We start from the raw sequence: 118,381 nt of genomic DNA on the forward strand, positions 1-118,381 counted from the left end.
TCAAGGATGCATGCTATCGCTATTAATGTGGTAGTGTTAAAGGCCCCCTTATGCAGAAAATCCAGTGTCAGCGTTGTGAGCGAGAAATCACGGGCGTATGGCTCTGGCAGGTGGTCCCCTGAGAGCAACCTACCTAGCGTCATCACAGCCTGCCTAGCGGATAGTGAGCTAACTGCCCACCATTTGAGGTGGGCAGTAGATTGCTCGGGATTGGTTGCTAGGGAAGCACTACCCGGCAGCACAAGGCCTACCTCTGGGAGCACCTGCCATCGCAAGGCAGTGGTGCATCGCTTAATTGCTGCATCACTGTGTCAGGAGGAGTATGAGGACTCCCGGGGATTTATGATGTAGAAAGTGACCTTCTGCATATATGGGAATTAACCCACTACACTATTGCGTCATACCCTTTAGGTGGAGCTTAAGTGTCTCCTCCAATTTATTTTCATGGTGTCACAGTTCTTGTAATGAGCTCTCAGGGCATGAACTATTGCAGTATCCCATACATTTTTCTCCTGTTCTGCCAGGGGGTATTATCTTGTGAGTGAATGATGATGCAGTGAGCAGAAAAATTTAAATTGTTTGTTTCATTGGTGGCATCTTTTATACGCTGCCTTTCATATGCCTCAAATGCTGTCCATGCTTATGTGTATGCATAGCACCAATAATAGTTAATGCCTGAAGGGTTAATAAGAATGAAAGGAGATGGCAGGGCGCGCAGGTGATGTGGCCTGCAGGTGGCCGGAGGTGGTGGCATGTGAAAGGAGTATTGGCAGGAGAGGATGCAAATCTCGAACTTCTGTTTCGTTGCATCGAAGTTTGTCTGAAATCAAAGGCTGTAATGAGAAAGGGGCAGAAGGAAGGAAAGGAAACGAGGTAAACCAGAACGGGGCGGAAGGAGAGAAAGGATGAAGAGGGTATTAAGGAGGAAGAAGAACGCCGTCGGCAGGTATGACAAGTATGTGACACTTTTGCGACCTGTCATGCTATCACAATGCCTCTGGCAGGCATGGCAGCACATGGCAAGCTTTCAGGGCTGAGAGCTGCTATAGCCACTGTCCTTGTCAGTGGACAGGCATGAAGACACTCAACTGCATAGGTTATCTCTTTGTAATTTGTAGTAAACAGGGCGTATACAAGAGTATACGCTCATCTCATCACAGCTAAGACATCGAAGGGAGAGCTGTCAACCACAAAAGAGGTGGTGAAGGAAAAAAAAAATTGATGATGGCCTAGCCCTGCTAGTCCAGGATATGCGTAGCATAAGCGGGATGACATCTGGTTCGGAAGAGTTTATATATGAAAGGCGCGCATTCACTCATCATCATCAGCCTGACTACACCCACTGCAGGGCAAAGGCCTCTCCCATGTCTCTCCAATTAACCCTGTCCTTTGCCAGCTGCTCCCACCCTATGCCTGCGAACTTCTTAAATCTCATCCACCCACCTAACCTTCTGCCACCCCCTGCTACGCTTGCCTTCTCTTGGAATCCACTCCGTTACCCTTAAGGACCAGCGATTATCTTGCCTTCGCATCACATGCCCTGCCCAAGCCCATTTCTTCCTCTTGATTTCGACTAGAATGTCATTAACATGCGTTTGTTCCCTCACCCACTCTGCCCGCTTCCGGTCTCTTAACGTTACACCTAACATTTTCCTTTCCGTGGCTCGCTGTGCTGTCCTTAACTTAAGCTGAACCCTTTTCGTTAGCCTCCAAGTTTCTGCCCCATAGGCGAGTACCGGTAGGATACAGCTGTTGTACACTTTTCTCTTGAGGGATATTGGTAACCTGCTATTCATGATCTGAGAGAACCTGCCATATGTGCTCCACCCCATTTCGGCTACTTTAACTATCTTATCCATATTGCTGATGACATTGCCCTCCTTGTCTCTTAACGCATACATCTGGTTTTTCTCTATGCTTAGTTTCCTCTTCACCGATTTTAGGCTGCCTCCGTTCTTTAGAGCATGTTCGATTCTCTCCATATTAAACTTCCTTATGTCGGATACCTTGCGCTTATTTATTTTGTGCCTTTATTCACGGTTAAACACCGAGCTGTCATGGCGGAGTGGTAGTGTCTCCACCTCAAATGCCAAAGGCCCTGGTTCGATTCCCAGCTTCGACACAGGGCTTTTTTATTCACCTTTGTGACGTCACTGCTCCTCACGCATGCGCAGCACAGCTCTCCAGGATGCACGCGAAACTGGTCAACCTCGGCCAGTGTAGCTTATGCTACAAAAGGTGAATCCTGCAAGAAGTATAAACTTGAACAAATTGAAGGCATTATATACGGGTTCTCGAAGGCAAACAAAAGGCACTGCCCAGCTGATTGTGCAGGTTAATGAGAGTACTGGACAATACTGTATCAACAGGGGACATAAAGTTTCAAAAGAGATCAGCTGTTACCTATTTCATTTAATGCTTCCAAATGTGAAGGAGTTGCATTATATTTTAATCTGTAGCGAAGGAGGTTCTGCACCGACCAAAATGGGCTGCCTCCATCCCATCCCATATCAGAATCCCCGGCAGAGAAGCCCAACTGCAGCAAGTTATAGCCAACTTCAGCTGTACAAATTAAATATTCACAACTCGGCGACCGTCTTCTCCATTGATTTCATGGAGGCAGATGGCAATAAGTTCAAATGACTTTGTCTTTCACAAGCTGCTTTTTAACACTTGCTTTAGTGATGAGAGCAAATGCGTTACTCTGCCCAACTTACAGCAGTATTGGGAGTGCCAATGGCATTGCCATGGTGGGTTTGCTGAAACACACTTGTGCAAAGCCTCATCGTTTTGTATGTAGAATACACTAGCCAAATTTAAGCATTTTCTCCCAGGTATTGCTACTTTCCAAGTGAACTGGGCTTGAACTAATCCTGAAGTCGTTCTAAAGGCTGTCGCCATCTCTGCAGGCTGGCAGCTGGAAAGCATGGGTTATCCCCTTCTGAAGCTGTTTATGTTCATAGGTAGTTAGAGGCTATTCTGAACCTATTGAAATGAAATGGAAAGGGAATACGAGCCCTTCCTTTGAGCTTGTGCTTTGGACAATGACTTGGATTAGCTGGAAGGACACCTTGTGAGGTGGTGTAGTCAATGGCAGCCGCTCCACCCATACTAGCAGGGGCAATCTGAGTGCCACCAGTTAGGGCTCTTGCCTTTCCTCTTTGAGTAGGCACGGCCACTTGCTTCTGATGACAGCTGCGAACGCAGCACAGGTAAGAGGGGGGAAGTGATGCTTTTGTTGCATTCAAAGCTGTATGTTGCCTTTGCCCAATCCATCTTTCTGCTTGAGATATGGAAGAAACGACCACTGACGTTGCGGCACCAACACACTTTTAGAGGTGAAGTGACAATTTGCGTGCCCTCTCACTTGATTGGTTTTTTGACAAAATATACGCCCAGCTATATCAAAGAGCAGCTGTTTGTTACTGCAACAATGTTGTGTTCTTTTTTCGTTTCCGGACATTGATTGGGGGGGGGGGACACTAGCATTTGCATCAGTTTAAAATGTTGCATTATGATGCGCATGTTGAGTTCCTTATATGCAATGCTCGAGCGTAATTAAAAATGAAATTATCCTGAATGCATCAAAATTTGTAAGGTACACATTATACTAGTGTGCTAACTGTGCCAGAGTCAAGATAACCCAGTCAAAAAAATTCACTTCAGTTAGCAACTGGTTCTAAATGAATTTAAAGGGAATCATGTTGGTTCCATCTGGAATAGTGGTTTAAACTTTATAGTCCAGATAGACTTTCTAGTTGAGAAATTGGTTTCCAACTGGTCCTGAAAGTACTTAAATGTTATTGAATTGGTCTTAGTTGTATTTTTCAACACTTCCAATTGGTTCTTGTTGATCATAGGTATTGCCTCACACATTATAGCATGTTACACAGATCATGCAGAAGAAGTGCTGCTCTTGCAATAAAATTATATCATTAGCTCCACCTGCTGAATTGAATTCATTGTTTTAACCTCTGCCTTGTTCGAAATTAAACGAAGTAACTGCTCAACAAGCAAGCGCCACTGGCTCAAGCATGAGTCCCATTGCTGGGTTTATAAAGCTGAAGCAAAACCACATTCTGTGTACATGTATGTTGCTGTGGTTTATCTGCTATGTGTGCTTGAGGTTTTTGCTAGATTCCCATAAAAGTGAATTATTTCAAGTCACTTGTAAAATGACAGCCTTCAAGTCCTTGTTGTTCCTTTTGCTTCTCCTGAAGGCTGTACAATATTATTTCCCTCACAATGTATTTTGCATAACGTACCGCTAGGTATAAACTACATATCTAGGAATATATCCGGGATGTATACTCCGTGCTTTCTGCCTGCTGTTATATGTTATCGCCTGTATCGTTTCCACTTAGCTCCAAAAGTCAGAATTCCATTTAGTCCACTTAATTCAGTTTGTGGCAAAAGTTGGAAAATTCAAATGTGTAACAATTAAATGGAAGTTTTCCAATTTGACTGGGCCGGATCTTGAATCGCTGTATGTAATGAGTGCGTGTAAACTGACATGTAACTGTGTCAGACTAACGAAGCCTTTCAATTATACGAGTCGCGTTCGCAACCTGTCGAACTTTGTCCTGCGCAAGTTACGGGACCTCAACCAAAACGGGTCAGCTATTACTGCTGCGAGTTATAATAAGCTCTGCCAGCTCAGTTCAATGGCATGTGACGTGACGGCTCAGCTTTGACCGGTCGGTCAGTCACTTGTGAACGGAACATTTGCATAGTTTCACGACTTCCTGGTTGCGATGGATGCGAGGCATTACTCTTGTCCGCCACCGAACAGTGAGCGCCGAAGCGGTCATACTACCACCATCTTCGTAGACAGTCAGATATGTGCAGTGGTTAGTTTGCTGCCAAAGGCGCAAAATCAGCAGGATTCGTGTAGGCCGACGACCAATCGTAAAACGCTGGCTAAACCTGCAAGCAGACGACCGCCTGCGCCGACTGTGCCTCCACCTGCCGGCAGCGTTAAGTAGTGTCCGGCCGCGTTCGTATCGAGGCGTGCCGTTTGACGAGTCACACTGGTCACACTCGAGGCAGCAACAAACAAGTTGGACGCGTCAGTCCGGCTATGCTCGTTGTTTTCCGAGTTCAACCGTCGTGTGGAAGATGAGGTCGGTGACGCTGACCATCATGGTGCTGGCCCTGTGCCGTGTCGGTAAGTGGGCTCTCTCCGCACGCGCTGCACCGATGTCCCGCATTCCTTTGGAAATGGGCGCGGAGAGCTCGTCGCACCCTGATCACTGCTGGAACCTGTGTGTATGTTCTGCGCGCGTTCCGAGGCGTCGTGTTGACGTTCTACAAGTTTGAATCTTCTTCGAGCGTCCACGGTATCCCCGTGCGTGCAAGCATCCGCGCGGATGCGCCAACTATCCGTCCGTGCCACGCAAAACGTCAGACACGTAATGCATTCAGAGCTCAGTTTTCAACTGCTGTAACGACTTCCGGATTACGTTCTCTGGATGTAGCGTTGATGGGGCGAGTTGGGCGGAAATTTAAACCGACTGTGAATGCCTGTGTGTGCTTTGATCGTGTTAACTTTTTTCAAAACAGGAGCTGGCGGACTCCGCGCTTTTGGCAACATTAATAACGATCGAGCGCCTGATCATTAAGAAATCGATTGGATGCAGAATAATATACGTACTAAGAAGGTGGTGAGTTGCACAGTCAACGACAGCTTTGATACTGTGAGTGGTCATGGATCGGAAGATGTGACCCATAGGCTTTCTTCGCCACATATGGCTATCCTTACTGATTCATTTGCAGTATTATGAATAGAAAGGGGCATAACATCGGTGCCAACTTCAGTTGAGCTTACACCTGCGGGCCTCATTTCAGTCGAAGTATTGATTGCTAGTTTTTGACTGCAGTATGGTGCAAAAAAGAAACCATGTATTCACAAAAGAATCATTCTAACAAGCTGTTGTCAAAAGTGGTATGTCATGCAGGACTTCAGGCACAAGAAGCATCGGGAATTTATTTCATAGGAGAGCAGTCACCAAAGCAGCATGGGTGTTTGTTACAGTTTCGTTCAAAATATCTCGTAGCAAGAGCTCTTTTCAAAGGTTCATCCTTAAAAACATTTTCTGACGTCGTCTTAGCAAGCCTGTATGTAATATCTGACAGGATTGAAATGATTCAAGCTAGCCCCATGCTTTTAATGATAGTTGTAAAGGATTTTCAGCTACCAAAGCTGAAACAGCAGCTATGGGGAACAGTGTAGTGAAAGGGGTATGGATGAATTTCAGTGACTGGCTTCTTTAATATACATAAAATCTTGGTACACAAGCATTTTCACATATGACCTCCACTGAAGTGCAGCTCTCATATATGGGACCAAAACCCATGACTGTGTGTTTGTTCAATGGCAGAACAGCACAGCTACTGTATCACCATGGCAGGTAGTCATTTGTTTTTCCTGCCATTTAACCTTCTTGGCGGTGCAATAGGCTCATTTTGCAGTTGACCTAAGTGCAAACTTGTTTATGACCATATTTTACATGCAGCTGGGTTGGTCTTTTCTATGCCTGTTGTAGTGTTATGTTAATGTAAAGAAATGTACTGTTAGTCCTCATAGATAGAATTGTAACACGGACCAGACATTTAGTTAGGTGCAGAGCTTTCCGTCTTCATCTGAGGTTGGCAACACATTAAAAAAAATCGCACTGTTTAAAGTTTTGAGATTCCAAGATTTAGTGCTGTAGCATCAATATGTTGGTGTGTGATATGTTTCATTAAATGTTATTACAAAGCAACCTTTTGGTGTTACAAACTCCTAGATAGCTCATATTAAATAAACACTGAGGTCAAATAGAAATTGGTCTGATCGATAGAGTACAACATTCTAATTATAAAGAGACCACTGTCATCAAAAAGTACGTTTTTATGGGCTAAGAACTGAAAAACAAAATGCTGATGTCACCTCCATCACTGGCCGATTTCGCAGGTAAGCTGTGTGTATCGACACCATTTTAACCACAAACCTCAGAGGTTTGCCATTCACTTCACAACGTTGATAACCAGCTTCTTTGCTTTTGAATACATAAACCAGTATATAGGCAATATGTAAGTGGTTGCTCCCGGTTGCTGCGGTGGGTTGATGGCTATAACAAAGCAGTTGCAGTCCCTTAGTAGTTTTATTGTTCTCAGGCTGTGCCCCCTGTGTACATCTGAAGGATCTGTTACAGTCGTGCCTCGTTAATATGGACACTTCGGTTCCCGAGCAAAAGCGCCCATAAAGTGAGTCGTCCGTAATAACGATTTTTGAAGAAATACAAAAAAAATATGACAAAAACAAACGCCTGATGGTTACGGACTGCTTTTTTTGCATAGTTGTGAGCAGTGAAGTGGAAATCAAGCAATGTTGGAAGCTCCAGGTGCATATTCGTGTCGCCATTATCTTTAAAATGATGCAGTGCAAATTTTTGCACGTTTGGAGCGTCTAGTGGTTCACGAGATGCGTGATGGCCTCTTGGTGTGATGAAGTATTTCCTGCTTCGACTCTTCAGATTCCAAGAACTCTATACTCACTCAGCTAGCAGCTGCTGAATGTGGTTTTCAACATAGCACATGCGCAAGGAATTTTTTTTCCGTAGCCATTGATGCAATGTGACAAATGGTAAGGCATGTCAACCGGGCACGTTGCTAATGTACGTAACGAAACCGTGCACATGCAAAAAGGCCATTACTGTGGCATTTGCACTTCTGCACTGCCTTTCGCTGGTGTTCCACACTCAAAATACCGGGGGCAGAACATCTGGCAGAGGCACTCGGGATTTTGTTATCATCGCTGTCCATATTAACGGGACAAAAATACATGGGCTCCATACATTTTCACCCTGTCCATTGTCCAGACAGCGAGTTTCTATATTAACGAGGTGTAAAACATTGGAAAAGGTTGGTTCCTCCCAAAAATTGTGTATAATTCAAGTCGCCCTTATTAATAGGGGTCGTATTAATGGGGCGCGAAAGTATCTTCTCTCCTTGGAGGCTGCAGCCTCCAGAAGAAGGCCTTGCTAAGTTGCTACGGTTGCGTGGTGTTTCATGGGCAGGTGGCTAACATCTCTTCTGTCCTTCTGCAGGCGCTGGGGAGATGTGGTGCTACTCGTGCATCGGCAACCAGCCAGGCTGCAACGAGGAGGTGAACTGGTTCATCCATGGTGCCATCACGTGCCCCCGAGATGACGACAAGTGTGTCAAAATCATCGAGCGCAAAGGCTGTAAGTTGTGCCATTGCATGTGTGCGCGCTGCTTCAGAGAAAAAACCTGAAGCAGTGCCTCGTTACTGCAAACCCTGTAGGAAAGGAAGCAATGTTGAAAGTGACAGCGACCAATATAGTTGCTCTCAGATGTTGTAGATTACCTTTTGCAAAGGTTCCCCAAGCTATGGCACCCAAGGCCAAACAGGGTGCAGGGTTGCACTGAGGTGCGTAGTGATCTGCTGCTGCTTGCTGGTTACGTGCTGGTTTTGGTGAAAAATGAGGGGAGGTGGAATTCAGCATCACTGTCAAGTTTGCACAAAACAAAGCAAAAGAAAATGACCATTACTGCATTACTGAGAAGTTCATACACTCCCACTATGTCCATGGTTATGCTCATTTGGGAGTTTTCCTGATAGATGGTGCTTCAAAGCTATTGACATAAGCATGCCCAGTGACCTTTTTTAAATTTTAAACCATTGCCAGTTCCATTACGAAAAACGCCTGCGGTGCGTGTTAGTATGTTAGTGTGTGTACTTTCAGATGGTACAGAAAATCCTAACGTTAACAAGAAGAATAGGGTGACGTCATCAAGCGGCCATAGGACGCACACAGCAAGCTGGGCACTGCCATTTCAGAAAATCATGTACATGTTTTTCATCTGTATATATCCTGCACTGGCCGACCTCAATGTGACGCCAGTGTTCCCGACTACATTTGTGCCAAAATTGTGAGCAACCGTTTAAAGTCCAGCATTTCGGTTTGTGTCATACAATTTCTCGTTGCATATAGCTTAGATGTGCTAGTCAAGTTGGAGCTTGCGACAAGGATTCAAACCTGTCATATGCACCTTCAATCGTATGTTCCCAGACTCTACTTTTTCTCTTATGGCATGGTTGAGGTGTCCACCGAGATGTGAGACAGTTACTATGCCATTTCCTTTTTTCAAAAAACTAACTTGGGTATTAAAATTGTGATGCAACCATTCATCATACATCCTTGCAGTTAGTGTCATGTGATTTCTCCATTTCTCCTTGCATATAGCGTACATCTCTTAGTCACGTTGGAGGCTAGCTTGCGACAGGTATTCGAACCGAGTGTCCGAGTGCTTCACTCGGGCTCCTGTGGATTCTGCGTTTGTGGAATCAGTGTTCGGAGGCGAGTCTTTGTTTCATTTCTCAGTGTGCAACCTGCATTGAGGTAGAATGCTCGTGATGACACTCTAATGCTTTCGCCTTCACAGCACATGAGGAGTCTTAAATGCCCTCTGAATATTTTTTTTATTAAAGTGGCATCTGTAAGAATTTCTTTTCCCACACTAATGACCGTGATAAGAACTTCACCATTCTCACGTGTACGTACAAACATATCATAGGTTGGTGCTGTGTATGCAGTCCCATGTCATCTTCACGCAACTAAGTTTCAGTTAACAGTTTCTGTTTCATTTTTCATTACTGGAAGCCTTCACTGGCTCAACACAACCCTGCTTAATTATGTAGAGTGCCTGTGGGAGTGCCATGATAGGTCAATTCTTGTTTCAAAGAAGCCAGCATGAAGGTAAAAAAATATATATCTGTAGTACCTGTATGCTTTAATTCAGTGTCTGTAACTCAGCTTTGGGCTATTTTTTCACCTGAGGTTGACTCAGGCCGGTCTCTTTCAACAAAGAGGCATCACACAATCTATTATTCTCATAACAGCGGTGGGAATGTTACGCTAATTGTGCCAACCTACGCCATTGCAATCAACCTGCTATATGCTGCTAGAGATTGGTGGTTTTTGATGAAACTGCTCCAAGGCTGCACCAGAATACTATTCCAGGAACCAAGAGCGACGGCGAATGGGGAGAGGCTTAGGCTACCACGTGATGTGCAGCTGCATGACTCTGTTTCCGTCTCCCTACCTGTTGAAAAGGATAACTGACGAAATTCAACCCCATCCAGCTTTTCTTTCTAGCCCTTTACCGTCTACTATTAGTACACGGTGTGCTCACATTTTGCACATCTGCTTTCGCGGCACTGCCAAAGCCACCCCCAGCGAATATGGAAAATGCACATGCAAAGAAAAAAATTGCTCAAGTAGTGCAAAATTTGGATCCTTCCAAATTTATAGGGCTTTTGCACAGCACTGTCACATGTCCCAAGACCGTGAGAAAGGTTTCGTACTCGCTCCTGGGGATAGCTCAATTCCACAGACTTTATTCGCGCTCACTGTTTAACAGTGCCATAAATGTCCAAGCTTCTGATTTGTCGTCAGTAGAACGACATTAACTCAAACTTTCAGTGTAGAAAGTTTGTTCGTGTAAATAGGAGTTCTGACTATATTGGGCCTATTCCAATAATTGAGTGGCATTCTCTGTGGGCTACTGCATTGTGCATGCATGATCTCTAGTTTGTGTAGTTGCGGATGTCGTCCACCACGCGGGGTTGAATCGTAGATCGTAGTTGCGATGCGAGGAAGTCAGAGTCTCTTATTTGCAAGCAATTAAGAAGAAGAAGCGAAGTGTGTGCAACGCAGACGGCAATGCCAAACTTGTTGGGGGAAGAAATTAGTGGCGCTCGTTGCAAGGAGCACCACACATGAGCGATAAATACTGTCGCAAGAGGCAGTAAGTAACATTACAAAGTTTAGCTAATTTTTCTTAGTTAAACTGTTAATTTAGGTGCATTTAGCCAAGACAGACAACTGCCTACAACCCTGCACCATTCAAATCTTCAATGAGTGCGTTGTCATTTTTTTAAACCGTGGCGCAAGTTGGTCGAAACACCGTCTGTTTTCACATTTTTACCTTTTTTTTACTATCGGGGTCGTGCTACAAAGCCTGCTTCAAAATGGTCTTGGCCCTTGGCCATTCCCACCACTGTCATCAGGATCATCACTGGAGTCGCATCAAGAGCATTGGTTGTATGTTTTCTCTTGTATAATTCTCATCAGGTGGGCTAACTTTCACTGCATTGAGTAGCAAGTGCCATGCCACAATGGAAGATATGTATGAGCTGCCTAGTAAGGGTCACTGTTCTGCATTGGTGCTCTCAGTGTGTTGTGGTGTTCTGTGCACTGTTCTCATCTGCAACCTTGCACTGCTACCAGCATCCTTACCCTGTGAATGTCCTCGCAGCTGAAGTGCTGTACACTCGAGACTGCCTGTCCAACTTGGAGGCGTACCGGCACGACATTCCGGCAGACACCTACGAGGGCTGCCGGCCGGCAGCAGAGAGCCCTAAGCTGGCTGTCTACGTTGACAACAACATTAAGGAGCTCGAACTCAAGAGGTATACTATGGTTGATTTTTTCTTCTTTTACGTCCTCATATTCTCAAGGCAGTGCCTTGGGTACCATGCAGCGCACTTTCCGGTGGTACATCTATGGACACTTCTCAACAGCAGTCTGCATTGCCATGATTGGGCAAGCTGATCCATCGGCAGGATTGTTTTCTCTCATGCCACAGTGTAGCTTTTAGCTGAAAAGTTTTTTCTTTGTACAGTGTAATGTTGTGTTGGAGCTTGCAAGGCCTATCTGTGCATTCTGTACTTGCGAAAGGTGTGAGTGAATAATGCAGCAGTAGGAATTTTAGCGGCGTGATCGTCTTTGAGACAAATGAGCTGACACTTTTTTTCTATCGCCAGTGCTCTGAAAGTGATACAACAACACTGTAATAACCACCTATGCTGGTCACACAAGGTTCTACCAATGCGCTTGCATGAGCATTACGAGCCATGGAAGCCCGAGACATTAAACGTAATAATTAAACCTTTGCGTCAGATACCGTATTTACACGATTGTAAGTCGGCCCTTTTTTTGAAACTTAAAATTCCGAAGTGGGGGGGTCGACTTACAATCGAAACGAAACCTTGAACTGCCAATAAAAGCGAGAAAAACAATCTATCAGGGACGCTACTGCGATGTTAGAAGTCTTTGTTTGCTCTACGGCTCCAAGCGTAGCATTCAGGTATTCCGTGGGCATTTTGGCCAGGATATTTCATTTTTTATTTTTACTGCACACACCGTTACCCACCGCGATGGTTCAGTGCTGCTGAACAGGATACCCGGGTTAGAACCCGACCGCGGCGGCAGCGTTTCGATGGAAGCGAAACGCAAAGGTGCCCGTGTGCTGTGCGATGTCAGTACAGCAGGTTAAAGATCCCCAGGTGGTCGAAATTATTCGGGAGCCCTTCACTACAGCACCTCGTTCTTCCTTTCTTCTTTCACTCCCTCCTTTATCTCTTCCCTTACAACTGGGTTTCCGCCGATATTTGAGACAAATACTGTGCCACTTCCTTTCCCCCAAAACCAATTTCATTTCATTTCACTCGCGGGAAGGGCCGCTGTCCCGCTGTTCCAATCGCGGAGTCTGCGCCAGCGCCCGGGAGTGTCGCTAGCTGATGGAAGAGCCGCTATTTCAGTTGGTTGCGCAATACGTAACAGCGGCGCTTCTGGGGAATGCCGATGTTTGCTGGAAGAGCCGACGCCCCGACACCGATCACTCTTTGTTTGGTGGTGCTTGGAGTTGGTGCTTTTGACTCGACTGCCGGCCGCGTGCTTCGCCATGAGCTCTCTAGGTTCGAAAAGCATTCGGCGCTCATTGACTGCAGCGTTCAAGAGGGAGGCCATCATTTACACTGAAGAAACCAACAACTGCGCGGCGGGCCGCAAGTTCGACGTTTCTGAACGGTTGGTGCGGGAGTGGCGGAAGCAGCGATACAAAATTTTCGATTGCGACTCCAAGCGAAGAGGTTTCCGCGGGCCGAAGTCGGGACGCTTTCTGGAGCTGGAGGTCAAGCTTGCAGCGTATGTCACCGAAATACGTGATCGGTCCCTTCCAGTGACATGCGAAATGATCACGCAACAAGCCCGGGTCTTTGCTGCGGAAGTTGGAATACTCCGAACAGACTCTAAAGCCAGCAGGGCTTGGGCTTCAAAATTTATGAAGAGGGCTGGCTTCTCTCTTCGTCAGCGTACTAGTGTATGCCAGAAGCTGCCTGCTGCTTAGGAGGAGAAAGTTCTCGCCTTCCATAGGCACTACCTCAAGCTCCGCGACTCGCGGCGATACCTGCTCGGCCAAATCGGCAATGCGGACCAGACTCTCGTCTACTTCGACATGACGAGCAACACAACAGTGAGCGTGAGGGGAGCTCGCGAGGTTAAGCTTCTCACGACAGGAAACGAGAAACTTCGGTTCACTGTTATGCTATCATGCTTGGCAGATGGCACAAAGCTCCGACCGTACATCGTCTCCAAAAGAAAAACTATGCCAAAGGAAATGTTCCCGAAAGGTGTGGTTGTGCGAGTGAACGAAAAAGGGTTTATGACGGACGACTTAGTTATTGATTGGTACCGTCGGGTGTGGCTTTTGAGGCCAGGGTCATCCCTCAAAAATCGCAATCCGAACCTCCTCGTGCTGGACTCATTTCGCGGCCACCTTACCGCGAAAGTGAAGGCAGAGCTCTGAAAAGAAGATACAGATATGCTGGTGATTCCCGGCCGTCTGACGGGGCAGCTGCAGCCACTAGACGTTGGCATTAACAAGCCATTCATGGACTTGCTCCGGCGTGAGTACAACGAGTGGCTGGCGGCAGAAGGGCGGGAACTTACGCCAACGGGGCACGTGAAGAGAGCCTCCCTGGCGGCTGTGTGCGGGTGGGTGATTTCCGCTTGGGCGGTCGTTCCACGCGATGTCGTGGTGCGGTCATTTAGGAAGTGCGGGCTTTCCATGGAGGACGATGTGCTGTGGGATTGCAGCGGCGACGATGACGACAGCAGTACCACTGAAGATGACTCAAGTGAGGATGAATAGCCCATCTATGCAATAAATTTTCGTTTTTGAAGCGCTCCACCGGTGTTTTTTTTTTCGAACATGCGATTGGGGGGGTCGACTTACATTTGCGTCAACTTTTTTTTTTTTTTCGGACATGCGATTTGGGGGGGTCGACTTACATTGGAGTCGACTTACAATCGTGTAAATACGGTACATTCATAAGCTCATTTTTCTCGTGAAGAAATTGCAACATGAGTAAACAAATTACACATATTTTAAATGACTCACTTAACTCAGACTGACACTGTGGTTCTAGCGAAGCCACATGTATCTGAGTGGGCGAAAACCTGTGCTGGTTTCGAACAGGAGGTTGCCGTTCGTAAACGTTTTTATTGCTGAAAAGCCGCTTTGATCAGTTACTAGTCACTGCACAATGATGTAGTCTGTGCCGGTGAACCTTGGCTTCAGCCACCAGAAACTGCTCTGTGCCAACAGTGCAGGTCGAGTGCCTGTCATTCATCCATTTTGGGAAGGCAAATATGCGATACCTTTTGTATGTAGGGCCTAAAACGGGAAGACAAAGAGAATAATAGAGGTGAAAAGAATGAGAGGTTTCGAGGACATGTCATCATCATCAGCCTGACTACACCCACTGCAGGGCAAAGGCCTCTGCCATGTCTCTCCAATTAACCCGGTCTTTTTGCCAGCTGCGCCCTCCCTATACCTGCGAACTTCTTAATCTCATCCGCCCACCTAACCTTCTGCCGCCCTCTGCTACGCTTGCCTTCTCTTGGAATCCACTCCGTTACCCTTAAGAGCCAGCGGTTATTTTGCCTTCACATCACATACCCTGCCCAAGCCCATTTCTTTCGCTTGATTTTGACTACGATGTCATTAACCCACGTTTGTTCCCGCACCCACCCTGCCTGCTTCCGGTGTCTTAACGTTACACCTATAATTTTTCTTTCTATGGCTGTCTACCTAGCTTCAGTGACGCAAAGAAAATAGAAAGCAGCAGAAGGCAGCTGGAAAGGGAATAGGTTGAGGCTTCGACAGTGCACTGCGTAAATGTTTTTTTGATGGTAGTTCTTTATAAGGAACTTTCATTTCTTAGCCAAAATTTTTTATCTCACCTGACTGTCTCCTTTGCTTGACGTGGGATGTGTGATCATTCTTTGTGCGTTTGAGCACATTTGTAGAAGATTCTTTCTTTCTTCAGCTCTGTGTGGCATGTATATTATTAATGCGGGAGTTGTAATAAAACTCAGGTGAAAGTTCGTTGCTTGTCTCCTTGTGTGTGTTCCACCTGTGCATTTTTCATCTAATTATGATGTGTTAGTTTTTAAAATGCGAGAAACTTAGAGGCTCTGAAACAGCTTCCGAGGAGAGCACATCAATGCGCTCAATCACTGCACTGTGTGGCCATGAACACATGAGCCATATAATTCTATTCCACACGCAGCCGAGAACCTACGATCACGCACGAAAGTTGGCGAGTCCTTTCCGGCGACTTTACTATGCTCGCACCCTTCACCATTGCTTGCACCTGCATATACCAGTTCAGATATGGCGATTGGTTAGATTCTTTCAGACGTCAGGTGGCTACCATGGCGCAACCAATAAGCCACCAGCGGGTTGGGAAGCTCCGCCCCTAGCGGTGGGGCTGGCGGGACAGCAACCTTCCAGAATGCAAAAAGTGACGGGAGGAGAGGGAAAGGTGCGAAGATGCTAATTCAAATTTTGATTGCAGATAACCAAGTTTCTGCAAGGTGCATGAAAAAAATTCTTGCTGGACAATGTTCATGAAGCAACGTCATGTAACATTCCAGGCACGTCGCAACTTTGTTAGAGCCCTTTTCAGAGCCCCATTACTAGGCCAGTGTCATCCATCCTGCACTTGTTAGGTCTGTTCGATTTCGCGGCACTTGCTGCACCAGTTCCTTAAAGATTCATGGCTATGCCACCAGTGTGCAGCGCCGGTTCAGGCAGTTCAAGTGCACCTTGGCATTGGCTGCTTCCAAAACGAATGGTCGAGTGCAGGCCCGGTTGTCTGCTAGCCTTGGTCTCGCCACCAAATTGCAACCAGCTGAGTGCCACTGACACTAACGGCTGCCAACATCACAAGCTGCATGAAAAATTGTCTTACAGCAAATTGTGATTAAGTGTTGCTGTAAAGCAGCCCCGGTAAGTAGTCATTTTCCCGGAAAAAAAGTCTGCGTCTATTACGCAGGATTTACAAATATGCGCTGAAATGCAGCCAATTGACCACTCAGGTTTGCAATCCTGACGCCACCTCCTCATTTTTAGAAAACTCATAATTTCTTTAGGGCTGCAGTTACAGCTCTGACCTACACATGGGTGCCGCTGTATTGCTGCACTACAGCTGCACTTCCGCTTTGGAGAAGAAAAAAATAAAGTACGTGCCTAGTGCAGCACTAGTTGTGCACTGGCCAGGCACTTTTGCGAAATGAAGGTGAAAGTGCTGCAGCTCTTGAACTGGTGCTGCAAGGGCAACCACACTGAACTGACCACTTGTGTTGTGGGTGTCTGCTTACTCATACCTTGCGTGCCCTCCCTTCCCCATAGGGACTACTACACCTCGGTGGACTACTGCTTTTGCGAGTTCTACTACTGGTGCAACAGTGCCCACAGCACAGTGCCAACGATGGCCATCCTGCTGCCTCTGGCCATCACCCTGTTGCTAGCCTGGTATCCATAAAGAGTCCTCATGCCTAGGGGGAAAAGTTTCACGGCCTGTAGCAGCAATCTGTCTCGCTGTAACTTGACTAACTGGACATGCTGTGTAGCCTTCGCTTTGTAGCCTCAAGAGACCTGTTCATGCCTTCAACAAGTTCACACAGATTTATTTTGTTATGTGCTAGGCTGTGCGCACGAAATCATTTTTTTCCTTTCATTATTTTTAATCAAGAGCACATTTTCTCCCGCGTTATTGGGACTTGGGGAGAGTACTTTACCTGTCTTTAGAATTCATAGGCAGGATACTTGGGAGCTCCGAATGCAGCAGTTACATGTTTTGATCCAGGTTTGTGCATTTTTTATCGTGGCATGTCATCTGTGCTGTGCTGAATTAACTCAGTGCTGCTTCCCTACATTTAACTGCCTTGGGCTTACAGCCAGGAGTCTGTAGAAAAGAGCTGCTTATTTGGGCCTGCATGGCAGGGATGTGATACTGTGGGACTTCTGATGCAGCTGGCTGCCATGATCTCATGGACTCTCCCTGCCCACTGCCTTCACAGTTTGTCAAGTTACAATGAGATAGAGTACATGTAAAGACATTCCATGTGTGTGCATAGCACGATGAATGTAGTGCATGGCACATATCCGTGGGGCCCACTTACATTGCCAGTGTTAAAGTCTTACACGAAACTAAGTAGCAGGCCACCATTTGGAAGGTTGTCCTGCAGCTCCAGATTTACGGCGCAGGGAGTTTTAAATGCGCTGTGTTTCTCTTTAATGCAATGATATAATTTCAGCCTTTTAGCCTGTCTATTGGAATGTGCTGTTCGTACTGTTTGTTAAATGCAGCAGTATTCACTTTACTCGCTCGGCTGCACAAATTAGGGCTGGCAGAGAATTGTCGAGGTTACATAACTATACAGGGGCAGTGCGGCTGGTGTTGTTTCTACAGGCATTGGCCTCCCATCTTTTCTGTCCGTGTGACCTAGCATTGCATCCTGTTTCTCTAGTAGGCAGTTATTGGAACGTATTCTTACACTCATTATGGTATTGGCCAGTAATGGCAGTTATGCAGTGGCGCCCCTCAGCAAAAGATATTGTGATGCACGCACTCAATATGGCTTCGTGGGATTAGAGACAATGTTGAGGAGCAATAGCGAAGGAGATAGTATGACGAGATGAAATGTTTGTGCAAATGCCTTGCTCAGCCAGCAAAGTTTTTGAAAGGCATTGCTCGGGGAAACAGAACTGGGATCTGCAACGCAAGAAGGGTGCCAGGCAGGCAGATGTGAGGCACGTAATGGAATAGCGGTGGTTTTGTCTTGGGGCATGGCAACACGAGGGAAATATGAAGGTAATGCAGTACGTCACTTATGTTGCTTTCACCTTGCCTTGCGACACCTTATTTGGGCAAGCAAGAGTGCACTCGGCCTTTGCAGCCAAGTTTTGACGAACTGCCAGCACCCACATTGTCGTATTTTAACGGGTCGAGTCGGTAGTTTGGGCAGCAGGCACAAGCTGCAAAGGAGCAAGGGATTTCGGGTTGGGTGGCATCTGCAGCAGTGACTGCTGAACTAGGGGCAACTGGCTGTGAAAAAAGAGCTTATGAGGCTCGTTTTTCACATTATTTTCACATTCTCACAGCTTACCATTTCTCATGTTGTTGTCCATGAGCTTGTTCAAGCCATTACATTGTTTGCGTAGGAACATAACCTGATCTGAACTCTTAACTTGTGCCTTTCTGTACTAACTTGTAACTTGTGTTCCGAGCTGGCATAAATGTCCATCTGACCGCAGTCTCATTTCCTTTTAAAAGAGTGGCCTTCAGTGGCCAGAGGCAGTGGAGAGCCTGTGCCTTACTGCAGCTCGTCGGATTTTGTACAGTTGATATCATTGTCCTTCGAGGACGGATTTTGAATAACGTGCATTCTTTGACTTTGGCCGGTTTAATGTGATGTATTGCCCGGCAGGGCCATTTGTCAAAGTGTTGTGGTGATGCAAGCTATACCTGGAGGTTTCTTTTACCGAGGAGGTCTGTTTGGGCTGTACTACGAATAAGTTCCAGAGATTGATCCACAGCTTTTTGAAACTCTCCACCTTAAGGCCCTCTGTGCACTCCTCAAAGTGGAGACCTGTTGCCGTGAGCATGATGTTTGCACATATTCATGTATCTGGTTCATCTGGTCCCGGTTATTGTGTTGTCTCATTAGACCAGTGAAGTGAATTATGTATACGGAGTTGTGTGCATGGTGCACACAGAACAGCAAAGTGTATGCATGCTTCACTGCCATGTTGCTGACCTAATGCCTGCATGCGAGAAATATCCGGTGCAATCTTTCCCAGTGCACGACACAAGTGTGATCAGGACCTTTCTTTCTTTCTGCTGTTTGCATTTCCAGTTTGTCCGGCAGTTCAGGTTGTAAAGCATTGTTTTGTAAAAGCAAGCTTGTGTCCTGGTGTTGTAGGATGATTGTTGAGAATCTTTTTTTTTTCTGTGCACCTTGTGTGATGGCTGCCAAGAGCTTTGTATATATAATTTCTGGAGATGCACTAGACCTGTGTTAGTTATTTAGAATGTCCAAAGAACACAAAAAAATTACAAATAGCACCATATTTACATGATTGTGAGCTACCCCCCCATATCCCATGTTAGGAAGAAAAAAAAAGGCCGTGCCTGTGGGCGGATTCCACAAAGGAAATGTATTAGTCACAGGACTACTCGCCCACACTTGTGCCATCATCCTCGCTAATGCTGCCGTCGTCGTCGGTGCTGCGGTCCCACAGCACGCCGTTGTCTAGTGAAATCCCTCACTTTGCAAACGACCGCACCACAACATTGCGTGGAACAGCTGAAAATTTTGCCTTGCTGCAGCTACCATGCTTGCTTGCATCACCTGCTCCTCCGAAACGTTTAACTTGCGACCCGGCATGCAGTTATTTGTTTCTTCAGCGTAAAGAATCACAGCCCTCTTGAATGTGGCCGTGAACAAGCACTGAACGCGTACTGGACCTTGAGCAATCGTGGCAGCTGATAAAGCACGATAGTAAAAACTGGCAAAACGTGGCCGGCAGTCAAGTCAAATGCTTCAAACAGAGCCAAAGAGAAACTATGCACGAGCGGTGCCGGCTCTTCCATTAGCTGCAGGCGCTCCCTGGAAAAGCTGGATGCTGCTGCTCTGAACTTGTCCTACTACTTTATGGTACAGCATTAATTCGGGACATCCTGGATTCGATCCCCACGCCACCGGGTACCCATCAGTTTTCTAATCAGTACAAGATTTCCCCTGGCCTGGTGTTTGGCTTTCCTGAGGTGATATGCGTGGCAAAAGGGTCTTGGACTAACCTCGGATTTTCAAGTGTAAAAAAAACAAAAAACAGGTAGACTTACAATTGTGTGAATACGTTGTGCTTCAAATATGTGCAAAAAAATCACGTGTGGTCCTGAATGGTCAAAAAGACTGGACTTTTATGTCTATCTCCAGATAAGAGAGACTTCATAAAAGTTTAAGCCAGCATTAAAAAAAAAATGGGACACAGCGCTAGCCCTGTCATTTCTGTGTTTCTTTGGTGCCTTATTTTTTTCTCTGCCTTCAGTTTTCATGATGAGTTACTGACTAATGTGTCAAGGGCCTTACTGGTTACTAGCACAGATGTTTTCTTATGGTGCGCCGTTTATGAGTGCAGCTGACCATCACAGTGTCTGCTACAATTGCATGTGCGATTATTCTCTATAATGCCACTTTTTTTTTTTTGCTTGAGCCATTGATGGAACCTTGAATTGCATCACTGCCTCTGATTTCTGTGATTCTGGCGCACTTTTACAAAACTTTTGTGGCGCCGCTTGTTGGCTGTGTGCATTTTATATCCATCCAAGCTCCTGGGAGTTCTCCTCAGGAGCTCTTGTACTGTTTACTCCAGGTGAAACTCCCAAGATTTTGGAGTTCACATAGAATCTCATGGCAAGTGGGACTGTTATTGTTGTCATTTTTTTTACTCCGCTGCACATATGTATACATAAAACATGGCACTTTTGTACAAAATGAGTGGCACATGAATAAAAAGCTGATGTCAATGAAGTCCTGTACACTCCTGCTACTGCCCTGAGCAAATATGTTGATCCTTCTGGCCACATGCACTGTACAATATTCACACATCCACACCAGATGATGGAGAGATGCATGCAGAGATGGCAAACAGCCACCACTGCATGCATTAAATGCAACTGACGGAAAGGCACTGCAATCTGCGAGTCATCACCAAATGTGGCTGCCTCTGGCCACTGAGCCCAGTGTTCCAGATGAGAGGCACAGATTGCACGAGTGTGTCCACACACAGTTTGAGGGGACGGGTCCACAGTTTGGCACTTGTCAGTAGTCCGACTCGGGCACGGGGGATGGCGGCGGCGGATGGCAGAAGGCACGCTCGTTGAGCGGCGATGGCGGGCAGCTGGCGTCCGACACGCACCCGCGGCTGCGTGGCGTCGGTGGCGGAGGGTTGGGGTCTGAGTCGTACAGCGAGTCATCGCACCGGAAGCGGCATGGGCACGGTTCGCTGTCATCGCACACGTCCGTCGAGCAGGGCGTGGGCCCGCCGTATGAGCGTACTGTGGCCGGACTGGGCGGCGGGTTGGCTGTCTCGCGCGGGTACCCGTTGCTCGATGCCGTGCTCGAGGGTGCCGGCAGGGGCGCGTTGGACGCGGGCTTGGGGTACGGCAGCATGCGGTAGGCGGCGCTGTGTGGCGCCACAGCCGGCACGGCTCCTGCTGACGCCCGGGTCCGCTGCTGGTAGCAGCAAAGCAGCACGGCCAGCAGCACAGTCAGTGATCCAAACACGATGAGGAGCACCACGGTGGTGGTGGCCGTGCGGGCGGCGCTGCTCACGGCCTCACAGACCAGCTCGTCGGAGCGGTCGTCACAGTCAGCTCGCCGGTCGCACACCTGCGCCCGATCGATGCACTGGTCGCGCGAGTGGCAGGCGAACCGGTCGGCGCCACAGCACAGTTCGTCTGACTCATCGGCGCAGTCTGCCTTGCCATCGCACAGCCGCGGCTTGGGCACGCAGCCGCCATCGCGGCAGCGGAACTCGGCGCCCGGCGCGCACCCTGGTGGGCATCCGGCCTCATCCGACCGGTCGGCACAGTCAGCGGCACCGTCGCAGCGGGCCTCGAGGGGCACGCACCCTCCGCCTGTGGCGCAGGCGAACTCTCGCTCAGCGTGGCAGGCGGCCGCCTCGCACTGGCTGCCCCCGTGGCGCAACACCAACCCCGGCGGGCAGGCGCACTGCGCGCGGCTCCCCACCGCGCGGCACAGGTGCGAGCAGCGGTGGCCTACGCAAGGGTGCTGCTGCGATTGCTGGCCCCCCTGGGAGGGCCCGGTACGCCGCACGGCCAGCAGAGCACTCAGGTGCGATCGGCGCGCCTGCACCGGGTGCACATCGGCGCCGGTAAGCTTGTGGGCACGCAGGATGGATTGGTCGTTGCGGTCCAGGATGAATAGGTGCATGCCCGACACGGCCAGCGCGTTGGCCTGCACATTGGACAGGAGCACCTTCCTGCCAGGGAAAAAAGGAAGCGTCACACTTGGCGTCAACGTCAGCATCATCACAGTGCCACCATGGGGATGCCCCCAGCAACCAATGAAGCAAGGAACTGGTTTATGAGGGTTTAATGTCCCAAAGCAACTCTGGCTATGAGGGACATTGAGTAAAGGGCTCCAGAAATTTTGGCCGCCCGAGTTTCCTTTTGACCGCATGCACTGACATCGTACAGTACACGGGCCTCTAGAATTTCGCCTCAATCGAAGCCGTGGCCGGGATCGAACCCGCATCTTTCGGGTCAGCAGCGAAGTGCCATAACTACTGAGCCACCGCGGCGGCTGAAACAAGGAACTGTTAAAGCATTTAGTTGGGCTACCTGGTAAAATTCATGATTTGTAGGGGATCAAAAAAATGCAGATGTGACACAAAGAAACAGGACAAAAGATAACAAGAAACTGCATCCAAATAGTCTTCCTGCAAGTTGGTTCATTGCTGTAGCTGCCAACATGCCCACTCTGCAAAAGATGTACACTTTGGGCCTCTGCTCCGCTTCCTGCACCATTGCAGACAACAGGTATCCTCGATTTGGCTGCAGCTGCACTAGTTCAGGAGGTGCAGCTCTCTCGCACTCGATTTGACAGTGCAGCTAGTGCCACCTGGACTTTGGCACTCGATCTGGATTCGTGCTGCACGAGTTCTTCTGCGCTAGCCTCACGGCGAGTTCTCTTCTCGTGCAAGTATAGTCAAGCCCACTTACAACTAACTACACGGTCATGCGGATTGCGTTCGTTGTATCCGAAGTTCATGGTAAGTGGACTTGCCCTGTTACAGCCAAAAAATACAAGGTCAGATAAAAGTGCAGTTTATTTCTTTAAAAAGTCCATTGTGGATGTCTGTTTCTCTAAAACCCTATCAAGGTGCTTTCTAAGCTCTCCAACGCGGTCATGTGCTCCTGGCCAAGACACTTGCTGCAGATGAGCCGCTAATAACACGAGCGATTGAGGCGTCCACGGCAACAGTTGGTGTAGGCCGGCATCCTCATCTTCAATCCTCGACAAGGACATACATCCGCAAAGCTAATGCAGCGCATGACTCGAGCTCTAAATAAGGCAACACCTCGCCTCCGTTGGTAGGTTCTTGAAGCAGCCTTTGCATGAAAGCAGAGCCACATAAACCTACAGACCAGGTGGGAACTAGCACTTGAACCGAAAACCATCGGCTACAGTTTTTACTGATTGAGGCACACTACTCGATTGCCCTAAACAAGGCTGACGCACACTGCTGCCTGTGCACTGCCTGCACGTGGCCGCCGCGCAGAAGCCGGAGATCCAAACAGGCAGAGGATGCACGCCGCATGACCATGTAGGCCAGCAATTGACTCCGCGCAACTGGTATTCATGCATACCTCTCAAATCGCTGTCATTGACCAGCCATGTTCAGTAGTTCAGCTTTCAACGCTGCCCTTGTCACACTAGCAGTGTCATGAGAATGCCAGTGGTGGAAGGGGGTCCTTTGATGGGGAAAAGCCACTGCGTTCTTGAGTTGTATCCGACTATAGAATGTTACGTCGCAACTGTGGCAGCATTCCTGCATGCTACATCACGAATTTAACTTCACAATAGTGCTTTACCCTATGGCAGCATCTTGGCAGCCTACAATTAGCACGCACGGAATGGCAACGACAGACTGGCTAAAGTAGACTCTATAGGTGCTTGGCTGTCGCGGTGTTCGGCGGCTTCCTGTGTGTTGCACCCATGCCGACGCTGAGCATACTTAAGGGTGGCGTGAATCTTGTTCCTGTTGTTGCAGTTCCACTGCCACTACGCCACGAGTGCAAATGGCTGAAGGCCCAAAAACAAAGCTATGTTGCAGCATACAAGATGCAGTTGCAAAGGTTGGCTCCGGGCATGTCTTTGCCACCTGCTTGTCTGCCGCAATTCCTAGGTTCCAACAGGTGATCACTGCATAGGAAGGATTGTGTAGCGGCTTCTGCGAAAACGGCGCATAAATGCCCCGCGTGCCCGAACTTTGCTTGATTCACATACCCTCCCTCTTAACTGCTGCCTCTCTTCCACAAACAGCTGCTCAGGCAGAGGAAGAGCTGTCACAGGGCATTTAGGTCATTCTGTGCATGCGACCAATAGCAAGAGCCACAAAACCTTGCAAATTCCAGAGAATTATGCAGTTTTTACAAAAAGTAAAGGGGGGGGGGGGGGGCAACGATGCACTTTTTTTCATGCGTGCTTCCCGGCTACTAAGTTTTCTGGCTGGTACGCTTTTTTCTTTTTTTCCTGGTCCTGCTAGAAAATGTCGCAGCAAAGTGAAGCTCTATTGTACATGAGTCTTTTTTTTTTTTTTTTCAAGCACTCATCGCTAACCCCAGCTGGTTAGTGAACCACCACCAATTATGAGAGCAGCTAAACATGTATTGATGAACTCTGCATTGCCTCTTAACGACTGTCAAAGGAGGGGGGTGAAAGGCTCTAACCTGTGTTCTCCACTGAGCCGTATGTGCTCCACCCGTCGAAGCTCCAGGTCGGACCAGTAGAGGCGATCTTCTGGAGCATCCATCGCTAGGGCACCTGGATGCCGCAGCTCACCAGACACCAGTGTCTGCCGCCCCGAACCATCCACAAAGGAGCGCTCGATCAACGCAGGGTTCACCAGGTTGGTCCACACAAGCACTCTGCACAGAGAGAGACGACAACACTTTTGCTTTTCCGACCATGCTGCCACACCAGCTCTGGATCGTGCTTTAACTGGTGGCACGAAGTGAGAAGCACAGGCTTTCCAAGTAATGCGATTTCGTGCAATTAATTACAAGACCAAGGAAGGATCGGATCGAGAAATTCTGCTTTTGTTTAGCTTATGACAGCACTGAGCAAGGCACCTGCCAACTTTCTTTTCAAAAGCCCTGAATAAACACTACCACCACCAATAGCTGGAGCTAGGCTTTTAGCCATGCAAAGAGCATGGCACCAGCGGCGCAGCAGTTGTACCCCTTATGGCAAGAACAAGGCAGCTCTTGTTCTTGGTCAGCAGTGGAAATGCTGCGGAGCGACGCTGCGGGGGCGAAATTGCCCCCCATGTCGCTATTAATCCACACCATTGGCACAAACACTCACCCCTGGTGGGGGTGCAGGGCGAGATGTCGTGGACGATCGTCGCCCGAAGCCAGGAGGATGCCCAATGAACGCCCCCCGTCCAGTGAGCTGATGTTAACCAGGTTTCCCTGGCCGCAACTCCAGAAGAGCTGCCGTGCGAATGGGTCCAACGCCAGAGCAATCGGGTTAGCACCGGCACCAATGGCCACAGTTGCCACCTGCACCACAAGCACCACATATTAAAGCGCTAGGGTAGTAAAGCCACGGGGCCTTGACAAGAAAAAAGCACTACCTTTAAGACGAACTTCAGGCCAGCATGAAAATGTGTTCATCTTATTGGAAGTTCATCTTAGCAGAAGTGCCTCGTAAAAAGATATGTGGGCATGCTAGGTGTACCCAAATAATACGGTATATGAAAGCACTTTCAGCGACAGGATAATTGCAAACTGAGCATTTATTGTACTATGCGTGAAGTCAGCTGCAGAGCAAGGGCATAAAACAAGCTCGTATTATACTGCAGCTAAACCTAGATATAACGAAATTGTAAAAAGTCATACATATTTTGTTACATCCAGGGTCTCTTTACATGCAGTTTTTCGCGAGCAGACCAAAAGGACAATGCAGAACGGAAACAAATAAGGAATAAATTAAATGAAATCACTTCGAAAATATTTATAGAAAACCCCCCTGTTACTCGAAATCATAAACGTGGAGCAACGTTTCGCGATCGCACTGATAGTCGCCATCACGCACCGCGGCTTGTGCAACGCTGCTACATGTGGGATGGAGAGAGTGGGGGAGGCGGGGGAGTCGCGGCCAAGCTAGAGGAGAGCGCACTGTTCGCGCAGCCACCGATGTACCAGCCGCAGAGGCACATGTTTCTTCCTGCATGTTCCTCCTTTCGGTCTGCCTGCCGCTGTTGCCCCAGGAAACGAACCCTTCGCCCTGCATCACCGGCATTCTCCAGCGCCGGAATCATGCGAGCATACACGCGGCAGCGATGGCTGTGCACTATTAGTGCGGTGTCCTTTTTGCTATGTCATATTATTTTCGCCGCTTTTGAGCACGAACTGTTACAGTGCCACGTGGTATGATGTTCCATAAGCAAATGCAGTGGAGATGCACCAATGGCGCTGGAGCACGGCGCATTGTGTCGACTGCGGTCGCTCGTTGCGAATGCAGACGTTCCTCCCATGTCAGTTCATGCTTTATCGTCATGAAACTTTTCTGCCAAATTTTGTAACTCGGCACAACTTAACAGAAAGTCAGTGTAGCGAGTTCGTTATATCAAGGTCAACTGCTGCAACACTTTCGTTACATGGAGGCCTCAAATACACGCTCTTAAATGGGGGTGGCGCTGGAGAACGGAAAAACTTCGTAATATTGAGGAATTCATTATATAAAGGTTCGTTACATTCATGTTTAACTGTACTTAAAAACAGCATGAGTCTTGCTGTTTTTTTCAGCGCTCTTTTCCTTTCTCACTTCAGCAGCGACTGCTATTTTTTTTCTTAACTTTGATTTCCCTCTGCCACCAAGTGCACTGAAGGTGCCCAGTTTGGCAGCTGTGTGCCTCTCTAGTGCCATTCATAGTGCACCTATTAACTGCACAAGCAGGTGCGCCACATGGCTGTCTGTCCTCCGCAGGCAATGCGCATGCGGCGCCCATACCTGCCCATTTCTACGCTGCGATAACAAGTATTACGCCTACGCACCTTTTAGTCCGCCCGAGGCAAGGCGCGGCACATGATGCGCATGTAATGCCAAGGAGTGGCCATGCCAGATCTCTGCGCCAAGTGTAGGCAGAAGCGAAGGTGTGCCCTGCCTTTTCCTCACCAGCAATAAAGCTCCCCCCTCCCCCAGGCAGGTGCACGAAAACTACCTTGCATTTTATAGTTCTTTCCTCAGCAGAGCGGCGCGGATGCCCCCAGAGTGCTGTTGCACGGGTTCGCTGTGGTTCTTGGTCGCTGCGAAAGTTCACCTTAACCGAAGCACATGTGAAACAGTCCGAAGCAATTATTTTTTTACACTTAATCCTATAGGGTACCAACCAAATGGTCTCACATTGTTCATCTTATCTGAGAATTTCTCTTAACCCAGCTCATCTTGACGGGAGTCTACAGTACCGGGACTGAGCTCCACCGCTGCAGCTTTCACTGGTGCTGTTGCCTTCATGTAACCATGGTCTGTAAAATTTGGCAGGTGGCCAGAGGTACATCCTCCCGACCTGAAGGTGCAGCACCCTCTGGTGGGTGCACCTTCGGGCACCCTCCAAGAGTTGCCCCGATTCACTGTGATTGCCTAGGAGTGCTGTGTGTGCTGCTTACCCACCCACCGCCATCTTCCAGATGCACCACCACCTCCACTAACTTGGCTGCTTGGATCGATGCCAAATTACGCACGCACGCACGCGCACACACACACACGCACACACACACACACACACACACACACAGAGAGAGAGAGAGAGAGAGACCCTGGCTGATTCACCGAAGGGGAGAAGACCTTGAACTGTCACCTTGAACTGTCACAGTTAAACCTTCAGGGAACATGTATTTTTGTGTGCCGATTCTATATAAGTCATTTAATTTCATGTAAAACAATTCCTTGAGCACTTATGTAATTTTTATGCATGTATTTTTTGAAGAGCTTTGAAGAAAATTTGCTCTGGGAAACTTGATGAAATGTGTGCCATTGGGTTCTCTTGATACCAAGGAATGCAATAAGGGTAAAATTATCATCCTGGCTCTCATAGAACTTGAGTAATAGGGTACTGAAGCTGCCATTTCAGAAACGGGGAATATACACACTTTTCTTCGCATTTCTGGATTGACAACTTCAAAACCCTAAGACTTAAGTTCTATGAGAGCCAGGATGATAATTTTACCCTTATTGCATTCCTTGGTATCAAGAGAACCCAATGGCACACATTTCATCAAGTTTCCCAGAGCAAATTTTCTTCAAAGCTCTTCAAAAAATACATGCATAAAAATTACATAAGTGCTCAAGGAATTGTTTTACATGAAATTAAATGACTTATATAGAATCGGCACACAAAAATACATGTTCCCTGAAGGTTTAACTGTGAAATTTTTTCAAGACCAGGCTCCCCCCTTAACTGGGCCGTAGTCTAGTTTCACCGATATTTCTTTCTTTTCTTTTTTCTGCTCACAAACACTATCTTCTGTCATGGGCCAACAATTATTCGTAGCACTGTCATCGGCAAGCAGCGTTCAGGGCCAGTGGAGTGACTGCTTCCCATGGAGGAAATCAGTGTGAAGCGACCAGCTGCACTCACTTCTCTTCTCCAATTGCAATGCACATTTATAATGCAGCAAATTTCCATTAAGCAAAGAAAAAGAGAAAATAAGGCCCCTAGGGTTATCCGACATCTTAATGTTTTTGTCCGGACAAACCTTATTCCTGGCATTTTACATTTGCTGCTGCCACTCTTGAGCTGCCCAGTCATAAAATAAAGGCTCATGATAGTATTTGCCATTACCATTTTGAGCTTTGCTCTACTCTCCAGAGCTCAGAGTAAAGGCACTGAATTTTAGTTTGCGTCCTTTATTCTTTGTAATGATGCACAGAAACCTGCGCACAATAGAACCTACGTATACTAAGAGGCACAATTTGAGGATAGCAAAATCCGGGGAAAAAAGTTTTTCATCCAAGTTTAATGGAAGTGATGAAAGCTCAATGAAAGCATTTATTTTCACTGCATTCCACGTTTTAGCGATCTTCGCTGTCGGGTGTACTGTCTTCCGAGAGTCCCTTGTGAAAGATACGTTTCCATAGAAACTCGTCTCCGCTACTGTTAAGCGCATCCGATATCGCACATTTCTTGAAAACGTGACTGATGAGCTCCTCGGGAATGCTGGCCCAAGCGCCTGTGAGCCAACTGCAAAGCATGGCTGGAGAGGCCCGTTTCCACCATTCAGTGGCAGTCAGTAGCTGCAGGCTCTCCATACCTCATCCAGTCCATACAGCAGTGCTGATGCAGTTCCACTGCTCTCGACAGCTATGATTACCGTAAAAACTCGCGTACAATACGGACCCGAATGTAATACAAGGCGAGATTTGTGTATGGCAAAATTTAAAAAAATATACATTTTCATCTGCGTACAATGTGAGCGAGAAAAGCGTGCTAAAAGTATCCAGCATTTGCACCGCATTTTGCGCTCGACTTGGTGGACACTCGCGAGGCGTACATGCCGTGCGCTTACACATCCAGCATCACCCCGCACCAAGCGTCGAAAAGGAGCACGCATCTCCACAAGCTAGTGCTGGCTAGCTCCCTATCTCGCACTGACTAGCTAAAATTTTGGGGGGGGGGGGGGGGGGGGGGGGGGGGGGGAATCACATGCAGCTTCTTATAGTATACCATATAAACGCTTGTAAGGGCCGCACTTTTTCTTCCAGTTCTGACGACCAATTTTCAGAGTGCGGCTCATACGTGCGATTTGTGAAAAAAAAAATTAAAGTAAAAACACACCGATCAGGGAATGAGCGGCATTTATTCTATGTTCAGTCGGCACTGGCGGAGTCTTCTGACTGGTGCTGTGCTCTGGTGCATGCTCATCCCACAAGAAGTCGCGCAGCATGTCCGCTGTCAACGCGTAGCCGTTGTTCCGCGCTTCCATCACTCAGCAGAGCAGCTGTTCTTCCAGTTCGGGAAACTTGCACGGCTTGGCTCGGAAAGCGTGCTTTTTGCAGCTTGTGTTCCTCAATACATCCTTTTGGTTGCACCATTGTCGGATGCACTTCTTGGCCACGTAAAATTTCCTGCCTGCCACACGCTTGCCGTGTTTGACAGCAAACTCCCAGCCGTGTAGCTATTAAGGTGCTTGCCCACCGTGCTAAAACTACAACGCTCGAGGCAGCAAGCGAAAGCCACAACTACGATGAACTAACACTCTACAACAACTCCTGTGCTTTTGACAGCCACAAAAAGCTGGAGCTGGTGATACTGATACCAATATGGATTGCGGGCGCTCACGGCGGAGGAAAAAGTTGATGATCAGCCGTGGCCTCGGGCGCCATTAGTGGGCGGCACCTGGAAGCTCCTGTGCGCATGCGTCGCCTGCGCGATCAAGCGCACTGCTGCTCGCAGCCAGAGCTGATCGCAGAGGCCACGGCGTGTGCATTTCAAAGGCTATTCTCACGTGGGTTGTGGAAAGTTTGGGTGCGGCCCATACAGGGGTGCAGTCCTTACACGCATTTATACCGCAACTGAATTTCTTATGTCATGCTGTATCAGTTTCAACAAGCAATGGTGACTGTGAGGTCAAAGTTCAGTAGAGGTTGCATGAAGCATAAATTAAAACTGCAATATAAAACTGCTGATCATTTGTTCGTTGCGATTCTAGCTATGCTGGTTGGCTTAAGCATTGTAGAGAATTAAAACGACAAAAACAGTGATCATATTGCAGTTTTTTTTACATCTCACCTGACCTGTACTGAACTCTGACATCACAGCCACCATTTGCCCATTGAAACTGAAACAACAAGAGAAAATGAATTCAATCATTAATTAATTATTTACCACACACTACCACTTGGTAATCCATGTGCACTAATGCCTTTAGCATCATTACAAAAAAGAAACCATGTACAAAAAAATTTGGTGTGTCTACTTCTGTGAGATTGATATAATACAATAGAACCCCTCTATAGCAAAGTCACTCGGACCAGCAAAAATCTTTACTATATCAGGGTATGTAATATATCAGTTGCTGGTGATGGCATGGCTCTGAGGATGCTCTCTGGCAACTTACTAAACACAAAATGTTGGCTTATAAAATAAACATTCAGAAATACCTTCCATCCTGCTGTTATTGACCCTTAAGGTATATGATATTTATTTTCAGTTATCACATTTTATGTTTTCGCATTTTCACTTTCCTTTACATCTTGTGGAAGTACTGCATTTGCACAAATAAAACATGGCTACGAATATGCGACGCTTCTGCAGCCTCAGCATCATTTAAGAGGCAATAGTTAAAATATGTGCACAACACAGCCAAGCGTGGCAAAACTGCTCATGCAGTGCCGCCCCTGCCGTGCTGCAAATGTTTGCCCTTTTCTTACCTTCTCTACTCATCACTGCACTTTTCCTAGCTTTCCTTTCTCAGTAAACTGCGCTGCCTTCTTCCTACGTTCACAGCCAGCTTTACAACTTTTTTTTTCTGTGCGTGCAGTGCGCTTTGCCTCACAGCCCAAAAAGCCTTCGAAAAGTTGGCCTCTCCTCACGCCCCTGAGCCTAGTGGTGAAGCCACCTAAAAAAAAAAAAGCGCCTTCTATTGTTTGCAGTATCAGTCAGTGACCCTCAACTTTGCACGTGCCACAATGTCATTATTCTGCGGAAAGTACGCCACCATGGCCAGCACTCTTTATATAGCAGTGTCTTGTTAAATTTTTTTTTACTATAAACGAGATAAAACGTACAGCCATTTATGGAAGGTGAAATGGGACAGCAGTTTCACTTTACTACGGTCGAGCCCACATATAACGGCCCCACTTAAGACAAACTTTTGCTTATAACGAACGAGACCTGCGCAACTGTCAAATTATGCATTGTTTCAATAGCAAAAAATCATACGTATAACGGACGGCGCAAACACGGCGCCGCGATGCGAAATAACGTGTCTCCGACCCCTTTGCGCGCCGGCGTGCGGTATGTTTTCGCGAGCCTCATCGCAGGCGAACTGCCCGTTCCGTTTCGTGCCGCTCTCAAGCGAGGCACCCTTTCCCCGCCGACGCGCCTTCCAAGATCGCCCTCCCACCCCTCCTCGCAAATCCACTCCCCTCTCCTCACTCTCTTGCAAATCCGCGCATGGCCTCCGCGATCAACCGCGCCGCTGGCGGTGCCGATCGCGGAGGCCACGTTCTGTGACGCAGGCCTTCCGTGGAAGCCAAGAGGTGACTGCACTGACGCTCAGGGGTGCCCCTCATTGGTCTCTCCGCTGGAGCTGTGCGTCTGTATCTTTAGCTTGATTGCCGCCTGTGCACGTTGCACGTCTAACCCATCGCGCGCTTTTGTCACTCTTGTTGCGGTGCGGACGTTTCGTTGGCTTCGTTCAAATCTCGGGCCCTGGTTGTAATTAGAGATCGCGGCCTGGGTGGAGGTGAGGGCCACTTGCGTGCGGAACTGCTTCCACAAGGCCAGCTCCGTCGACACAGTGTGTGATGCAGAGCCTGATGCTTCGGAAGATGACCAGCCCGGCGGCTATTTGTGGCAGCACATCGTCGACTCTGACATGGGGGGGGTCATGACAATGGTTGGAATGATTTTATTTCTGACGATGACGACGCCAACACCGCGGAACCGTGCACGGACGAGGGCATCGTTTCTGAAGTACGGGACGAGAGCGACGCGGAGGAATCAGATGAGGATGAAACCTCGGAGCCAGCACCCATAAGCACGCCTGTAGCAATGTGCTACATTGAGAGCCTCAGACAACTTGTCTATGCCAAGAAGTTCGGCGATAGCACGCTTCTGTTTTAAATAAACTGGAAACCTCCCTCATCGGATCTGCGCTGCATAAACAGACGTCCATCACGGACTTTTCCGCAAAGAGAAAATTTTGTTTTGATAAGCAACTGTCTTTAGCTGTGGTCCACTTACTACGAACTTCGGGATATAACGAACAGACGCCGCGTGATGCTCATGTTCGTTATAAGCATTCGTTATAAACTGTACATTCGAGTTTACTATAGTGGGGTTCTACTGTACCCCTGTCACATCGGCAGTTTCAATGATCATTGAGTCAATGACACCAAACTCAATGGGAATCGACCTGTGCCAGATGGCGATAATCAATGACGACTGAACTCGATTGACACATACTCAATGGGGTTCACGAGTGGCCATCGGAACCTCGAGGGCCATTGACAACAGCCTCGCATTCACCTTGTGATTTAATTACAAAATTGTAGATAATATTAACCAGCGAACTCATTTTTATTCCCAGCCAAAATGACAGCACTGCAGTCAGTCAAACCCTGTTCACATTGCACCACAAGCTGCTGCATTTTGCTCGTTTTCCGCTCCAGCGCGTTTAGCGGCAACCGAGACCAAGAAGTGCCTCACAAGTGTTGAAACCCTAGTACAGTTGAACATCGTCATAAAGAATTTGAAGGGACCCAGTGATTACATCGTTATAGCTGTAACTTCGTTATAGCCTGCGTTGACCGAGCTTCCAAGGAGAATTGCCAATCCTTCGTTATATCCATTATTTCATTACAAGCCATTTTGTTATAACAAAATTTGACTATCTATGAGCACGACAAAGACTCTCACCGATGAAGTGGAATGTAGGATTTAGCACTTGGCATACTCTAAAGGCATATTAAAAATGACCTTCTTATGATGTGCGAAATTGTGTTCATGCTGGGTTTCAATTAAGAGTTATCACTCCACTGCCGTACACTGAGCGACTCAACTTTACCTGCCACTGGTGTCAAACAGGAATGTTGCAAATGCAAGCAGATACTGTTTTGCAACCAGTACAAAGTGGCTGTTTCTTGCTATACTGTCTGGCCACAAATCACCAAGTCAGCTTAGTCGGGCCAATGGGCAACAGTGAATGGGAAAGAGAAAGCAATCTCCAGGCAAGGCAGGCAAGCACAAGAGCAGTTACCTGTGTGCCATTGTCGCGGCCCCGGCGAATGGCGTGGGATTTGCCGTCGATCCAGTAGACGAAGTCAGCAACTGGGTCAAACTCCAGGCCCCGAATGTTCTTGAGGCCCTGGATGGGGAGGACCACGTCGGGAGAGTCGTCCGTGTCCAAGCCAAGCCGGCTGATGGTCGACTTCTGGCTAAACAGAAGGAAGTTCGGTGGACCTGCACACAAAGAACACATTGGCTGGCGTGAAAAAGTGCTGTTTGTTGTAAAGTCTGAGCCGCCGAGTTTGAGGGTTACGGAGAACAAATTGAATGTCAAGTTGTGTCAAGTTGAACAATTCTTGCATGCTGACGAAGCAGTCATAACAAATGAAGATCTCACCGACGAGGCAATCGTGGCAGCTGTCACCGGCGCTGATAGCAAAGAACAGGAACCTTTGCAAGTTGTAATATAATAGTAAAAGCGCGTAATTCAACCTACATTAATTCGGAAATCCGTATAATTCGAACTGACAGCACGCCCATTCAAGTCTATGGGGGAGAGGGTGTACGGACTGTTACGTTTCGCCTACGACGTGCGGTATAGCTGGCGCGGATGCAACGGACGCCGGGGCTTCGTTCAAAGTGGCGGTCATTTTGACCCGTTCATCGCTGCCGCAACGCCTCCCGCCAAGCGCGTCCAGGCAGGTTTCAATGCCACGTGTCTTCGTGTGTGTGTGTGCATGTTGGTGCCCACGCTTGTCAAAGCGCGGCAGCCGGGGAGAGGAGCTCCCCAACTGGGAGGCGAGGAGGTCTGACCGGCGCCAGCCCGGCGGACGCGTCACGTCACGTCTCAACATGTCCGTGCGTCGCCGTCTCGTGCGCCTCATCCCGAGCCGTTCCTTCTTGCCCTCGACTCCGAGGGTATAAAGGCAGCTGCCCCGGATGCCAAAGAGAGGCTTCGATTTCTTCCGTCGAGTAACGTGGTCGCCCTGACCGGCTGCTCTTTTGCGATGCTAGAATGAACAAGTTGTTCTGTTGGCAGTCGACTCATCCTTTGCCAGGACCTTCGGATGTTTCCAGCTGTGCCCCAGGCCGCCAGGCCAACGCTACCCTTGGGGCTTGCGACCCATTTGCAACAGGACAGAGCTAATTTCAGTGGCCGCCATCTTGCCTATGACGTCACACCGAGAGGCGCCATTTCGTTCCCTGACGTCATAATCACGTGGTTCCTCTTCTATCTTCCATACAGGACCATGACGTCACCATTGGCAACAGAATTAGGCCGCCATCTTCGATTTGAGATTCCGAAATTATGCCGCCATCTTTGAATATGACATCATCATCACGTGGTTTCACTTCTGTCCGCCACACTGAATTTTGACGTCATCATTGGCACCCCAATTTGGTCGCCATCTTGGATCATGACGTCATAGTCACATGGTGGCCTGAGTCGACCGCCATCTTGGAGTAATTGACGTCATCAATTAATTACCATTACTGGCCGACATCTTGGATTTATAAGTGACGTCACCAATCAATCACCAAGTGGATATATCAGTGACGTCACCAATCAATCACCAATTTGATATACTAATCACGTCACCAATCAGTCACCAATTGGGTGCTATATCAATTACTATGGCGGCTGACATCTTGAATTGCTTTGACTTAGAAAATTTCACGGCGAAGGAAGGTGACAGCAGACCCCAAGAAATCGAGAAACATGATGAGTAAGAGCTAACGCTCTTAAGAAAGGAATAATTCCCCGGAATGAAACATCACTGACCACCATTCACTTCAAAACAGCGGCAACCAGTTCTTCTCAGCGTGGATGTCACGAGTTGGAATGGGGGGCGGGCGACAATTGCTTACATTCAATTTTCTAAGCCATAAATGTGTTTTCGCTGCCAGACATACGTTAACGTGCCCAGAAAGAGCTGGAGAGTTTTTAGCTAAGAGCAATAACTGGATGGAGAGGCCCTCAGTGCCCTTTGAACAGGACATCAATCGCAATTTCATAGGCTGTCTCTGGAGTGTCAAGAACTGCAGCCCAATCTCAAGACCATGTTTGTCCACTGTGTTTGTTAACACAGTACAACAACAACATAACACGACAACATAAGTGAGACTCCATCATCTGCAGTAGCTCATACCGTATAAACTCACTTTAAGGGCTGCACTTTTTTTTTTAAATTCGGGCGTGAGTTTTGAAGGTGCGGCCCATGCATGAATTGGAAAAAAAAGAAAACAAACAATGTGTAACCATATCTTTTTTTCTCAATTTAGTCCAAAACAGGGGCTGCGGCCCAAACACAGGTGCGGGCCATACAGGAGATTATGCCATATATACGACCACTGATGGAACCACCGGGTGATTTCATTTTTAAACACAAAATCTGCGGATCAAAGCTGACAGGCTTACTTATTTTGTTCAATAAAGCTCGTTAATAAAGGTTCAATAGAGGCAATGGCTGCCCACAAATGAAATTTATTTTACGTGGAAGCACCCAAGAAGGCATCAGCTCAAAGTGCATGCTTCTCTAGGCCAGCACTCATGCATGTCCTTCCAGTTGTGTCCTCTGTCCAGGTGCAAAGAGAAGCTATAAACTGCCACATACAGGAAAAAAAAAAACAATGACATCACAAACAAATGACAGTCTAATCACAATCTATAATATGATCCAATTTTAATTCTAAACAAACATACTTTTGGAAGCAAAAAAAAAAACAAACAAAAACAGAACAGCACACAGGACAAAGCACACAATCAATAGTTCATTGCCAAGTGAAAACAGCAAAAATACTACATTCTGAAATGCAGAGCCACATACGTAAAAAAAAGGAAGAAAAAAATACATAAAAAACGCTCTTGTCATGCATGTGGCTGAGCATTTCAGAATATAGTTTTCCTCGCTGTTAAGGGGAGATGCTACTCGGAAAAACTTTTTCTTAAATTTCTGTCACATCTCAATGAAACTTGCACCATTTAAAGAGTTTGAGCTGCTCTTTTCAAATATGCTCTTAGTTTCTTGATAGCTCATTTGGTTCATTTCTTGCAAACCATACAATGCTAGAAACAATGCATGTTTGTGCACACTTGGGTGATTGCAGGAAGCAAAGCAGAACACTAAAATTTAGCTCATATTGCCCCCAGTGAACAGTAGGATTCAATAAAGCATAAAAATAGTCTTCCCTTGCTGTTCTCTTTTAGAAAAAATTTCAAATGTGAAGTTTCAGTTTTACCATTCCCAACAAAGAAACTTTTGAAATTATCTTACTGAATATGTTTGGTAAAAGCTCTGAAAGTAGTTTCTTTGCATTCAGGACATGCTAGAGCATAACCATGCCAATTTTCATTGTGATTGGACTACAAGAAGTGCTCAAAGTTTGGTGCACAATCTCTAAAAATGGGACAAAATGAGGAACAGAGAAAAGCGCGTTTGAAAGTTAAAAAACATGTTTACTAGTTTACTACTCATTCAATATTGATTAAATTTGCACAGAGCGTTAGCAAAACTGTCTCAGAAGAGGGCACAAAGCTAGAAGGCACCAGTCCCATACGTTGGCCCCTCACAGTCTCTGCGGGCCGACTCCTCCAGACGGGCCTTCTTCGTTACGTTGTGGCGATGGGCCCTAGCCTCTGCAGTTGCCTTTGTGGACATGCTTGATGTGCGCCTCTTGTCCACCTCCTTGCTTAGAGAAAGCAGTGCTTTTGATGGTAGAATGCCAAGCTCCTGTAGCACCTCCTCGAAGCCTGTGTGACCTTTATTGAACCAAAGGACGGCAATTGCCGTCGCTGTCTCAACCACAGTTCGTGTTGCGAATTTCGTCTTGGGGCACAGCAGCCAGATTTTGCTATTGAGCGACTCTGCTGCATTTTGTGTTTGTCCTTTCACACAGCGCTGCAGCAGCTTCTCATCAGTCAATCTCTTATAGATTGGCAGCACAGCCTTGCCTTGGGAAACACTCAGGATGGGAGTGTGGACTGGTGCTGGCTGACCCAAAGCTAGTGCCCGCTTGTGCTTGCACCAAGACATCTGGGCAAAATTTGTGGCTGCTGGCACCATCCCTTGAACAGGAATGGAAGTAGGATGCCCAGACAGCACAGTACATATCTCTTACATTTCCTCTGTTGCTGGTGATAGCAACTTGGAAATAACCTTGCAGTTTGGCAATTGTTTTATCTTTGAGCTTCTCTCCTCTTGGGAACATTGCCTTCCGGAGTGCAGTGCCAAGTCTCTTTGCGACGTGGTTTGTGCAGTCTTCTTTTTGCAGAGGAACACTCCCGTAGATGTCCAGCTCTGCCACGGCAGCATAGGCTTTGCTGTCCCCGTCCGACAGGAACGTTGTATACTTGAGAGGTGTGGCATACAGGTCTGTCCTCTTCCAGATCCTTAGGGCAGCCTCGGTCTCCATCGCGTGTGCCAAGCAGGTTGCGTTTTTCTCACACACAGGTGTGTGAAAGGCCTGCCAGATTTGTTCTTCTTCATCCTCTAGTGCCTTGTGCCTGCTACAGCTAAGGCAGTAGTTGGAAAGAACTTCAAAGTCTAGGCACAGCCCTGTAAGAAGAGAGATGGCTGTGCGCACACCATTGTGGCTTTTGTGGCCTCTTTTCTGCCACGTTCCGTCGAACATGACTGTGACGTTCGTGGATCCTGCCTCGGCTGCAGTCAGCTGTCTGGCTTGTTCAAGGTTTTCGGCGGCAGCTTTCGTGGCGGCAGCATGCAATTTTTTGCCAATAGCAGCAAAAGCCCTGTGGTGCACCGGTTTCGCAAAGCCCCTAATCGCACAAAACCGCAACAGCTGTTCATGTCCGACGCCGATCGCGCGCGCAGCGACCACGGACTTCACGTTCACGGCGAAGGCATCCCGTGCACTGCCGCAGGCGGACGCCTCGTCACTGCCTTTGCACGATCGAGATATGCGGCTCGACGAATATGTTGATGAAAGAACGGCTGCCGGACACGCATCATTTTGGCAGTAGAGTTCCAAGAATGCTGCGAGTCCTTTCCGTTTTGCGGCCGATTCTCTGACAGAGAAATCGCATCGTCCGCAGGCGGAGCACGCCGCGCCGCTGACGAGGTCGTGCAACATGCCGATCTCACAGATAAATGTGCTTCCGCGCTCGTTTTCACCCTTGTTATGGTCGTCGAAGATCTTTAACTTTCGCTCAGATGCACTCACAAAGTCATTGATGCTCCGCAAGAAGAGTGAATGATCCAAATCAGGTGCATCGCCGTTGTCGCGGTTAGGCCTAACAGCAGACGAACCTCCCGCCACCGGAGCTCTACGCTTGCGCTTGGGGCGTCTTCCTTTATACTGATGCCTCGTCAGGAACTTGTGTGAACGAAAATCTCGTTTTTCGATCACATTTATGGCGTATGAAGGAAAAAACCCGGGCAGAAGCGTTGGTTCACATCTCGGTGGCGGCAGAAAGAAGAGCTTCTGCGTCCGACTGCCGTGCGTTGAAATCTTCGCAGCCAATGGTAGGGCTCCGATTATGCCACGAGATTTAAAGGGCCAGTCGCGACGCTCGACTCGAGCGAGAAACGATCTTTTTTTTCGTATTTTTATCAAGAATGCGCCGCTACCGAAGTGGCTTCTGGTAGAATAGGGTTGGGCCTACTTCCCCGCGAAAATTCAAGAGCGAAATGCCGCGTTCCCGAAATTCAGTCAAATTCGCACTTTCACGAGCCACCGCGAGCTTTAATTGCATTTTTTATTAACTTCCAATTGATTATCGGCGTTGATTTTTTTATACATAAAAGAAGAGGCTTGGAGGAATACAAAACATAAGAATATACAAAATCGACTTTTTCCAAAAAAATCGCGGTTTTTTTCAGTCGCATCTCCCCTTAACTATTTTTGAATGTAGCTATTTGTGCTCAGTGAGTAACTGTTGCATTAGAGCTCTGTCCTAAGCACAGGTATTTTGTTGCTAGTATTTTAATGCTTCCAAGAGTATCAAGTTACACCAACTCACTCATCTTTCTATTTCAACTTGTCCTCAAGAACCGTCCAACAGAAGGTGCAAAATGGTCTATGCCCACATTTTTTTTTGGTTCACGATGGACAAACATGGCTTTCAATGTTTTTTTTTTTTTTTTTCAGCACTGAACGCTGTCACAGCAGCAAAGGATACGCTTGCTGTGATGACCACAGCATGTTCTCGGAACATTTATATCTTTCATTTTAACGAATGCACATAATACCCGTCACACTTCCAATATCAGTGCCTAAAGAGTCAGTAGCCGTCAAACTCAATGAGGATTGGCCACTACGATGCGACAATTTTCAGTCCCCATCAAGCAATATTGAGATCAAATAAAAGGAGGCCTGTGAGTGACTCAAGGGCCACTGAGAGTAGCCTCACACTCACTACAGCTCCAAAAAAACAAAGGGGAAGGTGGAAAAACTTAATAAAAAGTAAAAATTTCCTTATAAACTGCAGACCACATAATTTGTTTGCCATTTGAGATTTCTGTTTAGACAGCAGATTCACAGATTATCTTAAGTAAACAAACTAATTCCATTTATGTTTATGCTAACCATTCTTCACGCCTTTTTGCATGCTTTGCAGCACTCAAGACGGCAAGGATAGAACTGAGATGGTCACCAATTTTATGGCCAGCTTTGGCAACAAAACACTCCACCAAGTCAGTCCTCCGCTACAGTGGTTCCATTGTGGCCACTGGAGTGTTTCGGCTACAAAAGACAAGTGGTGGGGGGGGCACTTACGCTGGCAGGTGCGATTATTGGGCATAAGCGGGTGGTGGGTAGGGCAGGCACACTGGAAGCCCCTCAGCCCTGGCACACCAAGGCACAGGTGTGAGCAGCCTCCGTTGTACACCGCACACTGGTTCCAGCCTGAAACCACATCATGCACTCTTCACACTGCAGCAGCACAGGACACGTGACTCAGGGCTCACTCTCAGAACTGCGCCCAAGAGAGTTACCACCTTTGGCTTTCCCAACAAGAAGTTCTTGCGCCATATGAAAGGAGACATAAATGTAGAGAGACAAATGCCAAAAAGCCTGAGGAATGTTACCAGACTTCTGGAAGCCACAAAAAAGGAATCTCCGCTGAAAAAGCAGTGCACTGCACCCCCACTACTCCCTTCTTCAGCACTCAACTCGGATGCACCTGTAGGTCCCACCGGTTGTCGTGCCCTAGTTCATAAAAATTCTTGTCTGCTGACGATACCAAGGACTGTAAATTGCTGAATCATCAATTCACCACTGCCCAGCAGCTTAGGAACTTCCCTGCCTGCTCACGTATTGGCAAAAGTGTTAGTTCTGGTCAAGACTGGCTGCGCTACATCCCCGCGCAGCTGCTTCATGTTCACTCACTCCACATACGATTGGTGCCTCATTACGGGCTCCAATGACACCCGGTTCAGCTGAGACCTGGCAATGGTCGCCGTTCTACCTTTTTGGCAATGACTGATTGTGACAGTAACTAGCCACAGAAAACTCCGACATGCTGCGACAAACAATTATTTTGACCAAAGACACACTTGATGTACATATTCTTACACAATAAAAGGCAGCTTGGCAGGTTCTGAATATAGAGGACACTTTACCTCACTCTCTAGCACCCTATCGAGAACTTGCTGCCGGCATATGTCCAGGGGCCCATTGGTATGAATCCTCCCCCCCCCCCCCACGCTTGGCAAGTTCAAGCTCAACTCTATACTTCATCAACAAAGGGCATCTGCCTCTGTTCCACTTCTTTCTGTCCCCACAAACATGAAACGGACAGAGTGAAGAAAGGTTAGAAGAAACTAACCGGCCTGGCGGGAGGTGTGGAAGACGAGCAGATCATCGATGTACTTGAGCTGCCCCAGCAGGCGGCTGCGGTTGGCGCCCGTGCTCTTGAGTGCCCGCTCGATGCTCTGCCCTTCCAGGTCGGTCCAGTACAGGTACTCCTGGTACTGGGTCAGCCCAAAGGGACGTTGTGCCACGGCTGCTGGTACCACCACTCGCCGACGTTCGCCTGCATGGACAAAGAAGGTGGTTGGGGGCCTCTTGAACTATGCAGTGCATCCACAGGACACGACGCTCTGTGGTACGTTCACAAGCAAGGAAAAAAAAAGAGGAAGACCTTGGCAATGAGCTACAGCTGCTTTGCTAAAACACAGAACCCCTGCACATGCACGGACAACAAAATGCAATTGCAAAAATGTTACTGACATCAAGAGGGCCATGCTTCAAGAGACCTCAAATCTCTATGTTGTACAGACCACAGTCGAACTCCACTACAACAAAAGTCATGGCAGCCGCAAAAAATTTTGCTAAACTGGAAACTTCGATGTTTTGAAATCGGCCCGGAATAGCAACAGGTCACACTAAATGGTCCAGGAACAACATTTATTTCCATAACGAAGTCCACTTTGGCAGTTTTCGCCGTTTCAGGACAATTTTTGCAGTTCTCTGTTGCATGGCAGCCTCATCTCGCAGGTATTGCTGACCGAATTCTTGGGCCCTACTGGTTGTTAAGGTGTCCAAAAACAGCATTGGTAAAAAAAAAAAAGCTCATTCGAGCTCCTCACTAATAAAACATTTTCTGGACATCCTTACACTTCCGTGCGATCACACGGCTCCGAATAACGGCCGACGCCATGCCGTCACTGCACAGCTACAGACTGCAGCAGAATGCAGCAAACCGCAGCACAGTTGCCGATGAGCACACATGACTGTGCAAAGCCCAGGCAGGAAAGCGAACACACCACAGTGGGAAGTGTGCAATGCTCATTGTATGGACGACCAAAAATGAGCAGTCCCAAGATTGATGACGAAGATAAGGAAGCAGAGCAGCCAACACACCAAGTGCAAGTGTTCCACTTGCATTTGCTTTCATAATTAGGTTATGAAACGTTGGGCCGAGCCTTGAAGCTGGAGGTCCGTTATTGCTTACATTTTGCGGCTCAGGCAAGATGAGAGGAAGCCAAATGCCACACGCCACATGCCTGCGCACCTGTGCATATGCCGGAGCTAGTATGCAGATGCACACGGCAGCACACACAAGCAGGAGCGAGCGCTGCACCCAAATTTGTACTTGTGATGTGACTGTGCCCGCGCTATCTGCGGTGTGTACGTGCCATAACCGGCTCCCTCGACTTCGGCGGGACAAGTTTGAGTGATTGCATCTGCCACTCTTCTCCGTGTGAAATTCACTATCATATTTACTCAAATCTAGGCCGATACTTTTTTTCAAAAAATCGTTTACAAAAGTCGAGGGTCGGCTTTTGATTCGAGGATGCGGTTTGCCCGCAACCGCTAGACACGTAACGCCATCTCGTGGCCACAGCTTGCAGCTGCTTGCAGCTCACAGGTTTGCAGGCTCCATTTTGCTTGTTGGCGCTGGCTTGCTCGAATGTTGTGAACAAAGGTTTCGCCGTTCCGTACTTGCTTGTGTTCGTCGCCACGCGACTTCGAGAAACGCCTGTGTTTGCGGCGCAATGGGGCCAACCAAGCGATGCCATTACACTGCGGCTTTTAAGCGGAAAATAGTTTTGGCGGCCGAAAGCAATTCAAACCGACAAGCCCTGCACGACTTCGGCGAGGACAAGAAGAACGTGCGCCGGTGGCGGAAGCAGCGAAACCTCTCTAACTGCGCTACATAGCGAATGGCCTTCACTGGACCCAAAAGCGGGCGACACCACGAGGTGGAAAAGGATGTCGCCAACTTTGTCAGGAAGCAAAGGAAAGGTGCAATGCCTGTGACGAAGGAGATAATACAGGCAAAGGCGAGGGAGGTCGCTAACGTTAGAGGTATCCCACGGACCCAATTTAAATTCAGCAGGGACTGGGTCATGGGTTTCATGAAGCGTTTCGAGTTCAGCCTGCGACGGCGGACTTCCGTATGCCAAAACCTACCACCTGATTTTGAGGAGAAGGTGGTGGCATTTCAGCGCTTTGTGATCAAGAAGCTGCTGGAGAAGCAGTACAGTCTGGGTCAAATCGGTAACGCCAATCAGATTCCAGTGTATTTCGACACGCCTGTGGCGTACACAGTCAATGAGAAGGGCGCAAAACAGGTGAAAGTAAGAACTGCTGGGTATGAGAAGCAACGTCTTACCGTGATGTTATGTTGCATGGCCGATGGGCGAAAACTGCCGCCCTACCTCATTTTTATGCGGTAAATGCTTCCACGCGGAGAGGTTTTCCCTAAAAACGTCGTCGTGCGCTCACAAGAGAATAGATGGATGAGTGGTGCCCTAGTCGAAGATTGGGTGAAGACCGTTTGGCAACGTCGTGCCAGGGCCCTGTTGTTCAGAGAGTCACTCCTAGTTCTCGACTCCTACCGCGGCCACTTGACAGATGCCGTGAAGTCAGTGGTTTCGAAAGGCGGTACGGACATTGCGGTGATACCTGCAGGAATGACGAGCCAGCTACAACCGCTCGACGTTGCAATCAACAAGCCCTTTAAGGATAGGCTGCGGAAGCACTACAACGACCGGCTGACACTTCAGGACCACCAGCTCACACCGACCATGTGAATCAAGCGTGCTTCGCTTAGCCAAGTGGCGAACTGGGTTGCCGCGGCATGGGAGGAAATTCCGGCCAAACTGATTGTGCGGGGCTTTCCGCAAGTGCAGCGTCTCGAACGAGCTAGACAGAAGCGAAGACAGCGCGCTGTGGGAGGAAGCCAGCGACAAAGTGGACAACGATGTCAGCGATGTTGACGAAGACAATGAGTGAGCATTTGACGTGCTACGACGAGCGTCGCAAGCTTAATAAAATGCATGTTCTAGTCCTAGTCAATGCCTTTTTTCATTCGGCTTACATTCGAGTAAACTTTTTTTTTTACTTTCTGACTTTATGAATTTCGGGGGTCAGCCTAGATTCGAGTAGTAATCAAGCATGATGGCTCGAGATTGACAGGGAGCTAGCCCGAGGCACATGGAGACGGGTGCCCCTTTCTGATGCCTGATGTGGGGCGGCTGGTCGCTCAGGTGCAAGATGTGTGCGCCCAGCAGGCAACCATGGAGTCAGTGCTTAAAAAGCAACAGCTGCAAAATGACGCAATCGAAATTAAGAAAAGCAGTTGGAGGTTTCACAAATAGATCCCACGCTTCACAAATACGTCATTGCCACAAGAAAGACTACACCAATTTCCGATGGTCATTTTTGTAGAAAGCTGGCACAGCTTCAACGAGTGTGACAAATCTTCATGTACTCTCTTTTCTTCATGCGATGGTCTTGTGTTTTAGGAAAATACAGATTTTGAAAATACTTATTGTGGCATTTAACCATTTTTCTGTGCCAGTAATATTTGAAATATCCTCTTAGAAATTATTTGCAAAAAGTTACTACCGCATAATCTTGTGTAAGGGCTGCACCCATGTATGAGCCTCATCCCGTTTTTGACTACATAATTGAGAAAAAAATAAAGTTTTGCATTTCTTTTTAATTCGTGCAAGAGCAGCATCATAAAAATTCACACCCAAATTTTAAAAAAGCGCAGCCCTTACAGTACTTGCTTCAAACCAATATTCACACAGGTCCATCCAAATGAGATATACCATATTTGCCTGAATCTAAACAGATAGTTTTTATTGAAATTCTGAATGCGAAACTCATGTAGCGCTTCTAGCGCCTTCTTCATGTATGCTACTGTCAGATCAGTGATCAGTGCCAACATTTGTTAGGCCTTTTGTTTGGGTGCCCAGCGTGCTTGATGTAGGGACCATGCTAGCAGTGTGCTTGGTTTCACGATGCCATGGCACCAACAAATAAGCTGTGTCACTACTGTCACTACACCGCTGCTTTCAGGCGGAAATTTGCATTAGCAGTGGAAGGATAGTCCAACCTTCAGGCACAGCGAAAGTATGGCGTAGACGAAGCAAACATTCACTACCGGAGAAAACAACGAGACCACCTGTTCAACTGCTCTTCGGCTCAAATAACATTCCTCGGACACCATACAGAGGCTGTCACCATGCTGCGGAAGAGGAAGTTGCCCAGTTCGTTAGGGCACAGAGGGCTGGAGCACTTCCTGTTACCACAAAGATTATTCAAGTGAAGGCCATGGAAGTTGAAAAAGCACGAGGTATCCCCTGCACTGAGTTCAAAGCAAGCAAGGTCTGGGTTCAAGACTTCTGAAGTGCTTCAGTTCAGCCTGTGGCAACACGTTAGCTTGCCAAAAGCTTCCTAGCAATTTTGAACAGAAATTGTTCGCTTCTCAAACGTATGCAACCAAAAAAAACGCAAGAAAAAAAGCTATGAACTGCGTCAAATTGGGAACGCCGACCAGACGCATTTTACTTTGAAGTGCCCATGGTGTACACAGTGACCGAAAAGGGAGCTAAAGAGGGGGGTACATTAGGAGTCAACTTTTTTTTTTTTGCTAGCAAGAGCTGTGAGCAGGGAGGAGTTGACTTAAATTTGGAAACGACTTATACGTGGCAGGAAATTATGGTGGTATGAACTAGACCAGCAGCACATTCTCACCGTGCACTTTGTTGGCGAGCAGGCACGGCAGCCCACGATGTGGTGCATGCAGTGCCACAAGGGCCATGTCACACAGTCCTACAGACAGCATGTTACTACTTGCAGTACATGCTGCATCACTGCCAAGCTTTTAGGTCTGCCTGCTCCCCTGGCACATCCCGCGCTTCCCCGAGACGCTACGTAGTTACCCAGGAGAAGGCAAAGCCTCCCTCACCAGCCATGTCGCAGGACTCGATGAGGTTGGCATCGATGTCCGTCCAGTAGAGGCGCTGGTCAGCGTGGTCAATGGTGAGGCTGTTGACGCGCCCCACCTGCACAGCAAAACATCCACCCCAGTGAATGTCACTCAGCTGCACAGGCTGTGACGAGCATCGCGACAGAAGGCTTCTTCAGATCGCCATTAAGCTACAGCACTGTGCTGTTTAATACCAGTGGACGTGCACTGTAAAATGCCCCTGTCATAGCTAATCACTGTAGCTACACAACCTCACAATACGGGCCTTCTTAAACCAACTTAACCATGACAAATGCCTAACATTGCTGCCACAGAACCTGCTGACCTCTTAGCTCACAGTGGATCACCTGGTGCTTAACGGATCACGTGCCGCCATTTTCATTCTTTGCTGGTACCATCACTAGTGATGAAATTGAGAAAGAATGTAACGGAATCCCGTCTGGCAATGGGGGGCACATTTTGACGAAACACGGGACGCCAACCAGTGCTCTGCTCAGTCACAAAAAAACTTTCCACCCCAGCAAGCAACAATATCGGAGCAGAAAACAGTAACCTTAATGCTGATTTTCACGATGCAAATACAGATTCAGCAAAAAGGCACACTGAAGCTGGCTACAAGACAGTCAGTTTTCAAGCTGTGTTGTTGCATTTTGTCAGCAGTGCCCTGCGACTTGCCCCTCTGATAATCAACCACTGAAGTCCCTCCTCCAGTAAGGAGGCATTGCCACCTTACAATGCTTCATGATAGCATGCAGTAATCTCCTTTGTTGTGTGAACATTAGTTAAACTGCGATATTGGACTTTTTCTTCCGAATGCAGTTGTTATCTAAAGGATTGTGAACAATGTATTGGTCTATAAAATAAAGTTTATTTAGCGTATAAAATAAAGTTTATTACTATTTTTACTGCATGATTTCCCGTTTTCCTTAATGCCTGGCTTACCTTGCAGGAAGAACCCTGATAATGCTTCCCCCGTTCATGTGCCGAACCACATTTTACAATTAATTGGCGCGGGTCCCGGCGAATCTCCCACAGGGTTAACGCACTGAAAGCCTCGATTATACAACGAAAAACAATGCACGCCCCGCTTTGTACGCAACCGACAGGAACCGTCCGGAATGAGAAATGCTGGCCTGTTTTTCCACGCGTTTCTTTGATGAAGGCATTAGGGAAATTAAATGTACGTTCACACCAGTGTGTTGCAGAGGAGATAACAAGATTAGACATTTCTATGATCACCGGCACTAAGCTGAAAAGCGCTGTCTGCTGCGGCCACTGCGGTTATAGTGCGGAGCACGTTAAGCCTAGGGACACCAAGCGAGCCAGGAGGGAGCAGCTCGCCGGCAAGTTTTTTTTTTCTTCTTTATGATGCGAATTCATACAGACACTGCTGCCACGGAGTGACAGCGGTTCTAGGGGAAGTCTGAACAGATATTTCAGGCGCGTCGTCCACCTACCGAATATCTGTTCAATACAACAAAAATTTCAGAAAATGATAAACAAGCATATGTTGTTGCTCCAATTTTTTTCAAAATAGTGTATGGTCTTCGCCACTAAAATAAACAAAACTAGACTGCCTCAGTACCGTATAAAAAAACATGTGCACAGAAATGTATACTACTTATGAGATAGCACAACAGTATCCAAAACCAAAGCCAGTTGTTGGGCCACTTGGTTATGATCACCAGATAACAGTATCCAAACTGTAATGAGGTCATGCAAAACAAAATCCACAAAATGACAAGACTGGCAACAAAAAATAGCACGATGACTAGTAAGACCTCATTCATTAGGAGTTCAAGGGACCGGAAGAAGTGCCCAATTTATCCGAAGGCCTAGGTTTATAAACTTCCCCGCGCCCCTCGAAAAAAAAAAAAGAAAACCTGCCGAAAATGCGAAGATGCAGTAAGGCCTTTGAGGCAGCTCCATCGCACTAACGCCTCTAAGCCCGAGACGAGCCGCCCGTTTTGGAGAACAACACTAGCAAGGGGGCGGGGAACACACACTGGCATCAGAGTGGCGAGACAGCTTCCAAAATGAAAAAATAAATCACCTGCCGGCATCCAAAGACCGCGCAAAGGTGGGATTGGACTACAAGCGAATGCGCGGGCCTACGGTTGCAGTTGCCGCGGGGCAGTGGCAAAGCTCAGGAACCGAAACTATGCGGCCAGGCTATTTTCTGACCTAGCAACAGGGGCCTTCCGATAGTTGTCACTCCTGCCGTTACGCCCACTAAAGAGGCGCGCGGGTTACAATACACAATGCAAAAGGCGGGATTTTTACAGGATCGCTTGCGCTATTGTGACAACTCGGATTTTTACAGGATCGCTTGCGCTATTGTGACAACTCGACGCACCCCTTCAGGAGGCTCCCGTGAAATTCCGCAAGTAGGCTTTCCCGCATAGCTTAGTTTACAAAGCAGGATGGCGGAGGTCACGCTCGGAGAGTTATGAAGGCGACAGGACGCATTCTTCGGATGTGGGCATTAAGGGGGGACACTGGTCTTAAAGCTGTTTTTGTTGTTTTTTGACCAATCTTAATAAAAATGCATAGACTTATTCAAATTTTTATGCTGATTTCAAATATGCATTTATTTTAAGTGTAGGCCAATTAGTTTTCAAGATAATTAACAATTAATGCCCATTGTTTGAGGCCCAAATAGCAAAATAATGATTTCATCTAAAATTAATTTTAAGGCATGGTTAGATAGCCAGAATAGTGAATTATGAAATGTTGAGAGCAGATTTTTGATATGTCAATTATTACTCATTTTACAACCTTCTGAATTTCAGTATAAAAAATGTGTGTACCAAGTAATGGTAAATTAACGAAAATATATATTTTTTTAAGGTAAAATGAAAAAATCTGCTCCCAACATTTCACACAGCATACATTAGGCTTTCCATTGCAACCGAAATTTCAGCTCTATGTGACTTGGTTGCTGAGATATCAAGGCCTCAAGACTGCTAGCAGTCAACCATATGCATTTTGAGAAAAGCCCCAAAAACAAGCAGGGGACAGTTTAATACAACATAGTCCAGCACAAGCCCGGTAAACAGTTCGATGACGGTTCCCACACCAATGTGGGATGTGTGGCCGCGTGTCATCCAAGTGCCGTCGTATGATACTGCAATATTGCCGGGGTTCCCAAGGTCCAATTCATTATAAAGTTCTCGAACCGACCGCGCACACTCTTGTGTAACTTCTTCGGCTGCACGAGCTGCTGCAGGTGTCAACTTTTTTTTCACATAGTCTTGCCACGTTTTATTGTGGAGACCGCGGTGCGAAACGTTCAGCGATGAAAAAATGTCATTTAGAGCTGTCTGCTGGTTGCCAGTGCTCTGCATTGCACGAGCAGCGAGCACATTCACCACAAAAGGGTTGATCTTCTGATCGCCACGTACCCGCGGCGAACTCCATGTAGACGATGCGTCTCCACAGCTCGCACATTGAAGAGAAAGTTTAACGGCAAGGCCGTATTCTCGCTCATCTTTTACGAAGCTCAAGTCATTGCCGCCACACGTTTTACACTTCACAAGTTTCAACAAACTGTTGAGCGATTCCAAACAAACGATCGTGAAGCTTGCCTCGTCGAGCAGACAGTCCGACGCGCTGCCGTCACGTAAACAACGAGACTTCCGCTCCGTTGCTGGAGTTGAGGCGAGTTCTCGCAGTTTTTGTTCAGTCTTCGTCTTATTTTGGAGCACATCTGAGGGCTCCAGCATCACTGTATCACGGCGGATACGGGCGCTGCCGCTTACAGCTTCCCGTGCTGCGGAGCGCGTTAGGCCTACCTGCGCGGCCTCGCCGACACGATCGTTCAGCGCAGGAGTTTCATCATTGTCGGGGCGCACAGCAGGGCGTCTCTTGAGGTTATCGACCAGCGACTTCTTCCTTTTCTTGCCGAATTTATGCCTTGAGTGCACCTTGCGCGCTGAACCAGGCATCGCTGCACTGCACGGTCCGGCACAGAGGGTCGCGTCTCCCCGTGGCTCGGGCGCGTCAAGCAGACGCTGCCAGCCAGCTCCACCAATCGGATGACGACCTGCTGTCACGTGATCCGCGGCAGCCAATAGGATTTTGAATACTACCTTTTCTTTTTTGCTATTTTCTTGGCAACCAATGGGCGAACGGAAGCCGCAGTGGCGGGAAATTGAAGGCGAAAGGCGGCTTTTTCAAATGAGACCAAGATGGCTGCGGTGCCGCGCATGAAACGGGAGCTACGCTTTGCGAAATACTGCTGTTTCGGCGCCGATTTCAGCTCAAATTCGGGCGACATGGATTATATAAATTGGTATTGTGAGTAAAATACTGACCTTAGAGGCGAGAAATTTAACAGAGAGGTAGATAAATGGCTGCTGATTTCGAAAATAACATTTTCTAAAAACTGATTTTTTCGCGATTTTTCGGCCCGAAAGACCCGTGTCCCCCCTTAAATGTGTAACGTATTACGGAAGGATTAAAAAAAGTGCGATTGTTCAACGCGGGCCGTCGGCCATCATGTTCGCAGCATGGGTGATATGTGAGAAAGCCCACTTGCGGAATTTCACACGAGGTCAAGCCTAGCGGCGCCGGAATGCGATCGGACCGCGTGATAAACGACGGAAAAGGAAGGGAATAAGACCTCTGTATCGTTTTCAAAGAATTTTTAATTGGATCATCGGCTAATTTGCCCAGATATTGTGGTTTTGATACGGTCGAATTTATGAAAGTCTGTGCAGTATACGATCGCTGGCAAGTATTTGGGAATTTTCAAATATTCGGAAATTCTCGAATATCAATTTCTCTAATACGAATATGAATCCAATATATATAAAAAAGATATTCGATTCGTATTCAAAATTTCAAATATTCGCAAACACCTACTTTTCAACCAAAAATTTGATATTCACATACCTATAATCAAAAATGATAAAGCAAGCAAACAAAACTTCTAAAAGACTGAAGAACTGAGTACAGCTGATAAAGCGAGTTGAGTGAGCAATCAGCTACATTTCAATAATGGTTGGTTGGTTTATGAGGCTTAACGTTCAAAACCAATTCAGGCTATGATAGATGCCATAGTGTAGGGCTCCAAATAATTTCGACCACCTGGTGTTCTTTAACGTGCAATGACATCGCAGGCCTCTAGCATTTCCCCTCCATCAAAATGCAACTGCCACGGACAGGATCGCCCGAACTCACGTCTTTTGAGCAGGCAGCCAAGCACTATAACCACCGAGCCACCATCTTTTTAGCAGAACCATAACAAGTAAGGGTTTAGGGTTGCAAATCCTGCTCATGTGATGGGTGGCATTCAGTGAGCCTCCTCACCTGGGTGATGAGACGGACGCGTTGGCTGCCATCAAGGGCGGCACGTTCGATGCGGCGTCCCTTAACGTTGCCCCAGTCGCTCCAGAACATCCACCGGTGGTTGGGCTCCAGGGCGAGTGCCCGAGGATCATCCAGCCCACGCCACAGCAGCACCCGTCGTGCAGCGCCATCCAGCCGGGACACCTCGATGCGCTTGAGCCCCAGGTCGGCCCAGTACAGGTTGCGGCCCACCCAGTCCACTGCCAGACTCTCGGGCAGCTCCAGCCCAAACTCCACCACTGTCTCAGCCTGGCTGCCATTCAGGAAGGCCCGGCTGATGCGCTGTTATTCGAAAGGCAACACTTAAGAAACACTCCCTACACAAGATGACACAGCAAAGCCTCCCACAAAGCAGCAGGGCACCGTCACTCTCATGCTTTGTGCTGCCCAATCCTGCACTCACAACCGCTTTCTATTTCACCTATACATGCCATATGCTTTGGTTCTCAGACTCGAAGGTATCGAGCAGGCTGCTCCTCGCAGCTCATGTGCATTGTGGCAGAGCTACCTCACAAATAAGAAAAAAAGAAAAAAAAAGCCTTTATATAATTATTTGTATCTTCCTTCTGAATGTGACGCACTGTGCATTCTCAAGCGTATGATTTGAAGCAAAACAAAACGCATTATTTTTGTGCACAGCAGATACAGTGTTGGTAGATTTCCTCACGAAATGGCCTTTCCAGAAGACTCCCTTTAATCCCCTAATGGACACTTCTTTTTTTTTTTGGAAAGAATTTGGAGTATATCGGAAAAGAGCATTCAATACTGGCGGAGGCATAAGCTGCACTGCAGCATATCCAGAATTGAAAGGAAAGGTTGCGCGGCGTGCGAGATCGCTGCCTGTGACTGCCGAATGTGAAAGCGGTAGAGATAACACCTGCCTCTAGGCTCACGAGGGCGCAATGCAAGGGCTCGCCATCCTGGGTGCGGTGATTCATGACGAGGAAGGGCTTTGCTCTACGGCGCCGTACTTGCGTGTGCCAGAAACAAACACGCGGGTCGATGGGTGCGCAATATTGTAAAAGAATTTGCCGGGTGTACATACGAGCAGCACCTAAATGAAAATAAATACTGCCACCATTGTGCAACCTGTCGAATCGCATTTGTTTCAAGGTAAGGGTGTCTTTCTGTACTTTTTCCAGTGAAAAAGATTTTTTTCATTTTTAGAATTGGTTAGTTAGGGGGTCGACCTATAGTCCAGTATTTACGGTATTTAACAGGGTCACAACACTACACATCCATCCACACAAATGCGACGGACACTGGCTTTTCTTCATGATGGGGCATCTATGCTAACGCACTGAAAGAGCTCTGAAACACCTCCCGAGGAGAGCACATCAACTCGCTCAATCACTGCATTATTTTGTCATGAACACCTGAGCCAAATAATACACTTCTACACGCAGCAGAGAACCCACAATCACGCATGAAAGTTGGCTAGCCCTTTCTGGCGACTTTTTCATGCTCGCACCCTCCTCTGTCACATGCTCCTGCGTACGTATACCAGTTCAGATATGGCTATTGGTTAGATCCCTTCAGACGTCAGGCAGCTACCACGGCCACAGCCAGTAAGCCGTGCAGCTCTGGCGGGTCACAAAGCTCTGCCCCGGTGGTGGGGCCGGCGGAGAAATGCTGACCATTTAGCGCGCAAAAAGTGACGAGAGGGCAAGGCGTGAAAACGCTGAAGTTCTTATTTTGATTAAAGATAACTCAGTTTCTACAAAACTCATTAAAAAATTCTTACTGGAGGATATTCATGAAGCAGTGTCCTTTAACATCCCAGGAATACTGCAACTCTAATAGAGCCTCCTTCAGAGTCCCTTTAAAAATCCCCTTGAAAATGCCATACAAAAGTGGGGCCCTACTTCTCGCGTTTATTGAACTCCCATCCAGCAGACCATTCAATGTATCAAAGGTGCACCACAACCCTGCAAATGGCGCTTCTCCTACCAACGTTCCTGTGATCACTTCCACGGGAGTGGACACCTGCTGCTAACCACATGAAGATGCTGCAAAACTGTGTGATGAGGGGAACAAGGAGTGTGGTTATGCTTTGCCATTGGCCTGTTGTACCTACAGTAGAATCTCGATAAACGGAACTCGGTTAAACGGAACCAACGCTTAAATGGAACAAACACCTCGCAGTTGGTTGGTTTTGTATTAAGGCAATGTAAAAAAATCTCGTTAATCGGAACAAAAATTTTCCGACCACCGCATAAACGGAACCAAAAATAGGCTCGAAGCCGCAACTTGACGCGAATGCGCAGCCCCATCGCAGTACGCATCACTGCCCCCCTCCCGCCGTCTTTCCGATTTCCGTCTTTGGACGTTTCCGGTTTTTTCGCACACTGCAACCGCATCGCTTACTTTCTGTAACGGTGTGCTTGCAGTTGTGTTCAGCTAGGCTTAAGCCTTACATCCGCTATTGAGAGTCGTCTTCGACATGTCGTAGCGAAGTCAGCATCCGATGGCAGCGCAGAAGAGACCTCACAATGACCTTACATTAGAAAGGAAGGTGGAGATAATCAACGCTTTCGAGAGTGGTCGCTTCACAAAAACAGTGCTTGCGACGAACTACGCTGTCCCCAAGAGCAGCCTCACGAGGATATTTCAGGACAAGGATAAGCTGCGGCAGGCTTTCGGGACGTCACGCTTTGGCCCTCAAAGAAAACGACTGCGGGTGGACAACCACGAAGATCTGGAGAAGTGCCTGGTGGTTTGGTTGAGGAGAGCCCTCAGTGAAAACATTCCGATCAACGGGCCACTCATTCAAGCGCGAGCAGAAGAATTTGTTCTGCAGCTCGGCATCGAAGGTTTCTCGTGCAGCGAAGGGTGGTCGACGAGATTTAAAGATCGGAATGGCATAGTGTGTCGTGCCGTTTCAGGGGAGGCTGGCGCTGCAGACACGACAGCATGCGGGGCTGGCGAGCAAGAAAGACGGCTCCCGAAAATTCTGCAGAAGTGAGTAGCCTGTCTAGTATGGGTGGTGCCATCCAAAGAAAACGGCTGCGAGAGCTAGAACAAGCAAACATAAAGTCCTTTTTCACAAGCCAATAAATTGCAGTTCCTACTGATTTCCACGGAATAAGTGGACTATTGACATTTTTTTTTAAATTTCAGTAGTGCTTTGAAAAAAAAAATTCACTGCTTACTGCTTTTGTGCAATAAAGTTCGTGACCATAGTGTACCATTCTCTCTATTATCTAGATTTTGCATTTGAGATCCGTTTCCGCGGAGACTGCCAACTGCGCACACACCTGCCTCGTTGGGACCAAGCAGCGCGGAACGGATTGCGAAATCCTGAACCTTCTCTTTCTAAACGAAACTCCTGATAAACGGAACATATTTTCCCGGTCCCTTGAGGTTCCGTTTAAAGAGACTCCACTGTACTTTCAAGGAGACACAGCTGTCAGGGTGAGAAGCCAACGTTTGGTGCACCACTTTTCATGCAGTGAAGCAACCCTAGATGACTATGGGTGTATTGGTGGCTCTTGCCTGGCACTGCTGAAGGCGTCATGGAAGCAAACTTTCCTCTAATTGAGAGACTGTTGTGTTAACACAACAGAATCTTGATGATACATAGCAGATGATACGAATATGTAAAATTTCCTGGCTGCAATACATGGTGCACAATTTGCAGAATTTCAGGTGTTCCAAATACTCTACCGCACCACAGCTTATGATATGAATGCATGAGCTGCAACCACACCCTCAAGCACTAAGCGCCGGCCACACATCCCTGACGCGCGATCGCTAGTCGCGTGGTACGCACCACGCGTGGTGGCACACTGCCTACACATCGCCAAAGTCACGACCGCCAATAGCATAGTACGCACAGCGAGTGGCCCATACATTTCCGACGCATGTACATATCGCAAGCAATGACCGACAGTGCACCACCATAAATAAATCCCATCAGTCGTAAAGAGATATCTCCATGAATCCATTTTCCACGCTTCTGTATATGATTTTTTGGATGACTCGAATTTTGGATGATAAGCATATTTTTCATGACCTCATGAGATTAGTATCACTCTAGAGCGCTAGCGCAGCCAGCAGGTGTCCAAGGCCGCACAGCGGATGTGGCTTTGTGCATAAAAAGAGTCTGAGGGAACGCCATTAGGAGAAGCGCCACTTGCAGGGGTGAGGCATGCAGTTTAATATATCAAATATTTTGCTAAACGAGACCTCAATAAATGTAAACAACGCTGCTGTTCTTTCGCTTCGGACTTTCAAGGGAATATACAGACAGTTCGATACAAGCAGAAATTGGATATATCCGGGATCGCCTGTAATGTGACGAGTGAAAGATCATGATGTGCCAACAGCGAATACTGAGCAACATACAGAAACAATGAAATATTTGACTGCATTAATTTTAGGTGGTAGGAAGAAGATCTGAAAACTGCTATTGGAAATTTTCGAAATATTATAGAAATCCAAATAATCTGAATAGCAAAGCAACTGTGAGAACTGAAGAGAAAACCCTAATACCAGCCAAATTAATTTATTTGTGCACAGCTATCCTCACAAGAATGCTATTCAGCCTCGGTGCCTATCGGCATTTAGCACTCCACAATCAGGCTTGCAGTTCACAAATGATGTGACAGCGCCTCAAAAGTTGCCCAACCTCTGTACCGTGTGTATGCAGCTGCTAGTACCACCTTGCCGTCAGATGACAAATGACGTCCCCTTCTAATCATGCAGCATGATCAAGAAGGCAATTTTGGTTCTGGAAACCTATACAAGATGATATTTTTGACACAAATGTCTTATTTTACCCAATGTTGCAGAATTTGGCAGGTTAAAGGCGCATTCACACCGGCAAGTTGCGGAGGTTGCACGACATAATTAATACCCCTGTCACACAGCTGGTTTCAATGCCCATTGAGCCAAGGGACATCGAATTCAATGGAATCATCCAGTGCCACATGGTGGTTTTCAATGACCACTGAACTTGATGAACATCGACTCAATGAAGGTTCGTGAATGGCCACTGGAATCTCAAGGGCCATTGAGAACAACCTCGCACTCACCCTACATTGAAAAAACAACACAAAATCTTGAAAGAAACAAAAATATCTTTCAGAATTAATTGCAAAATTTTAGGCTACATTAGCCGGCTCATTAAGAAATTTTTATTCAGCAGTCAATATGACAGCTCCGCAGCACATCCGGCTATCAGATGTAAACAAACTGACGCCATTCGCAGCACTCCGCCTCGTTTCTAATTTTTTCACTTCATTGTGCACATTGCGACAACCAAGACTAAGAAGTGCCTCATAAATGCTGTAACAATAGTAGCTATGAACACCATAAAGAGGGTCACTGATCTATGGCAGCTTCATTGGAGAAAAGTGAATGCTTCTGAAAGGAAGTGCGCATTGCGGCTCATCGTCGCACCGCCATCAGTCTCTAGATTGTGCCGACCTGTGAAGTATTTGAATAACTTTTTCTGAAAAAAAAAAAAAAACTGTCAATTAAAATAGCATTTACTCTAACATTTTCTTTGTTTTACTCAGCTTCACTTAGTATATATATTTATTTTTGCAATGTTGCTACCGCTAGTGCCATCTGTCCAAAGGTATGTGCACTACAGTTGAACCTCGTTATAACGAACACTGATATAGCGAATTATCGGTTATAGCGAACTAAATTCGAACTTTGGTTGGTCATGCTTCATTTTTACGACATTTATTCTTTTATAACGAAACCGAAAACGCGAGATGCACCGCAATATCGGCTGTAACAAAGAAATATTAGGTTTACGCGAGGCTCAAAACGTTAAAGGTAGCATAAAAAAGGAAAATAAATATTGGGAGCCAATTCACAGGCACACTTTTTCTTTTATCGTTTGAAAAGGTTGCAGAAAGTTTGGCGGCCTGGCACATAAATTGTGCGTTTGACTGGTCACGCCACCTATGAACAGAGCGCAAAAACTAACTCTGAAAGTTATGACGACAAAGGGCCGAAGGGCGGCGCCACTTGTCAAGCGGTGAAGGCAAGCGCAGCAACACTGGCAATTGCCAGGCGGTGGTGGCGAGCAGCGAGCCGGCATTGCGTAGAGAGCTTGCCTTGAGGTATCGTCGCAGTGCAGCGCCGGGTCGAAATGGCAACGAAGCGGAAGGCGGTCTCACTCGAGACAAAACTGCAAATATTGAGAGCTGTGGACAGTGGCCGCAAGAAAAAGGATGTTGCTGCAGAGTTCAGTGTTCCCCCAAGTACCTTATCTACCATTTTGGCCGCAAGAAAGAAGATTGAGGGCAACACCGAGGACGCTATAAAAGCTGACCGTAAACGAGTTAGGCCTTGCCATCACCCGGACGTGGAAGCGGCTTTGCTTTCCTGGTTTAAAGACGTGAGGGCACGAAACGTGCCAGTATCGGGAGCACTTCTTCAAACGAAGGCCGTCAGCCTGGCCTGCGCACTAGGGCATGACGATTTCCATGCAAGCAGCGGTTGGCTGCAACGTTTTAAAGACAGACACGAGATCGCGTGCCACACGTTGTCTGGCGAAGGGGCTGCTGTCGACGTGGAGACATGTGAAAAGTGGCTAGAGAACTTTCGGCCTCTGCTCCAGGAATACGACGAGCGCAACGTGTACAACGTTGACGAAACCGGCGTGTTTTTCAAGTTGTTGCCAGAGCGGTCACTGGCCGTAAAGAACGATACCTGCCATGGAGGAAAAAAGAACAAAGACCGGGTGACGGTTGTCGTTGCCGTGAACATGGATGGCTCAGACAAAAGACGACTCACTGTCATCGGCAAGTCTGCACGTCCGAGGTGCCTGAAAGGCGTCCGTAATTTGCAGGTTGCATACTTGTCTAACAAAAAAGCCTGGATGACGTCCAAGCTTTTCGAAGACTGGCTCAGAGATTTCGACGAGGACATGGAGAGGCAGCACAGGAAGGTCCTGTTGCTCTTGGACAACTGTTCGGCGCACAAAGTCTCGATCGTGCTGAAGGCAGTTCGTTTGACGTTTCTGCCACCAAACGCAACTTCTGCTTTGCAACCGTTGGACAAGGGCATTATCCGTTCGCTCAAGTGCAATTACCGGAAGCGTTTGGTGATGCAACTGGTCTTCGATATCGATCGACGCAGATCAACAACTATCAACATCAAGACGACGCTTGAAATGTTGTATGGATCATGGAATGAGGTGAGGCAGTCAACAATAAGGAACTGTTTCGCAGATGCCGGTTTTGTTTTGCCTGCCGCCGAAGACGAAGTTCAGCCTGATGAAAACCTGGTAGAGCTGGTAGGCATCGCATTTGACGATTTCGTTTCGGCCGATGATAACTTGGCCGTGGCGCCTGAGCTGACGGATCAAGAAATTGTGGATCGCATCGTGGTACCCGAGGATAACAGCAGCAGCGATAGCGAAGGTGGCAGCGAACAAGATGAAGCACCAATAAGCAGTGCGGACGCCGCGGACATGGCCAGGAGGTTGAAAGGCTATTTGGAAAAACTGCCGACGACCAAAACTGCTCAAGTAGAAAAGGCCCTCTTGTGCATGGACACAGTGGAAAACTTTATTCTGCTCAGTGCTGTGAAAAGCCACCAGACGAAGATCACATCTTTCTTCAAATAAACGAACGCAGACCTGTTTTGTCGAGCTTCGTTGTTTTGTAATTTGACTTTCCCATACTACGCTCCTTGTTTTATATTCCACAAACCACGAGGAGACAGGTAAGGATTACCTCGTTTATAGTGGGTTCGAAGCCCAGAATAATGCATTTTAGTATTTAGAATATTCGCGCGAGACAAACTGCGGATTTGTCAGAGCCGATATTTATGTATACTGTTACAACGAATATCGGATATAACGAACTAATTTACGGTCCCTATGCTACTTCGTTATAACGAGGTTCGACTGTACTCACTCAATGATCATAAAAATTCGCCGCGTGGCAGTGATGAGTCTGGATGGCCCTTGAAAGTTTCGATGAGCATTGACTCAATGGGCACTGAGATCGCCCAGGCGACAGGGGTATAAGCCAATTCACCACGGAGGGGGAGCCTCGAACAAGTTGCCAGCAACCATTTTGGGGCAGTCTCTGTCCGATTTCTTGCGATGTGACATCATGTCGCAGAACTCCCCAACCAATGTGCGGCGTCGTGAGGTATGACACCACATCACATGACATTAATACCAGAGTACTTACTGTGCCGACAAATTGAAGCCACAGCCTAGGCATCAGTGTTCAAATACACACACTTGAGCAGCCGCACTGCACCTTCTGCTGCATAGGCTGTTCTTTCTTTTTTCTATATTTCATGAGAAGTTCGTGTCACTGTCATGAAATTTTCCACAGAGGCAATCAATGACGTCGTAAAATATTTTTTCATTTTTATGATTAAGCAGCACCTCAATTTCATGTGTTGCTAAAAAAAAAAAAACAAATGTGGAAAGAAGTATCAGAGTTGAACGCTTATACAGACAACAGGTCATGTGTGCATATACATGCATGCTGACACTTTTGTGATATCGGGACGACTGCTAGGAGTATTTTCCCTGAATGACGATTACTGACATGCTTTTTCGCGATTAGTTTACTCACTACGCATCATTAGGCGACACACACGTGTCCTTGGCCATTTCTCCCCATGTGGTAGAGGTACAGTATGCTACATGGCGAGACAAACATGTCATGGCAGCCAAGACGAGAAAACTGACTTTTGGTAGCGCCATCCGCTGTGCGCATACCACTGGGTCTGGAGATGGCTCGAGTGTCTGGTCACTTGTCGCCACTGTAAGCACAAGCGCACTACAGCTCTCTGGGCTTTCAAAGCTGCATTACGCTTGAGCACAGTCACTACTTTCACTTACACCCATATGTGCGATCTGAAGGCAGAGAAGGCATGAGAGTGGTGCCTCTCCCCCGTCAATTCTTGTCCAGAAGGAGAGGTCTGAAGAAGCGAGTCGCAAACTTGACTCGCCTATGTGAACACTTCTTGTCGCTTGGCACCCGTCATGAGTCTACCAGAGAAGGTAACGTCACCTTCGCGACTCGCCAGTGACGCTAAACATTTCAGCACTGAGTGCTGCAAGTCTTGCCCAAATCAAACCTTGGGCAGCAAGTCAATGCCAGCTAGGTGGACATATGAAGAAGAGGGCCCCTCACTTTGAGAGCCGTGTCAGACCAGTAGAGATGACCGTCGTTGCCGTCGTAGCCGAGGGCTGCTGCCTCACGCACTCCAGCCAGCGGAATCTGGTCAGTGCGGCGTGACTGCAGCGAGATGCGGCGGATGTCATTGTTTTGGGCATACAGCAGGAATGCCTCAGCGGCTGTGCAGCCGCGCAAGTCGGCGCGTAGCTCCAGCCCTGTAGGGCAGGCGCACACGTGGCCGCTGCCCCTGGGCCGCTGCAAGCACAGGTGGGAGCAGCCCCCGTTGCCACGGCTACAGTTGTTCTCACCCCGCCGGGCTCGCACGTTCACCGCCTTCAAGCCCATTAGATCAGGCAGCTGGTCTAGAATCACTTGCCGCTGGCCGGCCGTCTTCTTGTGGAGCCGCTCTATAGAGCGGCCCTGCCAGTCCGTCCAGTAGATGTAGTCACCTAAGTGCACATGAGGTAGAGACAAGTCCATTAAAAGTAGCTCAGAAACAGATCTCAACTAATAAACATCTGAGAAAGGTCGGATACAACTTAAGTCTACAGTGAAGCTCTGCCTACATTCATGACCAGCACAAAAAACTCATCCATGACAAGAAAATAGCCTGCTGCTAAAGCTCTTCTTGTAACCCAAATGGAAATCTTATCACAAGGTGAAATACAAGCACCGAAATTTTGATGTCTCTCGGTTATTTAATACAGTGAAACAGGGTGTCTACCAAGTTGACGTTTCCAAATTCCCTGAGTTTTCCAGGTTTTCCCTGAGCGCATTTATAAAATTCCCTGAGTGACATAGCACTTTGTTTTATGCGAAAACAAGCTGACACAAAGCCGCCTGATGGTATCATTCTCCAGTAAGCATGTTAAAAAATAAAAACAATGATTTAATTCTTTTAATAGTAAGGAGTAGTGTTTATTTCATTTAAAAAAAATGGGGAGGCATTAGCAAAATGCATAACAAATCGAATATCTTCGAAAAAATGCTAAAACAAACTGCAAATAGAATTGAACATTTTCAAATATGAACTAAAAGGAAGATGCATGAGGAAACAAATATTTTCAAATGTGAGATATTTCTATCTACTGATAGTAACTGCAATGGTGTGGGATCTGAGCGTTAGCGTCACAAGTGCTATTCTCTCAGCAAGTCTATTCAGACGAACTGCAGATTATAGAAACCTTAGTTTGTAGAAGTGAAAAAGCTATGAAGGGAAAAACTTCATAGGGTAAATGTTGCTACCGGTTATGCGTGCGTATTCAGCGCGTCGGGCAGGTACACATTTGAATAAGTTGTACAAAACACGAAGAAATTCCATGAGTTGCCAACCTGTTGCCGCGTGTCCTGTTTTGAAAGCACCGTTCATAACATGAAGGTTACAGCTGCCATCTTCAAGAATACGACGGCAGTCGCGCGATTCACAAAGTTCTTGTTTGATCTCATGGAGAAATTTTATATTTACATTTGGCCCATCCATTGAGATCCAAAGAATTTTTGATCGGGAGAGTCCATCTGAGGAAGTTTTAAAAGTGGACGCCAATTCTTCCACCCGCGTGCACCCCAGAAAGCATGACGTCAAGTAGCGCGTTTTCACGCTCTGCTCTGCATCCGACCAAAAGCGAACCAACACGACCATTTCCTCTTTTTGTGCAGCTTTGTTTAACGATGAGGTAGGAGGCTTGGCTTACTTCTGACATGAGGTTCTCCTTGAAGAAATTAAGGTGCGAGGCCATAGACAATAGTACAAACTACCTTGTCTTTGCCAAGCTGCATTTTCTTGGCTGTAGCTGATGATGGGAACATCAAAGGGAACAGAGAAGCCGATGCCGCGGCAGCACGGAGTGATGCGTGCGTCATAACAGCGTTGAGGCACCACATCACTTCAGCATTTATGACCTCTAAGTCACGGTGAAAGATATCCTTTGCTGTACTATCAGCTTGGACATCCGTCGCAGTAGTTGAAGCACTTAAAGGATGCATAGAAACTGACGGCACTGGCCCGGCATTGGTCACAACGGTGGTCGGAGGTGTCAAAAATGAGGCTACAGAGGTTGTCCCGGCATTGGTCACAATGGTGGCCGGTGGTGTAAAAAATGAGGCTACAGATGGTGTCCTGGCTCCGGTAATGGCCAGTCAGTGCTTCTTACTTTCAGCGTGACTTGTCACCCCTCTTCTTCCCATGTTGCTGAGCGAAAACTGCTTTCTGCACAGAGCAGTTCGGGTTACTTTCGATGGGCCTAATCCAGGCTGCAAACTCGCAATGTTTCGCATTTGTCCAGTCCTGGACGAAAGTGCACTTGAAGGCCGTCATGCTTGACATGTTGCACACAGCTTGCCTGTGTGGGCACCACAGCAGTCATTAAAACTAAGTCGGTTCAAAACCGCGAAGCTAAGTACGAACAGAATTCGTTGCTTTGCTAGTGTCGGCAGATTGCGAAAAGGCGCGAAACTATTTCCCTTTCTCCCAAAGCTGCGTCGCCTGCATCGCATGCGTGCAGCCCCTGCGGCAGAAATGGACGCTTCCATCAAGGAGATGCGCAGGGAGGAACGGTTCATATGGGACCATCGCAAGTCCTCACTAGGTCTTTGTTCTCACAACGTTTTCTGCCGCCTTGTTGGAGCTGTCCACTCGGAAACACGGGAAAACAAGGGGAGGCTGCTGGCCGTCGGCCAGCGCACGTGCGAACCGTAGGAAGCGAGCGCTCTGCCGTCGGCCACAGAACCGGGGAAGCGCGGGAAAGTGTCCACTTTCGACGTAGCACACTTCGAAATTGGAAGCGCCACTTGTGCCGCAAAGCTTTTTGCCGCCTTGCTGGGATGCTCCACTTGACACCACAACGTTGGAGGCCAGTTGTCGCTGAGGAGAAGACGCGTAACGCTGCACTGGACAATCCGTGCATCGCCAGTCCGCATTGTTTACACGAGGCAGCATTATTGCGATTTTAGTTCCTTTTATGCAGAACCGCAGCTAATTTTCCCTGATATAAGCACAAATCCCCTGAGCTTTCCCCGAGCTTTTCCAGATTATCCACATTCCCTGAGAATTCCCAGTTTTCACGGCTGGTAGACACCCTGTGAAACAATAAAAAGCTTTAACTTAGTTTAACAGCACAAAAATTTTGTTTCTTCGTGTGTTGTGCTTTTGTTTCAAAAAAGCAGTTTACAAACTGCAGCACTATTTTTGCACTATTTTGGATCCAGACTGTGCAAATGCATGCCTGCATTTTTTGTCCCAAATGAGAACCACAACCACTTCTGCTGCTTCAATCAATCAGTGAGTTTTGAGTCCCTTGAAGGAGTGAAGTTAGAATATCAGCCCAGCTGTGCTCAGCTCAGGCGGACACCAAGATGTATGGCACGACGCTGCACCACATGCAAATATGACTTCTTTTCCTCCCTTCTAGCCTGCTACCTCGTTGCTTTTGTATCATCTTTGCAGCCCCCTCGAACAAGCAGTCGAGGGGGAAACCAGACCAGTCCCTTCAGCATTCTTGTGAGCTCAAGCATCACGCTAAGCCTAATGTGCCTACTGCAGCACCACAGTGCTCAGAATTTGCAGCTCACTTCTCACACTTGCAACGACCCCAGCTGTGAACTTATCTCGGCCACCCACCAAGTGCGCTAACATATTAGAAATCGAGCCCTTACCGAGAAGGGTGAACCCAAACACATGCGGCAGTTGCTCATCTAAGAGCACTCGTCGGTCAGAGCCATCCAGGCGGGAGCTCTCGATGCGGTCCGTGCGGGCATCCGCCCAGTAGAGCCGGCCCTCGTCCGCGTCCAGTGCCAGCCCATTAGGCCAGCCCAGCTCTGTAGAAACCAGCACCCGCCGCTCGCTCCCGTCCAGGGCAGCTCGCTCTATCTTGGCTGGCTGGCCCCAGTCGGTCCAGTACATCCACCTGCAGGGGGCAATGGGGACATGCAATGCACTCGGGCACCTGATAGGGAACTGCGTTCTGCCCATTAGCTACCATCTTCACTAATTCCTCCTAAGGACAAGCTGTGTTACATTCGTGCCAGATGTATTACTGGTGACACAAAATAAATGCAGCTAGCCTAGCCCCTTATAAATCGTATATATAAGAGGCACTGCCAACTCAGATGCCACATTAATCGTAAGTGCAAAAATCTTCTAATGTTACCACTCTGCAATATGAACTGAATTGGCTCAAACACCTGAAGAGACATTCAGCTGCATTGCATCCTCATTACATGCTGAAAATGTATTATGGAAAACTAGCATTTTAGCTGTTCTCACAATGAAAATAAACAGCACTAAAATAATAAATTTACAGGCTCCCTCAAAAAGGTTTCTACCTTAAATTACTTTCAAAGCAATTAAGTGATCAGGAAAGGAAGCAAGTATAGTACAGTGGAACCTTGGTTATGCAGCCCCTGTTAATGCGATGACCCACATTTTGCAACGAAATGAACTGGCATGGGCCTGGCAAATCCCCCATAGCAGTAATGTATTAAAAGCCTCGATGATATGACGAAAGAATATGCACACCCTGCTCCGTACGACGGCTGGTGGGAGCCGCCTGGAATGAGAGACACTGGTGGAGCACTTTACTGGCAGATGTGACGTCAACCAAGCTGGTTCCAAATTGGAATAAAGACGGAGATGTGCGCGCAACGATGCAATGGAGAGCACGGCAGCTTGTAATGATGGTTCTGCTGATGGCTGGAACTCAGTGACTCTACTGACGGGAATGCACTGCCTATATTGACAAGCTTCGAGATTACCATATACTGCCACATAAAAGTCTACCCCCAACTCGTAGCTCCTGCTAGCACCCCCCCCCCCCCCCCCCCCCCGCCTAAAAAAGTTGGCTCCAGATACAAATCGATGCACGCACGTACCCCCAACCCACCCCTTCTACTCTCCCTCCCTCTGCATCCTCCCGCCGCCACACTTAGTTTTGTAGCTTCCCGCAGGATGAAATCATGGTGCGCATGCAGCTGAAAGCAATAAATGACTGACGATTCGATCACGAGCACGGCAGTCTGAAGCCGATGGAGATCAAGAGCGGAAAAAACAGCACTCCATCCTGCCGTCCGTACTCGTGTACAGCCCAACTTACTGTAGTCACAAACCAAACTGCAAGCAGTGTATAGTTTCGGATTCTGGCACGACGCACACCTCGGAGATTATCGGAAGTTCGCTCTACCAATTGCTCGCCCGAGGAAGCGACCGACAGTGCGAACAAACCAGGTAAACAGCGTGCAATTTGAATTTTCCTTAGCGGAACCAATTTGCATACAAATCAACGACTTTTTTTTTATGCCTGGAGTCCCATGTGTCCTGCCGTAAACGGACGCCGGCACATGGCGCGTACTACCCGCTGCTCGTCCCAAGCAACCTCAGACTGACCCCAATATTGCATCGTTGTTTTTCTAAACGAAGGTCGACTTACACACAACTGTACTAAAGTAATCAGAGATCCCGATAACCTAACCCTGTAGCCCTCACACAACACACACACTCGCAAACAGAAAAAAAAGGTGGAGGCCGGCGCTGGGTGCAGTCAACCTGCCGCGAGCACAGAGCAAGAAAGGTTGCGTTTCGGGACAATGCTGGGAGTATTGGAGCTGGAGCGCTTTGAATATAAAGCATTGGCATCACTCTACAATGCAGCTTTGCAGCTCCGAGGGGCCATCGCTTCACCAGTTTGTGGCGAAATCGCAATCTGGAATTCCTGCAACACCCTTGATCTTCGAATTAACTGGGCTGGTGCAGGCCGCCACTTCGAATTATCCGGTCAAATTTGTATTAGAAATTACAAGACCGAAGAAATTCTTCTAATTAGTCAAGTTCGAATTATCCAAGTTTTACAGCATTTTATTTTCCTTTCCTTGGCAGCGACATGCGGACGCTCCGCGCGTAGCGCTCCATGGGGTCACAATCGTTTTTGATCGCTGCGATGTTCACCTTCCCCGAAGGAGACACGAAATGGTCTCTCTTAAGCGTTTATTTTTTTTCACTGAAGCTTATGGAAAACCAACGAAACGTTCTTGCGTTGTTCGTTTGGTCTGAGAACTCGTCTCAACTCAGTACGTCTTAATGGGAGTTCATTGATTAGAAGATAAGAAGCATGGCATATTCATGAGAATATTTTTATGTTTACATGGCACAACTTCAATACAATTTTGACATTGCCACTAACTTTCCACACCGCAGTCATCATCCCCAGCAGATGAACTGGGTTCACTGACGCTACTTTTTCCATCTTCACTCAAACACAACTTGTAAGAAACTTCTATAGCAAAAGCTCAAAATGTCCAGAAGCGCTTTTCTTTTCTGCAAGCTGGTTTATCGATGTGCACTGGCATTTTTAAGATTACACCATGAGCCAGCAGATCAACAGTCAGCTACTTTCTAAGCTCAGCAAGTTGAAAAAAATCTTGATAAGGTTCATCTTCAGGCACAAAGTACACAAAGCTACAGACAGCAGAAAGAACAGACAAGACTAGGAAGCTTACATTAAATAAGTGTTTTCTTTTTTTTTTTTGTGGCCATACTGTCCCTGTGTTTGCCTCATGAAAGCAATAAAGGAAACTCATCTTGACCATCCCGAGAAAAAAATAATAATTGAAGCTATAAACCAGGACTTAACGAGTTGCATTTCTCCCAACGCGTTTACAAAGTTGCCACACACATTGTTAAGAATGACAGTGCCCAGTAAGTTCTTAGCAAGAGCATCTACAGATTAGTGCACTTACCGCAAAAACTTACGATGCATGATCAGTCCTTCAGTGCAGACATGTAGAAAAAAATTAATTCGATTTCACTCGTTTGCAACATCACCCTACCAAGTATCTGTAAGCGTACCACGAAACTTTAACTGACAAAAGTAGGTCACGCAAGCAATAAGTAACTACCACCACTTGTGACAAGTACAGACCTCATGACAGTCAGTAATAGCACTCAAGAGCGCAGCCTTCAATTTTTAATTGGTAAAAATCGATCGTACAGCTCTTCTTGGCTATACTGATGTTTGTCAGAGTTGCCTTTTTTGCATTACAAAAAAATAGTGGTACAGACAAGGCCAACGTTCTTTCTTTGTCCTTGTCTGTTGTGCTATTCTTTTAATAATGTTGACATTTGCACGGCAGCAAAAGACACACCCACTGCAGAGAAATCGAGCTTTAAAAATTTAACATTTCTTTTCCCAGCACTCGACTCAAACACATTCACGGTCAGTTTACTCAAGCAAACCCTTTTTGATGCAAGGTCATTAGATCAATCTTTGATCACATACTGATCAGCATGTGTTCCATCTTCAAATAAACAGTACAACTCTGTAAACTCTTCGTTAACGAATTAGTTGACGGAAATGCGAAATGGCCATGTGATAAAGGGACTGACAAATGGCCAAACATGTTATGAGATTATGGTGGAAATTAAAAGTTTGGTTTGGTTTAGTTTACGGGTGTTTAACGCCCCAAAGTGACTCAAGCTATGAGGGACGCCGCAGTGAAGGGCTCCAAAAATTTCTACCACCTGGGGTTCTTTAGCGTGCTCTGACGTCGCACAGTACAAGGGCCTCTAGGTTTCACCTCCATCGAAATGCTACCGTCACAGCCAGGATCGAACCCACGTCTTTCAGGTCAGCAGCCGAGCACCATAACCACTGAGCCACCACAGCGGCTGCAAATTAAGCGACCGGAAATTAAAAGATCCTGCCTCTTAGTGTACCGACCTAGCGCAGTAATGTTCAAGAAACAAGGATTTATAATTTAAATTTGACATTAAAAATTGCATAAAATACGCCCTTGAGGTGAAACCTTGCCACTACCAGTGCATCCCACCCACATGACCACATCTTGGTAAAATACTACTTATATGCTATTAGGTGCTTCGTGTTTCTTTCTTTCAGAAGTGTTCCTCACATTTTATTACAGTTTACACTCTCTACAGTGCACCCTTCAATGAGAATGAACACTCCCCTTCAAACTGCCAATGAAGTGCTTTGAGGTTCTGTTAATAGATGGTGACGCAGTGTGTTGCAATTCTTGGTTGAAGTGGTGACCATGGTTCACTAAAACTGTCATAAATGAGATGCACATCGCTGTGCCGAACAGCTTTGGGTGTAGAAACTCACACGAATACCTTGACATACTAAAACTGCTCCATTAATCTCTGGTGAATGAGACGGTATCAATTTTTAGTTCATCAATTTTGCCAGCATGCAATGACTACTGCACTCGCTGATCATAGTTTCCAGCCTCAGAATATGCATATACAGTAAAAGCTCGTTAATTCGAGCTCAAAGGGGAACGCAAAATTGTTCAAATTAAGCGAAGTTCGAATTATCGAATGGGCGCTGGAATGAGCAGCATTACAGAATCCAAAGCAGTCACATCTAGACTCGTTATCGCGAGCTAGGTGCTACTACAGGTTTGTGGCAGGCGATTCTGAGAACTAAATTCATGCGGTCCTAATGGAAAATAAAATAAATTGATCAGCCAGTTATGTGCCAGAAACAACTACTGGAATGCATTCGCGTGAGCAGCGAGCTTTAGTGGTGGAATATAGGACACTCTTTGTGTTCCAAAACATGTTTATTTACGGGGAAGGGTTGTCAAAATTAGAAGTAATCAGTGATGTCCATTTGCTTGCGTTTCTTCTGACGAGACTCCATCAGCGTCATTTGCAGCTTGCCCAAGAGCTCCAGCGCAACTTCTCATTAGCAGAGAAGTAGCATGCTGCAACAGCGAGCGCCGACGCTACTTCACATGCACTCATGCACTTGGCTATGGCATAGGTTCGTCGCCGCAGTCGGACTCATAACTGTCGGCTGTGCTCACCGCGCGTGAGCCCTGTGGCGTCTGCTGATAACATGCTGCCTCAATTATATTGGCGTCACTCGAGGGCTCTAACGTCTCCACACTGCTGTCCACACAGCTCGCGGCACCAACAAAAAGCACGACGCTGGCGCCCAAACCGCCATGCTGCGTTGTGTACACCATGTGGTCGCGACCCAGCAACATGGCACAATGAAAACCTGGAACGGCTTGCGCCGAAGCATTGGCGGCGCAGGCGAGTGCTCCGGTTGCGAAAACCTGCTTCGGCATGCACCGGAGCGTGGGCTCCACCAGCCCACCAGCCTTGTGCGCTCAGCTTTTTTTCTTTTCCATTTTTTACATCTCTAGTAAACTTGCAGCGTGTTGTACTACTCGCTCTGGGCCAACTTCTCTATCTACGAGGAGCGGTGTCAGCCAGGGGCTCCTAGTTCGAATTAACCGTAGCAGGTGCTGACTTGTTCAAATCATCAGGAGATTTTCCCCAATTGAAACACACAGGGCTATGCCGGGATCCGCGCGTCAGCTCGAATTAACCGTAAGTTCGAATTAACGAGCCTTTACTGCACAGAGTCAACTTTGCCAGCATGCAATGACTACTGCACTTGATCATTGTTTCCAGCATCAGAGTATACATATAACCTTATCTACTGATCTACAGATGATAAGAATCATCTAAAGTGTTTATAACAAAACCATGCTGGAATTGAGCCCCATGGACAGCAGATTTATCGTTGCGACAAAAAAAACTTGGTTCTTAAAATGCAGTTGCCTGTCCCTACAATATGGCGGTACAGGTTACACAAAAACAAGCGTGCAGGCCCAAATATTGGGTTTGCTCTATTGCTGGTTCACATGAGGCTTGGCTGATTTTGGAGTATTTCACTCACCCAGTGAGATCCACCCTTCCTCAGCAAACCATCCTGCGTTCATACTTTGAGCATGGCAAAAAAAACTAAACAAAAAGAGCTATAGGCTTTGATTTCAGAGCATGTGCAGCTTCCTGAAAGCGGGGCTCTCTTAAACGTGCCAGTACAGCACATGTTCAACACAGCCACACAAAGTGGTGAATTACATTCAGGGCTGGACTAGCAGACAATGCACACAATTAAACATGATGAGTTTGCCTGCCAACATGTTAGTTCATGTCAACGCATGGCAACTAGTACTAGTAGTACTTTCTGGTGGGCAAGTTGCTGCATGTGTGGAAACAGAAAAATTTCCTGAAAAAATGCGAACAGTAGGTGAGAAACGAGAGTGTTTTTATCTTCTGTCATCATTTTTTCGTGTGGTTTTTCAAAGCTCCCAGAAACGAGTACGGATGCTCCTAAAATCACCAAATTGTTCCAATATTACATTTAATAATAAACAAAAAAGAATTGAATATTAAATAAATGCCAATAAAACACAACAGATGTTGGCAGCTCACCCTTGTGGTGGGTCTAACACGATGGCGCGTGGCTCGGCCAGCCCCTCGGCGATAAGCACCTTGCGCGCGGTGCCATTGAGCCGGGCCACCTCGATGCGGTCAGTGCCCGTGTCGGTCCAGTAGAGGTTGCGTGCCACCACATCCACCGCCAGGCCATCCGGGTGCTGGACCTCCAGGGTGACCACGGCCTCCTGGCCCGTGCCGTTGAGGAAGGCTCGCTGGATGAGGCACAGCTCGTCGTCCGTCCAGTACACACGACCCTCCACAGGGTCATAGTCCAGTGCTATGGCATGCTTCAGACCCCGTAGAGGCAGCACCACGTCCGTGTAGTCTGGTGTGTCCAGTGAGATGCGCCGGAGGTCCTTGCGACGTGCTAGCAGCAAAATCTGATCGGCACCTGCTGCAACAAGGGGCGATTCCACCCACCTCTGTAAGGCAATGCTAGTGGCAGCAGTTTTAAACCTTTTGCAACCTTAAAATGCTGAGAAGAGAAGAGGAAGCAGTTCACTCTCAGTACAGTAGACTCTTGTTAATTCAAACTTCAAGGGGCCAGACGTTTTTGTTTGAATTATTTTAAGTGCACTTGATCCAAGACTGAATGCAATTTTCTGCATCAATATATATGTATACAAACAGTATTTGGGATCTATTTCTCGACGAAAATGTAGCTAAATGCTTTAGCACAATATAAAATATAGGTGAAAGGCAGTGATAAGTCGGTTTACTCAAGTGTGGTCGAAAAAGTTATCAATAATGAACTGGTTTCGCAATAGAGTTATTAAAAACCCTCAAAATCATCAGAAGGCTTGAAAAGTGAAATAGCTGCAAAAAAACTCGATAGCAAATTTCACTGATGAAAAAATAGGCAGTGGCCGTCTGCTTTTAAGTGAAAAACTGTGTGGCAGTTACGGTTTTTTGCCATTCCGTCATTTTGTAATGCATGCCTACTGTCGGGAATATCGAAGCAGAACCGCTCCAAAACAGTAAGGCTATCCACGGCCTGCTTCACCGAAAGCGACGCATCAGCAGTGGAGCCTGCTCACACGCGGTGGTGGCCATGAAAGGAGGCTTCACCACAGAACTAGCAGCTCGCAGTGAACACGCATTATCAGTGCACAAGCAAGAGAATAACAAAAAAAAATTCTACAAAGTTACAACACATGGCAGAACCACCCTTGCGAAAGTTAGAACGAAAAATTAAAAGCCCTCCCCCCCCCCCTAAACCCCCAGGAGGGAGGGACTGGCGCGATTGCTGCAAGATCCCCGACCTGCAACTGACAAATCCAGAGGAGAGGTGATAATGCAAGCTTCTAGAAATTTACTGCAGATGGCGGATAGAACGATAGATGGTGGATAGAATGACAGATGGCGAATGGAATGACAGATGGTGTTCTGGCATGCACTTTTGAATGCAGAGTGGAGAACCTATGGGTGTGTCAATGACGGTTGGAGGGTTAAGGTGTCCCTTATGGGTTGCCACTGTGTATGTTTATCCTGCTCTGCACTTAGTGTGTTTTGACCTGCGTTGCAACCAGGACCAGTCTGCCAAGGCAGGAGCTGAGCCGGAGAGACAAACCTTCGGCGCAGGTGCGCGAGTCGTTGAGCAGGCGCACACCCGTTGGGCAGGCACAGCTGTAGAAGGGGGCCTCAGAAGACACCAGGCACAGGTGAGAACAGCCGCCATTGTTGTAGCTGCACTGGGAGCCCTCACCTGCGCAGCAGCAACACAGCTTCAGAAAAGCCATATTCTTCCTTCAGCCAACAGACCACACTGCAGCCATTCACATTGATTAGCACCCTCTTTAGATCATATTCGGCACTTCCTATTCTTGTAAAACGTGACATGCAAAGTGTGCTGTTATGGCCATCATCAAACAACTCTTGTCCTTGAGTCAATATAGCGAAATCTGTTCAATAGACAGCAACCTTGGCACGAGGCCACAATTCTTTGATTGTTGTGAAACTACACGAAAGCTGAAGTTTACTGAATTAGAAACCAAGAAAAGGAAAATAGTTTAGGTGCATGCGACCTAGTTTAGAGCATCATTTTGTTTATTCATTTACTTATTCACAAATACTGAAGGCAGTAGCGCTGCCCAAGAAGGAGGTCGCTAATCACATGGCAGTACACTAAAGGCATGAAAGGATTTACACTGAAGCACGCAACAATGGACACCGACAGAAAGTTCTACAGTTCAACTATGAGAGGAAACGAGCCTTATGGAAAGCCTTCGCCCTTGCAACGATAACGTTAGAGCAGCTGACTTCAGCTGACCTGCGATGCACAGAAAAAAGGTAAATTTTGCACAGTAAACCAGTTCCACTGTAATAGGCTGAATGGGGCAGTTCTAGTCTGGCACTCTGTCAGCGTACAGTACACAAAGGGACTCCAGATTTATTCACTGCAGCATATTAATGAGAGATGAGGGGGACTGATAATTGGATAGAATGATTCTAGCAGCAAGAAACTGAATGTGTTCTGCTCACACATCTCTGACGTAATATGAGTCTCACATTGTCGAAGCATACTTAATGAGGGAAGAATACTTAAACTGGCCTACGGGACAAAAAAATTACCCTTTGGAATCTACAGCTACAGTAGAATCTCGATGATACGATCCCGGTTGACACAAATCTCGGGATGATACAAATTTGTAAAATGTCATGACCAGAGTGCATTGTGTGCAATGAGCAGAAATTCGCATGTTACGAACGACCCCTCACCCAATGCGGCTAATACGAATGCTTAAGCCGTGACCACACCCTTGAGCACCACATACTTGCTGCCCGTACATCACCGAAGCCGCGATCGTCAGTCACGCGGCCGTAAGCAAACCGTGTTAGCCAAAAACAGATGCGCACAAATTCTGTGTACGAATTTTGTTCATTTTTGATGAGATGATAAGATTATATTTCGTGACCCCGTAAGATTCGTGTGATCAAGATTCTACTGTATTATTCTCCAACTCCATGAATTTTTTCCTTCCGGAAATCAGTTTTGTGATCCTAATATCAGATTTAGATCATCGTGCAGGCTGAATTTGCGCAGGAGCAGATGATTTAATGGCACGAAAACTGCAGACAGCTAGCTGTTTTGGTACGTCAATATCATGGCATCTAGGACAGATAGAGATGTCATTCTGTTTGCTAAGTGAAGCTGAAGGCGCAGTGTTTGCTATAATCAAAGCACAATCGTTCAATCGCACTTCAAGATTTACTATTGCGACTGCACAAACAACAGTGCACTAAGCCTCCAGTTTTATGATAGGAGATCACGGGGACTGGAGAGTAGTGCTGTATAAGTGGTGCTGACCCTTGGGCTGGCGCAGGGGGCTGTAGGCCTGGATGTCCATCGGGTCCAAGTCGCCAGACAACACGGTACGCTTCTGGCCACCCGTCTGCTTGGAGCAGGAGAGCACTGCCCGCGCCTGCCAGTCTGTCCAGTACAGCGTGTCCCCCAGAACCTGCATGCCATGGGCACACCTCCATCACTCAGCTGTCGCGGGACATCGTGCTTGCTGCATGGAATTCAGACCAATTCTCGCATTCGCGTTTAAAAACCTTGGACCCAGCTGGATCTGAAGCTTCGGCTTCCATCCGGCCTACCACGACGTGAAGCAACTTTGTTGTGTCGCCTGTGGCTTGGTGTAGCCTTCACCAAGCACTACTCCTTCTTAATAGGTATGGCTGACAGCCCTGCATGTGCCATCTGCGGGTGTGATGAGACTATAGCCCACATTCTTTGTGAATGCCCTGCCTACAGCGCCGAGAGACAGTCTCTCTGCCATGCACTGGAGCATCTAGACCTGCGCCCACTGAGAGAAACGAAGATTCTCGGCCACTGGCCGCGGCGGTCAAGGCATCCAAGGCACTGCTCTGCTTTTTGAGGACTTCTGGCCTGCATGACAGGCTGTGGCTGCACTGAACGCTGTGACTTTGCATAGTGACTTTACTTTCTTCTAAATATGTTTTCCCCTTCATCTTTTTCTCCCCTCACCTTTTTCCCCCTGTGCAGGGTAGCAAACCGGCTATTCGTCTTGTTAACCTCCCTGCCTTTCCTCCTCCGTCACTCAGCTGGAGCACACTTACAAGCAAGGCACAGTGCACTTTCCACAATGGTCCCCCACGCTACTGCCAGAAAACTGTGTCATGGCACTCAGTCAATAGCATTGTGATACGTGTCATGCAGGTGACAGGCAGCAATTAAGAAAGTCTTCTCATACACTTTTGGTACTGTAGAACCTGGAAAAGACGGGACTGTGGAAAAAACGCATACCACAAGGAAATGTAGTAGCTGAGAAGAGCGCAGGGAAAAATTGTGCGCCGCTGTCTGCTGCGTTTTAATTCCTGCATGCCTAGCATGCTTCTCTGAAATTTTCAAGGCTTCGTGGCTCTCGCAATCATTGTGCACGTGCAGGATATCCCAAACGCCCTGCGATGGTTCTCTTTCTGCTTGAGCAGCTGTCAATGGAAGGGTGGCAGTAGCGAGGAAGCACCTATGAAACTGGCCATGCTGCAGGACACGTGCTCTTCTGCGCTCTTTTCAAGGCAGCCACTTTAATCCTACAAAATTCTTATTCATTGCAATCTGCAAGCTGTATCTTTTAGCTGCAGGGTATAAGATAAGAAATTGGATGACAGAAATAAACCTCGGAGCCGCGACTGCATCTCGCGAAATATTTCGTTTTTGCCCCTCCATTTGTATGCAGTCGCTTCACGGTGACGATGGAACTGCACCACAGCCTAGAACAACAGCTGAGACAAAATTCACACCACCTGCAAACATGAGGGGTGACAATGTGGGGCAATGCGCTGCAAGGTGCTGAATGCTGTGGCAGCCAAGCACCAATAGAGTGCAGAGTCCCGCTTTGGCCAGCATGCCATCATCATTTCACACTCGCTAAATGTAGGCTGTCAGAATGCCCCGCATGCCATGGGGTAAAGCAGTACCACAAGGGGAAATTTGCAACATAACAGATGGAACTGTATTGCATAGAATAAATACTATGGGAGCTAGAACGGTACTGGCTCAAGAAAACATAGCAGCTAGGAAAAGCAACACCCAGGAACATAGCAGCAGGGTTCTACTGTACCTACCCTAATTATCTTGCACAAAGAGAGTCAGGAAGCATGCGAAGCAATTGCACAGCACTTATGGGAAGCCAACCAAGCATTCTTGCCTAGTTCACCATATTCCAAGACTTGGCTGGAGTGGGTCCTGAGATATAAGCTTGAAGAACAGTCTAAATAAATATTTTCTGCGCACCCAAAATGTGTACCACACACAGCTTACTGTCAGCACTGCTGTTATGCACGCCACCAGTATGCTATGCAGGAAAGAGCAGCACACAACAGCGGCTATAGGCAAAGTGTGCCTGGCCTTACACTGCCATTGGCCACAAAAGCAACTGCACCAAAGGCATAACAAAGTCTGCATGTATGTCACTAACTGTTGCTTTTCCTCTTTTACAACACCAAGGCACAATGCCATGCTAAAAAAAAACAAAACAATTTGTTGTCACAGAAACATCCCCATCAAAACGAACAAGACAAGTTGATTTTCCACTGCTCACAAAAGCTTCTACTCCATGCAGGCTCCACACTCGGCTACACATGCAATGGGCAGCAGGGCAGAGCTGGCCAGAACCAACATGGCCCCATCCAGCACCATGCAGAGCACTATGCACCGACTGCTACACCACTCACCGTCAGGGCAAAGGGCAGAGAGAGGGAGCCGTGGATGACAACTGCCCGGTTCTTGCCATCATAGTCCATGGACGAGATCAGCTTCAGCTTCGCATCCAACCAGTAGATCCTGCACGACACCCACTCAAGACACTCAGTTACAGGGGCAAACAAGCAGCAGCCACACCTCAGCTGGATCATCACCCCACAAGTGCTGCTGCGTCAGTCACAGCCCATTCACAGTGATGTGAAACATGCGAAGAACAAACAGGAGTCTGCTTCCAACTGCACAAAACGTAATCTGGTATGTTTGAGGTCCAAAACTAACTTCCCAGCATACTGAGCACCATTGCTGAAACAGTGAGTGCACCAAGAAAGCAAAAGACCCCTCCTTCTTATACACAACCTGTGACTCTATAGCAGAGACTTCTCACCCACTTCTGAATGACACAACACATCCAGAAAGCTCTACAATTCAGATGAAACCATGAATGCTCCAACAATTCATATCTTTCAGAAGACAGTTAGCAAACTCATTTCAATCATTCCCCCCGTCAACATCAACCTAAAAAGGACTACCACGAAGATTTCACCAACGTCTTCGCACCTGAGCCAAGTGCTCCAGCAGTGATGGCTTCTGCTTAACATAGGCTAAGCTCGGGCACTGGGCAGCCTGAAATTACGGACCTACTTTGACACTAGCAACGTATTCTTCATATCCCACAGCTCAAATAAGATGCATGAACTAGCAAAACGCTGTTTTAATTGGGGCTAAATGATTATAAAACTTTGAATAGCAAATCGAATACCCTTGTATTCAATTTGCTCGAGATAAAATAAAGGAAGCTAAAAATTATTCGACTCAAACCAGCTTGTGAGTTCTTGAATAGTTTTTTTAATAATCCACACGAACTTCGAACAGGGCACGCCAGAGTTTTTTTTTAGCGACTGTTTCAAAAACATCGTTCACTCCGACGCCACACAGCATGCTCCCACAACCAGTCTGTGCGAGAAGGAGGGTTCAGTGCCATGACTCGGTCCATTCGTGTGGCGGTGTTCATAATACTCATACATACGGCCTTCAATGCTGAGCAACGCCACAAGGTTCAGCCAGATTTAGCAAAACCTGCATTCATGCCCGATATCGGACCCACACCCCTCTCATGAACTGAAATTTGGCGCTCGTTTGTCTGCCACCGTCATCAATTAGAAAAGGTAATTTTGCTATGTGTATGGCATGGTGATCACAGGGTTAATTTACTGACTTCGTGCTGTGTGTCCTCCACTGGAGATCAGTGTTGTGCCCCCCGACAGCTACACACTTTCATGACTTACAGCACCGCTGCTAGCGCTTTGCTGTTTCATGTGGATATTCATTATGTACACGCATTCGCACAAGTATTTCATTTGATTCAATTTTTGACTACACCATTCGTATTCAATTTGGTAGCAAAGCTAGCCTATTCGTATTCAATTCAGTTTCAAAAATGTAGTGTTTGTGCACCCCTCTAGTTTTAATGCTTATTATTTCCCACACCACAATCAAAACTGTGTTGCGCAACCCTTCATCACAAGGATGTGGTTCCACCTTCAAATGTGCCACCAAGTTTCAGCCACAGAGCTGCTCCAGCAAGAAAGACTGCAAGACCTCACATCTTCCTTTTCTTCTGACACTTTTCTCAGCCAAAGCAAAAGATTTAGCACCAATTCTCCAGCCTCTAAGTTGTACTTGGGTATAGGCATCCCTTTGGCCCTGTAAACGTCACTTTTTTTTATAAATCACACATAAGTTGCACCAGTATACTATATGATGCACCTCTTCATTCAGTAAGCGCTCTAAAAATGCAATGAGGATTCCTTCGTTGGAGACTGCAACAAAATACATGCTTGCAGTAGCTGCCTTGCACAGTCAATCCTCGAGCTTTGACAAGCATGCCTATTTCCTGCTGCCTGTGTTTTTATTGTTGGCTTCATCGACCGCAACGCTCTCGCAGGTTTGCACCAGTCCCAGGTAATTTTTTCCCTCACATCGGAACTCTCCCTTGCAGTCCAGTTCCCATTCTCCCAATTTAAATGGCAGGTAACCTAATTTTGAATCACAGCTTCTTCACCTCACAGGCAGAGGTCATGTTGAACAAGAACAACACACGAAATGTGCGAAGCCATACGGATGCGATGCCAAATCTAAACTTTCAAGAATACGGCTGGACCGGCTGAACTGGACTTTCTGGACCGGTGCATGCTACATGCCGTCGCTGCATGCAGTCTGGTTGCGATTCTACCACAGGATAATATTAAAAAAAAAAAAAGACAGTTGTAGCATAGTGCAGTCAGCATATCGCTACTGTGATCTGCTTCAGCTAGGAGTTACCGTATATAGTACTCATGTAAGGGGCGTCCCCACAGCCTCAACTAAGCAGCCGGTAATTTGAAAACACTTTTGAAAAAACAGCCTATTAGCCATATTATAAGCCGCGCCATTGTATAAGACGCACCAACAAAAATTTATTTTTCAAAAAATGCGCCTTACACGGTGGGAAATACAGTAGTCTTGATTCCACTTCAAAACAGTGTGGTCAGATATCTTTGATCCGTAAACAGCATGCATATCTGCGGGCTGTTTTAGCCTCAGTACTCAGAATTACCATTTGTCATCAATAAGCTTTAGCGCAAAGGAAATCTTTTTTTCCATACCTGAAGATGGATGACTAATAACATTACAAAACTGCACCATATCTGCATCGCACGATTCCTAGCAAAGAGCGTTACAAGCAGATAAAGTTCCTCAAAATAGGCCTACCAACCCCAAGATTCTCATACATGGCTATTCTTTTGTCTCACAGTACCTAGTACAGGACATCCTTATTCAATGTAGGAGACCAAGTTGAGCATTTAGCAAGAAATGAACCGATACAACCAACAAGACTCATTTGCAAATGAAAGTGCCCTCTTTGCAGGGCAATGAACAGCACTCAGTTCCATACCAACCTGCCTATACAATGAACCTCTGGGAGCCGAATTACGATGTGCATTACAGCAGATATCCGCTCAACACACTGAAATGGACAAATCAGTCGGAGTCTTTTTCATCTCTTCTACGTTTATCATTTTTTTAGCGCTCATTCAGAAGCTGATCACATGACATCCTACACCCTGAAACTGTGTTTGGTCGCAATGGATGGATGGAAAGTCCAACAGCGCAAACTTAAGTCACACCCCAAAATACAAAGTAGACAGGACGTGTACTTTACTCCCCACATTTACTGTGTGTTCTGGCATGCGTCTAGTCTGTGATGCTAGACTGTATTAGAGTGAAATGTGTCAACTTGTCCAACAACATGTTTTATTGGACCACATGGCTGACCTGCGAGCCTGGTAGTCAACGGTGAGGCCATTAGGCCAGAAGATGTCCTCCCGCACGATGACCTGTCGGGTGGTGAGGTTCCCGTCCATGCTTGCCCGCTCGATCTTGGGGACGTCTCCCCAGTCTGTCCAGTACAGCAGTCTGCATAGTGCACACAGTGGTAAGCTCTCTCCCTGCCCAGCCGAGGAGGATCTTACGGGGTGGGGGGTTACTGTTTCATATCATGCAAGAATTCAGAAGTTTGATGTTTCCTTGAAAACCCTCACTAAGGCTGCCACACAGATGAAGCTACTTTTCGTGATCACTACATGTTACATGAAAAATGTGAATGCAGTATACTAAAATAAATTTTCCAACCTTTTTTATGCTAGGCTCTTGCAAAGAAAAGACAACACAGCTATACAACAATACAAACTTGATGCTCATTGCAGCAATGCAGTTACGGTTGCTGGCATAAATGTGCACTCATAATTCCCAGCAAATAAATTTCCATGACATTTCTTTCCATGCTGTCAAACTTCAGAGTGATGCAAATGTTTGAAACATTATTCAACCATTCAATAGGCATAAATGCATTTTTTTTAGCAAGAAAAAATAGCTTAAATTTCTGCAGCACATCTATGAGCAAATCAAACCAACACACAGCCCTGGTTCAGGAAAGTGTGAGCGGAGCTGCATGGTAAACAAATGATACTTTGATACCACTGGTTTTGTAGACTTAGCTTTCATGCCTAATGCTCACATGTAGCAGCTCAGGTTCATCCCAGTGTTATCTTAAAAGGACATTGGCAAGTGCCAGCATGCAGCTGGGGAGAAAACTTCCCTTGGAACCTGCACATACCACATTCTTAGTAAACCAAAATGCCTTAGCGACACTCATTACAGACAGCACGGCCCATCAGCAGCATCAACTACAAGTTCCTGTGCTGTGGGCGCACTTTAAACACCCCCCACAACCTGCAATGGTCACCAGTTGTGAAGACTCAAGAAGTCAGCTGTAGCAAGAGAGGAGACCTGACTTTTGTTCTCCATGCCTTGTGTGCCAGTGAATGTCAAGGCATGCTGGAACATTTGGAAACAGCTTTGTGCACAAAGTGTTCACAACAGCCCAGACTCACCCATCTGTAGGAACCAGAGCAATGGCCCGCGGTTGGTCCAAGTCACGCCAAACAAGCACCTTCCGGTGGGAGCCATCCAGCTCAGCCACCTCCAGGCGGTTGGTCTCGGAGTCGGTCCAGTAGAGCTTGCGACCCACCCAGTCGCAGGCTAGCCCGTCGGGGGACACCACCCCCATGGAGGCCACTGTCATGTCGGGGCCCGAGGCATCCAGTGGCCGGCGCCGGATAACCTCCAGCCCCACATCCGTCCAAAAGATGAGGTTGGCGTCATAAAGGAAGTCCACGGCAGCTGCATCCTCCAAACCACCCACCACCAACCGGGAGCTGTTGGCACGCCGGCCTGAGGCATCGAGCTCCAGGATACGAATGTCTTTGCGGTTGGCAAACAGAAGGCGCACCCCTGCAAAGCCAACAAAAGGCAGTTAAAGGGACTATGCAATGAATTAAAAGTCACTTGTAAATGTTTTTCAATGCTTAGAAATGATGCTAACGAGCATTTATACTAAGTATGAGTCTTCGGAATTCAGCCGGCAAATAATTACGAATTTTTAAAAACCGTGTTTTTCAAAATTCGTGGGCTGATTGGTGTTTTCGTAGTGACCGGTTTTGAAAGTAAAACCGTGAAAATATACGTCACTAGTTCTGCGACGTTGCCAGGCCACCACATGCATGCTGTCATTCGCTGGAGCCATGGCAGCCACGACGTCACGGACACACTTCCGGTAGCCGTGAAAGTCGTCTGCTCGTGCCGCCACGCGAGCCCCTCAGGCAAGCGGGCGCCAGGTCACTGTCTTCGCGCATATGGTTTCAATTTACCTCTGCTGCCTCTTTCTGTCGGGAGTTGCGGGGCCACCCGCAGTGTCTTTTTCGTCCGCAACAACAGACGACAAGCAAAAGAATCCGAAGCGCACCGCAATCCAGAAAGGCGAAGAGAGACCACGGAGACGCTGCCGATGCTGCTGCTGGGGCGCTAGCAGCTTTTGCAGCTCAGTACCATAGTAACATCCATGTATGAACTAGCCTGCAACAGCACATCGCTGCAGAGTACCTCAATACAGGAATCGAAAACCTGGATCCACAGATGATGAAAAGCAAGAATTTCTAGTGCAAATGAACTACTAGCAACATTCCCCCGTTTTCAGTGGTGTGTATCTGTATGCGTGTGTGAAGCCTCCGAGTAGCAAGTGTAAGTGGCTCATTGGGTCAGTGAGTGGACACCTCGATCGTGCTTCGAGGTGTGTGGCGGTGGTGTCCCCCTGCAAAAAACTGTGCTCTCGCACAACATTTCGTGCTTAGCAATGCTAAATACCAGTCTTTTTCACACCCATGCTAGCATCCATGTACTGGGTAAACAAGAAGAGCCCAAAGAGCCATGTCAGTGGGTTGCTTGCTCAATGGAGCAGAGGAACTGATTGTGTCGACAAGCAGCATAACAAGATCATCAACACGACCTATTCTCTGGACTGCGAACAAGGCTGTTTGCACTGAGAGCTACGCTGACAAGAACAGAAAAAAAATCCTCAAGGCTGGAAGAAAGGACAAGCGCCAACAAGATGTTAACAAAACCAATGAAAAGAAAAACCTCCGCTAATTTCTGATAACCATTTTTCACCATGGATATCTCAACAAGGCAAAAGGCACTTGGCAGTTCTGCAGTGACCATGGACCGATACAGCTCATAAGCACCATTCTCACCCCAGACATGTGACTGTACTCGTTCTTTCTGCCTATAAAGTTGAACAGCACTCCCATCAAGCTTTCGCAGAATGCCCACAGTGCTTACTTAGAACACCCTTACCTGCACTAGGTTAAGCAATGCTTTCTACATTGATTGGCTACTAGGACACCAGTTACATTTCAGTATCCAAAGGCAAAAAAAACAAGCTTAGCAACACTGAAAAGTCAGAAGTAAGCTAACAGGTCCAGAAGCTGCCCAAAGCACAAGACATTATATCTGCATAAGCATCGCATCTTTCATCATCTTAAAGATTTCTCAGTGAACAGAAGTGAAGTAGTTTTGGCCCTACTACACTCATCTAGCCTATGTTCACTAACCAAAGCAAGTCGTGGCAAACATTTTCATGAAATACAAATTTCAGAAATAAGTTTCTCAGGCATGACCAACAAAATGCTGGTCCTGTCAGACTAATCAGGGGCCACAATAGCGTCACATGAGGTCAGGAATGGAAAAGGCTCTCACTATTCATTAGGAAACCAGCAAATGCACTAAGACATCAGTGTGTGGAATTGCTGTGTTCATAAAAAGCCGAGACAAACAGACAAAACACGTAACTTTAGTGAGGGGGACTGGTTTGGTTGAGTTTATGGGTGCATAACATCCCAAAACAACTTAGGCTATGAGGGATGCCGTAGTGAACGGCTCCGGAAATTTCTCCTACCCGGGGTTCTTTAGCGTGCACTGACAATGCACAGTACATGAGCCTGTAGCATTTCGCCTCCATTGAAATGCGACCACCGCGGCCAGGATTGAACCGTGTCTTTTGGGGTCAGCAGCCGAGCGCTATAACCACTGAACCACCGCGGCAGCTGAAGTGAAGAGGACTATCAAGCTAGGCAGGCAATGATCAAATATGGCTTCCATCTGTCACTCCAAGGACTTCAGTTCTTAGATCAAGCAGCACAAGAATGCACCAAAAGGAGCTAAACATTTTATATAAACATAGCTCTATCTTCTCTTTCAGTGCCTTAGTTTGTAGTAGTACTTTGTGTCCTGTTCCTTGTGACTTTGTTTATCAACATTTTATTCACTTCATAATGCAAAATCAACTCCCCCAAAGCTAGATTTTCATGAACCCCCAGAACGCAAATTAATTTATTCAAAGGTAAGTACTTGCGCAAAGAATACAGGAACAAACGAAGCAACACATAAGAGATGTACTTTGCACAAGTACACCATTGAAGAAATGAACCAACATGTCCAAACAAAAGAACTAATTTTTTTAGTTGGTTTTACTCGCACATGACGCTAGTTTCACACACAAAACCAAGTAACAAGACACAAACGCAACCAAAAGCAAAAGCTCATGAAACTTCACTGTACATCTCTACTATCAGCACTATTTCATGTGCAGTAATAAGTGAAAAAAAAAAAAGCAAGACCTGTAGTTGCCCATGACACGTGGGCAAGAGGCTAGGTCCATCATTGAAGTATGGCATAGCATGCATGTAACTTAATATAAACGGCATGAACTTGACAGGAGACATCAAAGGAAACGCTATCTCGTGAGGGTTCTCGACATGGCTGTGCAAACGCCTTCAAGTTTAAGTGTCAGGAGATAAAGGGCAGCCATGTGAAGAGGGTAAAGGCGTGCCGCTGAAGAAGTTAGATAAGCCCAACCGCCTTCTTTCGGAGAGTAGGTTGTTTTTCCTCGCCACACTTCGCAACCACAAGGCAAACACTTTCTCGACCATAAGTCACACCAACTATTCACTCGCAGTTAGCACTGGTTAAAGGAATATTTAAACTGCTTTTTCTGCACAAGTGACACTACACGCTGCTTTGCACTGCTGTTACTCCCAGAATCACATTTTTCTCACCTGAAATCGCATTCTGGAAACAACCACACAAACTTGAGTTCATGAGAAGTGCGTAAGCCACTTAACCTGAGTGCCCAAACAACTCAGCACCAAACAAAATGTTCAGTTATAATACGAAGGACCTTGCATAAGTTCTCTGCCATTTCAGTTTGAGTTGTTAGTGCCAAGTCTAACAAAGAAAGAAAAAGTTATTCATTTCATTGATTCAGGCAGAAAGGAGTCTGCAAATTATGTAATCAAGACTAGAGTTTGACAGATGACACAAACTGCATCGGCAGGCAAGCCACACAGAATAGGCCAAAGAGTAGGGGCAGAGTCACTGAATTGGCCAAACTAGTCAGCCATGATGCAACAGTTGCCTGAAGCATTCATATCAGTACTAAATGTACTCGTCCAAAAAAACTTGCTGCGCAAATCAGTGAAGCCTGATAATTTAGCAGTTAAAAAGCCCACACATTAACAACAGACCTTGTTGGCCCCCTACCTTGGCTATGAAGTGCATTGTGGTGCAGTCCTAAACCAGGCTGTGATTACACAGCAGTGCACCAATTTCGGAGGTGTATTGCCAGAACCACCCACTGAGCACATGATGTCACTAAGACACTAATCAAGCGATCTTGAACTTTTAAATTTGTTAGCATATCTAAACTCCTCCCAATAAAGCCTGGCCATAACGACGGGGATGTATATTTGAATGTGTGAAAGCTGTTGGACAGCTATCAGTGGTCATCGGTGTTGCCTCTGCTGAGAACACACTTTCTCGGCAACCCACCGTTGAAAGATGCAGCGGTACATCTTAGCAAATCAGCTCTGTTAAACAATTACAGAAATATCCAGCCTGACATGTACACCGTGACAGACTGCTCCATTGCTGGGAGCAGAAATGAGCAGCTAAGAGTACTGGAAAAGTTGTTTATAATTGTCATGTTCATAGCATGCCCCCCCCCCCACCAGTCATCATTCCCAGTGGAATGCCTAAGAACAACCGTTATGCTTCAGCATGCATTATGAGCTACGGCAGCATCACCAGATCTCTCGAATCCAAGCTGCACTCGTGGTTTTATGGCTGCACTAGTGCAGTGCAACTTGTGGAACTGAGAGGTTCACTATTTCACGACGGGCATGAACATCGGAGTGCAGACTTCTTAGCTTGATGGAATGACGACTAGCAATTGACCACGTTGGTTTGGTTTGGTATGGTTTATAGGGTTCTGAGCATGTCATGTCCAGCATGCTTAAGAGACCTCCAACTACAATAAAGTAATACCCAAACCAACTCACGCAACTCTGCACACAGAAACTTTAATTGACCTCCCTGTGGTCAGTAACTACAGGACCCCCAAACTATCGGGAACCATACTAAATGGAGTAAGTGACCACTTCCTTATTTTGAGTTTGTAGATATAACACCTTTGTCCATAACGTTTCGAGACTGATTTATTTTCTTCTCTAGAAATGATTCCCCAAAACAAATGTTGGTGCGTATGTGTAGCGCCACCTTTTCGGGCTAACCTGAGCTATTTCTGTTAATAGCTGTGGCAGCCACTAGATGGCACTACATGTGGAAAAATATGTTGTCACTAGTCGTCTGCGCATTCTACCGTGAGTGAATGTGGAGAGATGGACGTCCACCTCGAACAGCGTGCAAACATAAAATTCTGTGTGAAGCTTGACAAGACAGCCACACAGACGTATGAGATCCTTCGTGACACTTACGGCAACAAGACATTATCGCGGGCGAGAGTTTTCGAGTGGCACAAGAGGTTCATTTTGGGGAGAACGTCGGTGGAAGACGACACAAGGCAAAGGTGCCCTTCAACCTCACGGAATGAAAACAACGTGGCTCGGATCAGGAAAATAGTACAGCAAAACCACACCATTACAGTCCACATGCTATCAGATGCTCTCGACATTAGTAAAACAACATGACACCAAATTTTGCGCGACAACTTGGGGAGACGAAAGCTGAATGCAAGACTTGTGCCGCACTTCCTCAGACAGGACCAGAAGGACACGCGGGTATCAGTAAGCGCTGATTTGCTCTCCGAGGCAGAGAATGATGCTGCATTCGTCGACAGCATCATTGTTGAAGACGAAACATAGTGTTTTCAATACAATCCTCAAACAAAGAGGCACAGCGCTGAATGGCGGTCCACATGCTCTCCAGCGTCAAGAAAGGTGCGGCAACAGAAGACCAAAACAAAGACGATGCTGATAGTTTTTTTTCGATGCCAGAGGTGTCATACACCACGAGCTCGCCCCACAAGGGCAGACGGTGAATCAGGGGTTTTATATCCGCGTGATCCAACACATGCGTGATGCACTGCGAAACCGTCGCCCAGACTTATGGGCATCTGGACACTGGAGCCTTCTCCACGATAACGCAAGGCCGCACACTGCGCTCAGCGTGACAAAATTTCTCGCCAAGCACAGCATTACTGTACTTCCCCATCTGCCATACTCACCTGACTTCTCCCCATGAGATATTTTCCTGTTTCCTCGTGTGAAGAGAACCCTAAAAGGTCGCTGGATGGGGAGCGTGGAGGACGCCACGACAAAGGAGCTGACAGCCCTGCCAAAAGAAGCGTTTTCAACTTTTCCAAGACCTCAAGAAGCATTGGAACCTGTGTATAGACTGGCAAGGGAAACTATTTCGAAAGGGTGCTGCACAAATGATTTCAATGTTAAACGCATTTTTTTTAATGGACTCAGTCTCGGAACTTTACGGACAAAGGTTGTATGGATCTCATCAGCAAAGGTTTCCAGGGAACAGGAATTTTTCATGCAAACATAACCCCCTCAACCTTATCTTGCTCAGATTTCTCAGACAGACTGGAGCAACCTCCAAAAAGTTAATGATGCAAAAAGTGCTTACGATGGTTTTATGAAAGTATTTAAAAAAAAAAGAAACATTGAAAACACAGGAACCAAAACTTTTGGACAACAGCTGAACACTTAAAGCGAACTGCTAAGAAAAGCAGTCTTTTTAAGTGTTTTATTGCAGTGAAAAAGCTGACTACTTTGTCACAATATAAAAAATTTCAAAACAAGCTTTAGCAGGAACTGAGAAAGGCAAAGGAAGCTTACTACCAAAACCTGTTTTTGTCTTGTAATGGCAAGATAGATCGGACTTGTAATATCTTTTAACAGGTTGCGAAACAGAACGAAGCAAAATTTTCTGCCAACAATGTAAACAAATAAGAGAAAATAATGCACTAACATCAACTGAGCTGGCCAATGCCTTTAATGATTGTTTAATATCTGTTTATGATTATTTAATATCTGTGTTTAAAAACAGCACATGTTCTGCTACCAATGAATATCTTATTCAAAGCACTGACGCCACCATTTATATGTCCCCTGTAATGGATGACGAAGTGGTACAGCTATTCCGCAGCCTCAATAATAGCCATGCTACAGACTGTGACAACATTCAGATAACACCTATGAAGCATGTCATTCATATTGTAATTCCTGTTTTATCTTCAACCTAGCGATCGAACAAGCCGTATTTCCTACTCGGATGCAAGTTGCCAAAGTATTGCACATTAAAAAGAAAGGAGGTCAGAACAAACTCGAAATCTACTGGCCGGCCGCTATCCATTCTCCCGGTTTTCGGAAAGGGTTTCGAAGAGCTAGTGTTTATCAGGGTCACAAAATTCACTGATAAACACTGCATTTTCAACCCAGCACAATATGGCTTCCGCATACACAGATTTACCAAACTTGCTCTCCTGGATCAAAAAGAATACATCTTAGAAGCAGAAGAAAAGGAAAACCGTGCGCTAGATTTATTTACAGACTTCACGAAAGCATTCAACTCTCTGTCATATACTAGGTGGTTAAAAAAATTTGGAGCTTTCGAGGCACTGAGCAAATATTTTTTACTTAAACGACCTCAGACTATCGCTCTCACGTAAAGAACTATCAAATATTTATTGATAAAATCTTCCAATACACACACACTGTTCTAAGAAATTCCATATATTTAACACGTCGACAAGAAAGATGGATCGTTCACGACCAAGGACTAAATATGGTGAGCAACAATTTAGTTACACACTAGCAACGTTACTAAACCAACTCCAAATTGTGAACATTTATCCTTTGTGCACTCCTCCACATCTGTTGATCAATCACTTACGATTTTTAGAACTTTTACCATAATCCCTGCCTCTAATTGTTATGCCTCGCAACACACTTGTATTTTTGTATTCCTACTGAATGTCTCTCGCTCACCATGAATGCTCTTCATTACTGTTATATTACTAACAGTTAATTTTTCCAGATAAAGGCATTATGTGCGTGCTGCTGCACTGCCTGCTCTTTTCTTTTCGTCCTTGCTTCTAGCACAATAGGGGACTGAGGGCCAGTCAAGCTGACTAGATCAACTTTTTTCCAAGTGCCCCCTGCCTGTGTAGACATCCCTTCTGTACATCATAGCCTGAATAAAGTGTCTCTCTATTTCTTCTTCTGCATCCCAAAGCGACTCGGGCTATGAGGGACGCTGTAGTGGAGGGCTCCGGATAATTTCGACCACCTGCGGTTTTTAACGTGTACTGACATCACACAATACAGAGGCCTGTAGCATTGCACCTCCATCAAAATGCGACTGCAGTGGCCAGGATTGAACCCAGGTCTTTCAGGTCAGGAGCCAAGCACCATAACCACTGGGTGACTGTGGCGGCTATAGACCACGTTAGGTGATACCCCAGAAAAACCCTGGCAGTCAGCAAGACTGTGGAAATTTTTCCTAACAATCTATGACTGAAGCTCTTAAACAGCCGAAGTAACGCTTAGTTCGACCAGAGAAACTTCATGCATTTGAGGAACACTGAAGACAACTTCATCCAACTTTTGTTCTCAGCAGAAATCAATTCTGTTCCTTTTTCTGGGTAAGCTTATGTTTGCTTGGCAGCAGAAGATGAGAAAACCACATTTACAAATTTCCCCATCACTTGATCCAAACTCAAGGCATCTACACTGAAAAGGACTCCATTATCACCGTTTTGAACTGAATGTCCATGCCCAAAAAACTGTGCTGATGCACTGCAGTTTACTTCCAAAATTAGCCCATGACATCAAGAACTGTACTTTGTTTTGTTTCTTTTTTACCTTTTCTATCCTGTGAAAAGGAGGGTGATGATAATGATGAGGGACTTTAATGGCACAAGGGCACCTTGGCCAAAGGGCACCATGGCAGAAGGTATTTCGTCTACACAGGGTAGGGTCAAGGAACCACTTTCAAAACATTTCAACCCAAAGGAGCCAAGCACCAGGCCAGAGGAAAGCTTGCACCCATTGTGCCACTGGTGAGTACCCGGCGGCACTGAGGATCAAAGCCCACAGCTCCCACATGCGAGAAGCTATGAAAAGCTGGAAACCTGCGGGCTAACTAAACGGCTTGAAGTTAAGTTAAAGACAGTGCAGTGAGCTATGGAAACTAATATTACAGGTGTAGTATTATGAAACAGAAAGAGAGCAGAGTGAATCAGAAAACAAATGTGAGTGATTGATATCCTAGTTGAAACCAAGAAGTGGGCATAGGCAAAGCATGTAATGTGGAAGCATGGTAACCGAAGGTGGTTTTAAGGGTAACGGACTGGATTCCAAGAAAAGACAAGCGTAGCAGTGAGTGGCAGAAAGTTAGGTGGGCAAATGAGATTAGGAAGTTTGCAGGGATACGATGGCCAGAGCTGGTAGAGGACAGGGTTAATCGGAAAGATATGGGAGAGACCTTTGTACCACACTGGGCATAGTAAGGCTAATTATGCAGACGATTACGAAAGCTCCATTTTCAGCTAGTGTCTTTGTCAATACACGGCAAAAATCTGGCTAATAGGACAACTTAAACTTGACCTCAGTGTCCTTTTAAAGAATTAGTGCGCCTTTATAAGACATGCTATAGGAACATACACCAGACTGATTTCCAGAAGCCAATGTTTTGTAGCAGCCACTAAAATCTTGATATCACGTGCATTTTTGCAGTTTGCACTGACCCCCCTATGAAGTGTTCAATAACTGGCCGCACTAAACACATTTCATTCCGAGCACCAGAATGTTAAAACCATAAGTGCCAAAAGAAGGCAAGGGACCCAACTTATTTTCCAGTGGTTTTAGAGAGCTGCAATCCCAGCATATCTCTGTGATATCCACAAAAAGGACAAGAGACTGTCATACCTCTCAACATTTAGAAAATGCAAATATTACAGCAGCTACTTGAAATCTGTGTTTCCTTGAAATTGCTAAAGGTGTAAAGAAAGTGAACTTTGGTACCATCCAGTAAACACAATCTGAAAGCTACTTTTTTTGCATTGTTTGAATAATGCAGTGGCTCTTTGTGGTTATTAATGTCAAAAAATATCTCCTTTTGTGTGTAGCTTTCACTGAACTTTTTTCACTGCCCTGTAAAATTTTATACTACTGAACAAACCTCTCTATGAACCCATTCTGGTGAAAAGAGTGGTTAGTCTCTGTACATAACTGAGTTGGAAAGTGGAATTTTTCTGGCAGAAGTATGTGATACCCCTGTCACACTAATGTCATTTGAAGTGAATGAGATCTGGCACCAAGACATTAATGTCGTTTGCTCTTTTTCAGCACTGTATGGTACAAAATTGTATTCATGTATTACAAGAATGGCACTCAGAAGATAAAAATATAAGAAATGTAGAAACTGTATCTACAATGTTTGAAACAGTAATGTCACGTTATTAACTACTTCAAGACCTTTCTCATATTCATTTAACTCTTTCCTTACTCCAGGAAAACAGGCAAGTTCAGGTGGTGTGCATAAAAAAATTACTCAGCCATGAATTAAAAAGTACTGCTTCATTGCACATCAGAGTGTAACTAATACAGACCTCTTTTTAACTACACTAAGAAAAAAAAACAGGATGCATACTGCTTACAAAGAAAAAAAAATGTTTCAATGTCAAAACTGAGTCAGTCGGACAAAAATTCACAAAAATGAAATATACTGAATCAGAAAAGAAAGAATAAAAATGCACACGTTTTATGCTCTACTATGTCAGAAATTATATTAAAAGTTATAGTGTTTCAAGCTAACCTTTCTGATCAGCAAAAAAAAAAAAACATCATTGCTTTTGGAAGTGGTTTAAGGAAGTCCAGGACATCTTGATGAAAACTCAATCTGCTTCGAGGCTACTGGCAAAGAATCCTTTAGAACATGTCCGGTACTTTCACAGAGGCTTGGAAAGCAGCAAATCTCCTCAGCAATGACGAAAATGAAATTTATGAACAAGCACCTATCGACGTCAAGCGTTGATGCTGTGGGATCACGAGAACAGTGCCATTGCTGAGCAGGGTAGGTGCAAGAAATGGACGCCATCTTGGATTCCCCGCTCGCCGTGATCGTTCTGCGTTGAGATGTTTCATGGGAAGTTCACAAATGTTCAAAAAAAGCAGGGTGACAAAAACACCAAATAATAAACTGAAGCACAGTTTCATTTTGCAACATACTGGGGGTGCTACAAGCCCAATTACGCCCCATGGGTCATTTTTGTGCCATCGATCGATGTGATCAATTTGAACAGGTGCAGTAAGAAAAGAGTTTTAGAAAACAACTTAATTTTACAGCACTACTTCAGCTACACGTAATAAGGCAAGTCTCAAGTGAACCAAGGAACCAATAACTGGAAACAAACAACATGTCGGAAAAGGGCAACACTATGAAGCAGCATTAAGTTTATTTGCGAAGGGTACTAACAAGCTGGTCCAAGCTGATTAAAATGATGAAACTAAGGAAAGAAACAGTAGAATAGCTCCTTGAAGAGTTTTGTTTATTCTAAGTAAAAATTGATTGTGGTGGAAAAGTGCAGGTTTGTTTAACAAAACAATTTAAAAAAGGCCGGTGTTTCTTACAATTCTAGCTTCGCCAAAATAAAGACACTGTGGCCAAAATCCCTTACAAACTTTTGCTCAGCAGCTGAATGCCAAGGCCACTGGGCAACCATGACAGATTCTGCCGATTTATGGAAGTTTCAAATTCATGACTGAATGCTTATGCATTACTCTCACATGTCATTGGGAAACATGCTACACAGACACAAAAAACCCTCATCACAGTGAAGTTGGCGTACTCTGTTTACATTGTATTCGTAGCTAGTGGTGCATTTGACAAAAGGTTGCCCAAAGTGTAGTGGTAGTACAAACTGCGCTGCAGAGTTTTCAGATGCAAAGCAGAGTGCATAAGACAATGACAGCAATCATTACCTTTTTTTTTAACTCACATAAGACACACAAAGCTTTGAAGACTATACTGCTTTGCTAGGGTAGCTCCTCTGGCCTGAACTCTTTTATGATGCAGTGGCAATCAGGAACACATAAGGCACAGCAAGACCATGATCTGCTCTACTGTTCGAATTTTTCTTGATCGCACTTTTACCTGGGTGGTAAAAAAAAGATGTTAAGAGTCGCCCTAGAATGCATCATGGACAACTCTAGTGTCTTTTTGCTACCGCTGAATTAAAAGCGTGATGAAAAGAAATTCAAAAATCGGAGTGCCTATCTGCTCTGTTTCCCCCCCCCCCATTTCTTTACATCACCCCTGTACATTCCCCACAGCACTGTATACGTTTTCTCAGTGACACATGTGCATGTCACCTCTGTTCTGTGTAGCAACTGACCTATTCTAACACTGTTTTCACACATTCCATTATGATTTAGATTAAGTATGATGTTTTCTTCGGAAAAGCGATGCAATATACTAGTATTGACCACCAAGAGTGAGCAAACTGATTTCTTTAGAAATTCAGCAACACCAAAACATGCTGCGAAGTACCGACAGGTTTAGAAACTTTTCAAGCACAAAGGTTACGCCTGCCGCCACCAAGCGTTATCACCCACAAGGACATCTATAAAAAGTAATTACAAGTGCTAAAATGCCAGACCTCACTTGGCCACTTAAGTACAGTGTCCCTCAAGTAGATGCATAGATATACGCACATATTAGAGAAAAAACAACAGAGAAGATTAACAAACCCACAAATACAGGCTAACCATGTGTATGATAATGTCAGTTTCACTGCATACTACACTACAGGGTCCATGGATGATTTCACTTTATATTTTAGCACTAGTAATTACTTTTTATAGATATCCTTTCTGGCGACAACGCTTGATGGAGGCTGGCGTAACCTTTGTGCTTGAAAAGTTTCAAAACCTGTCGGTACTTCCTTCCAGGCAAATTTCTAATGCAGAACTTGTATTTTATATAAATACAACTTCCGCATTAGAATTTTGTTTGTTTAAGGCATAAGTTAGCAGCGTACTATCACAAAGCTGCATTAAAAGGAAGCAGATTCTTTAGGAAAAATTTCCAGCAGTCACCCTTTGAGGACGAAGGAAGCAATAGAAAGAGTAATGACTTTTTGGACACAAAGACCATTCTAAAAAAGTGCTGCAGCAACAGCATTCACAGGATGAGCAGCACATGTTCTTACTGCATGCCCTACATGTGCCTGTACCATGCACAACAAAATGCAAACCACTTACACGTGCACCTAGGTGTGCACATATTCGATAACTTTAAATATACCGCAGCACTTCACAACAGGAAATGCTAAACCTTAACACAATGTTCCCAAAGGTACACACTGCATCAAAATGAACCAGAAGATGATTTTGACATAAGCTAGCACCGAGACTGCAGGACTTTAGAGGGTATACAACGCCAGTGCACAAATGTGGCATTGAAATATTCAGAGAGAGGTGTAGTAAGTGTCTTGAATTCATTCAGGTCACCAGCCAGCATTTTAGCTGATCAGGCCTTATTTACAAGGCTAGTATCCCACCCTGGAGAAACAATGCTTTCTTCCAGTTGCTCTTACAGCGCATGTCACATTCCACTGCCTAAGTTAATACTGTTTAAGCAGACATGTTTATGGCTGTTTTAACCCCAGCTCAAATGCCTTTGGCCCCTTGAGCACACATAGAATCGACTGTGTTCTCCTCAAGTCACTAATATAATCTGCTTATCTGAAGAATATCTCTGACTATGTGAACACCATTACCTGGCTCACTATGAGACCAAGTAGAATTGCCTAACTGAGCCTTGGAAGCACAGGTGCTGTAAGCCCCGCGTGCCCCCTGCAAAGACTGCACTCAAGAGTTGCAGCATTGTGCCCAACATCAAAAGGTGTCAAGTCAACCGCCGGATAAAAACCTCTCCCAACGTCCCGGCCGATCATTTCGCGCCCGTCATTTTATCCGACTCTCGGCTACCGCAATCTCAAAATTAAGAACGGCAATATCCCCGCCGCGGTGGCTGAGTGGTTAGGGCGCTTGACTACTGATCCGGAGTTCCCGGGTTCGAACCCGACCGCGGCGGCTGCGTTTTTATGGAGGAAAAACGCTAAGGCGCCCGTGTACTGTGCGAAGTCAGTGCACGTTAAAGATCCCCAGGTGGTCGAAATTATTCCGGAGCCCTCCACTACGGCACCTCTTTCTTCCTTTCTTCTTTCACTCCCTCCTTTACCCTTCCCTTACGGCGCGGTTCAGGTGTCCAAAGGTGTCCAACGATATGGATGGATGGATGGATGGATGGATGGATGGATGGATGGATGGATACAACTGAACCCTTTACATCGGGGCGGTGGCTCAAGCCACCTAGCCATGTCTTGAGAAATTTTACTCCTGTCTTGCTTTTAGCCACCAATCAGATAACCTTCGCTTGGTTACTTCTAACCTCTTAAAATCCACTTTCCCTTCACTATCTCTAAACCCCAATGCCTTGGGTAAGTCAGCCCCGCTGCCTTCCACTGTAGGGTGAAGCCCTTTACAGAAAAGTATCAAGTGTTCAGCCGTTTCCTCCTCCTCTCCGCACGCAATGCACAAAGTATCTATCTCCTGGTACCTGACTCTATACTTCTTAGTCCGCAAAACTCCAGTCCTGGCCTCAAACAACAAAGAACTTCCCCTACAATTATCGTAGATATTTTCTTTGACAATTTCCTGTTTAAAGGTCCGGTATGTTTCTAGTGCCGATTTCGTCAGCATCCCTGTTTTCCACAAAGCTCTCTCTGTTCCTTTAACCTTTTTCTTAACCGATAATTGCTGATTTTCCCCCTTACTGCTGTCCAGATATTTGCTTGTCAATTTTCTAGTTCGCTTTCTCCATTTCGTGTCAACATTCTTTATATACAGGTATCTGAAAACTTTCCTAGCCCACCGCTTTTCCTCCATCCTTCTCAATCGTTCCTCAAATGCTATCTTACTGCTAGCCTCTCTGCTCTCGAAAGACGCCCATCCCATATCACCCTGTACCCCCTGATTTGGTGTATTGCCATGTGCTCCCAAAGCTAACCTCCCTACTCCCCGTTGCCTAATTTCCAGCCTTGCTTGAACATCTGGCCTCATACACAGGACCGCATTCCCGAAGGTCAGGCTAGGGACCATCACCCCTTTCCAGATCCCTCTTACCACCTCATACCTATTGTAATTCCACAGTGCCCTATTTTTCATGGCAGCTGCATTCCTACTAGCTTTATTCATTACATATTTTTCATGCTCTGTCAGATACTCAACACTGTTATTTATCCACCCCCCAAGATACTTGTACTCATTCACTACCTTTAGCACGAACTCCTGTATTCTATGCTCGCCGCCCTCTTCATTAAATGTCATGACTGCAGATTTTTCCTTACTATACTTGAAGCCTAATCTATCTCCCTCTGTACTGCATATGTCTAACAACTTCTGCAGGTCTTCCTTGTTGTCAGCCATTATCACTATATCGTCCGCATATATTAGTCCCGGTAATGTCTGTTTAATCAATTCCCCTTGCTTGAAAAAAGATAGGTTGAAACCTAGTCCGCTCCCCTCTAGCTTGGCCTCCAAACCTTGCAGGTACAACATGAACAACAAAGGGGACAGAGGACATCCTTGTCTAAGCCCCCGCTGTATCTCTACAGGCCCTGATACATTTTTTTCCCATTTTATGAGCACTCTGTTACCTCTATATATATCTTTTAAAAGATTAATTACTCCATTTTCCACATCCAATGTGCCCAATATGTCCCACAAATGCTCCTGAGTAACGTTGTCATAGGCTCCCCTAATATCCAGAAATGCTAGCAATAAGGGCCTATGTTCCTTTTCCGCAATTTCTATACACTGTGTCAATGAAAATAGATTGTCCTCCAACCTCCTTTGTTTCCGGAACCCATTCTGTAGTTCCCCTAGCACCCCCTCGTTCTCCACCCAAGCCTGCAGTCTATCCTTTATAATTTGCATCACCACCCTGTAAACCACAGACGTCACTGTTATGGGGCGATAGTTACTTACGTCTGCTTTGTCCCCCTTTCCCTTATATATCATGTTCATTCTACTTAATCGCCATTCATCGGGGACTTTCTCATCCACTATCATTTTGTTCACTACCTGTATTAATGTTTGCTTGGATTTTGGTCCTAACTTCTTTATCAACATAATCGGGATACCATCTGGTCCTGTTGATGTGCCACTAGGAACCTTCTTCTCTGCCCTTTCCCACTCTCCTTGCTCAAGTGAAGCTATTGCTGTAACCGGTCTATCCTCCTTCGATAAATTATGTACCACGTGCTTTGCTGAAAATTTTTCCGTCATCCTTGTTCCTATGTGTTTTATTGCTTCATCCCCTTCTAGTCGAATACCCTCATCTGTAACAATAAACCTTTGTTCTAGCCTAGTTTTATTACTCATTGCATTTAGATGTTTCCAGAATTTTTGGGCAGCTTTTCTATCCTTTTTATTTACTTTTGACATCCATTGGGCACCCTTTCTTCTAATTTTCTCATTAATCAAATAGGATGCGTCCCTTCTACACTTTATGAAGGTATCCCATTTTCTGTCTACTTCGGGTTTTGGTTTCCCCCTCTTCTTGGAATATCTGTGTTCCCTGGATGCTTCCTTGCGCTTTTCTATTGCCCTCTTGACCTCCCCATCCCACCAACTCTTGGGTTTGCATCTTTTCCCTTTTAGCTTTACTCGCACCTTAGCTAGCTCTAGCTCCAGTAATCGAGTTAATTTGGTATAAGTCCATTCTGTTTCACTATCCTCAAAAATTACTTTCTCGATTTGTTTGGCTGCTACTTCCAATTGCTTTTCTGAGTAAAAATTTCCCCCTGATTGTTTATCTTGATTCAGTCCTACAATGCTTTTTCTTCTGAAGCTCAACTTGATACGCTTGTGGTCACTACCTAGACTTCTGGAACCATCTTCATCTATGCTCATTACCCCTAATCTGTTATACATCCTCTGTGACATTAGTGCATAATCTATCGTCGAGTGCAGACTCCCCGCCTCCCATGTTATGAGCCCTTCACACTTCTCGGTGCTGTTGCATACAACTAAATCATGCCTGTCACACATGTCCTGCAGCATGCTTCCTGTCGAATCCGTGTACCCATCCAGGTCTTCTATGTGTGCATTCATGTCGCCTAATATAATTATCTCGCCCTGTCCTCCTAGCTCATCAATGTCGCTTGCAATACATTCTAACATTTTCCTGTTTTCCTCTTTGGCATTAACCCCTGTCCACAGGTATACAAAGCCAAGGAGTGTTTGCTTGCCTGCCACTGTTCCTTTTAGCCATAAATGTTCCCTGCATCCCAGTCTAACCCTTTGAAAATTCATACTTTTATGAATGAATGCCCCAATTCCACCTCCGAGACAGATACTGCGCCATTTCCTTTCCCCCAAAAAACCAATTATTATTATTATTAAGAACGGCAATATAGTTCACTCCCGCCGCTGTGAGCCAAATGGTTAAGGTGTCCTGCTTTTATAGCGAGGTCGTGGGTTAGATATAAAACCACGGGACTATTTCGGTGCAGCAGAATGAGACTGCAGAGTCCATTTGAAGTCAAAAGACTGAGGAAAATATTATCCCGCTAGAAGTTTCGCTGTAAATAGTGCTTGTTTACAGAGTATTTTTCCTTTTTTTTTAACGACAACGGCCTGAACAAGTATCCTCTCGCCTGACTTTCTGCCTCTGCATGCCGTGCGTCCTCCTACGTCGCCCACTATGACCGCTGCTGGAAGCAACTTGTGAGCACGATTCACAATGGGCTTGAAGAGCAAGTGCGTAGATCGCAAATATGAACTGCAGTTACTCGGAATCATTACTAAATAATCAAGGTAGAACGACGCAAACTGCACTTTGCTGTTTATTAATGCTCGAAAAGACACTCCCACATTTGGACTTAGGTTTGGTGCAGGCAACGAATGCCGGAGTTTACGTTTGACATGTTGCACAGCGTGCAACCTGTTTATCTCCAAGTAACTTTTTTTTTTCTACAAAAGAATCATTTTCTCAAGACGTGAAGTCCGTAAGGTTGCCCGATCTCAACAAGTCACAAAAATGTTCGCTTTAGTGCAGCACCTTTCTTTTTTTACTTTAACTTCATCGCATTGTTTACTTCTGTGCAAGTGCGTTAGTGAGCATCCATATAATTTTAACGCTTGGTAGCTGTCACCGTGATGCGGCATCCGCGTGCGATTTGACAGCAGCAATGTGTTCATAAAAGCAGGCACCGCCGAGTGGAGATTAACGTTCGGAAACGATGAAAGACTCAAGATGCACCACACACAACTTCGCGGACCACGGATACACGGTCGGCCGCGTCGACGGAAACACGCCGCACTGGGACGCATGCAACGAACAGAGCATCACGAGACGCGCGCTTAGCAAGGAAATTCGAAAATGCCGGCACGACGATCCGATCGATGAAGTGAGCGCGATCGCGGCGACGACGCCAAAGGTCGGCGCCCCGTCGACGGGACCCACTAAGCCTAACGTCAACGTACTGCTCGAGACCGGCCACCAGTGTCGTGGGCTGTACTCACCGTGCGCCGCGTAGGACACAGAGAGCCAGAGGAACAGGGCACATAGGTGCCAGCAGCAACGCATTCTCCCAGCAGCGCCGACGTATCCGTGTAAGCCTCATGGATCGCGCACCAGCGAACCTCGCGAAGCCGGCCGATCGACACAACACCGGACCAACGCGGCCATCACTACTTATTGCGGCGGGGTCGAGATACGGACCGCCTCCTATCGCCCATCGCGACGGAAGCTCCTGCCAACTTTTTCGGCGAGTTGACTGACGCGCGAGTGTTCTGTATCCCTGCGCCAAAGTTTCGAAGGGGCTGCGATGCGGTTGAGCAGTCAGCTTGCGCTACAGAAAGTAAGCCAAGTTACGTTACAGGCAAAATAAATTCTGATCATTTCGCACCACCAAGCCACCCAGAGAGCACGTACTTGCACTTCATAATAAATCACTGCCGTTAGCATAGTTATGTTCAGTGAGTTAATTTTTATACGCTTTTCGATCCAGTAAACGTCACTTTCTTCGATCAGTGCCGCCAGATTCAAAATCACTATTAAAAAGTAAATCGACCAAGCTCTTAGCATTTGGCGATGGGGGACAGAAAAACGCCGCATGGATCTGCTCTCTTCCCCATGTTGTTTAACTTCACTCTGAGGAAACTATCTTCTCTCCTAAGGCAAATAGAGTGGATCCAACATACCAAATACGCTGACCATATCACTATTTGGACGTGTGAAATGAAATGATATTTGGTTTTTGAGGAAAGGAGATGGCACAGTATCTGTCACATCTCGGCGGACACCTGAACCACCCCAATAGGAAGGTATAAAGGACGGACTGAAAGAAGAGAGGAAGAAAGAGTTTCCGTAGTGGAGGGCTCCGGAATAATTTCTACCGATTGGGGATATTTAACGTCCACTGACGTCGCACAGCACACGAGGCCTGATACTTGATACCTGATTTAATATCTGCTGCTGGTCCTTGGACCCAAGATATTAAACTTATTTTTGGAATATGCCGGAGTGCTAGATGCACTCTGGCACCGGTCGGCCCGGTATTGCCCTGCCTCCGGGATCGGCCCGGGGCCTATGGGCCTATTAGCGCGCGGCGGCTTTTCTTTCTATCTTTCCTCTCCTATCATTTAACTATCCTACTTTCAGCACGCGGCAGCGAGCGTGGCTCGGCTTGAGCCAGTAAGCAGGCCCGTGCAATTTCCTTTTCTTCCTTCCTATCAGCAACAGCAGTAGCACAGCACACGGGACACCTCTCCCCCTATCCTCTCTTCCTGTCCCCCACCTTTTTCATTTCATTTCTCCATTCTGCCTGCTATCCTTTATTTCACTGTCCCAGCTAAGATGCTTCAGTATCGAAGGCAGATGCCGGGACTAGCGAAAATCTTTTCCTTCATTTTTAAGGAGCTCGTGTCGCAGAAAAGCCGGTGTCGTCGGCGTCTGCCGTGAGCGAAAAATGGCGCATCTCGATGAACACCTGAACCACGCCGTAAGGGAAGGGATCTTCCTTCCCTTATGGCGCGGTGCAGGTGTTCAGCGAGAATTGTGAGACAGGCGTCATTTCCTTTCCTTAAAACCAATTTTCATTTCAATTTCCTTCCCTTACGGCCTGGTTTGGGTGTCCACCGAAATATGTGAGACAGGCGTCCTTTCCTTTCCTTAAAATTTTTATTTTCATTTTCCTTGCCTTACGGCGCGGTTAGGGTGTCCACCAAGATATGTTTCCTTTCCTTAAATTGTCCGGACAAGGGGTCGCACCGAAGGACGATGGCGGTCCGTGGATTCCTTGGCAATGCTGCAACACGCTGTCGCGTCCTGCTCTTAAAGGCGAAGCATAGTCGTCCTCCAAATTTTATAATTTTAATAAACCACTACTAGTACTTTTGGGGAAAGGAAATGGCGCAGTATCTGTCTCACATCTCGGCGAACTTCCTGAACTGCGCCGTAAGGGAAGGAATAAAGGAAGGACTGAGAAAAGAAAGAGGTGCCGTAGTGGAGGGCTCCGGAATAATTTCGACCACCTGGGCATCTTTAACGTGCACTGACATCACACAGCACACTGGCGCCTTAGCGTCTCGCCTCCATCGAAACGCTGTCGCCGCGGTCGGGTTCGAACCCGGGTATTCTGGAGCAGTAGTCGAGCGCCCTAACCACTGAGCCACCACGGCGGGGGGTAGAAGCGACGACGGTAGAAGAATACGTTCCAGAATAAATTTTCATACTCTCATCGAAGGAACAGAAAAGGAAAGAAAGACGCCTTCCAAGACTCTACCCGCTGGTGGGAGGCAACGGGGTACCTAGGGTGCCAGTAATCAAAGTTCTAGGCTTTCTTCTGCAAGAGAATGAAAAAAAACAATATAGTCATAAGCAAGTTAGCCCATGATCTTCCATAGAATCTAACTCAAAGATAAGTGTTTGCGGGAGCGCTGCTTCTTGCGCCTAACACTCGCGTTTATTATTAGCAGGACGCGTATGCACCCCGTTCCTGGTTCTCAGCCAAAACGAGGAACAGAAACTAGACACTCTGATTAGGAGAGCATATAGAAAGCACTAGGCATTCTCACCAGCGTGTCAATTGAGAGGCTGTTTAAACCGGGGGTACATAATACGTGGCGTGAAATCGTTACATCGGCGAGGGAGGCGCAACTCTGCAGACTCAGTTCCACGCGGGCAAGGAGATAGATCCTGGCCAGCATAGGGGAGAACCAAAAGGAGATGTCATACGTGCCAGCGGAAATGGATCTTCAGGTTCGAAAGAGACTGACGATCGCTCCAATTACGAGGAATATGCACCCGACACACAACAAGGAGCGCAGGAAGAGAACGACTACGAGGGGTATATATACTCTAGTCAAATTGCGTACTGCGACACGGCCTGCTGCCTAGAAGGGGCGGCGGTAATGGCAGTAATCGATGGGGACTACGAAACGGTGGCCACCGGATCCCTCAACACTGGAGACTCGCTCATAGCGGAAGCGGCCGCGCTGGCTTTATCCTGTAGGAGCCCCAAAGCCAAATTCATACTTTGCGACGGCAAGATAGCAGTAAGAAACTTTAATAAGGGGATCGCTTCAAAAGAAGAGGCTAAAATACTTAAACAATCGGTATTGGATAGAGAGATCTCCATCAAATGGGTCCCGACTCACGAGGGGATTCCAGGCAATGAGGCTGCTAACAGTCTCGCCCGAGATATCTACACCCGCGCTTACCCGGGTCGAAGGACCCGCTCACCACGTACACGGAAATCACGGCTGAATACAGGGAGGACAGGCCAGACCTCCCACATCCATATCTGTCTCTCACTCCTAAGGAGTGCAGAGACTGGAGAAGGTAACAAACCAACCGATTCTTTTCCCCCTATCTTTACGGGGAGGGAGGCGAACCTCCAAAGTCCTGCACCAAATGCGGGACAACAGCTAATCAGGATCATCTCATTTGGAAATGCCCCGATTCTCCCGGGCATATTGATGGAATCACAAAGAAACCTGGGCTGCTCTCCTCCGGAGCCGGGCTCCTGAGCAGCAAGCTCGAGCAATCCGGCACGGGACGCTTTGCAATAGGCGTCCCCCTGCGAGGCTCCCTCTCCCTTGGATGAGGGGCCTCTACATCGACGGCCATAAAGTTAGCTTGAACTTGAACGACCAAGCTCTCTCCGACGTATAAAATATGTTGCAGTCAATTAATTTTGGCAAAGAAAGAGAGAGGAACTTCATTGCGATTCCGCGCGCCGGCTTCCGATTTATTTCTGAAAAATTATGCTTGCTTTTTAAAGGCTTTTTAAAAATTATTTGAGACAAATATCTTAATCATACCTCTGGCTCAGCGGCCGTGCATTCCTAGTGGAGGCGGCGATATGTAAAATTGGATTTCTTTTTAGCGCCCACCAACAAATTTTGCGTGCGACCCTTCTTCAAGCTTTGTAAATAACACCCTTCCGTACTTCTGCTTTACATGCAACTTTAGTACAACTGAGGCAGCACGTACTTACCTCACATCGGGTTTTCACCAGGTATTGAAATAAGGATTTGGGGGGTGTCTCTAAAGTTCTGGGGGGAGGGGTAAGGCTGAAGGAGAAGTGGTAGTAATTTTTCTATTTTTTTTTAATCTGTGGTTTCTTCCACCACAGGCCAGCTATGGACGATATGGCCCTTCGCGTACATTTCCTTCTTCCTGCGCTATTACACAAACTTCCCGTCATGGGTAAAAAAAAAATCGTTAAGAGTTAAGGGCGTGCCTTCAGAAAAACAAGGGGTGTGTAGGGAAATCGCTGCCTCACATGCAGGCGTCTTGCAATTTGTTGCTTTCTGGATGTACATGTATGTTCTGATTAACAGATTCAGAAAACGCAGCGTTGAGACTGCTCATGGCAACATCTATATTTTGCAGCCTTATCTCACAAATTTGTTTGACTAATAAGCGCACAATGAAAAAAATTGTTTGCATTCATAATTTATCAAAATTGCAAGAAACAATTGTGCTTTGAAAAATAAATCAAAACAACTTTGCGACTTTTCGCCTTCCTCCCAATGGACCACGAATATCCGCCGCACATCCCGTCTAGATCAGATCGTCCGTGGCCCAGGTAGGATCTTGACAGGACGTCAAATGGATGTCTTTTCTGGGCAGCAATCAGGGTTCACCTTTCGTGAACCAACAGATGTCGAGCGAATATCAGTTTTTGACGTGCGTCGGTAGCAAACCACTGGATGTTCCGCGGATTCACTCTTTCTAGACTTTGAATTTGTCCCGCATGGGCGCGGTTATCCGCTGCACTTTTTTTTATCCGTAAATTTTTATGCCCACATGTGCAGTGTTCAGTTTTAAGCGTATGGGCATGTTTTGTTAGGATAAATATCTGTTATCTCAGTAAAAACTAAGTTTCTGAAATGAAAGAGACCCTAAAATGATTTCGAAGGGCATATATGCTAGTGCAATAGATCCGTAGAGGTGGTCTTTGTTGATATTCTAGTCAAAGTTGAAAGCTCTGCGTGGACCTTGTAAATTAGAATATTTTTTTTTAGAAATTGGAGGGCGCTTAAGCTTCGCCTTCAAGAATGGAACGCGACAGCATGTTGCAGCGTTTCAAGGGAATCCACGGAACGTCACCGCCCGCTCGGCGCGACGCCTTGCCCGTTGGAAACACCTTTGAACGCATTTTTCATGTTTTAATTTTTTTCAAATAATTGATCAATTAGGCGCTCTAAATTTTCTTTATTATCATCATCAAGCATTGGCTTTTTCATTCCGAGCTTTCTGACACCTCTGAACCCTTCTAATTTTTTCATTTCTTTAATTAATCAATAATGAATAAATCAAAATGATTTCATTAACTCGTCATCATCTATCACACACCAATCAATCATCAATCACTACAACCACAAATTACCATGATTCGATATTTTTACGCAGCCCCCGAGTATTTCGAACACGCGGTGCCGACGGCTACTATGCCGACGGGTTTTCGACCGAAAATCGCTGCTAGCCCTAGCTCACAACCGATTAGGGCGACACACCTCTCCGCGCACCCCTACCCCGATGACGTCAGTAGCCTTCAAGGTCGCCCCGTCTGAAGTGTCTCCATAGCCCCTCCGTAGCATTTCTGCGTCGTGAGCGTGAAGGGACTTAGCTAGGTTTAGCCCCGTCTGCTCACTGACGTCATCGTAGAAGGTTTTATGGTTTATGGAGGTATAACGTCCCAAAGCGACTCAGGCTATGAGAAACGCCGTAGTGAAGGGCTCCAGAAATTTCGACCACCTGGGGTTCTTTAACGTGCACTGGCATCGCACGGTACACGGGCCTCTAGAATTTCGCCTCCATCGAAATTCAACCGCCTCGGCCGGGATCGAACCCGCGTCTTTCGAGCCAGCAGCCGAGCGCCTTAACCAATTAGCCACCGCGGCGGCCCATCATCGCAGAAGGGGATGCACGGTGAGGTGTGTCGCCTTAATCGGTAGCGAGCTACTGCGAGCAGCGATTTTTAAAAATTATTTTGGAGTAGGTTCTAAATTAGATCTAAATAGGGTACAGGGTCCACGCAGAGCTTTCAAATTTGGCTCGAATGCCCACAAAGACCTCCTCTACTGATCTGTTGCACTAGAAAATGCCCATCGAAATCATTTCAGGGTCCCTTGAAATGCGCCACGTTTCATTTCATTTCATTTATTTCATTTATTTCATCCTTAAAGGTCTGAAGGTATTACATAAGGAGGGGCTTACAAATGGGTTTGTGTAAATGCACTCATGATGAAAACATAGGCACAATGAACTTAACACTGGAACTGTAAACACACAAAAAAACACTAAAAATGGAGGATCAAGCGGTTACAAAATGTGTAAGCAAAAAAAGAAAAAAGGAAAAAAAAGAAAGAAAAGAAAAAGAAAAAGCACAAAAATACAAGGAAAAAACCCTTTTAAGCCTTTCATAGGATTAAAAGGAAAGGCTTCAATCGTGGCCTTTGCAACCTGTAAAGGACGCAATTGCAGGTTGCAAGGGAGCTCGCAAGGGATACATTAATGAAAGCGGCGAAGAGAAGGAAAGAGGCGCACTAGCTATCGCGGTGCCAGAGGCGCGCCCGTTCCATGTGGGGGCCAGCGCGTACATCGAGAATTGCCAAGGGCAGACAGGGTAAGCTAGCACGCTCCAGACGACGTGGAGATGACCGTGTCAGGTTGCCGAGGACCTTTCTCCAGTAACCTTCAAAATCCTAGACGTGAACCGACGCGTGATCAATATCCATGCAGATCGCCTCAAGATGGCACCAGCTCAGCGGTCACCAAACGAGCGAGGTGAAAGCCACGATTTAGATAGGGACGGAAATCAGACGGAGCGCGCAGATGGTTCACAGGAACCGTCCTTTCCTGCATTTGTCCGGCAGGCGCCAGGGGTTATGGCAGGAACGCCACCTCATCTATTTCACGCATTTCTGGAAGACGAAGCGCGCAAGGCAGGTAACGCATGGGGAGGCCCCTGTCACGAGCACCGCCGAATCCCGAAGCTTACAAAGGAGCACAGACCTACCCGGTACGACTTGTGAATACCAACTAAGAAAGCGGAGAGATAGAGCGGTCTAATGGCATCTACCAAGCGGAGTTGGGAAATGGTCAGCTCTATATTTTATTGCAACTCACAACAGTGTTCATGTTCGTGAGCTAAGACACTGGAGTTGCCAGTTATGTCTTTGCTTCCACGAAGTAGTACCTTTGCAGGAGAGCATGCACTCTTCTATGAGATACTTGGTTTCCTTTCTCTTTGCCCTCTCCTTTTTTTGTTTTTTTTTTGTAGCGAAAGTTGCATTGACCACGAACTCGCATTCCCACCGGGCTCGCACTCCCACCGCTGTCGCATCGCACCACGTGACAGGTCACGTGACCAACCACGTGACAGCAACTAGCCGGACAACCAGACTAACATGGACTTGCAATCAAGATTAACCAAGGCTAACCAAGCTATGCCTTAGCTATCGCTACGTATATCCTGGCATAGCCGAGCTAAGCCACTGCCAATTTTTTGTTGTGCCATGATTGTGCTTAAAGTGGGAGTTCCTTTGTAAATATGATAATGATTATGTCGTCCAGTTTGGACTAAAGGGAGAGGCTTGAGTACTGGGTTTTATGCGTTTATCTGTAGGAGTTCAGTGCTGCTCTGTGATACGCCCAGTTGCGACTGCCGGAACGTGATGTGCGAAAATGCTATGTGCAGTAAAGAGTGCTTTCTGACCCATTGTACAGCACCATGGCTACTCAAAGCGGCTTCAGTGTATTTAATTATTTATTTAAATACCCTCCCCTTACAAAAATGACCTTTTAGCTTCAGCTGACGCCTTGTTGATCTCTTGTTGAATCAACTGGAAACCAACATGAACCCAATGTATATTGAGCCTACTCTACATCTGCTAAACACAATTTTGGTTGGTTACACTCAGCGTAGTCTATATCTGAGAATACAGGTTTATTTTCAGCTTTAACAGCTTTTGCAGAGCATAAAAATTGTAAATTTAGGCCCATAGGTGCATTAGCCGAAACATGAAAATGAACTCCTTTAAGAAAGTATTCGATAGGGCAAGTACTCCTCTGCATTGCATATTTCGGTAGATTATAGGTACGATCTCACATAAATGACAAGGACAAGTTACAGGAAAACTGAATATGTTGTGATAGTTGTAAGTATACTGCGGAACGTTACCAATGTTCTGTGCTAACACGTGGCATCATCTAACTGCTCATAATCAGCGGTTTCTCCGAGAGAGAAAATATCTTGCGTCTTGCATATGTAGTTCTCGGTTTTCGAAATCCTGTGGAAGCCCGCCCATTAACATTTTTCTATCTAACTGCAATTCAGGTAATGTAATGGCAAGCCTTGAATACTTCAATTTCGTTAAGCTAAGTCTGCGCGAAGGGAAAAGGACAAGTCAAAGAAACGTTACAACATCACGCGTGCGCTGGCGTAGTGTTCATTTCCTTGCCTCTTCTCCATGTTCTACTCGCCCAGTCTTACGCTTCCTCGAAATGAACCAACTAGCTCGAAAGAACGTTCCACTCTAGCTTTAGTTCTGTCTTCGGCTTTTCTTTTGGAGGCTCTGCAAGCAGCAAATTACCAGGGGTTGGCGGATGATGACGATGATGTGAAAAACAGTCTTCTATGGTCGCCAGGGAAATCAAGCAGATCACGCATGCTCTACTTGCACGATTTCTCTTAGCATTAGCATCTTCTGCATCACAATCGCATGTGACCGAAGCCAGCAGGCTGTTGACCATAGTGATGTCGATTTCAACGAAATTTTTGTTGAACGTAGTCAACATATTAATTGTTGAGTAATTTCTGTTGAATCGTGTTAAATCGTGGCAGTCGTGCCAAAGCTAAACAAAATCTGGACTAACTTTGACATGCGTCGTGTAAATAGAACCTTATCACATTATGCATATTAAGAAAGTATTCAGGACCTGTTAAGACTTTTCTTGCACAGGAGAAAGCGCCAGTGGTGCAATATCCTCTTTGAGACATACATTCTTTACAGGATTAATGCGTGCATTCAAAAAAGGGCTCTTAATAAGTGCTTTATTTCCGTTGTTTATGAATGAATTAAGGTTTTAAACTAACAGAACGTAGCATGTGAAGCTTATTACTTCTACTACACATAAAATAAATAAATTGTAACAGTAATCCCTGATATAACTGCTGATTTGCAGGCCACTACCTGCGCTGATACGGACACCCCTGTGTAGGAGTATATAAGGGTGAAGCTCAGATGGCGCTTAAGAAGAAAAAGTTATGAACTCTTAGTTCCTGTTATAGCCTTGATTATCACTGGATTATCGTCGGCGTCGACCACCTCACCCGGTATGCCGAGATAGCCGCCCTTCCTGCTGCTACTGCCCGCGAAGTTGCGATGTTCCTGCTGCATCATTTTATTCTTCGCCACGGCGCGCCGCGTGAGATCATAAGTGACAGAGGCCGCGTCTTCCTTTCCCACGTCATTGAAGCTCTGCTTAACGAATGTCGCATCGTACATCAGACCACCACTGCCTACCATCCCCAAACTAACGGGCTAACCGAGCGCTGCAATCGTACTTTCGGAGACATGCTCACGATGTACGTCGCAGCAGATCAGACCAACTGGGACGCTGTCCTTTCGTGACGTACGCGTACAACACCGCCACGCAGTCAACCACCGGTTTTACCCCTTTCTCCCTGCTGTATGGGCGTGAGCCGTCGTCCACGATGGATACCATCTTGCCATATACTCCTGACGCCTCCCAGTGGGCGCCCCTCTCCGAAGTCGCAAAGCATGCGGAGGAATGCCGCCAGTTGGCGCGCTCTTTTACGTCGGCATCCAAAGGCCGCCAAAAGCATCGTCATGATCACGATAACAGGCAACACGTTTTTCCGATAGGATCCCTAGTTTGGCTCTGGGTTCCAGGCACACCACCAGGATTGTCGTTGAAATTCCGTACAGAATACCACGGCCCTTATCGCGTCGTCCAGCAAACGTCGCCTGTGAATTACATCGTGGAGCCGCTCAACCCCTCTTCGGACTTGCGCCATCGCGGCCAAGAAACCGTCCCCGTAAGCCGCCTGAAGACCCTTTACGACCCGATCATCTTGTCCTCCCCATACAGGGTGACTCCTCTTCGTTCCCGGGGCAGTTGTAGCGAACCATGCGCCTGATGCCGCATAGGCAGATCACTGACCGAGCGCCGATGAAGACGAGGCGCCGGTGATGATGATGATGATGGTGGCTTATGGATGAATGGCACGTACCCACGATGGGGAATTGGCCAGAGTACATTGTTGATACAAAAGCACACATGGGTAAGGAGTGGAGTAATTGGATAATTTAGTGAAGAAGACGCAAATTTGGAGAAAAAAAGGTGAGAAAAAGTAAATGAAAAAGCCGTGAATTCAAATTTTTGCATAAGAATCGACCTGATGCAATTATATACCCATGAATAAAATCGCACACAGGTTTCAAGGCATATCCCTTGGCGCTTGCCCCAAAGGAGAGTAGGATCGGAATAGATAGAGGGAGCCCCAGTCGAGCGAGGGGGATCTCCAAGTACGTTCTACGGAGAGAAGCGAGCCGCCGGCAAAAGAGTAAAAAGTGATCTATTGACTCTATTTCGCCACAAGACTCACAAAGGTTCGTCAGCGATAACCCTGATCGGCATAGAGATTTAGTCGCGGTATTCTGCAACGCAAGAGGGTCATGGACACCTCACATTTCCTCGAACTGCACATCCGCACACTCCAAGGAAATGTCAGGTGTTGGAAATCCGCTACAGCAAGGAGAGGCTCATGGCTCAAGTAGTGGAGGCGTTGGAACCGTTGGAAGCGTGCTGCCGTCAAGAAGACAGTATTGGGTACGAGGGGGACAATAGGTCTCCCAAGGCCTGACTTAGCTAAAAAATCAGCCCTCTCATTAGAAAGAACGCCACAGTGCCCAGGGACCCACCCAGTGAAAACGAACTTCTGTAACATGTGGTGGAATAAAAAATCGAAGGGAACGGCTCATAGGGGTATCCCTCGATTTTTCGAGTGCGGTCGAGACGGAAAGGCTGTCTGAAAGTATAATAACCTGAGAGATATTGCAGGGAATCCTGATTAAGGCCACCTCAATGGCCAGAAACTCGGCGACAAAAATAGGGATATAGTCAGGGGCCCGAAATGAATAGCTCCAATCAAGAGCCAATGAGTAAATGCCAAGGGCTGCCTTTTCATTTTGCTGGGAGGCGTCTGTAAAAACTGCAATATGGTTAGGAAAATTATCCAGATACTCCTCAATAAGCCTTTTCATACACTGGGAGGCAGAACTTTCGCATTCCCTGGGAGGGTGTCATCAAAGGAGGTCACGGGGTCAGCGCGGCGGGGGATAACTGGTACTACAGAATTTATTGATACGGAAATTTTTGACAGCAGGGAATTAGTGAACACAACCTGAGGAAGCTTGTACCTAGGCCAAGAAGTACAAAAGAATAGAGATGGGTTCGTTGTGAAAATGGGGTTAGCCAATCCAGGAACACATTCCAAAGACCTTAAAAACGTCCGCACAGTAAGAAGCTGAAACCTCGAATTAAGATCAGGTATCCGCGCCTCCAAGTGCAGCACAGTATTCGCCACTGATTTAGGCAGACCTAAGTAAAGGCGCAAAGCGCGGCGTTCCATAAAAACAGGGGTTCAAGCTTGTACTTTGGGCACCCAGATAAGAGGACCGAGCCGAATTCAAGTATTGGCCGCACATAAGCCTTAAAAAGAAAGAGTAAAGTGTCACGACGCATGCCAAATTTTTTGTTGCTGATCCTAACCAACCGGCCAAGAGCACGCTGCTCGCCGTTTTGTGTCGCCCGCCGTGAAGTCTTTCCCCAGACCTATTTGTGTACAAACCCCCTTTCAAGTGCAATACTGTTCCATGCTCTTTATCTGATGGTTGTATAGGTGAGAGCGTATGTATTTATGTATGTATATATTTATGTGTGAGTGTATGTATCTATGTATACGTACACACACACAGGTGTGTGTGTGTTTGTGCGTATGCGTGGGACACTACATGACTGAGGCTGTACCATCACGTGAACGTGAAGTTGCAGCAATAAATACGAATATACCGCCAAAAATTACATCGGTAGTTGGTCATCTGGTGCAATACGAATCTATTCCTAGGATTTTTTTTACCACAGCGGATATTCAGAATTATTTGTTGAATCACCCCCGTAATTTCAACATGAATTCAACATGACAGCAATGAAGAAATTGTGTTGAGAATGCTCAACTGTAGCGCAGTGGCTACTTTTCTATTGACATTCTACGCTGCCTTAACAATCGACCAGCCCAAGCCCTTCCTGGTCTCAACATGAATTCAAGATAGCATGTTGAGCCCGCTCAGAAGAACGTCAACACTACCTCAACGAGCATTTTTGTAAGGGTAAGGGCCCGAAGGCATTAAAGAGGGGAGTGGGAAAGGCATATATTGAGTAAGATACAGTGCAGCAGAAAAACAAATAGAAGGAATGATAACGCAGCTAAAAATGAACAAAACAGAACACAAAATAAGGCAAAAGAAGGTAAAGAAAAAAATAAAAAATTCAAAAAAGCAAAACATTTCCGGCAGACAGCAATAACACAGCGAAAACAAACGCACAATAAAATGGACTCAAATCTATAAATAGAGATTAGAGAGGGCAGTCTTAAAAGACCTTGGGTCAGTAGGATCACCAATGTGCCTGGCAAGGTGGTTCCAACTGTCAGAAGTGTTGGGGACAAAAGAAGAAAAAGCGTGTTTAGTATGGCATGACGGAACACCTACTTTGCGAAGATGATCAATGCGGCCTGAAACATATGTAGGGGTGTAGTTAGTAGCCGGCTTTTAAAGGTGCACTAAAGAGGAATCTGAACTCGTCGTCTTACCGCGGGAACTCTATCTACACATTACGGGCATTCTTAGAGACTTCGCATTATTATCCTGAGCGGCTGATTGCCCTATTAAATGGGATTAAACGTCCCGGCTCTCGCCATTTTTCAGAACTCAACGCGGTAGGTAGGCGGAGCCAACCAACGCGTGGAGTGCCTTTCAGCCACTCCAGTGACGGCTTCGCTTTCGGTTTTATTTTGTTTTTAGGTTCCTGTGAATGAACAGTTTCAGTCTCAGACAATATAGCCGCAAATTAGGCCCACAGATATAAAAATACACGTGGACTCTGATAAGTGTATACGTATTACTCCGCCGATGGCAGAGCGGCAAGCCGCCGCGGGACTGGCTGACGCATTGGTTGACTCCTCCTACCTACCGCGTTGAGTTAAAAAAAAAAGCGGGAGCCGGGACGTTTAACCCGATTTAATTAGAGCAATCGGCCGCACAGGACAATAATTCGAATTTTCTAAGAATGCCCGGAACGTGTAGATAGAGTTCCCACGGTAAAAAAACGAGTTCAGATTCCTCTTTAGTGCACCTTTAAGGACAAGGTTGCAGTAATAGATCTTATGAAATAGGCATAAGCGAGAAATTTTTCTGCGGAGTGAAAGCGGTGGCAATGATAGGGTAATTTTCATAAAAGTAACACTGGGGATACGGTGATAATTGGAAATTATCAAACGTGATGCACGGTTTTGAACAGATTCGATTTCAGATGCTAGCGATGACAGTTCAGGGTCCCAGACAGATGTTGCATATTCCAATTTAGGCCGAACAGGTGTTTTATAAAGGAGCAATTTTATTGAAGTAGAAGAAAGAGAGTTCTACGCAGGTACCCCAGCATGCGGTTAGCATTGTTAGTAAAAAATTCCACATGCAGATTCCAAGAAAGATGAGAAATTATGTTCACACCAAGGTACTTATACGAAGACACAGTTTCAAGAGGAGTATTATTGAGGTCGTAGGTGACTATTCCAGTGTAACGTAGCGAAACACGGCTATGTTTACACTTATCAATGTTAAGTTCCATGTGCCATAATTTGCACCATTCCGAAACTTTGTTAATATCGGATCGAATGACAGAAGTGTCAGAGTCACTGTTAATTTCATGGTAACAGAATCTTCAGCAAAAAGACATACGGAAGAAGCAATGTTGTTAGGCAAGTCAATAATATAAATAAAAAAAGTAGGGGCCCTAGGACAGAACCCTGGGAAACGCCTGAGCCCACTGGAAAGGAACGAGAGTTGGATTTATTAGCAGTCACGTGTTGATGACAATTAGTGAGGAAAGACTGGAGCCACGAAATGATGTTACGGCAGAGAGTGAGATTATTTAACTTGAAAAGTAGTAATTGGTGAGAAACTGTCAAAGGCTCTGGAGAAATCGAGGAATATGCAGTCAGCCATGGAACCCCGGTCAAGAATGAAATAAAGATCCTGTGTAAAGCATAGAAGCTGCGCCTCGAATGAGAATGATTTACGAAACCCGTGTTGGCAATGACTGAAAAAAAAATTGGACTCAGAAAAGTTGGCAAGGTGAGAGCAGATGTCATGTTCCAGAATCTTGCAAGGGATGCTAACCCGCTGCGGTGGCTCAGTGGTTAGGGCGCTCGACTACTGATCCGGAGTTCCCGGGTTCGAACCCGACCGCGGCGGCTGCGTTTTTATGGAGGAAAAATGCTAAGGCGCCCGTGTGCTGTGCGATGTCAGTGCACGTTAAAGATCCCCAAGTGGTCGAAATTATTCCGGAGCCCTCCACTACGGCACCTCCTTCTTCCTTTCTTCTTTCACTCCTCCCTTATCCCTTCCCTTACGGCGCGGTTCAGGTGTCCAACTATATATGAGACAGATACTGCGCCATTTCCTTTCCCCAAAACCAATTATTAAGGGATGCTAACAAGTAAAATTGGCCGATAATTATTAGGAGAATGTCCCCAGCCTTGTGCAGAGGACCTCAAATATTCCGAGAACATTTTTTTAGGAGGGCGAGCGTTGCGCGTTCTCGGAAGGCGGTAATCTCCGGCGACATCTTCCCTTTGACTCCGGACGCGCTGGAACAGACGGTATGGCACCAGGAATTTCCGGGTGGCGGGGGACAAGGATCATTATAGGTCTGAAGGTGGACAGTCTGGCCTTCATATCTTTAAGCATTGAACTGTTCAAGCACCCCCTCCCCCTCCTCCCGGCAAGAGTGACAATGGCTCGGGCCGATGGGAAAATCCGAGGGGGAAGATGGAAAAGGTGGAGTGCAGCCAACACCTTCTAAATTCTCTAGATGGTGTTGGTGCAGCAGTCGCCGGCGCTGAGAAGAGGCCGAGGAAGACATTCCTTCCTGCTGATCCCTGGCGGTTGTGGATTATCTCGCTGCACAGGGGGGATTTGGCCAGCTGGCCTTTTTCCTTAACCCGTGTCAGGGCCTCCCTTTCATCATTCGGCGCCCTGTGCGTACTCCTGCCAAGGCGACCCCCCTCCCCCTCGGCCGGCAAACTCTTTTCTTTATATTTTCCTTTTCTCGATTCGTTTTTTATTCTGGGAGACGCCTAATATTAAATCAAAATTGTTTGGACAGTTCATTAACGTGCCCTGTGTATTTCGATGAATGAAGCCCGAAGGGAGACCGCGAATCAATAGCGCCAGCCAGAAGTTGTCACCATGGCTCCGCCCTAGGCTATACCTAGGCCCCAGCAGGTCACAGACCGCTAACATTACTAGCAGCTGATAGGGTCTAAAAACACGTATGCAAAAAGGCTTATCAGTGAAAAATAAGTTGTTACATTTCCAGACAAAAAGAAAACTTCAGTTATTCTTCAAGAAGGTTGCGCGCATGAGCAAAGCGCAAATATTGGCTGTCTGATTTACGTAAACCATTATAAGAAACCAGCCAATGCTAGAGACATGAATAGAGTGGACACCAAAGCGACACGTACTATGCTATTCCAAGATAAATAGCAGAAATTAGTTCCTAGTAATGAAGGGACCAATAAAGTGTCCATTTAGTAACAAGCAGTCGCATAGACCTAGCTCTCTACTTATTGAGCGCAGTCGGTTGACTGCATTGCTCCCAAGCCCTTGGATTAGCACACTGCATGGCAAAACACACACGCACACGCCCGCGCATGCGCAGTATTAGATGGCACAGCATAAGGCAGTTCGTGCCCGAGCATTTTTGCCGGCGTACTGCGCATTCGCCTTCCAGCACTTGCGACATTGCGAGCCAAGAATGCAGGCATCAGAGTGAGAGAGATAGTGATTTTGCGCTAAACAATGAGTAAACAAAACCTGTTGAAAAGGGGAAATTACCGTAAGCATTAAACATTACCACGAACATAAATGTTACATAAAAGTATAACTCAAAAAGCATACCAAAATGCAATCGTGCGACATTTAATTGTAAAAGGTTTTTGAGTCTTAAACAAAAATGTGGCTTCTGCGCGGCTGTGTCGTATTAATGTTGAACACAGAAAGCAAGAAGGAAAACCTAACTCAGATATCATAATGGAACCTTGCGAGCCTTTCACACTGTGAATTGAGCTACGGCTGCAGACATGTTGACGGTAGACGCAACTGTTTTCAATAGGCAAAACTGCCAAAGATGAGAGCCTCTCATCTTCCATAGTCGACCTTAGATAGGTCTTTATCAGTTTTAATTTAGAGAAAATTCTATCCGCTGTCGCCACGGAAACGGCCTTCGTAAGGAGTATCCTAAGTGCAACCCATGTGTTTGGGAAGTTATCCTCAAGGTTGTGACTTAATATGAACTGAAGGACGTTAAGAGGGGTGCTGCAATCAGGATGCAACAGGCTGCTTAGGTACAAAAGTTAGTCACAACGTTATTTATCATTTATGTCAGCACTTTCTTTGTCCTTAAGAGAACGATGAAGGTCACTGCACATTCTAGTGAGCACTGTTCTTTCTGGAAGTTTTGTGAAGTTGTAGAGGAAACCCCACGGATTCACATGTTGTTCCATCTGCGTCAAGCGTTCCTCGACCGACATCTTTACAGTGTCCATCATATCATCGAAGAAAAGGTTCTTGAACATTTCTTCTCCATTAGTTGCTTCGTCTTCACCTTCGTAGCTAAATTGTCTTTTCTTCCGCCGCATCCGTGGAGATCTATAGTCTCATGTTGGCGTCAACGCCCATGCCTTCAGCGAGCGTCTTGGCTATCGCCAAAGAGGGTTCGTATCCGATGTCTCGATAATTGGAAATGTATTCTGAGCATGCTCTCAGCAGCTGTGTACTTGAGACAATGTCAGTTGTTTTGCACTGCATACTCTTGCTTGCGCGGCATTAACCAAGAACAGGATATCGTACCAAAGCACTATGGCTACAAGAAATCTGAGGACTGTGAGCTGCATAGTGGTACTTCGTGCTTCGTGCCTCACACTGGCCTCAGCCTGCTGAGACTCGGCTAGTTCAAGAAGAGCGTCGTAGAGCTCAGCTGTCTGGTAACGGACGGGCTTCAGGCTTTGAATTCTGCACTCCCAGCGGGTGTCGCAAGCAGGTTTGACGTAAGCCCTTGAACATGACCTCTAAGGATTTTCCAGCGCCGAACAGAGGCAGAAAACGTATTTTGAAGAATGCCAAAAAGAGTGATAGATTCTCTTGAAGGCGCTGCAGCATCCCCAACGACAAGGTTCAATGGATGGCATCCGAATGGAACAAAAAATGCTCTTGGATTCAGCTCAAGAATTCTTGCTTGGACCCCTAGCTTTTTCCCCTTCATATTTGCGCCGTTTTCATAGCCTTGGTCACGGTGTTCTTTAACTTTGATCCCGAACTGTTGTAGCGCTGATAGAACACTTTCTGTAAGGCCCGCCCTGTGGTGCCGCTCCCTGCTTTAAACCCGATCATATTTTCTTGGATATGGACAATGCCATTGGTTGTGTCCAGGAAGCGAACTGTAATAGACATTAACTCCTTGTGCCTGACTTCAGGCGTACAGTCTAATATTATGGAACAATAATTTGCAGCTTTCAACCTATCTGTGAAGTGCTTGACCACATTTTTCGCCATCGTAGCAATAATTTCATTCTGAATTGTTTTTCCGCAATAGTGATCTGCCACATCTTGACACAGCACACGCCTTAAATGCTCTTTCATGACCTCGTCATATTCACCAAGAAACTCGACTAATCCCAGAAAATTTTCATTGTTTTTTGTGAAAAGCCGGTCTGAAGAGCCACGAAACGTCATGCAATGCTTCAAGAGAAAGAGTTATTCTGATCAGGAGCTCTAAAACGCCCTTACAGCTTTCCTTTTCTTGACTCATGATGAGTTCATGTTGCTTGTCAATGCACTTGCTAATTGCTATACCTTAGTCTGAGACTTAACTCTGTCCAAGCGATACGACATGAAATGAATTAATGACTTTTCGTGACTTACAAGAACCTGAAAACTAAACATTTCGACACATTTGCCTGTCTGGTTTGGTTTTAAGACTTAATAAACTGCAAATCTCCAATCAAAAAACTTCAATTTCAAACCCAACGTTTCGAAGCCGGCTCGGCTCTTTCATCAGGGGTGACGGGGGCAGTAGCTAGAGACTAAAGTACGGAGGGGAGGAGGGGGTCAAACGAACGAAAGCTGTGATGCGAAAGGCGTGGGGGATTGGGAAGA

General features: G+C 46.6%; 2 protein-coding genes and 1 pseudogene across 5 annotated transcripts; 1 reads left to right on the top strand and 2 right to left on the bottom strand.

The window, feature by feature from the left end:
• Positions 1–4,958: 4,958 nt before the first annotated feature.
• Positions 4,959–20,735, top strand: crim (QVR superfamily protein crim). The gene is made up of 4 exons (XM_077661136.1): positions 4,959–5,167; positions 8,091–8,228; positions 11,326–11,479; positions 16,549–20,735. Exons 1-4 carry the CDS (start codon positions 5,119–5,121, stop codon positions 16,679–16,681), a joined length of 474 nt encoding a protein of 157 aa, XP_077517262.1. The 5' UTR covers positions 4,959–5,118; the 3' UTR covers positions 16,682–20,735.
• Positions 20,652–100,139, bottom strand: arr (low-density lipoprotein receptor-related protein 6). Of its 4 annotated transcripts, none has more exons than XM_077661132.1 (18): positions 99,869–100,077; positions 92,290–92,400; positions 81,464–81,863; positions 80,346–80,486; positions 77,003–77,111; positions 74,610–74,760; positions 72,873–73,007; positions 71,297–71,696; positions 64,711–64,961; positions 61,075–61,508; positions 51,911–52,231; positions 46,577–46,673; positions 41,696–41,902; positions 40,645–40,773; positions 33,941–34,143; positions 25,320–25,516; positions 24,683–24,880; positions 20,652–22,209 (listed from the first exon to the last, which is right to left on the bottom strand). In XM_077661132.1, the coding sequence occupies exons 1-18, from the start codon at positions 99,930–99,932 to the stop codon at positions 21,027–21,029; spliced, it is 4,731 nt and encodes a 1,576-aa protein (XP_077517258.1). In that variant the 5' UTR covers positions 99,933–100,077; the 3' UTR covers positions 20,652–21,026. The 4 variants fall into 4 exon arrangements, with proteins under 4 accessions (XP_077517258.1, XP_077517260.1, XP_077517259.1 ...); XM_077661133.1 differs by having other exon boundaries at positions 20,733–22,209; positions 71,297–71,693; positions 99,869–100,115; XM_077661134.1 differs by lacking the exon at positions 92,290–92,400.
• On the bottom strand, positions 37,316–39,513 carry LOC144128075 (uncharacterized; annotated as a pseudogene).
• Positions 100,140–118,381: the final 18,242 nt, after the last annotated feature.

Source organism: Amblyomma americanum, chromosome 4, assembly GCF_052857255.1.
Source record: "Amblyomma americanum isolate KBUSLIRL-KWMA chromosome 4, ASM5285725v1, whole genome shotgun sequence".
Classification (NCBI taxonomy): Eukaryota; Metazoa; Arthropoda; class Arachnida; order Ixodida; family Ixodidae; genus Amblyomma; species Amblyomma americanum.

Coding starts and splice junctions, on each gene's coding strand:
- arr (XM_077661132.1), bottom strand. CDS start 99,932: ATGCGTTGCTGCTGGCACCTATGTGCCCTGTTCCTCTGGCTCTCTGTG. Junction 61,509..64,710: donor GTTTGGGTTCACCCTTCTCG/GTAAGGGCTCGA, acceptor ATGTGCACTTAG/GTGACTACATCTACTGGACG. Junction 34,144..40,644: donor CAATAATCGCACCTGCCAGC/GTAAGTGCCCCC, acceptor CTTTGTGTGCAG/GTCCACCGAACTTCCTTCTG.
- crim (XM_077661136.1), top strand. CDS start 5,119: ATGAGGTCGGTGACGCTGACCATCATGGTGCTGGCCCTGTGCCGTGTC. Junction 5,168..8,090: donor GCTGGCCCTGTGCCGTGTCG/GTAAGTGGGCTC, acceptor GTCCTTCTGCAG/GCGCTGGGGAGATGTGGTGC. Junction 8,229..11,325: donor AATCATCGAGCGCAAAGGCT/GTAAGTTGTGCC, acceptor ATGTCCTCGCAG/CTGAAGTGCTGTACACTCGA.